We start from the raw sequence: 144,179 nt of genomic DNA, 5'->3' as shown, positions 1-144,179 counted from the left end.
AAGGAGGCCTTAGCTTTCCTAGTTGCCTCCCTACATTCCCTGACAACATTCCTATATTCCTCCCAAGTGACCAGTCCCTCCTTCCATGATCTATAGATTTTCCTCTTCCACTTGAGTTTCCCCAGCAGTTCCTTTTTTAACCACGCTGGTCTCCTAGCTCCCTTACTAGATTTTCTACCCATTGGGACACACTGATGCTGTGCTTGCAAGAAGTGGTCCTTGAATATTGTCCAGCTATCTTGAGCCCCTTTACCTTCTAGCACTCTGTCCCATGGGACTTCCCTTAACAATTGGTTGAGGAGGCCGAAGTTTGCTCTGTAGAAGTCCAGGGTTCTGGTCCTGCTGGAAATTCTGTTCCTCCCACACAGGATCCTGAACTCCACCATCTCATGGTCGCTGCAGCCAAGGTTGTCATATATAATTTGTGCTGATTGATTTGCATGTATATGCATATGCCTTTACACTGGTGAAGCAGTGAATATAAGCTAAAGAAATGAGTCTGCTCTGGGCTACAAAGGATCTAGCTCTGTAAACCTGTAGAAATTACTATTGTTGATTAATCTCCTAAGGCTGCCCAGAGACATTGTGGAGTCTCTTTCTCTGGAGGCATTCAAAACCCGCCTGGACACGTTCCTGTGTGGCCTGCCCTAGGTGGTCCTGCTCTGGCAGGGGGGTTGGGCTAGATGATCTCTAGAGGTCCCTTCCAACCCCTGATATTCCGTGATTCTATGATTCTAAGTCATAAGAAATCCAACTGTGATTTCCCCCCCTACCATCTGAATCCCAAAACACAAACAAATCAGATAATTTTTAGGTGGTTTTTTTACATAAAATACCCATGTCTGGTCCAGTAGCTTCAACAGGCACGTGCACATGTCCTTGTGCAATTCAGTCCTTCATTTACACAAATTGTAGAAGGCATTGCTTAGGGAAGCAGAGTTTGTGCAAGCAACACATTGCCTCAGCACCACAGCTTTAGTCATGCTGTTTAGAATTCAGTGGTGACAAAAGCTAAATTCTCCCTCCAATATTAAATATAACTCTGCTTAAATGTGAAAAACTAGTGCCAAGTTCTTAAGTGAGAGCTGAAGTGAAGCTTCAGGTTTTCTTGTGACAGTTTTAGAAAATTGTTTAAAAGGTTGCTGAATTTATTTTTTTACTTTAGTTAGTAACTCTAGCAATCTTCCTTCATGCTACTGGAGATGCAGCAAGGCATAGTGAGTCTTGTCCGTCCCCATCTGCCTGGAGAAGCTCCTGGAAGGCTCCCCAGGAGTGGCTCTCAAGCCCTTTTAGTGCCGAAACAGGCAGTTGAACTTGAGAATGGGTTTGATCTCTGTCACTGGTTTTAAACAAGAAGGTCTGGAGAAACAAAATACCTGAAGGTGTTTAAAAAACGTGTAGATAGGGTACTTAGGGACATGGTTAAGGGTTGGACTTGATGATCTTAAAGGTCTCTTCCAACCAAAACGATTCTATGATTCCATCATTCTAAATCCGTAATATTTTGAATTAAAAAACAATAAACCACTAAAGCATGTTCTCTGCAACGCAGGAGTGACACGAGTGCTTGGCGAGCCCAAGGCACCGCTCTGCCACAGCTACTGCGGGGTCAGGTCTCCGCTCTGCGGCCGCGCCGGAGCCGCAGCCAGAGGAAAAACTCATCCCAGAAAAGACATGGAAGGAGAGAATCTGATTGCGTTTCCCGGGTTTCTTGCCTATAACACATCTAAGTCGTCCAGCAGAACTTTCTGGAGCAATTACGGATTTAGGCTATGTTTCCCATCCCTACAGAAGAAACCTAACCCGTCCCGCTCCCCCCACCGCAACTTTCAGCCCCGCCAGGTTCCAGCGAGAGGCCGAGCGAGCTGTGCCGGTGCGCGTTCCCTACAGCCCCGCTTCCTCCGGGGATACCGGCGGCGGGGAGAGAGGGGGTTATTTCCCTATTCCCGGCGGTGGGACCGCGCTCTTCCCTCCGCACAAAGCCGGCGACGGCTGCAAAAAATTGCAAGGGTGCCTCGGTTTCGGAAGGTAGGAAAGCAGCGCTGCGGGGCTCCGGCCCCGCCGCCCCCTCCCCTCCTCTCCCGTCCCGTCCCGTCCCCGCCAAACCCCGCTGCCCGGACGGGGCGTCCCCGACGGCGGAGCATGCTCAGAGGGCTACGGGGGCGGGAGGGCCGGCCCGGGCAGGGGGGAGCGGGGAGCCGGCAGCCGGCAGCGGGAGCGCTGCTCCGCCGCGCTGGGAAGCCCCGGGGGGTGCGGGGCGGGCGGAACCGCCAGCGCGGGCTGGAGCCGCGCAGCGCGGAGAAGGCACCTCGAGGAGCGGGCGCGGTGTGGGCGCCCCGAGCAGAGTGCGCGCCGAGCCGCGGAGCGGTGAGCCCGAGGAGAGAGGCGCGCTGAGCGGAGAAGCGGGGACCCCGAGCCGGGGGGAGCGCGGAGCCGCCGAGCGGGGAGCGCAAGCGGGGGGACGCGGAGCGGGGACTCCAGCCGGGAGTTGCGGGACAGGGAACGCGCCGAACTGCGGAGCGCGGACCTCAAACGGGAGCAGGGAGCAGGACCCCGAGCAGGGAGGCGCGGAGCTGCGAGGCTGGGACCCCAACCGGAGGCAGATATCCCAAGCAGGGGAATGCGTTGAGCTGTGGGGCGAGGACCCCAGCCCGGCGCCCCGGGGCAGAGACCCCAGACGGGGGCCGCGGAGCTTGCGGGCCAGGGCGGGGGTCTCCGGCAGGGGTGGCGGCGGGGCGGGGGGGCAGCGGCCCCATGGGCCGGACGGCGGGGCGGCGCTGGCTGCTCGGCGCGCCGGCGGGAGCCGCCAGCCATGCTGCGGGGCGGCCGGAGCCCGCTGCCGCCAGCGGCCGGGAGCCCCGCTGGGGCGCGGGGGGCGGCGGGTCCCCCCGGGGCAGCGCAGGTGGCGGCGGGCAGCCTGCTGACTCTGCTCATCCTCTGGACGCTCTTTGGGAACGTGCTGGTGTGCGCGGCCATCGTCCGCTACCGGCACCTGCGGAGCAAGGTCACCAACATCTTCATCGTGTCCCTGGCTGTCTCGGACCTGCTGGTGGCGGTGCTAGTCATGCCCTGGAAGGCAGTGACTGAGGTGGCTGGCTACTGGCCCTTTGGGGCTTTTTGCGACATCTGGGTGGCCTTTGATATCATGTGCTCCACAGCCTCCATCCTGAACCTGTGTGTGATTAGCGTGGACAGGTACTGGGCTATTTCCAGCCCTTTCCGCTATGAGAGGAAGATGACCCAGGGACTGGCTCTGGTGATGATCAGCGTGGCGTGGGCTCTGTCTGTGCTTATCTCTTTCATCCCTGTCCAGCTCAACTGGCACAAAGGCGGGAATGTTGTTGCTGCTGCTGATATTGGAGATGGGTTTGGCACTGGCTGGGCAGCAGCAGGTGCTGTCACCACCTGGACAGAAGACATGGGCACCACGTGGGTGGCATTGGCGGCAGTGATACCCTCTGATGGGACCTCTGGCAGCAATGATACCCTTACTGCACCGTCAGAGAGCTGTGATTCCAGCCTCAACAGGACTTACGCCATTTCCTCCTCCTTGATCAGTTTTTATATCCCAGTGGCTATCATGATAGTTACCTACACTCGAATCTACCGCATTGCCCAGGTGCAGATTCGCCGGATCTCTTCCCTGGAGAGGGCAGCTGAGCACGCGCAGAGCTGCCGGAGCAGCCATGTGGACTGCCACCACCACACCAGCCTCAAGTCCTCCATCAGGAAAGAGACCAAGGTGTTGAAGACTCTATCCATCATAATGGGTGTCTTTGTCTGCTGCTGGTTGCCATTCTTCATCTTGAACTGCATGGTTCCCTTCTGTGAGAGCCCACCCAGTGACCCCCATGCTGGCCTTCCCTGTGTCAGTGAGACCACCTTTAATGTCTTCGTCTGGTTTGGCTGGGCCAACTCTTCTCTCAACCCCATCATCTATGCCTTCAATGCTGACTTTAGAAAGGTCTTCTCCAACCTCCTGGGATGTGGTCAGTTTTGCTCTAGTACTGCAGTGGAGACTGTTAATATAAGTAACGAGCTTATCTCTTACAACCAGGACACCCTTTTCCATAAGGAGATAGTGACTGCTTATGTTAACATGATCCCAAATGTGGTTGACTGTGAGGAAAATCGTGGGGACCCTTTTGATAGGATGTCCCAGATCTCCCCTGACCGTGAGATTGTTACCGACTCTGTCTGTGAGCTTGACTGTGAGGGGGAGATTTCATTAGGCAAAATAACACCTTTCACTCCAAATGGTTTACATTAAATTGCATCCTGCCCTGGTTGGTTCTTCCTGGATTATACAACAAAATACTAGCACTGAGAGGAAAAACCTGCTTGATTTTATGTCGTACTTTGGTCAGTCACTTCGTGTTAAACTTACTTCTAGGTGTAGCACTTTGCAGGATGCTGACAGTGTCATACAGGGAGCTGGTAGCACAAACTTACTTCAGCCACTCCCCTAGGCTGAGAGAAGAGCAGGCAGTTGCATTGATTAGCTGTGGTGAGGTATTGTGTTATAATTACAGTCAGTTCATGTTTGTAATGTGTTTGCAAATGAAAGGTGCCATCGTCAGTGCTAAGTATTACAACTTTGAAAATCAGGGAGACGTGGCTGGCATAGATACTAAATAGATACTGTTCTAGGCTGTTTGTTTACTTCTTAGGTTTTTTTTCCCTATTGGTTTTTGGTTGGTTGGGTTTTTGTTGTCATTGTTTGTTGGTTGTTTTTGTTTTGTTTTAAAGATAGAAATAGTGAGGTGGTTATTTGGATGATTATTTACATGCGTGTTTCTGCCAAAACAGTTTATGTGACATCCATGTTCTCCTAGGCAGCGTTGTTGCCTATGATATCCTTACCATGTTCCCAGATGAATAAATAAAAGTTACATTGATCAAGGGGTTATTATCTTTCATTTATCACCCTAGAAGGTTTACAACTATTAAAACTTTAACATTTCTGTTTGAATGGTTAGAATGTCTAACAGCTAACCCATATTTTTTAAAAAGCAAAATAGTCTGTATAGAAAACAAAATGTTAGAATAAAAGCAAGGCTCATAGAAATAATCAGCTTAAATGAACTCTTTTATATGGCTCTACCTACAGCTAGATTTACGTTTATTTTTCTTTAGTATTATAACTGTTGCTATCCCTCTCTGCAGCTAAGAGTATCAAGTATACATACCTTCAAGCTATTAAAACTTTCCACTTAATTCTGTCTACAAGCTGTTAAAACTTTGCACCTAATTCCGTACTTGAACTTACTTTTTGAATGTGGTGTTAATGAAGAGATTTTTAATTATAAAATTAGGAGCTGGGTGTAAGATTATTATAAGAACAATAATTATTTTTGAATTTTGTTAAAAATAAACATTTCCCAGTGTAGATGTGAGAGAACTCATTATAAACAGGAGAAGAAAAAAGTGCCATTGATGTATTTTTTTATTTACTTATTAACTTGAACTTAAATATTCTTTCAGTGCTTTGACAAAACATTTTAATGCAGTCTGTAAACATTGTAAAAGAACATTTTAAGCTCTGTTTCTATTGAAACATTTATATCATATAGAATATATTTTATTTAGAAAATTTTGTAAGCTTTCAGCTCGGAAATCAAAAGTGATCTGATTCCCAAGACAAATGATCAAAGCTAGTAAAAGCAATACCATAATTTTTTCAAGTTTTGACTTACAAAATGAGCAACATTTGAATTAATTTCCCCTTTAAAAATACCTGTGCCATTACCTGAGCGGATTTAAATGGAATGGTGGGTGCAGATTCAGTAGCAGTCCCTCCTCATGGTCCTGAGGGGGGGCCTCCCCCCATCTTGCCTAGCTGGGAACTGAAGGCCCCTATGTGAGGTGTGGGGCAAAAGTAGGATCTGCACTAGGCAGCATGGTATCCAGGGGAAGTAATTTAAGCAGTTGCTGGGATTTGTGACTATTATGCACTTAGAATTGAGCTTCTTTGGAAGTCAAGCCCCTAAGACTGGTTTGGGTCTTGCCTCCCATTGGGTGGAAGGACGCAGGAGGCACGTGATTGAAATCCCTTCATGGTTGCCTCTGATGCTATTTCATTTTGCCTGCAAAAAACGTTTTGTGTGTGTAGACTATGATATTAATTGGTTATATTGTAATTTTGGATTATCTTTTCAACTGCTTGTCACTGAAGACTGACATATACCTGAGTGTTTTCTTTGCTGTTGATATGAAATCTCGGTGTAGGATCCTTTTACAGCTGTTTTCAGAAAATAATTTTTTGTCATTGGCTTAAGGAAGCTGGAAAACCAGAAATACCATACTCAGAACCAGGTTCAACCTACTAATATATTGACATTGAGAGTGACTATGTTGTTTCTTTGCTAGAGCAATTGTATGTTGCCAGGAGTTAACCATAGTTGTAGCACTACTCGTCAGATAAACTTGCCCAAAATACAACCATTTTTCCAAATAAAAATAAAGGAAACGGCTTCTGGTAATGCAGTAATAAATTATTCCAACTAGAATTTAGGTTTTTGCATTTTCTAGTTACTGCTCATGTTTGGAGGCTAGCACAGAATGTTAAACCTTCTGGATCTGGGCAAAAAGCCTATTGATACCCAGATAAAAGAGGTGCAAGTGCCTGGTGCTGATTCCAGCTCCCAGGCCAATGCCTGTATTTTATCCAATTTTGTCCATGTTACATCCAAAACAGCCCAGGGAAATGGGGAAGGGAAAAGATCCCTTCCTGAGCACCTGTGTGCCAAGAGGCTGTGCAGTCCGAGGCTGCATGTTACACCCTGCCCCAGCAGCAGTACAGAGCAGCAGAACGGTTTCAGTAGAGACAGCACAGAGGGTGTCCCCCCACCCCCCCTGGCAGCCTTTCCCCTTCAAAATAATCCCTGTACTGGTGGTGTGACAGTTTCCTTGGATCCAGTTCCCTGTGATGAAAGGGTAGATGTGTACAAGAAGATGCTAGCCCATCCCCTTGGCAGGTCTTTTTCCCCTCATTGAGGCTTTACCTGCCCAGGTTTTTGGAGTCAGTGGGTGGGCTAACTCTGGGATGCAAGAAGATGACATTTCCATCAATGGGTGTATCTAACAACTTTGCACAGAATATTAGAAATATGTTTGTTTTATCTTAAACCCGAAGGAAGGCCACTTTTAGCCTGCCCTTAGAATTTGGGAGCATGATTAAGACAATACAGAAACTGGCCAAATTGCCCCTTTCCTTTACTAATTTTTAGTTTATGACTTCAGCTGGTAAATGATTTCTGATGCTGGCTCTACAATGTAATCACTTTCCTTGAAATATAAGAGGGAAGCTTCATCCTTTGGAGTCCAGAAATGGGAACATTTCTGCTTCGAAAGACAGAAGGCGCATTTTTGCTAGAAGCACAGGTTGACCTTAAGGATCTGAAAGAAAACCCTTTTCTTGACTTGTAACATAAGGACAATTTGGTTTTAGTGTATTCAGAATTAGTGAGATAAACTTTTTAAAGAAATGTGTATCTTGCCTTGAACTACAAAAACAATCAGACTGTTTTAATAAAAATGTCCCAAAAAAAGATTTTTTAAAAGCTGGTTTCTCTCGGATGAAACTGCTGCCCTACTCTTTTAAAGGCTTCTTTCTTAAGGACTAATTTGCCTGTCTGAAGAGCAGAGGTCATTGGAAGTTCAAGTAGTTTTTGTAATCCTCATATCCTTGTGGTGTCACTCTGGAGCTCATCCATGCCAATGGTTTTGTGCCTCCCGTCAATATGTTTTCTTCTGTGAGTCACCTTGCTCCTGCCATGCTTTTTACTCCCTAGTTAAGCATGATCACTTATTGCTAGCTTAGGTTTTTTCATTTTGTTGTATCCTTGCTTCCTTCCTTGTTCTCTTCTCTTCTCTTCTCTTCTCTTCTCTTCTCTTCTCTTCTCTTCTCTTCTCTTCTCTTCTCTTCTCTTCTCTTCTCTTCTCTTCTCTTCTCTTCTCTTCTCTTCTCTTCTCTTCTCTTCTCTTCTCTTCTCTTCTCTTCTCTTCTCTTCTCTTCTCTTCTCTTCTCTTCCCTCTCCTCTCCTCTCCTCTCCTCTCCTCTCCTCTCCTCTCCTCTCCTCTCCTTCCTCTCCTCTCCTCTCCTCTCCTCTCCTCTCCTCTCCTCTCCTCTCCTCTCCTCTCCTCTCCTCTCCTCTCCTCTCCTCTCCTCTCCTCTCCTCTCCTCTCCTCTCCTCTCCTCTCCTCTCCTCTCCTCTCCTCTCCTCTCTTCCCTTCTCTTCCCTTCTCTTCCCTTCTCTTCCCTTCTCTTCCCTTCTCTTCCCTTCTCTTCCCTTCTCTTCCCTTCTCTTCCCTTCTCTTCCCTTCTCTTCTCTTCCCTTCTCTTCCCTTCTCTTCCCTTCTCTCTTCTCTCCTTTGCGCTTTAATGATTTGAATGTATACTGCAGTTTTACTTTGAGTTATCCTTAATCTAGTCCTGACCAACAGCTAACCTTCAAGATCTGTGACTATTTTCAGCTTCTATTTTGTGTTACTGTTTAGAATTCTTACCTTGCAATGCGTGTTGCTGTTATATTACCTCTGAGCTAGTAAGATCTCTAATGGCTAATTCTGATAGTCCTTAATAAACTCCATACCAAAGGAGGGTCAGTATATCAGCCATCTGTGTGTTTTCTGAGTCAACTAGTGGCCAAGGAGTTTATTTTAATGAAAGTACAGAACATTTGAAGATATCTTAGTTCATTTATGAGAAGCTGGGACATGGAGGACACAAAAGTGTTGTATGTAAAATGCTGCAAACACCAGGAAGACTCATGATCAAACCCCCAAAGAGCTTTTAACAGCACTGGCTTTAACAAGGAGTTGTGGTTTGTAAAGTGTTGTTTGTTGGTGGTTTTTTCTCCCTAAGCTAAAGAAGTGTAGATTGCTTTCTCAAAGGCAAACATAAACTAAACATTCTTCAAAGGGAGAAAAAATACTGCTGTGCTTTTTTGTAAGTTTGATACTTTCTTCCTTTGCTTTCATTGTGTTTTTTGCTTTTTCCAGCCACATCTGATGTGTCTCTACAGGGAGGCTCCCTACTGAGAACTCCTGCATTTTTGTAACATAGAACAAAAAAAGGCTTCGCAATTAGGAGGGCTTCTTCTAGCAATAACACTAAGCACAATCTTACACCATTTAGAAATCAATTATGTATAAACTTAGCAGTCAGGAGACTGACAAAACTGGAGGCAGTGTCCAGAACATGCATCAACCAGAGATTTAAGAGGTCACAAGTTTTTCAGCTGCTTGTATGTACCAAAGCTGCCACTCTTAACAAGGAGGATATTTTCAACACTGTCACACGGAAGTCTGAGGGTGCACCTATGTTGGTGTTAATAATTATGTAGAGGTTTTTGTTCCTCTGAGGCAATCTTTGCTACTGTTTAATTGGATTAATCAGATCTTTAAAATTATTCAGTCCCTATTTAAATCTGATAAGACCTGAGTGATGGATGTAGGCTAGGGTCACAGAGCAATGAAATTATTTTTCCTGGCTTCTTATGAACATTACTACTGGTATTATCTGCTGGTGGATGATGACACGTTAAAGTTGGCTTGCTGAACAAAATATTTCACTGGATACTATGCAGAAATAATTATTTTATTCAAATTTACTTACTTGTTTTCAGACTTTGGAAGACCCTTCAAACTCTCCAGGAGCTTCACAGAGTTCACACAAAGCATTTCCTCTTTGATCCTATCTCAGACCAGTAATGACTGGTTGCATTTTTAGTGCCCTGGTAACTAAATAGTGCACTATGCTTTTATGAACACAATTATGCCTCTGTAGACTTAAGCTTGTGTTTTCAAGGGTAAAGGTATTATTTTGGTCTAAAAGCACAGATGTGCACAAAAAATACCTAGAAATGAGGACATTTTTTTATTAGTGGTGCACCAAATATATGCCTTTTCTTTAGCCTTTTGTTTATTGTAGCAGTGGTAAGACTACAGTGAGTAATACTGGGATTAAGGGTATAAAGTGTGGAAATACAACTAATATAATCATATGAAGCAGATGGTAGATTGTTTCTTTTAGGAAGCCTGCTGGCTCTCCCAGGATAGTTTAATAGAAAATTTACAAGTGTTCAGTAAGATTTATAGTGGACAGATTACTGTTTAAGGAAATTAACATTTTTATGGACGTAAGCATTTATATTAAAATTACATTTGTCAGGTTTGCAAAATACACTGCAGTAATAATAAAAAATAATTTTAAATTATGGTCCATGGAAAAAATGTCTATGATTTATTCCCCCCCTCAACCACAAACACCAACTCCCTAGACCTTGACTGCGTGGTAGACCACTCGCTCCCAAGGTGAATCCTCAAAATCTATATGCAATGCTTAGGGAATCTGAGCTTTTTAACAACTGCTCTGACTTTCATTTGCTATATAAAAGAGAAATCACACTTTCATTTTTTTGAGGTTATGCTCTGAAAAAAAGTGGTTGCAAATGACATCAGGTTGGTGTAGCCTCTCCAGTTTAGCTAGTGCTCGAACAGATGTGGCTGCAAGAGCCAGGGTTTCAATATCTGAGCTGCATGTATGTCATAGTCTAGGGGCCTAATATTGAGTGGAAGAAATAATTAATTAATGTAATTTTCCCAGAACCACCAAGGAGTACTGCAAAACACAAGTCAGGTAGTTGATGAGCCTTGACCACAGCCTGAACTTGCTTCTGACGACTCTGGAGAAGTCCAGTCTGCAGCTCACATGCTGCAGTTTTGAAAATGTCCCATGAGTGAAATATTAACAAGGAAGTTCAGCATGCTGTCTTTCACCCTTAGACCTCATTTTTCCAATCTGAAATGTTTTTAGTAAGATGAAAAATCTGCATTTCTAGCCTTTGGCCTTGACCTTTTGCTTTCTCTGTTAACTTTATATAATTAGTCTCCTTCGGTGAGCAGAAGCTCCTGGCATGGACTTAGCTGCTTGAGTACCTCATTGTCACCAAATCTAGAACTACCTCAAGCTACACTGAAATTGCATTATGTCTTGAGCCCAAAGGGAACCTTTTAGATTTTTTTTTTTTTCCCAAGTGACAACCTTTCCCTCCTCAACACAAGCTTATTCACTAGAAACATAATTTAGAGGACAAGCATAAATAGACTTTTTTTAAAGCTCTTAGGGATTTTGCTTGATTATACAAAATGAGAATGGATTGGTATTAGGAATAAACAGGTTTTTTTTTCTACAAGAGGTTAAATGTTTAGCTTTTTATACAAGTAAAAGCTCTGTGTTTTATTTGTGAATCGCATATGCATTGGCTTTTATACACTTACATGCATACATATGTTCTTTTATACATGTGTGAATATACACACATGCAAATGTGCGTGATCATGTTTATAGGGTAATAATAAAGGCTTAGGGGAGACCTTATTACCATGTTCATGTACGTGAAGGGTGGCTACCAAGAAGATGGAGACTCCCTATTTATGAGGATTCACATGGAAAAGACAAGGGAGAATCGGCACCAGTTGCTTCTGAGGAGATTCTGATTGGACACAAGAGGTAAATTTTTCACTCTGAGGCCAATGAAACATTGGAATAGTCTCCCAAGGGAAGTGGTAGGTTCCCCCACATTGGGCAGTATTAAGTCTCAGCTTGACAAGGTGCTGAGCCACCTCATATAAACTATAGTGTTACCTAGAAAGGTTGGACCAGAAGATCCTTCAGGTCCCTTCCAACCTGGCATTCTGTGATTCTATGAAATATATTTCTCTCTGTAAATACAAAATGTGCAAGTTCATCCAGAAGGAAGCAAGTCAGATATTAAAATTGTACTGTTATTCTTTCATCACAACAATCAAATACAAGTACACAGTCTTCCCAGATGTTCAAAAGGTGTTTTGGCTGTTTAGAGTAGAGATTCTTTGAAAATCCAAACTCGACTTATGCAGTGAAAGGGAAAGTACAACATTCTTTCAACTATTTTATATTTAAAGCATTTTTAGACTGATTTGCTAATTGATCTTGGCATCTGAGAAAGGTAGCAAGGAGAGGAGGTGATTTTAAAGTACCTCTTGAATGTCTCTCAACAACAGATTTTAAACAATGCTTTTGTCTCTGATTCAGTGAAACCAAGGTGCAAAGTTGGCAGCATGCAAGGAGTTTCTGCTTCATCAGAGGATAAAATGTGTCACTTTTCAGTACATCCAATTTATGGAACACGATGTCTGAATTTTAAATGGCATCTTAGGTAGAATAATTTTCTGTATTAAACAACTATTTTGATAATTAAAATAATGCCCTTCTCTTAAAATATATTTGCAAAGGGTCAGAGTGTCATAGGTCAAGTGGGATAGAGAAGTGCAAGTTTGAGGACCAGCTCAGCAACACTGAACAAAGCAGGCAAGAGGGGCACAGCTCACCCACCAGTTCCCCTCCCAGGATCCACAGACTCTCCTGCTCTGTGCAGTCCTCGCCTACCACTTCTGAATAACTTTGATGTTGCCAGAGATTTGCAGAGTGAACTCCAACATTGAAATGTTTTGCATATGTACTGTTTGGATGAGAAGTGACAATACCTCTGCTTAAATGTATTCACCATGGTAGCACAAAACACCTGCACCAGGTGAAGCTCAGCATCTCAAACCTGCACTCCCTCTGGATCCATGGACACCACAGTCTTGGCCCGATAGTGCCCCAGGCATTGAAATACAACATAAAAGTGTGTAAACTGAGTGACTCTCTAAGCACAGATTAAGCAGGATCACCCCTTCTCAGTTGGGAGCATCACCTGGTTCAGAGTCTGCTTTATATTCTACTGTGAGCTGAAGCAAACCACTGGTCCCCACAAACAACGGCATCCGTTCATGTTCAGGGGCTATTAAAACACCCTGGAGCAGGATTTTGCAGCACTGGGACCAATGGATTTAAAATAAGGACCATGATATGCAATGTGCCCCTCAGCTCAGGCTGGCCAGAGAACACCATGAACTGCATCTATGCCTCTTTGCAAGTTCAAGCAGCCTAAGGGAAGCTAAAAGACGCCCTTAACTTGACATTTCTGGGCTGAGAGCTTTATTTTGTGGCTCAAAGAGGCACAGCTGACTTTCAGTTGCTTTTTAAAAAGATGGTATGCTTCAGTGCCTTGTGTATAAAAGCAAATGCAATGGCTTCAGTGATGGTAGCAATACAAACTTTATAACTGTAATCTACTAGGACAGATCATTCAGTGGTGAAGATGATTTAAAAGAGATGGCTTTGCCATTCTAAAATTGCCTTTTTTTGTTGCCCCTCTCTCCTCTCCTCTCCTCTCCTCTCCTCTCCTCTCCTCTCCTCTCCTCTCCTCTCCTCTCCTCTCCTCTCCTCTCCTCTCCTCTCCTCTCCTCTCCTCTCCTCTCCTCTCCTCTCCTCTCCTCTCCTCTCCTCTCCTCTCCTCAATAAAATAATTTGGCTGGCATTCCTATCCTGTAGCTTCCAGTCATTTTGGATTTTCCAAAACTGAGAGCTAAAGTAAAATGGTAAATGCTTTTCTACCCTCTTGGCTTTTGTGCTGTGTAGCCCATCTGTGCTACACTACTGACTTAATTGCTCCCCCTTGGTAAACCTCTGAATTTGATTAGAAGGTAAGATGAGAGGTCCAGCCTGACAAATTTACCTTAAGAAGTTGAAAAAAAACCCAAACAACAAAAAATTTCCTAGAGCGAGCAAGCAATGCTTTCTGGCTTGATTTCACCCTCAGTTGCTTCCTCCCACCTGCACCTCTTAGCAAATATTTCATATAGCAGCAGAATCTACCTAGAAGGTGAATTATACAAAGTGTCTCTGTGTTTGGCCTCTGGCTGGAATCCAGACCCAGTCAGTAATTACAGGATCAATGGATTCCTTACTGTTTATCAATGCAAGATTAACAGTCGTACTCCCACAAAGTTGTTCCCCTAGAAAGAAGTGGAGGAAGAGCACTGAAAAGTGTCCTTAAATATCTCATGTAAAACTTTTAATAAGCCCTAATGTGAATATGGCAAAGTGTTAGATCTAACTTCTTCCACAGGTAAAAAAGTTTATGTCTTGTTTACTGGTCTGGTATTGAAGGTATTTGGAAATGAGACAGTAATGTTTACCTCAAGTGGGGAGGGAGGTTTGTGAGGTCTTTTGGATGATCATTCACCAAAATCCCGGAAGAAAGGAACTGTCACACCTGGTAAGATATGTGCACAGTTTGTCTAACCCTTTTCCATGTTGCAGCTCAAAATGAAGGCGTTTTCTTTTCTATAGCTGTTCCTTGTTAAATTGTGCTTAAAATACTGGTGTCTGAGACATGTTGTTTTATAGTCCATCCCTGATCTTTGTTGTCATTGACTTTTATGTATCCTGAGAAAGCTATAATGCCTCAAGAGTTAACTGACACAATAAACAGTCAGACTTGTGGGAACAAAAGCCCTTCTTCAGGTCTGAAGTACTTTGCCTCTATATCTGATGAAGCAAAGTGGGTGTGCTTGAAAGTTCCTTTGTTTGTCATAGAGGAGAGTAAAAGATATTACCTCCTGATACAAATAGTATTGTCCTTGTAGCTTTGATGAACAGAAATTCTTCTACAATTTTAACTAACATTAGATATTACTGAAGATTGTGTAAATATTCAGCTTGGTCTTAGAAGTTCACTACTTTCCTATCTGAGGATGTCAAGCAATGTTTGAAGATCAGCTTTTGATTTGCTGCCTGTTTCATCTAGTGCCTGCTTATTTCTTGTGTCACATGGCAAAGAGAACAAAAACTTCCAGGCTAGTTTAATGATTGTTAAATGATTCAAAATTTTACACTTTACAGGCAAGTTCTTTGTGACTTTACAGCTGTTGTGCAAAACCTCTGTCCTACTATAGTTCTGTCTCCCTAGTTTATGTACATAAAGTGTCCTGTAACCACTGTAGGCCTGATTCAGAACTGAATTATAACACTTTGACACCATCTTAATGTAAGAGCATGGAGGTAAATTTGCAGTAAATTGGTAGGAATCATTCTTTGATGACAAAGCAGCAGGAAGAAAAGCAAAACCAAGGAAAAGCAAAGCATGAACCATGGTTCAGATGAGGAGTTTGACTCACTAATGCAACTCAGAGACATTTGACAGAGAATTTTCTTTTTCTTCCGTGTATTTTCAATCTTACGGAAGTATTTTGAGAGTAGCTATCTGGCCCTATGCAGATCTGGGAAAACACTGAAGTTATTTTTCAAATTATGCATCTAAGGAGTGGCACGCCTGATAAAAGAAAATGACTCAAGTTTTCCTTAACATTCCCATATATCATTAACCATTTGAGTCAGCCAGTGTTCTTTCCTTGCTCGAAGGATTATAGCTACTTTCATATGCAGGTTTTAGCAGGGGAAAAAAAAGCATTAGGCTGAGTAAGCAAATCAAATGCTTGTAAGTGACAGAATGTGCTGTAGACAGTGTTGGATGGAAGCCCCAGCCCTGCATTTGTGGGTGTGTGAGTGGCAGTAACGGCAGAAGCCCTATATGTGCAGCAGGAACGAAGGAGTGGGGCTGCATGTCAAGGCCAACTGTTGTTTTCCTTCCCACAATTAAAATGTGGAAGCCTATTTATTTCAGTGTTAAAATTTTAAAGTAACCACAACAACAAAAAACCTGCAAGATCCTGTGCTAGGAATAACTAGTTTTGTAACTGAGTGGGTTTGTAATTTGTACATCCTTCTCAAGACAAATGTGATTCTGAAGCTGATGACGTGTAATGAAAGTGGAATTGTCATCCACTGACAGATTGTGAAGTGCAGCTGACACCCAAGATCTGATGAGTCTAGAAGTTCACTAAGTTTGATTCTTCCCAACATAAAACATAGCAACTCAGACTCAAAAAAGAAACTGCAACCTGTGGATTCCAGTCAAAATATTCCAGTCAGATGCATTTAAAGTAATTAGTATTTCTCTGACTGATTGCTGAATTGTTGGGAAATTCTATAAACAGTGTTTTTTTCCCCTTCACTCTTTTCTTCCCCCACAAAAAACCCTAGGATAAAGACAAGGCTGCTACGTGCAGCAGCAATTTTAAGAGGCTTATCATTACATTCTCTGAGAAAGCAAACAAACCCACATCCATATTAAAACTCTGCAACTTGTGCTACATAAATGATACTGACATACAGTTTAGTTTTGTTTATAATACTTTCAGTGGCCATCTCACTCAACTGTATTAAATCTGCTTTTGAAGATGCAGAGCCAGTTTTGATAAATATAACAAAACCATTATCAGCTTCTGCCTATCAACTCTGTGTTGTTAATGTAGCTATTTACAGCCAGAGCTGTACATCTCATCTGAAAATCAACTCTTCTGTACTGGTGCTGGCTGGGATGGAGTTAATTTTCTTCAGAGGAGCAAGTATGGTCCTAGGTTTTAGATTTCTGACCAGAACAATGCTAATAGAACACTAACAATTTAGCTTTGCTAAAGAGTCTTTGCATGACATCAAGGCCTCCTCTGCTCCTTGCCCTGCTCCCCTGCTGAATGTACTGGGAAAATGCAGGAGATTGGGAGGCAGATGACCTGAACTAGCCAAAGTGGTATTCCATGCTGTGTAGTGTCATGCTCAGCAATAAACAGGAATGAGATTAGGTAGGTTAGTCATCTTTTGGTCAGGAGCTGACTGGACATCGGTCTACACAAAGGAGGTGGTGAGTGATTGCCTTGGTATCAAAACTTTTGTTTTTTCTTTCTTCCATCCTTCCATCCTTTGCTTATTAAACGTTTTTATCTTGACCCGCGAGTTTTCTCACTGTTACTCTTCCTTTTCTCTTTCCCTATCCCACTAAGGGATAGCTTTGTTTCTGCTTGTAGTGTAAAACCATCCCAGTGCCACTTCAATGTAAGGTCACCAAAAGCAACACCATGTTCATCGACCTTGGTATTTCACTGTCTTGGCCAGTGTAACCTTTTACTGTGGTTGCTTTTACATACAAGGGAGGAATTACCCTAGCAGAGGAAAAGATAAAGTTCTTGCTTGCAAAACTGATAGAAAGTTAGAATGCAAGCAATAGTAATAAAAGGTAATTACAGTATATCTTTGCTGGCAGACACAGTCTGTTATAAATAGAGAAGAAAGCTGAAAGAAGCTCCATTCTGGATTGGAGCTGCAATTGCAGCTGGATGGGATGGTCTGGAGGCCAGGCAACTCTGTGATGTTGGTGGGACTTGCAGGAGCTTCCACCCAGCTCCCCAGGCACAGGCAGCTAGGGAGGGGGCAGGCAGGGCACAGGGTCTCTTACCATAAGCTGTTGGGACTTATTTGCTCTGGGTTCTTTGTGGGTAATAATGGTCCCCACCACATTTCGTCTTATAACACAGTGTGTCTAACAGCCCAGTGGCCTGCCAGACCTAGAAATTTGCCTTTAAAAGAGAAAAAAAAAACTGAGAAGGGGAAGAGCTGATGGCTGCCTGGCAGCAAGAAGAAGGTAGACTAATTTGAAGGGATGATCTTACGAAATTAAAATTTTTTAATATGCCCCAAAATTATGGGTGATTATTATGTCTCTAATGAGGCAGACATTTGTTTGAATATTACCTTCAATCATGCATTGACATACTTATGCCAGTAGAATTGCCATTAATGTTCTTAAAATAAATCTTTTCTTCCAGCAACTTGACTCACCACTCTATTAAGCTACACTTGCTTCTATTTAGAAGCTATTTTTCAGATACCCATTTTTCAATCCAAGCCAAAAATTCTTTTCTCAATTTTCTTTCCATTTCAGCTAAAAGTTACACAAGATGACAAAAGCAGACAAATTTCCAGGTAATGTTTGTCTTCCTATTTTTAGTAGTCTTCTGATGATACCCTGATTGTTTCCCTGCCTGTTGGTCACTCTGTAGCCATCACTGTGGGTGAGCATACAGAAGAGTAGTGGAGGTAAACACCTGTTTTTTAGTGTAGTACCAGGGGCAGAGGTGACCTAGTGTGAGCAGGGTTGGACATCCTATGCAATCATGCAGCTTCACAGTGAAGTGCGAACAGGGAGTGGACTACATGCACCTTGTGTATATCTGGTAAATCCCACCCCAGTTCTCAATGAAGCACTGAGAAGCAGCAGCCAGAATAGGAAAAAATAATTTATTTTTCACTCATGTCAACATTTTTCAGGATTCTACAGAAAAGAAAATGGTCATGTTCCATATCAGGAAATTCTAAAAAATGGAAGTGATTGTGGAATGTTGCCCTAAAGTTGAGGTTTGTGACCATTTCTGAGTATTGGTCATTTTACATGAAGGCCATCACACTGACCTTGGTCCTGTGGCTGCAGGCACGGCTGCTGTTCAGGACAGCAAAGGAGTGTATGTGGCTTGGGGCATCAGGAGGATTCTTCTTCCCTAACATATCTTCAGTGTATATTGATGATGTGCCCGTAGATGGTAAGGATTGGCAAAGCAGTGCGGGAGGCAAGAGGGGGGACTGGGAGCGGAGTGGAGCGTGTCCCTCAGTTGAAGGACTTGCTGGTGGGCTGGTGTTGAGAGCGGGGTCACTTGCGGGCAAGGAAGAGTATGGAGGAAGGAAGGGGGAGATCTGTAAAGGGTGCTTACACTGGAGGTGAGAAAATAAGGAAACTAATCAAGCGAGTAATTGAAAATTGTATTATTTTCCTTCAAAGAGAATAAAAGTAAACTCTCCCTCTGTGCAATTAACAAGGAAATACTTAACAGTTATCACAGCTATGTGGGAACAGGAGACGTACAGGTCCTCTAAGAGTCTTCCAGATTCCATCTGGGGCTCTGCATCCTTTTAAATAATTATATCCACCCCGCTTTGATTCCAGTTAAGAACAAAAGGCTCATCAGGCTTTTTAGGTTTACGTCAGGATGATTCCTCTTCTCCTGTGAAGGCAAATGCCTTTTCAGTATCCTCTGTTTTGCTGTCCATCACACATCTCACTGGCCTGACCTGTGCTTTGCAGATCCTTAGCTAAGCAGAGCTGCAGTTCAGCCTCTGGTGAAGAGCTCTTTCCACTCACGTTTGTCAAACTTAAAGTCATTTTTGGAGTGCTGAACTTGGGAACTTTGGCATTTTCTTTCTCAGTTTTTTGCTTGTTCAAAATGAGTCATCTCCTGCCACTTGACGATCACAAATTAAGGCAGCTATTTTCTTTTAGGGAGCTGTAGTACAGTATGAAAAACATGGTGAACTGAAGGGTGCCTCTCCTGAGCATGAGAGTGCAGCACTGTGCTTGGACAAATGGCTTTGCCCTGTGGCTGGTCACTGGGGCATTGGCTGTCATTTTGACAGGTACATGGAAGGGTCTAAGAAAAGTAGATTGGTTGTCAGTGGGCTTTGTCTCATACAGGAATTTGTGTAGCCAGTGGAAACTTCTATGGGAAAACAGGAAAACATTGACAAGTGTGAAACTGGATTTTTTATTATTTATTTTTCTCTGTTTTCCTACTCCATATTTGATAAGAACATCTGATAAAAACTTTGCCTGGGATGTTTTTGGAGGCTGCCAGCTGGCATGGGCCAAAACTGAGCCAGGGACCTTGATAGTGATGAAACGCTATGAACAACTGTTAGATTAGAGTGCCCAGGCATGTTCACTTTGGATTTACAGGGTCAGACTTAGCTGTCATAGATCATAAGGACTATCATTATTTTTCAGACCATCTGGTCTGGCCCAGATGGGTGCCATTCCTCTGCAAGTCTGTTGCTACCTCTGGCCTCTGAACCATGTGGGCTTTGCAGGGGGAACATCTCAGAAAGCAGCACATGGCTGTTTGCCCTGGGATGTGTGCATGAGGGCTGTGCAGCCAGAAGACTTGCCCACCGTGGACCAGGAGCAATGGCAGTGGTGGCAGAGGGAGCAGCTCTAGTTGCTCCCCTGGCCCCATGAGCAGCTCTGCTGTGAAACCATATGGAGGAGCAGCCACTTTGCTGTAAATGTGTGGCAGGAGCTTTCCATTAGAGACTAGGCAGCTGGTATGAACACCACCTGTCAGAGTTTCAGTTAAGACACAAATTCTGGCTATGCAGTAAGGGTGCACATTTGAGCATTGTTCACTTGTGTTCAGAGCTTCCAAACTGTCAGGCTTTGCACAAGAGACTAATGAATACTGACTTGTTTAAGAACAATTTTAGTGCCTAAAATCTTTACCGCAAAGAGGGGCAAGATGATGGTGCCTTCTGGAGTTGAAATTTAACCTGCTACTCTGATGGAGTGAAAGAGGGGTAGAGAGTAAGGGAGACAGTTAACTTTTACTGACTCGTACCCTTTCTGGAGTGAAATGAAAGGTAGTTTCCAGTACACAATAAATTTTACTTTATTTTATTATTTTAATAGTGGTCTTGAGCCAAACTGCAGCATTTACCTTCGTTGTTTTGAAGCATGTGGGGAATGTACTAACATTGAATTTAATCCAAAAGGTTAGAAGGATGATTCCAGAAATTACTTGTGCCACATTATGTAGTAATAAGAATGTGCCTTGGGAGTTCAATCCAAACCTTTGTAGGTAACAATTTGAGGAACTTAATGGACATTGATTACATGCCATGAAATGTCTTTTGAACAGATAGAATAAAACGTTTTTCTCTGGTAGCTGTAATATTACAAATAAATCAGTTCCACATATCTGGCTGTTATAGTTGGAGCAGCTTGGAAATGAAGGGACACCAGTTTATTCCAGGTGGTTCAAAGTCTGTGTGTACACTAATCCAATGCATACCTGAATTTTTAAAAAGGCTCCAGCTCTGAAATACTTAAATGCTGGCTTTTCAGGAACATGGGGCCAGTGTTCAGGAACAGGGTCGCAGAGTTTAGTGTGGTGCTGTATGGAGGTAAATAGGGTGCAGGGCTTAGGCTGACTTACTCCCAGGAGCACCAGTAAAACAAACAGCTTTTGCCACTTCTGTCCTCCCAGATAAGCTGTTTACAAATTGTGCACCCAGTCCTGCAGCCCAAGACACAACCAATGGCTGAAAGCACTTGCAAAGAAAAAAGTTTTATAGTAATTTAATTAATCATCTGCAAAAAAGTCTATCTTTTGTGCTGGGTTTATAATTTTAAATTAGATTAAATATATTTGATTTTTTCAACTTTGAAGAGACATACAAGCAATGTTCTGTGGAGACAGAAGAGGGAAGAAAAAGAGACTGAGCATAGGTTTATATGGCTTGATCGGACAAATTTCATCTCTGTTAGACAGATGCATCCACATATTCTAATGTACTACACTAAAATATTTTACCTGTTTTATTATTACTTCTTACTGCTCACTGAAAATCATAGTGGTAGTAGAAAACAGATTTTACTAGCTGTGAAACAATACTAATTATTCTACTGTCAAATTGTTTTGAAAGCACATTTAGATAAATGTCATAAATAGAAGGAGTAATATTTTTTTTTTCTAAAAAGCACAAAACCTGTGCACTGAATAGTCAGATCATCAATGCTTGCAATGGCAATAATTGCCATTACACTTTAGTGTCTGCCTTCGACAGAATCAATAGAGCTTGATTAAGATTAAGAATCAACAGAAAGATCCAGGAGGAAAAAAATTGGAGTCTAGATAAAATCTATACTCATTTGAAGAAAACAGCACATGGAAGCAATAATCTATATTTATGCTATCTTTTCTGACTGGAAGGATCTGAAACATTGTACAAATTAGGCCAAATGGTTTTTTAAACATAAGACATTATTTTTACATTACCATCGGAAGAAACCATACATGTAGATTGATTGTGTGCTATGAATAGCAATAATAACGTTTTAACAGCTTGTCTAGACGTGAAACAAGTACTAATTAAAGTAAATTGCAAAGGGAAATATGGAGTAATGGCCTTGTTTTCTTCACCATAGCCTTTCACACTATTAACTAGGGTTGAAAATACAACTTTGGTTAGCTGCCCCTAAAGCAGCATTTGGCAATGCACTGAAGCTGCAGTATCTTGATTCTGCATGTATGTAACATAAACTCATATAGAAATACTTATGAAAGGCACTTCTGATGATCTGCACTCTGACAATGTGTGACAGTTAAAATAATTTGCTGTGGTCCATGTGGCTCTTGTTCTTCCCCCTGCTTAACAAGCCTGTAGGTCTTTTCCTTCTATCAACATCATTTATCATCTGGTAGGTTTCAATATTTCACATCTCAGCATAAAACTTGCATCCCTTTTTGGGAGTGTAAAGGACCAGGATTTTATCATCAGTATAATAACATAAACCCAGGGCCAATATATGCAAGCTTAGATATAGGAACAATAGCAGTCAGATTCTCACCAGACTTTAGGGGATTATTTTTACTTCAGGAAAATACTATTTTTTCAGCTTGTTGATCTAAAATTCAGTTATGTGACTGGAAACAAAGCACTGCATATGGCCCTGGTTAGAGCTGGAACAGTACTTTTGGTGGGAAGCAATGTAACCTTATAATTCACTTATCATCATGGTGTCCAGGTATTGGTTATTTTTCTCAATCTTCTTGCAAACTGCACACATGTCTCAGCTATGCAGCCTGGTACTCCTGGCAAAAAGTGATGAAAAACAAAGCATGACTCCAACAATCTTGGTATCTCCAACAAAGTAGGCAATGTCAAGATAGACAGGAAAAGAATAATTCAGATAACTCTTAGGTTCATTTCTCCCCATCTGTCATATCTTTCTATTTAAAGTTAATTTGTGTAACCTGTAGAATAAGAAGGTGATCATTAGATTGCTGAGCAGTTGGACAGAAATTTGACTGAGGCAGATTTATCTCTCCATGAACCTTGTTTCAAAAAGCTGGCACTCTACTTCCTTAAAGACCAGCTCAAATCTTAACATTTTTAAACTATTCTGAATAATTTGAAAATGACAGTTTTCGAAATCTCTCTGTTCACAGCACTGGGGCCAGACTTTTTTTCCAGTGCCCAGATGGTGACAGAGGAGCCCTTTTTCAAAGATAGTTGTGGTTCAACTAACCATACTCATTTCATGTCAGAATCTAGCCACTTCTGTTATTGCTCAAATGCATTTCAAAGTCTCTTGAAGAGCCTGTCCTTTATCACTAGTATTTTGAAAAGAGAAAAATCCAACAAATTAAACCTTGCCAGTCGCTAGGGTCAGTCTGTGAGCACTGGACGAAATGGGCACAAGAAATATGTGTCCAACAGTGGGACTGGGACTCTGGGTGGGAGGGAACAGTTTTAAAACTAGCTCTTATTTTTCTGTCAGAAGAATGGCTTTAGACTTTATGAACAGCAAAACTCAGGGCTTTGCCCTAATTTTAGGGACACATTTCATTCCTCTATTGTCATTAGACAGTCAAAGTTTTGCGTTGGGCTTTTTTGTTTGTTTGGTTTTTTTTGCTCATGTTTTTGGTTGGTTGGTTGGTTGGTTGGTTGTGGGGGTTTTTTTGTTTGTTTTTTTTGGTGGGTTGTTTCTTTTTTGTTGTTGTTGGTTGGGTTTTTTGTTTGTTCTTCCGAAGTTCTTTGGCAATTCAGATACTGCAGCCACTGGTAAGGTGCTGCTGCTTAGTGAAGATAACTCTTGATGTTCACCAGTTACTCACCATATTCATCAGCATGAGGTCTGTCTAAACTGCCTCCTTACAAATAAAGAAGAATCCTATGGACAAGATGATTTTACTGGCAGGTAGGTTGGTATATAATGGAGATATTGTAATTGGAGGTTGCTAAACCTGTGATAATTGACAACAGCACCACCACCCTTCTCCCCACCGCAATGTGCCCAGTGTTTGCTGGTATTTCCAGGACTCTGCTTGTCATGCACAGGATGCTCTTGTTACTCCTCTGGCTGTGGATGCTGCCAGCATGACCAGGTGCTGGGCTTTGGCACTTCTCTCCCTCTAGCTGTAAGCATTTATTCAAAGCCTGTTCCAAAAGTACTTCTGAATACATAAAACCCAGCTGAATTCTCTGTGGCACGGGTCAGTAGCTCCATTGATCTCAACAGCATTGCAAATGTCTCTAAATGGTCAAGACTAAGGGCATAAATCAGATACACTGGGAAGAATAGCATGTTTGACAGGCCAGAGTTGATAGGAGCTACTCAGGGCTCCTGAAGTTGCTGTGGACAGTGAGTTTGATGTGTGATGTAGTTGCCTTGTAGGATGAGCCAGGTAGGATCATCCCACAGGACATGCTGCCTGACTGGCATGGTCACATACGTGTAAACTCCTGAGCCAGCACAGCCTCCCTGCCAGTGAAGAGACAAAGCCCAAGAATGGGAGACATGGAGTAAGACATGGCCCATGAAGTGTGGATTGGCCATATCTGCACTGCAAAATGCTTTTTAACAGAAGTAATGGAGAGAGGTGACAGGGAGAAGGACCCTTCAGTCTCCAGGGTCACTGGTACTGAAGTGGATCCTGGCCCTGAATGTCATTAACAATTGAGCATACAATTATATACCTTCATCAGCAGTTTCTAGAGCCTGAGAGCAGATTATAGTAGGATTTATCTGGCAAAAAGTAGGTTAGAGATGTTAGACATCCCAGGATAATAGTGGGAGCAGAACCATGTGTAGTTCTTTGTGCCTGGAGCCACTACTGCCACACAGCAGACTTTAATTTGGTTTTATCCTGCTGCTCAGAAACACTCTGATTTGCTTTGGCTGTGACAGGGGTGGCCAGCTTCCCTGTCTCCTCTCAGCCTCACCTGACAATCTTTGTAAGGGAAAGAGTCCTGGTCCTCCAAATGCCCTCTCTGACTGGAGAAAAAGACCTTGAGAAGGTGATGAGCAGAGATGAGAGTAACTCCTTGAAGTCCTGCTGCTCTGCTCTCAGAGGGGGATGAACAGGGTCTGTGGATGGGTCCCTGAGTTATCTCAGCCTTCTTGCAGGCACGTTTCACTCTTTCTCATTGTAGCAGCTCTCGTACCAGCACAACTCCATCGCTTGTTGTGTGGTGTTAGCCAGTGCAGCAGTGATGCCTGAGATGCTTAGAGAGGTCATGGGCTCACCCCTGATACAGACATTATAACTATTACTAAGTTGATGTAACCATACTGTTGAAAGGAGATCTTTAAAACATAGTTTAGAGGTGTCTCTCTTCCAAAAGATAGCTGTGTAATGTAACTACTGGAAGTAGATTGCCAGCTATTCAAAGTTGTTTACCTCTGCTAATGAAAGGACTGATATTCTGCAACTGTGCAGCATATGTTTATTGTGGAGCAGATGTTGAGGTTTGGAATCTATATTGAAGAGACTCCATTTTCTGTTTATTTTCAGAATGGTATTTATTGCTTGGGTATATATTATCATGACTCATTTGGGAAGATTAAACTTAAGCCTACCAAGTTCCTAGGGTACAGCAAGCTGCCTTGGAAGTTCTTGATGGCTGATGGTAGAGTTCACTCCTTCATTTAACCACACTGCCTTAATGAGGAGTGCATGTACAGCACCCACTGGCCCCATCCAGATGGCACCGATTGGAGTCTCCCACTCCAGAATATCAACACAAATCACTGCTGCCACTAAAGCTCAGCCAAGAGAATAAAATTATTCAACAGCAGGTTTTTTTTGCCACATGCTTTAAAACACAGTGTAGTTGAGTGTTGTAGCATTTCTATGTTGTAAGGTTCAGATGTTATTACTAGAGACTTTCCAGATCAATATGTTCAGCATTTTAAATTTTAGATGCTAATTAAAACATTTTTCCTATTCCCATTGATTTCCTTTTGTGACTTTTTCCATCACAGTCAAGAGGAACACTGCCAAACCTTGTCTGGGTGGATAACACACGGACGAGAGCAGCTAATCCCATTTGGAGCAGTGTTGGCTACAAGAGATACAATTACTATCACTATGGCTAACTTTTTCTCTGGTGCACTGGAAAACAATTTCAGGGTAAAATAAGTTCCAAGCAAGTAAAAAAAGGATTATCACTACAGCCTGCTCCTGCTGGAGAAAGAAATTTATGGATTAACAGGAGAGAGGCCTTTCTGGGTGAAGTCACTCAAAAATGCAACAATTATCTCTTGTGTCTTGTCACTGTTCTGAAAGGCTTTGATTGTAGTGTGGAAAAGGACAAGTAAGAAAGATTAAAGGAGCTGAAACATAGGTTATTCCACGTGGAGTGAGAAAGATCTCTGTCTGATCTGTGACTGGAGAGTTGCCTGTTTACAGCTCTCTTCCAGCCAGGGCCATGGGGATTCAGGAGCACTTGAGAGAGTAAGAGAAATCATTATGTTCCTGCTTGTTACGTGGTTTCTGGCTGTTCATAATCTTATTCTGATACTGATGGCTTTATTCTGCCTTGTACCATATTGCAATGCTTTACTCCAGAAATTTGGACCTGTGAGCCCCACAAGAGTGTTGCACAAGGCCAGTGGAGAGCCATGGCAGCCACCTTGTGACTCATCAGAGAGGAATTAAAAACATCTAAAGCACCTTTGTGCAATTCATTCCTTAGCATAACCCAGAGAGGAGCCTTCCCCAGCTTCCATAGGCATCTACTGTACTGTCGTGCTATCTTTACTGCTGTTAAAATAATCCAAATTTCAGTTGCACCTCACTCGTTCTGTTGCATTCAGCAAGAGTACAGCTTATGCCTTCCCTTTCTGCAGCAGCCTCTTACATCTGCGGGTTTTCTTTGTGTTTTTTCTTTATGCTGAGCCCTCGTTCTTCCATTCTTTTTTCAGAGGCTGATGTCTGCCATCTCCACAAAACCTTGTGTCTCAAAACCTGTGTATCCATTCCGTTTCATGTCAGTGTGGCTTTGCTTTGTCACCTGCCAGACTGAGTTGCACCTCATTGTGAACCCTGAATAGTGGCTCCAGCTCATGTGGTGGGCTTGAGGTCTGAGTGAAAACGTGTAAACCACAATTGTCATGAAAAGTCTGCAGGACTCCAGTCCTGAAAATCACTGTCTGTGCCAAAGATTCATAAGCTGACAGAAAGCAGGAGACACTGCAAGTGGTAGAAGAAGGAGAGGGCAGGAACTGTGTGAGGAGTGCAGGTGTTGTGGGAATTGTGCATAAAAGAAGAAGCTGACACTGAAGAACAGGATGTTTGCAACGAGTTGGTGTCACTTTGAAATGGATTCAACACGTAGTCTAAATTATGTGATTTCCCCCTCCATATACTTGCAGATTTCCCTGCAAAGATCTGTCAGGAGCAGGGATTTTTACTTGCTCAGGTGGGCTGTGTGCACCTGCGGAGTAGCTGTAAAGCTGTTTGGTCAGATCAAATATGGAGAACAGCTCCAGTTTGTGTAAAATAATGTAGACTTTGCTCTGGGGAAGTAAATTACAAATTGTTTTACTGTACCTGAGTCATCTAGTCGTGTGTAAACCTAGGCTTTAGCTGTCAAACCCCAAAAACTGAACCTGTGTTACCACAAAAATTTTTTTCTATAAACATTGTGCTAGAGTATATAAAAAGATGCAGGCATCAATAGATTAATATAACTCCCCATTCTATTGCCAATATAAACCAAACAATACAGAACAAGCTTCACTATTTCAGTATTAATAAGATCATAAAAATTCATGAGGCATTCAAAGCTCCTAGTTAAGCTGTGTGAGAATTTCTGAATATGCTTTATATAGAAGTGGATTGAAAATAACTCATGAAAACACTTTTTTTCAGTGGCTTTTTAAGCTGCTCTAGGTTCAGCAAGAGCTGTGATTTGCAGCCTATTTGGCCCTAGATCTGCAGAGACAGCTCTCATGGAAGTACACTGATAATTATTATAAACTTTGCATCAATGATTGGGAATGAATATACAAATATCCAAAGAAGCAGGGACCTGCAATCCGTCCTTGCTAATTTTGCTCAGTTGCATTCATATTTCAAGGACTGGAACTATTACAGTGGCAAATTTTAGAAATTTTTCCTTCTAACTGAAGAAGCAAATCACCTAACGCTTGACAGATATATAAATAATTTAATTTTAAAAAATGTGAACTGGTCTGGAGAAGTGCTTCGGTGTATGGAATTTAATAAAGTCACACTTAATCTGAAACGTGCAAGAAGGTACAGTTTACTGGATTTTATGGATTACTGCTATTAAGATATGGAATGTACCATTTTAAAGTCTTGTCAGGCACATAAAATTGTATTTATATGTATATATACACGTATGTAAACATATGTGTATAAAGAACTCTGCATATGAAAATACATCTATAATTATTGCCCCCTTGTGTGTATGAGTTCCATTATTGTGAGAGTGGATCTGGCAACAGAATGCAATTATTACAACAGGCCATATTTGTATACATTCTCTGTTTTGACTAGAAAAACTTCTGCACTTGTAATTTGGAAATTCATCACATAGCTACACTATCAAACCAAGAGCAAGCTTTCTTGAGTCTGATGCAGATGTGCATAACTATGAATTGAATACATTGTAGAAGAAGCACCTAGAAAAGGCAATTATCTGTTCTGTAACTATTAAGTAACTATTAAAAAATAACTATTGAAGAAAATCAACTGCCATCATAACAGCAGAAGGCATTTTAAATTTGTGAGCATTCTTCATTCTCTACTGAATGTATACAAGGAATAACAGGCTAATATCCAGCTGTCTAATGTAGGCTTTGCACTCCATCCTGCATAGTGGTGTGTTTGATGCAGAGCCATTAGTCACTACAGTGACTGTATTTGCTCTGCCACATAGAAGTGGGGTTTATGATCGCAGTGTCATTGTCAGTGGAATATCACACATATCACACAAGATAAGCAAACTTTTTACCATTACACATATATTTTTTTTCAAGCAGTGATTTTTTTCCTTGGGTTTGAAATGTTTGTAGGTGTTTATACAATGTGTTAAATCTACTGTGCTGAGGCTGCACCTTAGGTCAGAGGGTCAGCTGGCAGAGCCTGCCTGGGCAGAGCTAGCCAGTTAGCTGCTACTTCTGCTTCTCACATCCCCTTCACAGTTTGTTTTTTTCTGAGAAAATGCTGGAAACATAAGCCAAATGCAGCGAGGTGGAGCAGTGGTAGGAGCTGCACAGCCCCCAAAGCTGTCCTGTAGGTGGGAGGTGAGCTGGCTCCTTCCAGGGCAGAAGCATCTGGAGGAGGAGGGTGTCTTCCAGCCTCAACACCTTCGTGGACCTTTTTGACATTTGTTCCTGTGCTGCTTTGTCTTTTTTCTCTTATAGCCCCCAGGTAAATGCAGCTGACAAAAACATAGACTTTAAAAGGGGTTGTGAAGGTGTTATGTGACGAGGTATTACATAAATACAAGATGATGTTTTTGGCTTTATAATGCAAGACAATCTGGACTCCCAGGTGGCTGCAGCTTAGAAAGAGGCAAGGGCTGGAGTTATTTTTCTATTAAAGACCTATAGACAAATGAAGAGACCACCAAAAAGTACAGAATAAAGCAACTCTTGAGTTTCATAAATATGAAGCACAAAAGGTCATAGAGCAGATCAAGCATTTATTGTCTGTTGTCTCAGTACATTGTAAAGGTTTTGTCCTTTAAGTAACTTTTCGAGGACTAAAACAAGCACTTCTGCCAGGTGGAGGGAGAGGAACTGGATCTTGGGTCTGCTGCCAGCAGTGACCATGTGTGGGAGCTCTGTCTAACCCAATCAGTTTTCAGGAGGGCAGAGCACATGCTGATTGAGTTGTGTATGTGGGTCAGATGAAATATTAAAGATAAGTGCCCAGGGCAAATTTGGTCATTGTAGTAATTCCCACAGTGCAGTTTCTCAAAGCAGAAAACAAATTATAGAGGTGATTTTAATTTCATTCCTCATAGATGGTAGCAGTAGTGTCCTGGTTAGCTGCATGAGAAATCTATAGGACCACAGAAGGAGGGACTGGTAATATCTGCTGTTCACTGAACGGGGACCCAGTCCTACTAATTTTTAACCTTCTGACTAGCCCTCATTTATGTTGGTAATCAATCACTTTCACACTGCCACAAGCACTGATGTGAATATTCAGTGCAGTGTGAAAGTTTTGAGTGAAATCCTGACCTGCAATGGAAGGGAAAACTAAAATGCCCATTAGCTGCCTTCAGGATAATACCCACCATTACCTACATCAGATGCTATCTGCAATATTTAACAGTAAAACCTCTCCGGGAGCTATGGCCTGGAACTCCAGAGCTGTATGACTTCTATATTTCACTATTTTGTGGTTTGTGTTTTGATCATGTAAGTAGGAGCAACCTAAGAGACATCTTGTTATCATGAAGGGCTGGCACAAGATTTCTACCGTTAGTCTGGTGGAGCTGTTCATGGTATAACTGATCAAAAGTGGCCATCACACAGGCCACCATGATCTTATATTGTGTACAGAAAAAAATATTCTTAACATCTTCCATTTGAAAGAAAAAAAGAAATGTCTTTGCCTTCAAAATCTTTTTTTTTAAGAAGTCTTGAGTAGCATGATGACAGTGAAAGCATGTATGATGTGTTACAATTTTATGTCACTTCTAAATTTAAAAAAAAAAAAGTCTCTTAGAGCTGTGAACAATTTTGCATTCCAGAGTGATCTTCTCTTCAGCACCTCCCACACCCTGCGTGCCAGCATCTCCCACTTCATTTGGACTCCATTTCTTCAAGTCCTTTGGACTGCAGAGTTGATGCCATTTAGCAATATAGTCTGAGTATCTAAGAAATCTACTTATTAGGCTTTTTATATTGTAAATAATCGAAGCCAGCTGTCCTTGTTCATAAAAAACCCAGAAGCTTGCCAGACATGATGATTCTCCTCCTACTACTGCTGAATTATGACATTTTTTTTCTGTCTTATTAACATCCATTTCTAACACTTATTAGCCAAGGCAGTGAGCAATCAAAAGAGACTGAAGCTTGTACCACATAACACCTCTGCAAAATGAGTTAATAAAATGTAGCAAAGCTCTTAGAAGAGCAAAGCAAGCTCAGCACACAATTTCCCAATGATTATCACTATGCACAATGGTCCAATTTTAATCTGAAAAGCTCCCGTGTATCGAGAAAACTTAGGGTTGTTGGTTTGTCTGGGTTTTTCTTTTAAACAGTTGTGAGACTTAGAGTCTGATTTATTTATTTATTGGGTATTGCTGGGATTTCCACACTTCTATTGTATTCTTGATCAGCTCACAGTGAGCATCAGTGCTCACTGCAACCTGTAAGAATTATGGCAGCGTGTCTGAGCAATGATCCAGATAGAGAGTCATCTTGTTTCCATAAATAATTCATACATAACAAAAGAAGGTGAAGGAATGATCTAATGGATACTCAGATCCTCAGAGAAATTTCTTATCTCCTGTTAGCTGTAGCTTTTCCTTTTCTGATTTTTATTTAATTTGATAGTTATAATCAATTTAAATATCTATTCCTATAAAAATTCATTAATTCTAATTTGTCCCAATGAATTGTACAGTTTTAGTTATGCTTTTTAATTTTTTTCATTACTTTAAAGTTTATTTTTAATTTCTCATTGTATAGGTCCTGTGTTGTGTGCTGTAAAAACAAGCCATCCATTTTGCATTCTGTTTTCCTCAGTCATGTTTTTTCTTTACTTTTTTAAACTCTCATTTTTTTCGTCAGGTAACTTCAAATAATTATCACCCTCCCCCTCTTATGCCCCTCTTAAGAGAGGGGGATCAGAATTGTGATATTACATTTTTCTTGTTATGTCCTTTGTTATCTCTTTGACCCTTTGTTTTCATTGATTACTGTTGCAAAGCAAGCGTTGCTCTTGTCCCTAGCTCAGAGTGATACCTGAGATGCCTTCCTGTGTGCTTTATACTAATGAAATTGACTGCAGCACTGTCCAAGCCACCTGGGCACTTTCTCAGACACGGATTTCATCTGTTGTCAGCTGTTTGGTCACAAACTCCGTCTCTTCCATCTTCCTTGTGGTTGCAGTGCTCATGCCCTCTCTAAAGTCGACAATAAAGGTTTAAAAGTGAAGCTCTACCAATCTGTAAGAGGGCCATGGGTCACACAGCATCATCCCTTCGTCCTGCTGAGAGGTGACCCCCCTCTCTTTCTGCCTATTAATTCTCTCTCACTTCCCAGTTGCTGAAAATGTAGTTTCTAATGACACACTGGAGTGTGCTGGCACAAGTGGCAAAGCACAGCCCATGGCGGGGGAGGGTGGGAATAGAGGAGGCAAAGGAAGGCAGGGGGTGGCAATGAGAACTCCCTGCCAAAAGGCTGAAAGCTTCTGGTGTACAAAATAGATCTGAATTTCACTAGGTACTGGAGGAGTATATTTGGCTTAGTCCAGGCTCTAATACATCCTGATTCCTGAGGGTCTTCAATACATGCTCATTCTCTGGTTGGATGAGGAGAGTTTTAATACTTTCCTTTTATTCCTCAAAAGAAAACCCAAAACTTACCATTAAGGATAACTCTTACTTTTAAGACTCTTTGATGGAAGGAAATTGGTTTTCTTACTACATGTTGGTGATTATTTTAGCATTGATGTCCAGAACTGGAGCTACACACAGAAGGATTTTTACCAGTTTGGTGTCAAGGTAATTTCTGTGCTGTGCAACAAACACATAAAAACCTCTTGTTTACTGTTAGTTTTCCAGATGATCAGTCTACCACAGCTCAGTGAGTGCATTGATTAGGAAAATAAGGCTTCAGTCCATCAGTGACAGAATATAAATTGTCTAACCTTGATTTATTGCAGTGTTGTGTTAAAGCAATATATCATTTCTTACAATAGCTGTTTACCTTATGTTTTAAAACAAAATACAGTGCCATAGGGTTTAGAAAAAATCCATTTTTTTTCCTTGGAGGAAAGTAAATTCTATATTATGATACTATATGCATCAAAATGTTATATATTTTAATATATTATAATACATACATAAATACAATTTTCTTATATAAAATTAAAATGAAATTTAATATATATATGATATCCATATTTTATGTAGAGATTAGCATAGTAGTCTCTACCTAGCTGTTCAGAAAAGTGTAAAAAGAAAAATCTAGAATGGCCAAAAGGAGATATCCTTGCTAGGCAATTTTTCCAAACCTAAGATCTTCCAGGCTTTAGGTAGGTTTGTTAAGGCTAGTATGTGAGCTTCATCAGAGTCTAGTTTACAACTTTGCTTATCATCCAAGTGGCCCAATTTCTTTTAAGTGTGAGAATTAAAGCTGCTGAACTTTTTCCATGTGATAATGTAAAAAGTCGTGATATACATATGCATATATATAGTCTGTACAGTTTAATTCAAAGGGCTGAAACCATATGAAATTTGAATTTAAGTCATTAACTCTTAGAATCATAGAGCCATAGGATTGTTTTTGTTGGAAAAGACCTTTATGATCATCAAGTTACATGGCCAAGTCTGCCACTGAACCAGGTCTGTGGCACCAGGCTGACGTGTCTTTGTAGTAACTCCAGGGATGGTGAGTCAACCGCTTGCCTGGACAGTCTGTTCCAGTGCCTGACAACCCTTTTGGTGAACAATCTTGAACTAGTCTTTGAAAATGTCAGCCTCTAAAGAAAATGGTATATCTAATTTATATAATCTTTGGCATGTTTGTTTTTCCTAAATAACTATAGTCTCCTGTTTTCAAATCTGAACTGTAAAAATATTGGGTGGAACAAGTCAGAAACAAAAGATAGAACACATGTAAGAAGGTGAGTATTGCATTTAGCTTGACTGCTTTTTTTAACTGAGAGAAACAAGAGAAAATGAAAAATAAGCAATATGTGTGCATGGCAGCTTACATAGCACCAGATAACTTATCTCCTATCCTTACAAGATCATGCTCTTAAAATATTGTGTTTCAGGGGTCTGACAGAGTTTGATTTTGCTTTTTACCTTTTGGGAGTTATCATAGGGCAACCAGCAACTCCAGTCTCATGCTGTCATTTGGTGTATGAACCAGACTACTCGTGCACCCACTGAAACAAAAAAACTCAGCAAACCACCAATCAACCGACCCCCACAGCCCAACTCAGAAGAAAAACATCACTGCTTTTGCAGTATTTGAATAATTATATTGTTTTTCCAAACTGAGAAAGCAAGCCATCCTTTTACTAGTAGAGAAGATAAATATGTGCAGGTTTTCCTAAGATTAAAATCTCCTAATCTTACCATGCCTCTCTTGAATACATTTATACAGTTGAAGCCCCGGGAGGAGATTGCTGTTGACTTCACTAATCACTGGATATGTCTCCTGAAAGCTTTCCTTCTATGCTTTTTAAAAATCAAAATCCTAGGTTTAAAAGTATTTGGCTGTGCAGCTTTAGTGGGAACATCTCAAAGAACAGCTTGATCACCCCTTGCCTGTGTTTCTCTAGGGTCATGGAAAAAGCAAGATTAATGCAGCTGAACTTGCAAGGAAGAGGGTTGTAGTGACTCAGGTTATGCATGACTGCTTATAGAGCTGTGATAACTTGAATAAGTTGTCATGAAATTCACCTTTTCACAGGGCTCACTCCCAAATACAATAACTTGCAGAGAGAACTAAGTATGGACTCAAACCTGAAATTTTTTAAGAGCTTGAATATCTGCATTAACAAACCCACTTCCTCATTTGGCTCTATGTCACTCAGGTTTTTAAATTGCATCTGAACTCTGTTTTCTGGAACTGAAAGGAAAAGGCCGCAGGCGTTTCCTAGGAATCCTTTACCCAGATTTGTTCTTCCTGCTGTGTGAGGTGATGGGAGCTCTAATAGGTTATATAGTGATTTCTGTATGGAAAAGCCCATAGAAGCAGTCAAAGGGAAGAAAGCAAATTTAAAAGACTTGGGTTTGTTGTTTTGTTGTTGTTTTGATTTTTTTCCTCCTTTTTTTTGTTTGTTTATTTGGTTGTTGTTTTTTTTAATATAAAGATGAAAATTGGCTTATATGGCTGAAGTACTGGGAAGCAGATCCCTGTGGACTGAAAATTGGCTTTAGGTCCTAAAGTATGAAATTCAGGTTTTTATACATATTTCAGATCTCAGGTTTTGCATCTCTTTGTAGCAGAAATAGTCATTTGACTGAATTTCTCATCAGAAAGTAGAGCTTTAGGAACTCAGGCATCCATTGCAAATGACAACCTTCTACAAAAAAGCCTCACAAGATTCAATGATTCTTATATACAGCTATTAGTACTACTACTAACCTGTTCTAGTAATTTGCCTCTCACTGATATCTATATTTTTATTTCTAAAGCCCAATAGAAACGTATGAAAGAATGAAGTATGGAATCTGATTCGAGAAGGAAAATGTAAATAATATGCAAAAATATACAGTTTCAGGGATGATTTTCTTCCCCATAACTCCCAACTACACAACTGCAGAGTCTACAATGACTCAGGTCATCCAGATGTAGGACTGGGACATACAAAAAGCCAGGGAATTGTACAATGAAACTCACACAGCTGTAAAAATTAAGATTTAACCAGAACAAAAGCTACATCATACTAGCTGAATTCCAAAGGTTTATTTTATAATCAATGTGCATGGACATAGTTGACACACACATAACCCACTCACAGTAGTCATGCAGACACCATCTCACAGTACCTCATCACAGTGTCACAGATGGGGAAAGAGACCGTGGTGCCACACAACACTCCCTGATGAACACACGGGCTCTGGACAATCTGATACATTCAACAAGACAAAACCAAATGATACATTGCTGATATTTTCCATTTTGTCCTCTAATTGCTGGAGAAGCTTTAAAGCAGCATAATAATGGAAAAAAAAACATTATGGAACAACTCGTAGAACACAAGGCTCTTGTTAGGCTCAGAGATGAGAAAGTAAATGCAGTACCGGCACATTTGAAGTTTCCTCAGAAACTTCCATAACCCAAGGCAGAGGAGACTGCAGCACCTTCCTTGGCCAGTGAGCAAAGCACGTGCACACCTACACATCTGGGGTCTAGGATCGCTTTCAACTTGTATCACAGGCTGCAACAAACCTATGGTGAGATGTGTAACCACTGTCCCAAGGCACATGGGGTCTGCAGCAGCTCTTGGCAGCCACGCAGGACGTGCCTCTCTGGAGTGTGCTCATCTCAGGTAAGGCAAGAGATGGGCAGAAAGGGTTGCAGAAGGGAAAAGCACAACCCCCTGCTGTTAACACTGTACAAGCCCTTGAGCTGTGATAGGAAATTCTATCAAGCCATCTCTTTACCAACACATTCAGAGCTGGGCTCCAAAAGCAACTGTAAGGAACTGTAAGATGATTTCATCTTGGTGTCCAGTATAACTGCTGTATTAGGACCACATGCTATTTTATTGAAGTTATTCAGTGGCAATATTATCAACAAGTAATGCCTGTAACGTACATTAGTGAACAGCACTAAGTGCTAAATTATTAATAATAAGAAGAATGGTTTCCAATCTTGCCGCCTTGGCTCAAATCAATCACATCACACCACGTTAGTAGCCCTAACTGCAAAGTAAGGTAATTCTCAGTTTGAATGAGGGCATCTGAATTTGCCAGTCTCACCCTGCAGACAGAAAAGGAAGAATTTCTTCCTGAACTTTTGTGGAGGGATGGCATTCAAACTCTTTTTACATAGTCATTCACTTAGCAAGACTTACGTAAGACATGAAATAGGTGACTAAAGCCACAGGAAGGTGACATTTCAAAAATGGTTATTAGAAAACATTTTTCTTCAGTTTTCTCCATAGTATTTGATTAGCTTCTGTCTATGGCTATCAGCTGGTAGAATCCTGATTCACTCTGTTTCTTAACAGTAGCACCAATATCATAAAACCGATTTTCATTCTTAATTCTCTTGTCCACATATATATTAAGTTTCTTACTTGCTGCTCTACCTCTATCCCAGTAAAACAGCATAAATTCTGGCATAAAGGCTCAGATCAATTTTTCTTTTATTACCCAGCAGCGAAATTGCCCTATTAGGTCAGCTTAAAATGTGTGCAGCGAATATGCCACATATAAATAAATCACAGTGTAAAACATATACATAATTTAGTAGTAATAGCAGAACATTAGGATCTCTGATTTTAATTTACAGTGTAATCTACAGTGTAGAACAAAACAATAAACAGCTTTTTACTCAGGGAAATCTGAAAAAAGCAAATATTGGAAAACAATTCTTCATTTTATATATATATGAATATAAATATCAATCTATATTTCTATATTTTCATACAGTCATATATGTGTGTATGCATATATATGAGTATATATACACAATATTTTCCCCCAAATGCTCTAAATATATGAACTTCTGGATTAGAAAATACAACTTGCAGAAGCAGCTGGCTCTACCTACATGCTGCACGTACTTCTTTTGCCTTACTCCTAACTGAGAGCAGCTCTAAGACTTACTGGCTTTTCATATAAAACAGCTATTTATTTTAAAAGTGCTTATTACCCTCTCAGCATCCAGATACCTAGAAGGATCAAGAAAAACTATTATCAAAATTAAAAAGTGGAAAGGTGGTGTTTATAAAAATAATTGCACTTGGAAGAGAATGTGTCATGTAACCCCTGACAAACTTGACAGCCTGCTGAGTCTTCTCTCATGAAATTAAGCAGCCTCTGAGGCCAGTTTTACAAAGCAATAAATAGTTTAGAAACTTATTAATGTGAACTAGGCCTGGAGCTTCACAATCTAATGCCCAAATAAAAATTAGTGTTTAAATAAGAAATAGGCACCCAAATTCCTTCTGAGAGATCTGAGTGTTAAGAAATGACATTTCTTGAGGCTCATGGAAATTCTGGCTTCTAAGACTTGTTTTAAAAGGACCTTGAAAAGAAAAGCAAAAAAACCCCCACAAAAGTAACAATAAAAAAACCTCAACCCTTGAAACACTTGGTTTTTGTTGTTGTTTTTTTTAAACACTATACCCTACATATACCATCAGAGTTCTCTCACTTCACCATGAGGTTGAGTTTTCTTTTAACATTAAAGCTTCTGAAATTATTGAAAAATAAAGTTAAATATTTATGCATCCACAGAAATGCAGTGCCAGCAAACCCAGAAACTAGAGGTAACTCTATTACTAGTTGATCAGGATTTGCAAGAGAGATGAGGCAGCCCATCAGGACCTGTGGGAAGGACTGTGGGAAGGTGGGGGATGTTCAGGCAAAGCAACTGGAAGTCAAAAGAGCTGGAGAAGGAATGGGAGGTCAGGAGGGCATCACAAATCTTCTTTTGAGTCCTTAGTTCTCATGTGCAACTTGAATCACATACTGGGAAACGTGGAGAAATGCGAGTTGGTAACATTTCAGGTAGGTGGGCATTGATTTTTAGTAGAGCTCTGCTGGGACCTCCTCCCCTCTCCCTGGCCCCTGCTCCCCAGCCCCAGGGGCTGCATGCTGGCTTCCCCCTGTGCACACAGGGGTGCTCAACCAGCTAATGCTCACAACCCTCCTCCCCACCACCACTTCACTTCTCCGAGGTTGTATTCCCCCCCAGTCACCACAACACCTATTTCACAGGTGCCCAGGAAAACTCCAGCTCTTATTTATTTAATCAGCTGCCGTTACTCCCACTTCTCATTTCTTCAACCATCACTCTAGCGGAAAACAAATTCACTCATACTCACTTAAAACATATTCAAGGGGAAAGCAGTTCATGCTGTCACATAAAAGAAACTGTGCACTGCTATAAAAGTACCAAAAGAAAAGAGCATGTTTTCCCCCGTCCCCCAAAAGAACATCCTAGGTTTACACAATCCCTTTCTTGGTTTCTCCGTTGTCCACCGAAGACGTGAAGTTTGATTCTTGTTCCACATTCGACTTCGTCTCCCCTGGGTAGTGGTTCATTTCTTGCATTTCTAAAGATACTTTATTCCTTTTGGCAAATGCCTGGCTGATTTCATGAAATGTCTTATTTTTTGTTTCAGGCAGGACAAAAAACAGGTAGGTAGCTCCCGCAAAGCAGATGGCAGCAAACACTAGGAAGCAGTAGGTCTGTAAACCACTCTGCAAATAGAAACAAAGGAGATGATCAATACATAGGGGCAACATTCAGAAGAATGGTTTGATGGAAAAAACGTGTGGTATGGGGCAATTTCTAACCAAGTATACAGTAAGTGCTGGCATTCGTTGCAAATCAGAACACTTAGAAGCTCATAAAAATGCATGAATCATTATTTCTCCCAACACTGCCTATAGCCCACGGATGGAAAAGCAGGTTCTTGGCAGAGGCATGCAGAGCTGCAATCTGGGCAACGCTGGGAGACACCAGGCTGAGATCAGGCACCATGGGTGTGAGGAGAGCAGGTGACAGCCGGGCTCCTGCAGCGAGCACAGCTTAACCAAGCCCTGTGCCACCATGGGCAGTTCTGGAAACGAGGCAGACACTTCACTGGGTTGTTTTGCACATTGCATCGCCACTTCTAGGTACATAAAATAAGGCCTTCTTCTGCAATACACAACACTTGGGAAAGCTGCCATAGCCAGGGGCATCTGCATCACAGTATTTACAAGCTTAGAGATTTGCAAAATAAACAAGGAAAAAAAACCCAAATGGCAGACATTTGTGTCACTTCTAAGGTGACAGGAGCTCACAGCAGGAAAAAAAATCCATAACATGCACTTCTTTTATGCTATAAACTAGTGTAAGAATCAACTGACAATGAAGATCATGTACTTCCAACCCCCCCTGCATAGGCAGGGACATCTCCCACTACATGAGGTTGCTCAAAGTTCCGTCCAACCTGGCCTTGAACACTTCCAGGGATGGGGCATCCACAACTTCCCTGGGCAACCTGTTCCAGTGCCTCACCACCCTCACAGGAAAGAATTTCTTCCTTATGTTTAAACCCACATGTACCATCTTCCAATTTAAAGCCATATCCACTTGCCCTCTCACTACCCGCTCTTGTAAAAAGCCCCTGCCCAGCTTTCCTGTAGCCCCTTCAGATACTGGAAGGCCACTTCTCCCTGGAATCTTCTCTTTGCTAAGCTATACAACCCCAACTCTCTCAGCCTGTCTTCATAGGAGAGGTGCTCCAGCCCTCTGATGATCTTCATGGCCCTCCTCTGGACTCATTCCAACAGGTCCATCATATATGGTGTGGAAAAAGAATATAAATTTGCATGTGGAAAAAGAAAGAGAAAAAGAGAAAAACTCTTTTCTGCAGCTGCACTTCAATACCATGGCAGATTGCCAGCCTGCCTAGTCACAATGTCTTCCATGGATAATTAATTACCCAGTTCAGCCCTTCAACTCCTGTCTGTAATAGGAAAATCTGGAAAGTGTTTCCTCTGATATTGACTATGACTCTTGAGATCATCAGTGTTTTTCTTGTTAAATCTTAGAAGCATGAACTCGTGAACAACCTGACAAGCACAGGCCAAAGAGCACGCATGATGCTGGAGGGGCTGGGGGGACAGGAATATTCTGGCATGTGAACAGATATGACTTTCAAATTTATATGGAGGCAGAAGCAAATGAATTTAGTAGACAGGAAAAAATAACTTCTCAGTGCCTCATAAATCATCCTGTCATATTAAGAATGCATATTTTGCTTCTGGATCTTCTGCATTTGAAATTGTTTTTCAGCCAAATGGTAGAGCTCCAATTCAGAACAATGTTTTTCTCTTTTTAGAATATTTTTTGAATTAAATCTTCTGCATGATGAAAGCAAACCATTAATGTCTAGCATGAATATACCTAGCAATCAGATGCCACAAGTTACCTTTGACTCTTGGTGGTGCAGCCACAACTTTGTCCCACATTTCTTATTCCTGTTTATTTATTTGCTGTCTATGATTTAAATTAGTGTTTATTATCTTCTTTGAATCATGTCTGCTTAAACCTTTTCTAATTGAACTGAACATTCTCATGAGTAAATATTTTATTTGCAATGATTTTGCATAATGTATTCACGTTTATTGGTAAAAAACTTGTTGTCCTTAATTTCTGCAGATCCATTTAGAAGTAGCCCCCAAGGACCTCCAAGTGAAATTCCACAGAGAATAAGCTAGAAATCAAATTTTGTTACAAATCCTACAAATGGGATTGTAGGAAGAGACTAACACTTTGCACGCCTTATGTTCATCAGGATTAGCACAAAAGAGCCCTAATTCCCAGACAGGAACACTGCAAGACAATCAGAAAATGCCCTTTTCTCATCAGCTAGTCTTCAGTCAATATATCTCCTTAAAGCTGGTTTTTGGTTTACTCACAGAGGAAAGACACTCATATTCATAAGCCTTTTGTAACTCATTCAGAGTTCAGCCCATATATCACCTAAACCTCTATTTGGCACAGAAGAGCATCTGTGTGAATTAAATTATTTGTTATAAGCATGAAACCACCCAGCTGCACTGCACACTGATAAAGCTGGAGGCCAGAAGTACAGAATAAAGCAGAAGGAAAATGCTGAATCCCGAATCCTAACTAAATAGAAACCCTCAATGGGACATGGGTGGGATATGGCTCAGCCTAGATGTTTAATTAGTTTATATCTGTTTCAAATGTATTCAGAATTGCCTGGTGTCAGAGGAAAGATGTAAACAATTAATAGATGTGCCACAGCATTTCTGATGTGCCTGTTGAGGGATCCAGGAGACAGGATAATGTGCTGGGAAAAGGGTAAATGTTGAGTTATTGAATGATGGCTACTACAGAAAAGGTACTGATAGTCAGATCTGACAGGAAAATGGATCAGTCTTTGCTCTATGAAATTATTATACTTTCTCTGGTTTACATTATTTTATTGTTGCTTATATTATTATTAAATTACATCATTAGTATTAATATTACATCTGTGAAGCCTGTATCTCTTACTCTTTGACATCTGTAATCTCCAAATCCAGAGTCTTATTCCTTCCAGCTTGCTAGAGACAAGACATCTACAGAGACTGTGCAGCTGCCACTCTAGAACTAAAACCCCAGAATTTTTACAGAGACTGTGCAGCTGCCACTCTAGAACTAAAACCCCAGAATTTTACTTATTGTGGTCTGGGGTGAGAGTGAAAAAATGGGAAGAACTTCAACTAAAGTCTTTGGTGGCAAAGCACAGATATTCTGCAACTCTGTATTTGGCCTAACAGACCTGGTCTCAAGATCCTTTACTGACATCTGCATTCTCAATGATAGGAGAATAATGACAACATATATGATAAAATTTGGAATGCTAAATATTTTTCTATACTTTGGGACATATTTCACTAACTACATGGGGTAGAAGACTTGATATTAAAAAACTAAATACTTGTATCCTCCTGAAGTGTAGTTTGACTCTTAATAAAAATTACCCTCTCCAAACAGTTGTAGGGGAGGCTTAAAAGAAGAAAAGGGCAAGGGAAGAAGCAAAAGCAATCTAGTTCTGAATGAAGTTCTAGCTAAATGCAGACTAAATTCAAGGAAGGTATTCAAGGAAAGGTTTTGTTACTTCTCAGCTTTCCCACATAACGATGGGTGACTTCCTTACACTCAGCTCCAAGCAGCAGCAGCATTAACTCTGGCCATGCAGGAGGCACCAGCCCCATCCCCACTCCTGCCACATCCACCCAGGCAGGACTCTGCAGACTCTCTGCTCCTACTGCTCAGGTTCCAAACAAGCTGCCACCTTCATACAAGTGCTTCTCCTCCTCCATCACCAGACGGGCTTGCCAGGGCTAGGAACACAATTCTTTAGTAATACTTGAAGCCAGGCTTTTGCACACAAAGTTAGAAACCAAAAGGTTAGAAGGAAGGGAGAACAAAGCACTACAACAGTCTGCGCTTTGAAGCTGTTTTCCCCTGACGTTTCTTCAGTTAGCTCTCTTGCAAGAACAGCCAAGGTTCGAAGGTGCCCAGAGTTTCAGGTGGTTTCCTAAATAATGAATTTGTCTCTTGATAGGCCATAGATCTTTGTTCAGAGTCAGGTCAGATACAAAAGTGAAGGTCCTTGAAAGGCTAGGCTGCCTGTGGGTTACCAAAGGTCACCTGGGGCAGGGCAAGAGAACAGCAGACACAATTACTGATGCAATTTCCTGAGGAAAACACCTTAGATACCTGCAGCCTCTTCCTAGTTAGTCAGCAGGCTAATAAAACCTCTCCAAAGCAGGGTTTATACTGGATTTTTCAAGGCTGGTGAGGGTTATTGCTATACAGGATATTTAAAAGTTAAGAATAAACTTTAAAACACATCACCTTCTATTTTCATACCAGCTTCCTAAGCAAGCTATTTAAAACACAGCATTTCTGAAAATGTTCCACCAGCTGAATCTTTAATTACTCATTTTTATCTTCTCTTTCCAGCAGCTTATCAAGGTCAAAGATTCACCTAAGACACGAGTGCAATTGCCACAAAAAACCAAAATCGAAGGATTTGAGCAGTTCCCCCAAATCAGATGCCAGGTGTGGCAAGCAATCAGACCTGGCCTGGAGGATGAGATGTAGCTGCACAAACAAGGTGTAGGAAAAAGTAGGTGCAGCCCAGCCCAGCCACATTTTCTTGAGCAAAGAGATTAACAAACATATTTGCAACTTGTGTAGGGCTACTATACATATTGGGTAGAATGCACAAGTATTTCCTCTACTTCCCATTAAATAACATGGTAAAGAACACTTAACTTTTACCGTTGTGAACTGACTTAGAGTGTCCAGAATGAGTATACAAAAGAGCTCATTTTTTCAAGCTAAAAAGTAAACTGAAACAAATAAAAACCCTGGCAATAAAATGATCAGATTTCTGGTTTTAATTAAACAAAACAAAACAAAATTTGCCCCTTAAAATTAGTTTTAAATACAATCAGTATTAAATCTGAGAACAATCTTCCTGTTAATAATACCTTACATGCTGTGAGCACTGTAGTCTGGCAAAATGTAAAAGCACTTGAGCAGAACATCATCATGTGCTATTTAATGATGGCTGTTTAGTGACTTAACTCATTTTGTAGCAAAGTTTAAATTCTAAGCAGGACCGCAATACTGAAAACAGGGGAAAAGCTATAATAGGGCAGATACAACAAATTAACAAATTTTAAATAATTTTAGCCTGTTTAACACATCAGTATTTTCCAAGCAGAACTTTTGGCTCTTCCCAGAAAATGCTAAAATATTATTCTAGATTCTCAACTTGCAATGTTACAGCCCCTTGGCACTGGCAACAGGTGCTTCCATTTGGAAGTTGCCATGAAGACCAGAGCCATGAGATCGGGTCAAAATAGATTTTGAAGTGATGAGGTCAAATGATAATGGTTAGATGTCTTGCTAAAATGATCAGCAGCAAAAGGGTTACTCATGTAGACATGTGACTTTACTTACTTTGCTTCAAATTAATATAACCCATTGATAGAAACGGATGAGAGAGTTTGTGTCCTTTACCCTTTGTCCTTCTTCAGTTTCAGACATAATTTAAGGTTCTGCTGAAGGTGCAGGACAATGAAGAAGGACAGAACATAAAAATATAACATATTTAACGTATTTCCTAGGTACAAAATTGAGAAATTTTCAGACATGAACTGCAGTTTCAACCCCAACCATCACACATTCAGTACCTTCTCATAAAGAAGTTAACAGATCCTTGTATTTTATACTTGAAGCATGTTGCTTCTAATTAAGAGCTTATTTTCTCATATTTAACCTTCTGATAGCCTCTTCTGACAGCCTTTTCTCATCTTTGAGGGGAATGTTAGCCATTTCCCTTCATACAGGTGTGCTGCAGTTATTTTAAATATCATGTATTTGCAAAAGCTTAAAATAGCTTTGCTGAGGGAATCTATGTATAGGCATGCATGCACACCTTTGTTATTGGGAATTTTTGTTTTGCACAATAGAAAGAGTCAAGGGGTATTATTACACAGTAAGGAAATAATAGGGAAAACCAAAAGAGAATCTTGTTGGGTAAATTAACCTTGATGCATGAGAAGGAGAATCTCCAGTGTAAAAATAAGGAAGAAGCAGGGCAGAAGTGCATGAGAGCCTCCAGGAACAAGTATAATGACTCAGAACTATTACTTTATAGGCAGAAATAAATTAGTTTCTGAAAAGGGGAAAATGAACACACATACAGGTCTCTGCATCATACTAGTAAGCAATATGTACTAAGGCTACAAGCCTTGTAGCACCTGTATCCCATGTGATACTGAGCTGCATTTGGATGACAGATCCAAGCAGGTGATTTTTCAAGACACTCTAGCTAGTCTAAAAATGAAAGAAAATCAAAGTTTACTCAATTTGTAGCTAGTGAAAATTGGTACTTTACTTATTTCAGATGCCTTCTTCCTTAATGTAAGTAAAAAGTTTATATGAAGAAGACACATGAAAATTCAGAGTCTCTGCATTTCTCTCTTAAAAATCCAGCTACTAAAAGCACTCTCTATTTTTAGGACATTATTTCCACCCTGCTTTTTCTTCTCCTTTCCTGTCATCTCAGCATCTGCCTCTGCCTCTCAGCAACAGTATCTGGCAACCAAAGTGCCAACGCCGAGCTCCTGTGCCAGGGCACAAGAATGAGATCCTCAGCCACCAGCTCAGAAACTGGGCACAAAACTTACTACAGAGGGCTGCAATGAGCTGCACATCCACAGCTATGTCCTCACTTGATCGCCTTTATGAAAAAAGGTTATGCAAACATCAGTACTCAAAGCCAAGGATTTCTTCATTTGAAAGGTGTCTCCCAGCTACAGAGGATATTAGGCAGCTCTTAATAATGAAGATTTAAATTTGATCTTTCGTCGTACTCTATTTACTATATACTCTCCCTCATGTCCCTCTTTGCCAATGCTCTTAAAATGTTCATTGTTTTAATTTTCTGAGAACAAAGACATTATTTTTTTAGTTATTTTAAAGATTTTCCTAATGTTTCCTATGGCTCAGAATACGTTATCACCTTCTTGGCAGAATCTTCCTACAAAAACACACACCGTTATGGGAAGGACATTGGTGGGTGCAACAGGACAGCCCTAAAATTTCCTATCAGTTTCTCAGATAATATTGTATCCTGCCTCAAATCTAGTCACTTGTTCATCCATCATAAAAAGCACATAATTTTTCATTGCCAGAGAACTGGAAAGGAATTACACAGATGATTTCTGTCAGCCACTTGGCTCCCCAACCTGAAGAGCCAGACACTTAGTTATAACTTAAGCTTTTCACACAAGTTTTCACCAAGGTCTGGGTGTTCATCTCTGGAACCTATAGCACAATATATATATCTGCTTTATCAACATGCCCCAATTCAGGGAAATTATGCAAAAATGTAGATGATGGAGGATAGATATAACTATTATGACTTTTAAAATCTGGACAATGCATTCAAAATGCACAGTAAAATTGATTAGTCCCTACAAAAATGAGATATTCTGTGCTACTGCTCTGCCAGAAAGCTGCAAAGTGTCTTGCAGTTTATTACTATTGTTGCCTCAGACTTGCTGCAAAAATGCTGCAAGAGAAAGATGCCTTTGTGTCCCATTTTGGGATAACATAAATTTCTCCTGTGAGAGAAAGAAAAGAGGGGGGAAGTCACTACAAAAGAATTTCCTGTCATTTCTAAATGAACCTCATTTAAGACATTTATTTTTCTTAGGAAACCATAGCAGCAATTCAGTTCTTTGTCATTTTGTTAGGGAGCTACATAATTTTTTAGTACAACTATGTAGACATTTTAAGACCTCCATCCATCACTTCCCCAACCCTTCTAATGATTTAAAATCTTTCTCTTCCCTTGCTGTAGACATGCAGCCCCACGGTGCCAAAGGCAGAAGCCAAACCCCAGCTGGTAGTAAAGTCAGCTTTCCACTTAGTGGCTCTGTAAGCATAGCTGGCTATTTCTCTGTGATTCCTGGTTATTGGAAACAATCCTATTAGGAGGAAAGCCTGAAGGTGAGTTGTTCTGGAAAATCACTGGTGGGACAGAGAAGGAACCAGAGGAGCAGTAACGATGCAGCTGGTCTCTGCATGGCAGAAAGGTGGAAAAGGAGGGCTCTGGGCATTCAGTTTTGGTTGCTGAGAGGGAGTAGTCAGGCAGAGGCACCCCCCTGCTAAAGCATGCTCAGCAGGCTGAAGGCCCGTGGGATGAGGTTGGCACAGGGGCCAGCAAAAAGGCTACAAGGCAGAGGTAAACATAAGCTCAGCCAGCTGCTATTACCATAACCCAGGGAGAGGAGGGATATCTGTGGGGCAGTGGGGTGAGCAGCAGGCAACAGTAACATGAGAGGTGTTTACAGAACTGAATATGAAACCCCAAGAATATTCATGGTGGATAAAAATGACTAATTTCCTTATTTCCTCTCTGGCTTACATCTGCTTCCAGTGTGTTACTGGGAAAGGAAAGCACATTATTCTACAATATAGTATATCCATGAAGATTCCAATTTCAGTAGCATGGATAGTAATTTCAGCATTTCTTGAATTCACTTTGAATATACAGCCTGACTTTGACAGCAAAAAAATACTCTGTATGGTGTTTTAGAAAGAGAAATTATTATGACAGAAAACTTATGAGGAAAACTGCTGTGTTGTTCTGCTGTATAATACTAATTTACCATGTAGTCTTTAAGTGTCTTGTAACAGTCAAATGGAATAAACTGAAATATGAAATAAGGACACATCAGCATGTAATGAAAAGAACATCTCATGAAATTAATTGCTAGATATTAATCCTTAGTAATTATTTGTATTTACACAATGCACTACAGAAAATAAACAGCACCTTTTTCTAGATAATGTGTAATTCAAGGTCTTGTTACACCATCAGGTTACAGAAGTCTGTCCCTGCAAATTTACTGTTACTGAAGTGTAACAGCTTAACACAAGTCTATTCTATTGCACCAGAGGCTTTCAAACCTTGTAGATTATGCTTTTCTGCTGCTGTAGCTTGTTGTTCTCTGCCTGCTTCAGCTCATTGCACCTATTTCTACATATACATACACTCTAATTTCTGATTTACCAGGTGCCCCTCTTCTCCACACTCCAGCACCTGCTCAGCATACCAGTTTCTACCAGTTATCACTCACTATTTAAAATAGATTTTTGAACTGCAGGCTCCTGCAAAGTCAGGCAAGGCCTCAGCCTTTTTTTTCCAGCAACATAAAATAAAACAGGAGATCTGAGGAGATGGTGGCAAACAATATCCACAAGTAACAATTTTGAATCTGGCTAAATTAATAAGGATGTGCCTGTATCCATCTGTGTATGTACACATTTAAAAGATTTGGGTTTTGTTCATCTGATTGCCTTGGAAACAGTTTCTGTTTATACACAGGCCTGTGAAAAATAGAAGGCTGGAGGCTTATGGAAAAGCAAACATATTTGTTTTATATGTTATTTAGCCATTCATCAGTCTTCTGTTTAGGAAGTTCCTCATTAAATCAAGGACTGGAATAAATACCCTATGGGACAATGAACTCCTTATGGTTTGTGAGTGACTTAAAGAAACTGAAATATATTCACATGAACTCTTCAGCCTACCATTAAAAATATGTCACAACTCCCAGCCTGTTCTGTTCAACAGAAGATTAAACAAACAAAAATTTGCAAGAAATAAAGTATCTGATGGCTGAATTATGAAGTTAGTTAAATTTAAAACAGATATAATATTGAATTCATCAATACCATATTGGAGAGTATGAAATCCACTGGAAACTTTCAGTGGAAACTGAGTACTGTACACATGGGACACACTCTAGTGCAATTAAGAAATACTAATGCAGAACTAAGTAAGTGGTGTTTGATAGCTTGTACCTTCAGGTGGACAAGAATATACATGCTCCTCTGGCCAAATCTGAGATTTGGCTGTTTTGTTGCTGTTTTCTGGTTTGTTTGGGTTTTTTTTTTACAATGAGTCACTACTGCTGGAAGGAAAATTATCTCTTATTTCCACTCATTATCCATAAAAGAAGGCATATACTAAACAGTAATAAGCTTAGAAAAGGGTGACTAATAAAACTTTGAAGGCCTTCAGGTTAGAGGTTTCTCTAATTTCCTCCTCCAAAATTCCATGGATGCTTGATTCTTGCCCAAGTTGTTCTGAAATTCACAAGGTTTTTTTATTTTGCATTTTTATATTCACAAAATAAGCAACTTCCTCATTTAAAAAATACATACTACAGCCTCTTAAGTGCTTTATTCTTTCTGCATAACCACAACTAAAAGGAGCGTCCCACCACTTCTGCCATCACCTGACTTTTCCCAATGTTTGGAATGTTTCCATTTAGTACTTTGTGCTCAGTCTTGCAGATTAAGGCATTATATCAGCATCTGGCAGCTCAACCCTTGATTATATTCACAAGATTCCTAAGGACATGGAGTGGGGATGTGAATCTAAGTTTCTCAGATTTCAAGACCCTCTTCTCATAAGAGGTTTAGGTGCAAATGCAATCCTGGTCCAGTTTGGGGTATGAGTAAGTATGGAGAGATAAAGCATCACTGCTGGAGACTGTAAAGTGCTAATATAAAAAGGGAGCTACTGGCACCAATATTATTCCTATTGTATCTTTATTTAGTAATCAAATGGCTTTGCATATTTTCCACACTGACATTGATGAAGATGATCTTAACTCACTTTAAAGAATACTTATTCTCATGCTTACTATGCATTCAGGCTTTCATAGTGTGGAGTCACTTTCCAGAAAAGACAGTAAGGATTTTATATCTGTCAGGCTCTACATCTTGGAACATCAGTCAGCAAATGTAAATAATATATTCTATTATCTTGGGAAAAATAGAAGCTACATAACCACTGCTGCAATTAGTCTAATTTTAAAAGGTCTGCAAGTGCAAGTCTAGATGAAAAACGCACATTGCTAGGAAAAAATAATACAGAACACAGAGAAGAGAGTTTCAAAATTCTCCTTTATGCTGCCTACAAACACACACTTTCGCTCCTCCTGTAAAAAAAGTACTTCTGTTTTTAAAATCTCTTTGTGCTTTCTAGTCAAAGACTAATTGATCTCATGTATGATGCTTCTTAGCAACCTGGAGGGTTTAAAAAATACCTACAATGTAATTATTGAAAAGAATGCATCAGTCTAACCTCACAGATGAACATCTTACATATATTGAAATAACTGAAATTACTCACTAAAAATTATCCAAACAACAAAAAATTTAAAAATATATATGTTCTTACCCCTAGGATTTCTACTGGCTAAAATAAATTATGGAATGAAGTACTAATTATTTGCTAGTACTACCCATTCTAGTCAGTGGATTTAACCTGGAAATCTGTTATATTCCGGTTTGCCATCCTGAGCTGTGATTTAGTTATATATCCCTGTTAATGAGATTAGAACAGAGACAGAACTGAGGAGCTTCAAAGAGGAAACCCCCTGTCATGAGGAAGACCTCCATGTAAAGTGTATCTTGATGAAAGCCAACTTCTTACTCCCCTAGCTGGGGACAGCGATAGGTTTAGCCCCAGCATCAAAAGTTCTTCACAATGGCTTAATCCTATGGGAAACAACAGTATCATCATCAACACTTGTGCTTTCATCAAATCAGTGTAAGTATTTTTCTCAAGAAACTGGTTGTCTCACATTGAATTCTGCAGATCATGAATAGCACTGATCCATAAGGCATAAGGTGAGAAGCAACCCAGCTACACTCACAGTTCTGTGGATCAGGAAGAACCATTTGGCTGCTGCTTGCTTATTCTGAAACCTGAGTGAGCTTGAATGCAAACTGCATTATGTGGAAGTCTCAGAAGAATTTCTAGCCTTTGGAAAACTTAGTTTTGTCTCCTTTTCATTTTGTAAAATAATTTAATATATTAAAGAGTCATATTTTCAAAGGCTGATTTGCTATGAGTACATCAAAAAGGGCACTTGTGCTTTTATACGCCTTCTGAGTGAGGATGTGGATTAAATCAATTTTCAGAGTATATTAGTCAAAAAAGGAATAATGGTTCATTTGTCACACTGTGCATCAAAACTGCAATATGGGGATGAAGCCAAGAATCAATATTATTTATCACAATCGTGAGACAAGCCCTGCTGCTGCCCTGAATTTTCTACAGCAACCAGATCAGAGCAACAGGGAGCAAACAAGGGAGAAAGATTTGATGTTTAGGGGAATTTAGCTGAGTTGGGTCTTCACCCAGTCAGCTATTAAATGCATTTCTACTGAAATTTCAGCAACACAGCTGAAAAGCAGATATATTTTGTAATTTGGATTACAAACTTACAGGAATCTACCTTTAAAAATTTTGACCAGACAGTGTGGTCTCTAGTGTAGCAATTTCATTTACATGGAAGAACATACTGTAGAACTGTGTATCTTTTCTTTTTTCTTTTTTTCTTTTAATTTGAGCAATTTACAGGAAGTTTTTAATAAAAAAATAGGTTTATAAATCTTTTTAGTAAAAAATTTGGACATTCCCAAGGAAAAAAGCTATTATTTTCACCTCTATATATTAAAAAATGAAAAATGTAGGAAAAAACCAAAAAGCACACACATGAATTGAAGAACTGATAATGGATACTTTAGGTTAAGATCATTGAAAGGCAGACAAATGTACATTGACAGCCTTATGAACACAACCTGCCTTTAAATCAAATACTAGAATTAAGTGTTTGCCTAAGTGTCTCTAAGAACAAGGACAAAACATACTTGTTTATATATGACAAAATATAAACTAAGCTTTTCATCAGTTCACACAAATTTTCAACTTTTCTACATGGCTATTTTGGTTAGTTCATAAAAGTTAGAGATTCAAATCCAATCACAATGCATTAACAGTATAAAAGATATAGTATAAAGCATAGGATATAATGAAAAGGCAAAAGGAAAAGTGTTAAAGTTGTAATAATTTCAGAGAAAGCATTTTAAATCCTTCAAGCTAACACAAACAGTGCTATAACTTCAGGCATTACTCATCAAGTGGCTAATTGCTTATTTAGTATTGCATGGTTGATTCAGTGAATGTTGTCTCACCCTGTGGCTCCATTCTGAGGAGCTGTGCCATATATCACCATTCACAGGTTGTGACACAGGAGGTCATTTATGGTCTGCTATGATCTTCTGACATGGAAGTGCCATGTGAAAAAGCAAGATATGCAAGTTAGAGGGCAGAGGGTTGAAGTGCTTACTTAACTTACTCCAGATACCTGCTGATGGATATTTTGTAGGAATATGGAGAAATGGCATCCAAATAAAAGAGCATTATGACCCAGCTCTAGTACCTGGGAGAGCACTGAAATCCTTTGAAAAGAGGGGTCACCATGTCTTTATGAACCATTTCATGCATCTCTGGTCCACTGGTTTGGTTACCTTCTCAAAGCTTTGTTTCTTCACCACTCAGAAAAGGCTCACACCTTCATTCTCAAGTAACGACAACGGGAAAGAGATAGCGCCGAGCGTCACTCAAGGTGACACGTTTGACATTTTGTAAGGTCAAGCTCTACACCAATCACAAGTGTGAAATGCCTTCAGACCTAAAACCAGATCTTTTACAATTCCTCACTATGTTCCATGATTCCATGCAACAAGGCTGCTGCAATTATTGTGTTTTACACTAATTTTATATTTTTTTTTAAAAGCGCATTTTTGACACCTACAATCAGGCACCTCTTAATGATAACACAAAATCAAATGAAATTGTTAAGTCAACATTTTAACCTCAGTTCTAATTCTTCACACAAATATCTCAAATAAGCAGTGATGAGGGCTGGAATAGTAGCCAAATAAATTTTTTTTCCTATTTGTTGAAAATTGGTTTGTACTTTTCAGTTTCATCCATTTTAATGTATGACTCAAACCAGTGTTTCATTCTGTTACATGTATCTACAGATGGTTAAGGGGAGAAAATCTAGGCATTCAAACTAGTTAATTGGTGAGTAACTACAGCTTGAGTTTTTAAATAACTCTAAAGTTAACCTATTTGTTTCCCAAAGGTTCAGGATGATTTTGTAGAAGCTCACTAAAAAAGTGACTGCTGTCCCTCAGATTAGCCTCTAAATACACAGAAGGGATTACACATTTGTTCTGTGAAGGCATTTTAATGATTTTTTAAAATTATTATTTTTTTTAGAATTAAAAAGATGAGCTAAGGAGAAGCCATTCCATTTCTGTAGAGAAACAGGTGACTCACAAGCTGAATTTTGAGAATAAAGTTCACTGAAATAGGAAAAAAGTGAAAGTTAGGAAGTGAGGAGATATAGTTTGACCTTGTGGAAAAACTTTAAAAATCAAAGTCTGAGTAACACTGCTTTCATCTTTAGTTGCAAACTCTTAAGCTCTTTCTCCATGTTACATTTTAAAGAGGAGAAAACCAAAAACCTAGCAAGATGGAAATATAATTTACCTTAATTCAAAAAAACCTGGCAATTTTGTTATCATGCTATGAGAATTTATATGACACAAAATGATGAATTCCCCAAGGCTTCTGCAAACTTCATATGGATACCTACTAAATCACTCAAAAAGCTGTACTATGCATATGAAAAGTTAGAGAATGCAGTTTGCCTTTTTCTTTGAGTTTACTGAGTGCCTTTTTTAATAGCTCCCTCCAAGTGATCTGTCAGGTGGGATTAGAAGGACAAAAAGATTATGTTAATGAAAAAGCCCTGAGTTGCAAGAATTCAGATCTAATGGACAGCCAGGGCTCAGGTAACTCCTCAGTTTTTTGCAGGAAGCAGAAATTACAATTTTGGAGAAATGTGATTATTCCATTAATGTATCTGAATAATTAAATAACATAACCAATATAAGTATTCTGATTATACAGCCATAGATTTGAGACCTCATCCCCTGCCACTGCCCAGCCACCATGGAGGCAGATGTTGAGACTGGTGCCTGGCCAGCCAGGGTGGAAGGCAATATCCAATGCTGCTTGAATAGCCAGTCCCCATCTTCTTGGAGAGACAACTATTAAACCTCACAGAAGCACCTGCTTGCTGGATGAGCTCGTGGCTACCTCCTGGGCCATACTGAAGCTGATGACTAAGGTTAGGTTTTGAGAAACAGAAGGAAATTGTCTAATTTGTTCTAACACTTGGTAGATGTTCTAATGGTGTGAGAAAATAATTATGTCTATATCTGCTTTTGAAAATCTCACCTTAAATATCTAAACTGTCATGTCCTTACTGTGGGTCGTGACACTGGTTAAAAATGTTCACTGATTTCAGTAAGCAATAAAACAAGCCCTTAAGTCTTATAACTCTGAGCAGTCTAATTGAAGTTAGTAGTAGCACAGAATTTGGAAGGATGACACTCTATATACTAATGTTAACTTTTGAAGGTGATCCAAGTAATTAAAATTACTAGAGACTTTTTCCTTTTACAAGAAATTTTAAATTAAGTGTCCAACTTAGATCAAGGTCAGACTTTATAACTTTCAAGTTCCCCCATAAACTATCACATACAGATAGTGTTAAACAGTACTACTTAGTAAAAGCAGAATTACTTGTCAAATTAAAATTAATATATAGTCTTACATCATAATTTTTCAATATCTGCAAATAATGTTTTACAGTATTGCATGTGATAAAATATCATATAATTTTCAGTTGTAAGAGGCAAAACAGCAACACTTCCTTGCCTGTTATTCAAATCTCATAATTAGCAATGATTTGAAGAGTAATCAAAAATCTTCCTCCTAGTTTTGAGGACCTACAAGTAGCCCAGAAGGCTTGCTCCTCTCTGTGCCCTTCTCCTGACCCTGGCATTTTACTCCTGACACAGCCGTCAGACTGCACTGCAATTACAATTTTTCTTTTGCAGGACAATTTTCTCCAAGACATTCAAACAAGGAGATATGTGGGTAGCACAACTGAACCGTATCCCAGACATGGTGGAAATTACATATCCAAACCACTTCAATAAAAAGACATTTATTCCTACCTGAAAGTTACTATTCAAACATCATATGCATCAGCTGTATCATAGTATATCCAATGGCAAGGCTGCTGAGTACCTGAATGAAAGGGAAGAGCAGTCCGACTGCGAAGTTGGAGAGCCAGTTGACTGTCCCAGCTATCATGAATGCTGCTGGCCTCTGAGACTGCTGGAAAAACTCTCCAGTGAGGACAAATGGAATCCCACCTGGAAGAGGGCCAAACAAATCAGTGGGTTTAGTAAACTTCCTCTGCCAAGAGTTGTTTCTGTTACCGAGATGAACTTGCTTTGTGCTGTACATCTCAGTGACTAGCACAGCTCTACAGCTTTCTGCTCAGGTGCATGCAGGGGCTTTGAGGCCAGTAAAATATAATTTGCCAAATTTGTTCTTCAGAGAAGTGTGACAGTTCACTCCTTCTCACCACCACATCTCCTATTTTACATCCTTCCACTGATGAAAAGCAAGTAACAGAGCAATGAACCCAAACAACTTCCAGAGTACTATATAATGAGACATTTATTAAAAATAACAGTAGTTGTTTCTACTAAAATCCTTGAATTTTTGAAAATTCAGAAATATTAAAAAATATTTTTAGACCTTAACAACTGGAAAGATAGCTCCAAAAAGATTAAACAGTATTTTTTATTAATGATTACTCACTTTATTTTAGCAATACAAAGGCAAAACTTTTTCTCCCCTCTTAGCATACTTTTCATTGATGCTTATTTAATACATTCACTTCCTAGCTGTACTGTTGGCACTTCTGGAAGGTTTATTTTTCCCATCAAAGAATCTGACCTCCATAATATCAAGCACAGTTGAATACCACATTTGTCACTCATTTTTCCTTCCACTTAGACAGTGGACTATTTTGTACAGTACTGGCATATTGCTGGCCTGAAATACCCTTGGGGAGTAGCTGTCTAGTAGCTGAAAGCCTCAATTTATGGTCTTTGGCTTCTTTCATTCCAATGGGATATTTCAGTAGAAAAATTTATATTTTTATAGAATAAAACATGGATTGCATTTGCTGATTGGCTATGTATTTCAGTTAATGTTGCACAATAGACATGCATCTGCTTGCAGAATTATTTCACTACAGTTTGGAAAACTGTAAACCTAGTAAAATCAGACAGGCTTTTAGTTTTCTGGTGCTGCCAGTTTCTTCCTCTACATCCTCATGTCTACCAGTATCATCAGCATCACCTAGTTTGTGAGCAAGATCCACATACACACATACTGTGCTAGTAATTTCTTTGCTTTAAGCATTTTAACAAGTTAGTGTGAGCAATCAAAAAGCACATTAATGGACATACTTCCTCTCAAAAACCTCTACAACAACCCTAGCTTCCAAAATACATATGTTAAGATAACACCACCACCAAAGACAACCATCCACTGAATCTTCTCCTTGCATGTCATAACTTGAGCTATGTGCTTATCTTTTGCACTACCCTTACTCTTGGACAGTTGTGAATACATCTGTAAGTGCTTTATTGCAACACACTGTCATGTAGCCTTATGTGCTCAAGGGCACTACACTTAAACCCATGCACCAGAAGCTGTCCTATGAGCAGCATGAGATAGGAATTGTAAACACGTCACAGACATGCAAATGACTCATGGTGTCAGATATTCCTCCATTTCAGATCTTTCAGATGCAGAGACTAGGAATACATGCATGAAAGAAAAGCAATGTGATGGAGCAAATGTCTATATATGTTAGTAGACATCAGCCTCCACCATCTGCTAATGTGACTTTTTGTGAGAACATTTCTACAGTGGTAGCAAAGGCTCCATCTGAACTTTCTGTCCCAAAGTTTGCCAGTATAAATTACATCAAAACAGTACAGAGCACATACATTTATTTATGCCTACTTTATAGATAGGAAACTGAGGTATGGAGAGTTTAGGACATCCTAAATGAGCGGAATATTTTGCTACAAACCATATGTAGCATTTGAATTCTGTGACTAAAAAAAGTGACCTCTCCCAATAGTACTCTGAACATGTAGAATATATGGCTGAACAGGCATAACTCAATTTAAGCAACATGTGGTCTGTCAATCCTTGCGGCTTCCAATGCCTATTCTATCATGCATTAGGGATTTGGGTTCAAATGGCAAGCAAAACAACAATCACATCTGTTCTGTCAGCATCTGGTTTAGGTCTGAAATGCCATGTGGGGCTGTGGTTTGCCAGGGCACTTGCCTCTTGGAGAGAGGAACTGAAGGACTGTTAACACAGAAATCATGTAAGATGACTTATTTATGATCATTTATTCTGTCATGCCTTTGCTGTAGGACAATGTACAGAGGTGTTGCTGTTCTTGTCAGTATAATAAAAAATGCTGTTTGAGACCCATTTGGGACAATACTCTTTGTACAAGAGAGGAAAAAAGCCGGTGGCAAAAAAAAAAAAAAAGACAAAAAAAAGTACAAAAGGACAGAAACACATCAGAAAGCATAAATGTTATGGAAATACAAATGCTTAGATGCTATCTCGGAAAAAGCTTCCTTGAATTTCAAAAGCAATTTCTAGATACACATTATTCTTCACTAAAAGTTATTACTAGTCACACGTGCCACAAAAGCTCTTCAGTCCAATTTAAAAAAATAAGAAATCAATCTAGCAATGATAAAAACAATCTTTTACAAAGTCTAGAAAAGCAAACTGAACAACAAAAATTAGCAGATCCTCTGAGATCTTTCAAATGAAGGAACAGAAAAGACTCTAGACTTTCTCCTGACCTAGACAAATGTCTCCATAGCACCACAAAACACGAGAAAGTCAGTTTCTGAAGAGGAATGATTAAGAGCAATTATACGGAGGAATCAAGGAGCCTGAAAAGCAATATGTGAGCTATGTGACAAACAGGCCAGGTCTAGAAACATGAGAAACCAAATGAAGACAGGTCATTGCTGTATATTGCTACATCCCTGGAAGAGCATTTCAAGCTCTCAGAGGTCTGCTCAAGAACTCCTTTTCTCCTGAGCTTGCTTCCTTTGACATAGAAATCTGGGTGTGTGGGGTTGAAGGAAGCTGTAGCAAGCTTTAACTACATCAGTTGGATTCAGGCTCCACAATAATGCACCTCACCAGCCACTCCTTACAGAGTCAGTCACCTTGCAAGGTCTCCTGTATAATGCATAGGCCAGATGGGTTCCTACTGATCTGTGTTCAAACATGGATGCTTGGAAACTGCAGCAAAAAGCAATCCAACCAAACCACTGTATTTTTTGAAGCAGTCTTTAAACACTTTGTAATGGGTTTTGCAACTTTAATATGTGTTTCAACCTGGATGAAATAATTTAACCTACAAACTAACTGACGTTCTTTCTCATGGCAAATGAACCTGACAATAGCATCTCCCCTGGAGGGCTTTCCACACAATTTTCAGCGAAACAGCTTTATGTGAGTTCTAGACATAACCCCAAAAATGTATATTAGGATTTCCTATGGGTCTTTTTCATCAAGATAGCTTCTGAACATGAATTTAAAGAGGTAATGCATTGATCACAATAATTATAATTATTAATTTCTAATACATTGTTCTTTTCAGCATTGCAGTGAATAAAATGGATGAAGCTCTTAACATACTACAGTGCAATTAAAAACAGATTGTTAAATCTGTTAGCATGCTACATCTACTGGAAACTACAAATATTTTATTGCAGGACTTGTATATCCATGGACTGCTTAATGAAATGAAATTTAGCCCATAAGACACAACTAGACATGCAACAATACTTCTGTAACTCTGTCTATTACTAATTTCTCTCTGTAATTAGTCTAGTCACACTTAGAATCAATGTCATGTGGTGGTAAACATCCAGAATCTCTACCCAATAGTCTTTTTATGCATGAAATTCGAATGCTGGAGCAGAAATAATATTCTTGGTATACATGCTACAGATTTACAAATATATATTGACATTTGCACAAGTATCAACATGTTTTCTTATGAAAAAATATGTAGACATATTTACTCCTCTGTTCAGTGAGCAGTTACAAATAAATACTGCTTAGCAGAGGTTACACAATTAAGTGCGAACCGCTGAATACAAAAACCATGAAAATGGAAGGAAAATACTGAGATCCTCACTTTGCTTTTACCCAGTACCAAACTGGGAGCTGAAGTCATGGGTATAAAAATGATTTATGAAATGAGACTGTTAAAAGAAGAAATGCTTAATACAAATCAGGGAGATTTATTCTCACTCCCTGAGCCAGAAGCTCATCTTTCAAGACACACTTGAGACAAAACTGGGTGTTCAGGCAGCGGCTCCACAGCCAGCCATGGGCTTTCCAACCCCACCAGGAGGACCACCCCAGGCCACACAGCCCAGTGGCATGTTGCACAACTCAGCACTCTGAATTCTGCCCCTATGGGAGGGAGTATGGAAATCCTGAGAGCTCTGATTAGGTAAGAGTTCTCAGGCTTTCCAGCTCCATGCTTTGAGAGAAGAAGTCTTCAAAGTTGGATGCTTTGAGAATACAGGGAAGTACTCTGCCACAATGTTATCTTCTGGAAAATAATATGTGCAGCTCTAGACAAGATCAAGCCAAACAGCTATTGACTGCAAGGCAAGGCATGTAGTGAAGAAAGATACAATCTAACAGTTAAGAGATAAAGTCCTGTCTCAAAGAAAGGCTTCAGTATTTGCAATTCAAGGGGCAAAAGGCAACTCTAGAGGGCAGCTGTGGGAGAGATGCAATGGAAGTTAGACAAAGATCCTGTAAGAAAACTGCTGGAAAAACAACCTCATATTCTTCAGCACGAGAGGGAAAGGTTGTTAGTTCCTACCTAGATCTTCACTATAAAACAAAACAAAAACACCCAACCAATCAAACCCCCCAAAACACCCACCAAACCCCATGGGAAAATACACTGCAGGAGTGTTGCCAGTGAGGGATGCAATGCAACTATTGAGTTTCTTCCATCTCTATGGGTCTACAGAAATAATAGGAGTTTTGCAAAATACATTTCTCAGTCTTTAAAGAGGTGCTCTGTGACTGGTTAGATTATTTTAACTCTTGCATCATATTCGATAGAATAATAGCCCAGCAATGACAACATTACATAGTCAGATATGATGGCTGTATTGCCCAGCTTATCCTGCTGAGAGAACAAGGAGCAGAACATGTGATGAGGGGTGTACTGAGTCACAGCTTCATGCTGCCGACTCTGCTGTGTCTCCAGCTCTTCTCCACAGGAGAACTTTTAATCTAATTTACTGCAGAATTAAGCAAAACAGGCACTTGCATAAAGCAGTACAGTTCGTTAACCACATTAATTTGTGCCATTTGAAGAGCACGGTCTTTTCTGCTTTAGATTAAAGGACATTTGAATAAAGAACACTTAAAGCTAAGTCAGTCTATGGCAAATGAAAAGTGCAAACCATAACACCAAATTAGAAGACATAAATAATACAAAACCTGGCAAAACCCAATATAATAATTACCTATTATCAATAACTAAGCTATAGTTATCATTAGTCTAGTTTCTAATACAGTATTGTATGGAAAGGGATTTTGCATTGATAAACTAGACTTTGGTTCAGCATCTGTAAAACATGTTACTCTAATAACATATAGAAGAAAGCCAGCTCTGGAAGTGAAAGGTAACCCAGGATAACAAAATAAACTAAGTAATGGTGCAGAAAAAAACCATTGATACAATATCATTAGTTAAAATGTTAATTCTTGGTTAATTCTTGGTTCTCAGGTAATTTCCACTAAAATGGTTAACACACAAAAACAAGCCTATTAACTAATGATGAAAAAACACCATATTTTTTCTACTTCCATTGAGTTCTAAAGCAGATATTCCATGTAATTTTGTAACCCAGAAGACCTAAGAATATCCTTATCTGAACCATCTGAGAATTTAGTCTTCACTGACGTTCTTCCCCTCTTGAATAATATTTAGTGCATTTTCCTATAATTTTCAGTTCCATAAGGCAGTGCTCTCAACCAGAATTTTATGAGCATTTACTGACTGAATCATTATTCTCTGTAAATCTGTTTAGTGAAGGCAAAATACTTACTACATAACTGATGAACTCAAGTAATATCAGTACTTTTAAGATATCATTCTTTACATGAGTTATAATAACTCCTTTTAAATACAGGTCCATTTTGGAAGTTAATAGCTTTTCCTTTTTTGCTTTTTTAAAATTGTAATAGAGACCAGTGGTGCAGACCTGGGCCATTCTGCCAACTCCAATACATCCATTTTTGTGTTGTTTTGGTAACACCCTGAACCTGGTGGGGCCATCTGTGATTTTGTTTTGTTACTGTTCTGTGATTTTTTTCTTGTGTTGGCCTTCTTTTTCTTTCTTTTTTTTTGGTAAAAACTGAAGATCAGCATTAAAATTCTGCTCTTGTACTTAGCAACATTTCTTTTTACTTCACCACTTTAATTCTGCATAAGTACTGATGAATAAAATACAATTAAAAAATACACTTACTTTGAACTACATAGAAATAGTCTCTTAAACATCTCTGCTATATTTTCAGTCTCACTTTATCATCCTAATTATAGCCTGTCATTCTGTTCTCTTATTTGAATGTGAAGAAAAAATTTCTTTATTGAGCTATGACTAGAACTCCTTATGATATAATTAATTTTATAATTACTTTCAGTAACGATGATCACTTACTAACATAACTGCTGTTAATATTACATTAGTAAAAACAATAATCTCAATTAGATGAATGACAAGAGAGTTTTGGCTTTAATAAAAGCAAAGAAGTGTCCCTTACATTTTCATTTACTATACAGAAGGCAGTATCATGGGAACACCTGGATTGAAGACTCACAAGGTGATCAGTCCTAGGTAAGTGAAATATTCACAGAATCACATCACTATCCCAGGACGAAAAATAAGAAAAAAAACCAACAATAACAAACCCAACCTCTATCTAGTCTAGGCTTATTACTTCTACAATAATCCACTGAAAGAAATAAAAAATCATCAGACATGGTTTCCCTGTCAGGAATTCAGGTTGACAGCCCATTAGCACAAAATGCTTCTGGTTGTGAACTTTTGTAAGCTAAAACAGTCTTGAAAGCTCCCTGTGGCATGACAGGCTTTCCTCATGAAATATTTTAACAAACAAATTACTCATAGTAGCAGTGGACAATTACATCTTTGCATAGCTACAGTCACTCTGAAGGATGCCAAGAGTAAAAATTTTCAGAGAAGTTGGGACAGAATAGTCTCTCTTGGCTTCCTTCTCCTTTCTAAGATGATTAACAGACCACACCTTCTCTGCTTATGATTTCTGGAAAATGCTGAAGCCTTTAGCACATGGTGCCTCAAATGCTAGTGCTAAAGAATTTAGCTGCTGCTCCAGGATGGTAGACAGGGTATGGAGAGTAGTAGATGTGGAATTAATGAATGTAGGACAATAAGAATATTTTATTTTCCTTACTGTGGGTGATAACCAAAGCAGATACAGCAGCTACTCCCTAAACTGGAGAGAAATGGACTTAACAGATGGAGCACTCAGTGGATAAGAATTGGCTGAATGGTGGCACTTGGAGGTTTTGCTTGATGAAAAGCTCATCATGAGCCAGCAATGTGCACTTGCAGCCCAGAAAGCCAACCATGTCCTGGGCTGCATCAAAAGAACTGTGCCAGCAGGACAAAGGAGGTGATTCTGCCCCTCTGTTGCATTCTCATGAGATCCCACCTGGAGTACTGTGTCCAGTTCTGGGCTGTCCAAGAAGGACATGGAGCAACTGGAGCAAGTCCAAAGAAGGCCATGAAGATGATCAGAGGGTTGGAACACCTCTGCTATGAAGACAGGCTGAGAGAGTTGGGGTTGCTCAGCCTGGAGAAGAGAAGGCTCTGGGGAGACCTTATAGCAGGCTCCCAGTACCTGAAGGGGCTACAGGAAAGCTGGGAGGGACTTTATACAAGGGCGTGAAGAGATAGGACAAGGGGAAATGGTTTGAAACTGAAAGAGGGGAGATTTAGATTGAATATTAGGAAGAAATTATTTCCTGTGAAGGTGATGAGACACTGGAACATGCTGACCAGAGAATTTGTGGATGGCTCCTTCCTGGAAGTGTTCAAGGCCAGGTTGGATGGGGCTTGGAGCAACCTGGTCTAGTGGGAGGTGTCACTGCCCATGACAGGGAGGTTAGAACTAGATTATTTTTAAGGTCCTTTCCAGCCCAAACCATGATTCTGTGACAAAACTAGTAAACATTTGCATTTAAATGCTAACCAGGGAGCTTGGCCAAAACCAGGTGAGATGAACTTAGAACTTCTATTTGTTGTGCATTGTGCCTCAGCACAAGGAAAATAAAATATTTCTACTGTCTTACATTCATTACTTCTACATCTACTGTTCTACATATTTATTAGTTTGCACTTTTAAAGCTACAAATATTTTATACTAATTCACAGAAGAGAGTAAATATTTTTACTAGCTCTTCTATATCCAATCCTCATGTATCTGAAATATGTCACTGACATGGATTTTGAATAAATCAATTTTTGCACAGTTACATGAAGTTCTAAAACACTTGGGTGAATTTTTCCAGGAGTAAATTTCTTACATGCTGGAGTTGTGAGCCATCAGCAAGTAATTAAGGAACATTCAGGAAAACATGCTAGTTCAGGTAAGAGGAGTGCTCTCAAGTGTCAAAGCTTTCACATTTTGAAAGTTTCAATTATGATAATTTATAAAATCTATTCTTAAATGGATAGAGCTTGTAAGTCTTCCTTCTGCTATGAACTCCATGTCACATCTCCAGTTCCTTTACCCAGTAAATACAGTTATCTTTCAAGTGGTAGGGGTTAATTTTTCTTTAGAACTTCCACTCATTATAAAGAATTGAAATCTCTTCTGCAATAGAACTGTTAAAGGCTACACGTTTACTCTGTGCTGCTCTTTGAAGAGAGAATTAATAAAAAACCCCATAAAACAGGTATTAATCCCAAAACATATGTTGAATGACACTGTATTTAGTATATTCAAGAGGCATGTTATCTTCCCCTGCAAAAAATTGAGTGAAGATGCAGCCAGATTGAACGTAGTTCTCATTTTCTTTCTTAACAGCCCAAAAACTGAGTTCACTGAAAGGCAACCAAAAGAGAAAGTCTCATATGAAGCCCTTAGACTTCCTATCCTTTCATTTCCTTGAAAATGCTCCTGACCCTGAGAGTAGGCAGAAGCTTTTTCTATTTCTAGAGAAAACCAGAGAAGGAAAGGTGAATCAGATCTGTGCTGCTGTGCTTCACAGCTCACATATATTCAAGCAATGGCATTAATATGGTGGGCTGTGATGAGTGGCAGCTGGGGGGCTAAAATGCCAACCCAAAGGCTGCTTGTGTTGGATGGATGGTTGCATTGCACGGTAGTTATATATCTCCAGGTTGTCATGAGGTCCTGAACTGAATTGTAATTCATGCTTGGAATATTTAACTGCTTACAGTGCAGCATGTTTTAAATCTAATGTGCCCACAAAAGCCTTACAACTATTAACAAACCAAACCTTTTTGTAAATACCCAGGAAAATGAAAGGTTATTTCTGCACAAATGCCCCTCTTATCTGACGTGGGAACTATCTGACATTATGAATGGATGCTTACCTGCTCCGAAGACTGTAAAGGCTTCCAGTTTAGAGAATAAAAGACTTTTTCGAAAAACCTAAACTTTCAAATCCACTACTTGTAATTAAACACATAGCAACATGGTTTTATTTGTTTCTTTTTGATGTGATACACTTTTCTAGCACAAAGAGAAGTTTTTTCCCACTCAAATTGTAGCCATGAGGTCACAAGCATTAGAAATTCTTACATCCCACTGTAAGTGGAGAAGCTAACAGAACATCACACAAAGCTTCTGGAATGGCCTATTTCAGGCAATAATACTGATGCAGCCTTTCTTTTTCTTTTTCTTTTTTTTTTTTTTTTTTTTGGTCTACGTGTGTGCCATCCTGTCTTTGTTTGTGTTTTACATCCAAGAGATTTTTTTTTTCTTCCCTGACGGCATTTCAGACCGAACAAACCTCATGACTTTCAACGTGACCCTTTTAGCACAGTTGATCTGCTGTCAATACAGCTGCAAGTTGGCATTCAGAGTAAGAGAGTAGGCTGATTTAAACTTTAAATATCAAATATCTTTGATACACCTCAGGGCACAGCAATGATTTCCTCCATGTTTTCTTTTGTTTACTTCATAATGTCAATGTAACACAAGTTGAATACAGCATTAGCATGTTTCTATTGTGTCTGTATTCAGCTGTGCTAGGAAAGACTTCACTCACTCCATCATCTCATTACAAGGTAAAAGTCTCAAAAAAGATACATAAAGTAAGCAGTATTTTTCTAAAATTGTCTAGTTTGTTAATGTTTCTTAGCTGTGTCTGAAAATGCAATCACTATAAAAAGCAGCAGTTGAAAAATTAAAATCTCACTGTCATAAAAAGACCTTTTTTTTTCAAATTACATCTGAGTGAATTTTATCATCTCCCTTTTCTGTGATGGGAGTGGGACTGAAACCCACAGAAATACCTACAGGGTTTAGGACCAAAATAACTGCTTCTAAGGCATTACACAGTGTAAGACAGTAAAGTCAGATATCCTGAAGCCACTCTGTAAGGATTAACCAGAGAGTCCTGCTTTCTTCTCACTGCAGTGCCACTGATTTTCAAATAGCAGCTATTGCTGGAAAGTAAGTCATGGGCTCCATGCTCTACATAATGACCAGCTAGAAGATTCTCTCTGAGTGTGTGCTCATCTTCAGACAGATGGGCTTTTTGACAAATGGAAAAAAAGACAGAGGATCAAGCATCCCACTTCAGGGTAAAGGAGAACACAGGACTTGGAGATAAAGGAACTCAGAGTCAGATTGGATCCTCTGGTTCACATCCAGTCTTCATCTGTTTCTGGCAATATTGCATCCAGTCATTTTAGAAATTTATAAACTCGTGTTTATTTTCTCCTTTTGCTATTGCAGTTGAGAAGATGACAGAGAACTCAGCTCCTCTAGTGGCTAGGAGTTTTCTTCCAATTTTATATTCTGAATTTATTCGTGGCTAGCTAGCACCTAGGTTTGGCATTTTGTTATTTTCTGCAGCAACATTTACCTTCAGCTTTTTCTGTCTTCTCAGTGTTATTCTCCCTTGTACCCATGTATTTAGAAACATAAATCTATACTTGGTCTTTTTTTGTTAGAAACCATGAAACTGTTCTGTATCTTTTAATATAAAAATCTCTCTTCTTCACAGTAGACCTTCTTTGCAGTCTTCCTGGCAAACCGCTGCAGAAGCAGCTTTGTGATCTAACATTTAGCTCTAAGTCTTCACCTTAAAAATGATGACAAGACACTTGGCAACAAAACAAGCATTTTTCACATTAAAATAGAGAGAGAGAATGCATGACAGCATGATGAAAATATATAAAAGAATGTGCATATAGAGTGTTACTATAAAGCAATTGTTCAAATTACTTAGATAAAATACAACCAGCTATGGAGAAGCTTTCCATGTGACACAGAGATAAATCTTTTATTCTCCCTTAGCAACCTGGCATTTTCACATATTCTTAAATCCTCACCCTGTTCCTGAGTTTCTGAGCCTCTTTTTTCTCTCCAACTGCTTGCAGTCATATGTGTCCTACTACTAAAATCAGGTAAACTGTGAAAGGTGAAGTGAGATTTCAAACAAATCACTAATCTCAAACTTGAAGTGCTACCAAATTGTCACAAATTTCCTGCACAAAGATGGCTTGAGTTATGATAAGCAAGCAATGGATATAAAAGCAACTCCTCAGATTTCTGAAACTTCACCTAGTATTATTCTTTGTTGTAATAAAAGCTGATTTTTTGCCTTCCAGAGGACTCCAAGGAACTCCTAGAAGAAGGAACAATACTGCATGCCTGCCTGTGCACACATGTGGCTGACCTCCCTCTCAGCCACAGCGTCTGAAGGAAGGGCAACACTGCTGCACAAACACCTTTTCCATGTCTTACTCAAGAATAGCATCTTGAGTTATTTCTGCTTACTCTCAATGGTATAATAAGTCCAGTGCTCCAGTTCACTGTGTTACCAGAGGCACCAAATATGCAAAGACTTGATTCAAAAGAGACAATACTTTTTCAATTTCTGAAAGAAGGTGATAAAGGAAAGATTACTTCAACGCCAGGTATATTATAAAAACTGTCCACTTCCTCCCACCCCTTCATCTAAAGACAGGCGTGACACCTAATATCCCCCACCATGGTTTTCTTTCCTGTCTCTGCAGATTTGCCTCCTCCAGTCATCAAAACTGGATGGAAGGATGCTACATTTAAATAGAATATTATTCCAAGGAAGAAATATTAATAAATCTCCTTGTGCAAAGATATTGCATGTAAATGCCTTATGTCGAGTTTCCAGAGTTCTCAGGGTCTCACTGTAACCTTGTCATGCGTGTTTCCAGTGGGAAGGTTACCTGGAAGTCCATGCTAAAATTGCTGTAATGCCCAACTGGGGGATCTTCCCCTACATTTTCCACCATCTGAGGTTAATCTCTTGACACATGGCAGAAGAGCCATTCTCTGGTTCAGAAAATGAACTGATCTATACAAGTTGGAACAGCATCAAAATGAAGACTGAAAGAATACGTTATGACCTCCCTGGCATGTGGAGACACATCTCTGCAGGCAAATAAAGAAACTGTCCCTGGAATAGACACATTCTGGGTCAGTGGCTTTTGTTGTTGTTATGTTTTAGACTATTTGACAGGTAGATAAAAGGGATCAATCTTCTGCAGCTTTATAAAACTATCTCTAATCACTTAATGCACACACATGCATATAGATATTTTTCAGCTGACCCAGCAAAATTAAAAATTAATTCTTTGTACAGCAATTGTTGCAAAGGCACAATGGATGAACAGGGAATTCAAGTAAACAGATAAACTTAAGCAGAAACTACACTTTTTTCTGCTTAAGTCAGATTTTAGTGTGGTTTCCTGAAAGAGTCATACATTCTGCGAGCACAGTTCAACATGCGTTGGTGTCCACAAAGAGGCAGCCACAGAGGTTTAATTGAGAAATGGATGACTGGTTTTAGCTTTTTCTTTTTCCTTAAGTAATACCTAAAACAAGGTTAAAGAAAGAAGACACTTCACATGTGCCTAAGCCCGTCTATCACCATCCGAATTTCCCAGGGGCTGCACATAATTTACCCACTCAGTAAAGGCATTCCAAATTAATGCATTTGCTCATGAAACCTAACCCAACCAGCACTAATGCTTTGTGGAGACATTGAAAATGTGCTCTTTGATTTGTTTTCTCTATAAATTATTATTTTGCTTGTTGTCTCCTTAGGAACCAGAACCAATCCCTTCAGTTCCTTCTGTTTACTCTTTGCTGGATGGCACTTCTTCAGTTCAAATGTGTCATATTTATCTCAGGTCAAATGTGTGATGACGAAAAACATTTCCATGAAGCTTCTGCCTTTTTTCTCAGATGAAAATATGAAATTCTTTACTAATGTATTCCCCCAATCAAAAGTAATATTGAAAAGCAGTATGTATCTCTACAACCAAATACACCTTCACTTGTGTACAATTAACTAAATAGGCACAGTGAAGCAACTGTCTGGAACAGTGTGGCTCCTTACTCTATAAAACAGTAAGTGATTTTTGAAGGGTATTTTTCTTTCAGATCATAGATTGACTATCTTGAATATAAGGCTCCCTTTAGTTTTCAGCAAATGAATGAAAGCTTTCTGCTGTTGTCTTTTTTTTAATAAAAAATATGAAATCACCTGTATGCCTGAATGTACCTGTTGTTAGCAATACTCCTTCTGTCCCTAGCAATATGCCTGAAAAATATCTGCAAGATGAAAAGCTGAGTTCAGAAAAATGAAACAAACAAAAAAACCCCACCATTTATGGTAACAGCTGATCCTAGCTGTAGATGAGCAGATGGGACTCATCCATATGCTATCAGAAAGTGGGAGACCACACAACATTTACGTTATCTAGAAAGTATCAGATATTCTAACAAGAGAGGAAAGAATGTATTTTTAAAGGCAATTTTATATATCTACCTTTTCCATCATCTTCCTAAAGAGAGTATGTGTAAATCCACTTGCATAACACCTCTCTATCTTTAGGAAGGAACAGAAAACACAGAGAGATTTTTATAGATTTACAAAAACACAGTGAACCTACAATAATAGTCAATATTTTAATTTAGTTCTGCTTGCAATTTAGGCACTTGTTCTCAGTTATGCTGACAGCTAAGTGGGATTGTGTGTGTACATGGGTTTTTATCAGGCATGTTGCTGTTATTTTATGTTGTTATCACCTTTTATTGTCTTAGACCCCTTGTGGTCTTCAGATAAGGGTGGAGTTTCCTACAAGCAATCTGTTAACACAGTGCCCGTGCAAAAGATACTTGTCCTTGGATGTGAAACAAAATGTGAAAAAATACAGACATACCTGGTCCAATGCAGAATGATGCAATGATTGCAAGGATGCAAAATATACTGAGGTAAGGAAGCCATTCCACAGTTTTCTGGGTAGATAAAAGAAATTAATGTTATGTGTATTGAACGTATCGCCAATAATAATAATAAAAAACAACACCACAGATGATGATGATGATGATGATGATGATAATAATAATAATAATAGTAATCATTGTACTTTCTATTATTCTGCTTCTATTTCAGAAATTAGTCTAGGATTACCTTAGAAGTTCAGAGTCTTTCTGTAGAACTTTATTAGATTACTTGTATTTGTCCCTAGACAAACCCTGTAGAGAAAGACTAGACAAGCTCTTGCACCACATAAGTCACAACTCTGAAAGTTTACAAATTCTTATGCTAAAGACCTGGAAAAGAGTTTTTCTTTCCATTGAGCAGATCGAAGTCTCCATCCTCCTCCTCACATACTTCAGTCATGTTTAAAAAGAGCAACTATGATGCCTCATAAAGCTTCAAATTTCACCCATTAAAGGCTGAGCTGGAGCCTAGACACTATAGGCTGCCTTTTGGTAGGACAGCTGTTCTGAACTTTAGTAAAGCATATAAAGGCCAAAGTAAAAGGATTTTTAGCCATTATCTGATGTAGGAAGGTCACATGTATAAACAATAGTTACAGAGAAATGAGAGCAAACTGTAAATGGTTCCTTAAGGGAATTGTAAACAGAATCTCCTATTTCCTTCACAAGGCAATGTTTTTGGTTTTTTTCTACATCAAAATAGATTTTTCTTTATTCAGACCTGGAAATGTTAGGAACTTGAAACATCATGAGCAATTTCCACTGATTTTTCAGGACACTGTATCTTAATCATATACATGAATGCTTGATAAAAATACTAATAGATGGGTAAAACCCATGGATTCCCATTCCTTTCTCTAACTCTCATCAGCTTCAGTTTTTTCCATTAGCAAAGTGTGAAATCGATTCATATTAGAATTTTACTATTTTTGCAAAGTTGGTTAAGTTATACATAACTATAGCATCACAAAACATCACTGTGAGCAGCACTTGCTAAAATAGCTAATGATTTGTTTCAGTGTTTAATAAAGATCCCCATTTTCAGATGTTTTTTCTCTTCCCATCTAGGTTATTCCTTTAGTTATACGGAAAACATGCTAATGGACTCCTAGGCATTAACATTAACCAAAAGATTTGTAGAGCTGTCAAAATCACACATTTTGTAGTTCTTGTCTGAACTCAGCTCCAAGGTCTCTAAAGGTACTGAGAGAGAGAAGTTGCAAAAACAGAGTAGATACAAATTCCTCTGAGATCAAGCCTATTTATATCCCAGATCCTGTGTTCAAAGCAATACTTAATCTCTCATAATTAACAGACTGAGACACTTCTGGAAGGAACTAAAACTGGAAGGCACTCAATCTTCAGAGATTTACAACTGTTGAAGGTCCTCATGGATCAGACTAAGTTTTAGAAGATTTGGGAAATAATTTTTTACTGTTTACTTGCAATAACATATCTCTTCTGGAGTGCTGTCTTGTGGTTGTTGTGATGGGTATGTGAAATAAAGATTTATTGTGCTGTACATATAGGTAAGTCAAATAAAGCTTGGCACTGGTGTTGCAGACCTCTGCTAGTCAAACTGACTTACTGACTTTAATAATCCTCCTCTGACCATTTGAAATAGCTGGGAAACTGACTGCTAATAACATCTGACAACTTAAGTGCAAATGTTCTGGAAAATCTGTCTTTATATTTTTGAGAAAAATACCAGAAATGTAACTTGGAAAAAAAAAAAAACAACCATGGAAATTTTTCACTACTGGAAAAAAACAACATCCAAACCCAAGAATAAGAATGATACATAAAATGGGAAATAGATCTAAAAAAGACTGCATTAGAAACAAAGATAAAAACATAGAATATGGTAAACTATTTCCCCAAGTATGGGTCAAATTGTCTTCATAATAGTTCCTGATAAGCATGAATCTTTGAGTTAAGGAGACTAAATATTACAAAGCCTCTCTGGCTTTTTAATGCAAAAGCTGCTGTGCCTGACCATGGTCCATTGAAAACAACAGGTTCTCAAAGAAACAAAAGACACCTTCACGTCTTTATATCAAACTCATTAAAAGGACTGGCTCATGGAGGAATGCTGAGGTCAACAGGTATCGAGCACTTGACATAGTTTTGAAATAGGAAAAGAGAGAGTAAAAAGATGCAGTGACTGTATTTTTACCTGTAAAGTCAGAGAGACAGTAAGTACTGCGAAGAAGACAATCATCAACCCAAAGCCTCCGATGAGAAGAGGCCGGCGGCCCAGCCGTTCAATGACTAAGCCCTGGAAAACAAAACATGGCATCTGACTTTCCTGATAAAGCACTGAAGAACTAAGATCATGTAATATGTTTTCCAAGTAAATAGGAACACCAAAAATAAAACCATGAGAGATGACTTTGCAGTATTTATCAGCTAGGATGTGTTCATAATCGTGTTCAGAATTGTGTTTACATAATTCAACCTCTTTGAAAAAACAAGTCAGCAGAGGATCCTTATTTAAAACCATGGAAAATAATTGGGAAACCATCAAAACCTGCCCTTGTTATAGTTTTATGCCTGGTTTTCCTGCTACAGAACAAATAAGACCGTATTGCTGAGAAAAATGGATAACTGGTAAATTCAGCTTTAATACCATTTATGTTATTGATACCAAAGGTGCTACTACATTAAATACCTTCCATAGCAATTTAATAGTAAACCAGGGATTGTGCATTAGCTATCTGAAAACAGTTAATATGTTGATTACTACACAAAGTTTGATTTTTTTTCTTATTTATTGTTTATTGTTTTAGGGGAGAAATAACTCTGGATTTGTTGCACTGCTTACGAATTTGCACTAAATTCCTATAATAATGTTCTTAAAATATATCATTTTTAAACGTCGAAAAGTTAAAATATTTTGACTATTTCTTAATTTCAACATCTCTCTGACTTTAAGCTTGAAAGGCTTAGAATTTAAGCTTATAAACTTTTTGGCATAAATTAAATAATTTATTATTAATCTAATATTTATTTTCATTTATTTTCTTGTCCAAACACATTTAGTCATGATCTAGGAGAGTTAATGTACTTGTAATAGCCAGATAAAACAAATCCAATCATCAGAAAACTTTGCTCAGACTGGGGATTTTAACACTGATACTTTGCACTCATTAATATTTTGAACTAATATTTAATATCTGAAGATAAATCAGCTGACTTAAGTGCAATCTCAAAATCTAAATACTTACCTGCTTGAGCAGGTAAGTAGAAGAGATTCTTGAAAAGCTATAACATGGAACTTTATATTCTTTGCTAGTCTAAGTCATTAAAATAGGCCAATATCTAGATTTTTGGTCATAACTTCTAATGTACACCTCTTTGTAACTACTGCAATTGCTAATTACAGTTGACTTTCTTATGAAAAGGATAAAAATATTTCATGAAGCCTGAAATATGTCCCTTCAATAACCTGAAGTCAGAATAAAGCAACTCTTTGCTGTGTCACTATTTTTTGTAGACTAAAATCCCCCTTTCATACCTCACTCAAGCAAAAGACAAAATGAGCAACTGAAATGAAACCTGGAGCACTGCCCTTCATCCTGGGAGTCAATGCACACCATTCTGCTGTGAGCATCTGGAAGAGCCATATAAAAGCAAAGTACAAAGTCACCCAGAGCAGAAAGGCCTTGAGTGGCAAGTGCTTTTCCCTCAGCATCTGGTTCCTCAGTAGATTTTAGGACAAGCTTCCCAACGTGTTGACCGTATATCCTGCCCAGCCAGACTTCCTCAGCAGAGACATGCACTGTGACGATGCAGAACCAGGAAAGTAGCTCTGGGGTGAGGTTCAGCACTCTTTATTTCTTTAAATGAGGAAATATAATAATTTTGACAGTTTCCACGGTTTCCACAATAGAATTGATTCCATAGTAGTGTTTTAAATAGAATCATACTGATGTTATTAACATTTCATGTAGCACTTATGGGGTCCAAATGTTCCAAAACTGCAACTGCTGCACTGTCAAAACCTCCACAAGACGCTGAGTATTTTCCACTATGATTAATGAACCCATCTTGCACGCATGTGGCCACACATACACTTAACCGAGAGACATTCTTCATGGCTTTGAGGGATGAAAAGTTATCTGATGAGTCTTTAGAAGACTGAGACTTCTTTAATAGGTGCTTCACATGTAATTTGACATACTAGGGAATTTGCTTTTTTTTTTTCGATTCTGGATTGGTGTTCACGATCAAACAATCTTAGTGTCACACCAGCTAGTAGGTTTTGTATTAAAATAGGGTAAGGGATGAATGTTTCTCTTAGAGTGAAAAAGGTTCATAGAGGCCTCTCACACAGAGCCAAGCATGGGAAAAAAAAAGTGATAAGCTCAAAGCAAAGCAAATCTTAGTAAGGGACAGTTTGGACTAAGTCCTCCAAAAAGAAAGTAAAGAAGTTTTCCCTCATGTTCAGATGGAACTTCCTGTGTTCCAGTTTATGCCAATTGCCCCTTGTCCTATTGCTGGGCACTACTGTAAAGAGTCTGGCTCCATCCTACTTACACTAGCCCTTTAGATATTTATAGGCATGAATAAGGTCTCCTGCCAGTCTTCTCCTGTCCAGGCTCTGATGTACCAGAGTTGCTGGGAATCCTAGAATCATTACCAAAGTTGATGTGAAGTTAAGTACACTGAAAACACTAATAAATCTGAGAAATACAGACTTGGAAGGTTTCTCAATTAGACATGATTAACTTGCACAACTATGAGGAGAGAAATGCCTATATCCCTTTTAAAGCTAAGGACCCCTCTAATTTGTTCAAATGTGTGACCTACCTGTTTTTATCCTCACTTCCAACCCAACACAACACATCTGCTATGGTATTGGCTTTCATGAAAGTCAAAAAGATTTTTTGAATAATTTCAGCACACAGATGCTTCAACAGCCAGTCTGTCAAGATGTTTAGGTCTACAGTATTTCTAACTAAAATTTAATTCCCAATTTGATTTATTTTTGAGGATTTCTTAAGAAAAAGTATGACAACACATGAGTACTTCAAATTTCTCTGCTGAATTGTTTGTTCCCCCTTTCTTGATGGGGGGAAAAAAAAAAAGCTCAGACAAACTGAAGTTTCAGTAAATTCTTGAAAAAAAAGTCTAGCATGTCTTCTATAGCAGCAAGTTTCCCTGGAGAAAAAAATGCTAGTTTTGAGGTTATAAACAGATAACTTCATTTTTAGTTATAATTGTACAAATCCAAAACTTATTAACTTGCAAAACCCACTAAGATGCTTATGACTCATAAGAAGTGGAAGATGATTCATCGGTTTTCAAGTATTTATAGTTCTGAATGCTCCAATGCCATGTGCTGGTAAATGTTACCTACTGAATACCTAGCACAAGTCAAAAATATACTCTATGGTAGAGTAAATGAAATAAGAAGAAATTCAGTATATGCTCAATATGGTCAAGAAAAAAGAATCTTACAACTGTTCTCTGTGATAACACACTGAGTTGTCTGCCAAAGTGTGTAGGTTGATACTTGTTTATGTGTGATCATAAACATGCATTTGTAGAAGCCCATACCCAGTCATGGTAATTAACACAGCTGAAATTACTGAAAAAGTGTAAAAAAAATATTACAACTAAAGTTCTCTCAACCACGTTGATAAAATGTGACTTACTTTTGTCTGGCAGGAAACATTTGTGAATAAAGTTAAAAAAGTAAATATCAGTCTTTTTCACTTGAGTCAGCTGCAAATACCAGGGCTCACATAATGAAAGCAGAATGCATTGGAAAAGATCAAACAAGCTTCCCTAGATAAAATTTATATGTAAGCCTGTTCTACAGCCCAAATGAGAGGTCATTGAATACTTTTCCCTACTTATTTTCTGTCCTTAAACTATACAAAGAAAATCCTATTAGATTTTCTTGATGTCTCATCTGTATAAAGAATTTTGATTGATATGCTAATGTCAAGAGTAGCCACAATTTTTTTCTCATTTATTTTGGATATAGGTCTGATTTATGTCTAGATTCAGACTTAGTGTGACAGGCTAACTCCATGTTGTTTCCATTTTAGTAGCAGGATTAAAATGGATAATCACATTTATATTGCAGTCATGTCTTTTTATGACACAATGTGCTGTACCTTGCATCCAGGAAAAGGAGAGGAACAGAAGACTGAGGACTGTAAATTGTGGGGTTTTTGATTCATATGTTTATCTATATCCATCTGTCTACTGTATGAATATACCATTGTATAACAAGGAAATGGGTTATTATATATAAGTACCTAAACTCAGATTTAGAGGCCTAGCACCAAGTTTGACTACATAAGCACAAGACTTGAATAAACCTGTGCCTCCCCTGGCTCTCACATCAGTTTGCCTGTTTCTGTGTTAACGCCATGACCGGGACAAGATCCTACACCTCTTCTGTAGGTAATAGACTAGGGATTACTATCAGCAAAGGGTGGAATTGATTGCTAAGTTTTTCAGCTCACTCTGAACTATTTTGCAGCAGAGCGTCCTTGATCAGTTTCACATGGCAGTGTAGTTTTCCATTAACTAAAGAGGGTCACTATACTTAATGCCTGCCAGACCTGCATGACCAAGACATAGTCCATGCAGGGATTCACTCTAGCTGGCTGCTTTCGCCTCAGCATTCCCTGGGAACAGCCCTTAGGGCCACAAGAGAAACCTCATTGCTTTACTCCTGTTGTGTCTCTTTGGTCAATTGTAGATATTTTGAAACAGAACTTCCTTTGTTGGTGATTTGTTTGATAAAAGCACTAAGTTTTGTCTTGAGTCAGGTTCATGTTATAAAAGTTAGACTAGATCCTGACCTTAACCTGTGATAGATTACCATGGCTAGTGTTTTGTTTTCTGATGATGGTATCTGAATAACCTGATGCCGATCATCTTGAATAGGCTGGGGGAAAAATTACTCACCTTGCTTGTTTCTTTTAAATACTGGAAGGCAGAAGATATGCCTTTTAAATTTTTAATTTCTGTGTATATTCTGCTGGAGGATTCGTACGGGACAAATACAGTCTCTAACCTGCTATCCCTTGGGTCCTAGGAGTGGTGTTGTAAGGCAGACCTTCAGAAGTAGAATTTTTCTCTCGGAAGACACTACATCACTACTTGAATGCATATAATCTTTGTCTATCCAAAAGCTCAAGTGCTATAAAATGATTAAGAAGAAATAATGTCTTTGTTTAAAATTGATTCTGCTGACCACTTGTGGATTAAGGCAGCATGCATTAACACAGCCACACTCTGTGATTCACCCTGCAGTGAAAACGTGTCCATCGTGAAGTGTGTCTTGGGAAGCTGCTTGGTCAATATCTCTTTTCTACTGCTGATTCTTTCTGATGACATTTTTCCCAAAACAGTGACATCAATGTGAACATTTTTCCACTCAGAAATTTGCTCCATAGAGATTGCACACAATTACATTTGAGATCTAAAATGAGGATGAATTTGTGACTAGGGAATAACTACTGACTCCCTGCATCTAAAATAATTCAGTATCTTATATTCCAAATGAATCACTGAGTATTTTTTTATATTTCACTTATTATACTTAGCGGTGCTTTCATAGAACTGAGCAAAGCATATTTAAATAATCTAAAAATTCATGCACTTGAAATTTTATATTGTCAAAACAAATTAGTGTGGTAGGCAATTCTGGAAGCCAACTGTTCTCTCATGTAGGAAACTATTTATGGCTTCTTAAGATTATAGGTGATGAGCTGCATAAATATTTCTCTTGAATAAAATTAATGGTATTCTGTGCCAGGTAACTTTTTCCCTCAAATTAATATGCAGTGGTATATTGCCTAAAGAATATTTCTTTAAAAAAATATTTATTAGTTTCATAATGATGATTAATGAAAATCCCAAAAATCTCATGAGCTGATGGCAGTATCTGAGAGTGCTTGATCTGGGCAGTTGGAGCACCTGTCTTCTGTTAGGCAGGGAGAAAGAAGAAAAGGTCTTGCTTCCTTCCTCCTAAAACAGTAGGTCAAATTTTTAACTGATCAAGAAGTCTGACAGCAGCTGGAGAAGAGTAAGGTGATAAGAACAGTCAAAACAGGTTTGCTCAGTACAAATCAGTATAACTTCTTTAAATGAAAAAAAGGATAGATTTTGACTTTGGTAAGACTTTTGACACAGTTCCACATGCCATTTAGTGTTTTTTGCATTTGATTTTTTTCCTTCCCAAAGTGCAGTACCAGGTGTCTTTCCTTGCTGAATTTCATCTTACTGATTACAGGCCACACAGCCAGTTTCTTATCATCATCCATAGTTCTTGCAAATACTTTTTAGTTTCTCCCTTTGGTAAGTTTGAATGACACGGTTGATTATAAAAGGCTGATACTTCTCTCATATTATTAATGAATATTTTTATGATTAATTGACCCAGGAGACAGACTACTTGATCTTTCCTTGTATGACAGTGAAATTTTGACAGCTACTCTCTAAGGACAGTTTTACAGTTAGCTGAGCATCCACACTATTAGAATTTCATCCAGCCCACACCTACTGTATTTTATATTCTCTAGTCTCAGGATGATGGACTTTTTCATACAACATGTATGAAAAACAATGACATTCACTACCTTAGGAAGTCATGGGTTCTAAAAACATAAAACCACTGAAAAGTAACTAGACAAATTCAAAGAAAAAAAAATATATCCAGGCTATTAAAGGCCAAGATATTACCTTCTAATTCTGATACTTCTTGAGCAGCGCCTTTCTTGTTTGTTGAGATCTAATACCAGTAAAGAAAGTCTAAAAGCCCTTTCTTATGACATCCCATAGCAGAGTAACACCACCTCACCTAAGAAAGCTGGATTCCTTGACTTCCGAGTGATACTCCAAAGGTTTTTGTATATTCTTTTATGGTCTGCTACTCATTCCAGGCTTTGCATAGCTTGTTTCTCTCACAGGCTTTGGACTGCACGCTAGTAACACCTTGATGTATCACCTTTTGGGAAAAGCTTAAGGTATAATCTGCTCAATATAGTCACAGCTAGTCTTTCTGTGAACATTATATAAAGACCAAATGTGGAGCCACAGATGGCAAAATTGGATGTGGGATGGCTAATTTGAATAACATTGTTTTTTATTCTATGCTGGTTTCATGGAGGATGGGAGGAATCTTTTCACATGTTTACTTCAGTCTTCCTTTCCCTTCAGCCTGTTGCTTTGTCCAAGAAAGACACTGGCAAATTGTTCTTTCTGTCCACTAAGAGTAAGACAACAACTAAATTATATTAACTTAATTTACTAAAAATTACAAAAAACCCACAGTAACCAATTTTGTTAAAGAGTAACTAAATCTGTGGAGTCTCCTTACTGTAGAATGTAAAAACCAGACTTCTAATAAACACATATTTGCCAGGGAACTACTTAGATATATTCCATCCTGCTTCAAAGCATGGCAGCAGGTTAGATGACTTACTGCTGTGACACATCTATGAGTAGGAAATCCATTCAGCATTTCTCTCCAGAGGACACCCAACTTTTTCAGAAGCCAACTGAAAGTAATGGTGCTCTCATTACAAAGTAGCTTGTCTAGCCAGTCCTCTACATGGAATCTGTGTTCAGTACAATGGGTGGAGAAGTCTACAATTGACTGAAACACATACAGAAAGCTTAAACTGTATCCTAAGACAGAAGCCAGGGCACCAAGTATGCAATGCTACAACAGATGTATTTCATTAAGTAAATTATGAAGTAATGGTGTAAGCAGAAGTTGAAGTCAAATTATATGAATGAAAGGAAAATGATGATGTGTTTCATATTTCAATGTCTTGTTTATGTGGCTTTTGCTTAGAGGAAAAGGGATGGAGCTGTAGGTAAAGCATGCTCATAGCAGGCATATCAAGTGATCTAAGGCAATAGAGAGCTATGAAAAGGATGGGATATTGTTTGCCTTTCCTTGAGGGCCACATCAATATTACTCTTATTATGCTGCTACTCCCAGGAAACACACTAAAGGGAGACTTTCAATTTTTTTCCAAGTTTGGATGATATTTTATCTCCTAAATATTATTTTGCTTCTCTGTGAAATATATCTATTTCAATCTTTTCCTTTAGCATTCATGAGGCTCATCAATGGATGAACCCTAAGGACTCTTACTGAGGCACAGTGCCTCATGACCGCCTAACATATGCATAATGGTCAGACATGGTACATGATTCCATTGTGGAATTCTCCAATAGCTGTTTAATTTACAAGAAAATAACTCTACTTCTATAACTGATAGGAGTATCTACTGAAATCCTGGAATTTATTGTTAGTAAAATCTAGTTTCTGCTAGCAAGCACAATATATTAAAAAATAGCAAGAAAATCAAGTTGTCCCCTCACTTTCTCAGGCTTCTTCCCTTCTTCCTTCTGAGTAGTACATAAGACATATGCATCTGACTTAATATTCAATGCTGTCAAATATTTTATTTTTTTTTTTAAATGCAAAAAGAGCAGCTGTGAAGTTGGGAGTGGGAGGAAATCCTCCTTCCTTAGTTCTAGTCATGAAAAAAAATTAAAGGCACTTACAATAGAAATGAGAAGCTGCAAAATCTTCAATTTAAAAAACAAATTCATGCTGCTGTGGCTTTAAACAGCAGCAATGAAGATTACTGAAATAAAATTAAGGCTACAGAGCAGCGTTTCTCTTGAACTGAGAAAGCAAAACCGAAGGGAGCAAAGATATCAATACATCGGCATTTACAGAGGCACAGCAAGTAGCTTAAACCAAAAAGGTATTAAAAACACTCTCCTTGGGTATAATAAAAGTTACCACACATACCAGAAACCAAAGCAGACACATCCACCTCATTATGTACGAACAGTGTGCTCTGAATAAGCCCCACAAACTGATAGTACAGATAGAACTGAAAAGATGACAAACCCTATTTACAGAATGGCTTTAATACAATGGAATTTTCTCAATGTAATTTTCATCTGTTTCCACAAAAAAGAGATGTATTTGTGCCTTAAATTACTTGAAGAATTATCATTATTATGTTTACATACAATCTTCAACAAAGAAGCATTTCTGCAATATCACGAAGAGGAAATTGTAAGAGGCTGGGATTTCCAGACTTCACAGTTTTCACCTCTATTAAAAATAATGTCCCTTTAATTAAAGAAAAAAGGAAAAAAAAAAAAAAAGACTGTTTACCCAAAAATAGATTTGTGGAAATTTACAAAGATGGGAAGAAGATCTTTTTGACTTTAGGGAGTCTTTATGTCCTAAACTATAAGAAAATATACTTGATAGTTGGATTTAGTTTAACATCTTATAGGTCATAAGCAGTTGGTCTGCCACTGGAAAGGATGTTTTTGCCAACACCATTCTTCTGACATTTAAAAATGGTTGTCTGGTGTGTCCAGTATTGTGCAAATACAGTTAGTATTTAATATATGAAGATAAGAAAAAATTCTAAAAAAGAATAGAGTATTTATTTGTTTGTAACTTTCCATTCCAAAAGCCTCTCCTATTCCTTCTTATTTATTGCTTCTTATTGGTTCTTATTTATTCCTTATTTATTGTATTTCCTTTAGCAATTAATGATGCATTCATCTACTGAAGCTTTCCCATTTAGTTTGCTCATTTAGTGTGTATTTTTTTCCTTGTCAACTTTTCCATTTTGAAATGGGAAAGAAAAAAAATGTGCATGGGTATGTTTTTTTTTTTTAGTAGCAGCTTCTGTGCTCAGTGGACAGCAAAGTTATACGACCTACTCAGGAACTCCCTGTTATGAAAGGACACCTGCTTGCCCTTGCAAGAGACACCACAGTCTAGCACAACATGGGACAACCTTGTTCTAGCACACTGGCTTACTTTTCCAACAAGCTGGGTTAGAAACATTTACTCCCATATTTTTAAATGGCTAAAGAATTTTCCTCATTTTTTGTAAGCTCCTACAGAGAACGTGTCATTAAAACATGCCCAGGAAGATATCTCTACATTTCTCCAGCAATGCTGCCTGCCTCCCAGCAGGCACATGAGAAGACTCTGAGATTTGAATAAACTGCTACCAAGTCAAGTCATTCTACCAGAGGAAATAATTTATGAGTTATCACCTAATATACTTTGGGTCTTGCTGTTCCTGCCTTCTTCCCCTTCACTCACACAGAGCATCTCAGGATACATCAATTTCTAATGCTCCCTTTATGCAATTAAAACTAAGAGCATCTTAAACAAAAAATCTCAAGCCAAAAAATCGAGTTTAGGATTAAACCCAGAAAAAATATTTTTAATTGCTTTATCAACCATTACACTTAATCCTCAAGATACTATTCTGTTTATATTTTAACCTGTATAAGGAAATAAAATTGGACAGTTTAAGTCTCAGCTTGACAGGGTGCTGAGCCATTTCATATAAACTATAGCATTACCTAGAAAGATTGGACCAGATGATCTTTGAGGTCACTTCCAACCTGGCATTCTATGATTCTATGAAAAGCAGTAATTTAAATATCAAACATGTTAATGGATTTTTATAATCATACTTACAGAAAAAAGAGCAGCCAAAATCTCAACAGCACCAGTACTTAGAGTAACATAGGGGATTGTTTCAGGATTGATCCCAGCTTCAAGGAAGATGTTGTGTGTGTAGTACCAGATCTATATCAGAGAAAAGAAAATCAGTTACTAATAATTATTGCTTGAACTACAGTATATCAATATTCAATTCAAGCATCTGATCTGCCAGAGACTGGACTTGTTAAAACACTGAGGACTCTCAAAGGACTGAGGTCCAGGCAGGACAACAATTAAAGGAAAGGTGCAAGTTTCAGGTGGATTAGTCATAACACTGCTGTTCTTCTGCTTGCAGACTCAGGCAGAATTACAAGCAGCTTTAACTCAATTTAGCTTAATTCATTTTAGGAGTAAATCAAAGAAACTCACTTTAAGCCTGACCAAGAGGGTACACAAATCATTGTCATGTGGCTGATCCACACTGCATAAAAAGCAGGTTTGGGTGGCTTTATGGAATAGTTCAATAGCATGAAACAATAGAGGAGAGAACAGGGAAGAGATGCTGAGGGCACTGCAGAAACTGCTTTTTTCAGGCAGAAGATGTGAGAATTATTCCACTTCAACCTTACTGGAGTGTGGACATTTGCAGTCAAGCCATCACCGTAATCTCTCCCTATTACCAGTAGAAAGAAAAATGACTTTTGGAGTGGACTCATTTGGTGAAAAGTAAACAGCTGTTTTTGGGATTAAATGAATCACAGGCTAGAAGGAGCTGTCGCTAACGGAAGTCAAGGGACCAGAGGGTTACCAGCTTAGAGGAAGCTTTTGTGTTTGGTCAGTAAAACCATACCCAGTGGTGACAATATCCAGATGGAGACTATATAGTGGCAATACATTAAAATAACAGGTCTGGTAAGTATCAGAGTCCCATTCACATCACAAATAAAGTCTGAAAATGGTATTATATTTATGTTGGGCTCAAGTTCACAACAAAGAACTAGCCAAAGATTTTGGCTGCCAAAAGCATGCAAGGAGAGACTGCCTTGGAGAGAAAAAAGTGTCTCCCTATAAATTCTTACTAGTGAAGGTGAAAAACAAATGAAACAACTGATTATCAGAAGAAAAGTTCTAAAACACAATTGGTTGCCTGTGACAACAAAACTGAAAGCCAAAGATAATAATGGCACTAAACATACAATTACCAGTGATATTTTTTTCCATATGCTGTCCATGCGACAAGCCCTAGCAGGGTGGGCAGTGCTAAAGGAAAGGCTTGTGTGATGAATGAAAGTGTTTTGATTGCATGAGGAAATGTCTGCCAGCATATTATGCCCATGCTGCATCTGTTAATTAAGCTACTAACTCAGGAGCTTTTTTTTTTTTTAAAAAAAAAGTCACCTGTAACACCTTATATAAAGAGAAGCTGACTTAAGACTTTTGTGCCTACTGCAGGCACATCAGCTCTCACCAGAATAGACACAATAACGACAAGTGATAGCAGCAAAATTCTGTGTATGAAGAAATCTGCCTTTGTGTAGCATGCACTGCTGTCAATTGTGCATTTAATTGCCCTGCTGATAGAGAGATCAGACTGAAGAAAAACTAACGCCCAGTTCCCTCTATAATGGTTATGACAACTGATAATGTTTTCAGATCCAGTACTCTGACAACCTATTCACCTCCCGTATTCCTAAACCAATGATTATAAGGAAAACAAGGTAGCACAAAACCACAATAAAAGTAACTTTTTTTCTCCATACAAGAAGTTACAAGATTGAAAAATTAATGCATGGAAGTTCAAAATAATGCAATTTAGGCTTTTTATTCTTGAGATCAGTTTTTCATAGCAGGGAGAGCTAAAAATGATGGTGAGAATGCAGGTATGCAGACCTTGAAAGAGAGGAAGAAAAAGGTCAAAGAGTCACTAAAGCAGAGAACTCCCAGATGCAATTTGTCAAAATGTACATGTAGAACGTAAGACTTTTGACAGATGGTTTTACAGAAGAGCACAAGTGACTATGGATGATGGCAAGAGTGGTAGTAACACAGATAGATTAAAAAACTGGCAGAACAAAGATAGGATGACGTTCACTGAGTTATTTGCCTCTGTACCAGCACAAAAATAAATTAGGGTAAAGATTAGCAAGATGTACACATTTGAAATCAATAAAAATGAATGTTTTTCAGCCTGTGTATCATTAAACAGGGAAATACATTGCTCCAGGGTATTACCAAGACAAATTTTCTAGGCTAATGATTATTATTCTACTTTCAGTAAGTTATATTTCTAACATGGTTTTTGTTACCTAATTATTTGGGCTGAAAGTTTTGGAACAGAAGAGCTGTGGAAAACAGAGTGGGAAGGTTCAAAACCCCAGACATAACTGCTATCTAGTCCAAATCAACACAGGGACATCTGACTTCCAGCCTTCATGGTGGGTTTCTGTGGCTTCCCAGGCTGAAGCAAAACTTCCCCACTTCATTCAGTTAAAGCTCTTAGCTTAAAGTGCCATGTGGTATACATTATCAGAGGTGCTCCCAAACATTTTCAAACCAGTGACCCCTCTAACATCGACTCAGTTTTCCAGTCCTTTTATTTCTCATCCAGCTCCCTACATACATTTCTTCCTAATAAATTAATCTCTTCAACAGGAAAAGAAAACAACTAAAAAAAAAATATGGGCAGCAACACACACATATATTGTGTTGCATACTGGATGCATACTGCATACTCATCCCTTCCTACACTATCTGATGCCAGGTTTTGTCTAGAGCAAGTGTGAAGTGCACACTCTGGTAGGGCTTTTGAATCCTGAAAACATGCACTGGTGCATGGCCTGCCCATCCTTTGCATGATTTCTTGCTATTTGCAATACAGTCCCTGCTTTAAGGAGGCTTAGGGATCCTACCTGGGAATGACTCTGCCACAGCAATATGCAGTGCAGTATATTTCTTGATATGAAAAAGGATAAAGTTCACCAGTGAGAACTTCACTGAAGTTTTATGTCTTATTTAGAACTGAGACATAATGGTGGAAGATAAATAAATTTATTATGGATAATATGTATCAAGGATAGATTTTATCAGATGAAAAGATACTAATACAGATTAATTTATTTATGTCAACTCAGGTCAGACTGTCTGGTATTTCATTATAATTGAATATATGAATATGATCAGGGCTTCACACTTGTTTCTGTTCCATGTGAAAACAAAAAAATTTCCTGTTTTTAAGCAAAACAAATTTTTATTGTAAAATAAAGCCTTAAAGGAAGCAAGTGTTCTCAGATACCAGGAGGATGATTGCATAAGTCTGCCAGTTGGGAATTTCCCCTGAGAGTGACCTGAAACTCTCACCTGAAAGAAGACCAACTTTCCCATATGCCCTGCCCAGATGGCAGTTGTGGAACAGACCAGATTGACTAACAGGAAACTACAAACAAAGCAAAAGGGTGCTGTGAGTTAGAAGGAAGCTTTAGCAGCCAGTTAAGCTTTACTGGGGCTGGCTCACAGCCAGCAGGTTACCTCAGATGAGCCAGGGCAAACTGAGACTGGGGTTCTGCAGGACCTGACACACCCCCTCTTGCCCCCTCATCTCTAAGCTTCAGGTGACTTGAGCAAGATCAGCCAGGAAAGCCTTGCAAAAGAGACAAGGAATTGAAACTTGGCCTCTTCATCAAACGGTCCAACTGTTTGTCTTGACCTCTCTCATAATTTGCTTTTTTTTTCCTGGATGAACTACTTAAAAAATCAATTTCAGAATGCAAATTTTGTGTGAATAGTTTTTTTCATGTTTAGTGTCATTATATGAGAAGAGAAACAAGTAGTAATTAAAAATAGGTAAGGCTTAAAACAGCTGACTTGATACACAGGTTTCCTGACAAAAGTACTTTTTCTGAGACATACTTTCATCAAGTGGTCACCCAGCGACACTTTAAAACAACTCTGGTATTCATTTTGTACTGGACATGTCTCATTATCGCTCCATGCCTGCACTTAAGCTGTGAGAGTGTAGCTTTGTCTTCTACTAAACATCCTCAAAGACACAAAACTCTTCTCTTTACCTTGAAATCGTTTTGTTTTTGTTTTTGTTTTTTTAAGGCAATATGTTTAATCATTCTAACAGTCAATTTCTTACTCTAAGTGCCATTTTATTTCCCTTATACATTTATAAATCTTAGTAAGACTGGGTGACTAGATAATTCAATTAATTTTCTTAAAAAAAGTATCCACAATGAGGAACAGAATAGCCTGCCATTAAAACTAAAATCCTACAATTAGAAGAAAACACCATCTATACAAATATTTTTTATAGCTCACTCCACAGTATGAAAAAAGTCTTCTAGCTCCCTTTTAGCATTTCATTAAAAACTTACAGACACAAGAGTTCCAATCGCATTAGTCTTCCAAAAGGTCTTGGACAAATTACTTCATATTAGGAATTGTAAAACTATAGAGATACCTGAAATATGCTTGAACTAGTTGTCTTAGATATCACAAGAGTTTACACTGATTAGCCCTGGGGAAACAAGTAGCTGAAGCAAGCTGCAATGCATAAAGTCACAGTGAGATCTCCTTTTACTGCCTTTCATGTATGTAAGTAATTAACACCTTTGAACTATGTCGAAAGCCCCTTTTGCTTCGAGGTGCTTCATGAGAACATTCATGTTGTGCAGTGTAAAGCCTCTAACGCAGGTGTCACAAGCTGCAGCATGGCAAGTCCTGGCTGAATATAAAAAAAACATTTTTTGCAGTGTAAGTGGTGAAAACACCTGGTGTAGGTTGCCTAGGCAGGTTATGGACTCTTCAGCTGTGAATATATTTAAAACTCAACTGCACAAAGCCCTCAATAGCCTGAGTCAACCCTGAAGCCAGTCCTGCCTTGGGCAGGGGGTTGGACCAGGCGACCTCCAAAGACCTCTTCCAATCTACAGTGTCCTGTGACCCTCCCCTAGTTGATGCAATATGCTCAGACAGATGCAGAAGGAAGCTCTGATATCCATTAGCCTCAGACACATTAACAGCCAACAGAACTTCTTGCTATTGACTATTCTGTGTCTTTTTTCCTGTTTTGCTCTCCTTTCCAAGAAAAGCATATTGAAGCACTGCTTATTCTTCTAATTTTATGGAAAAACAACAAAAAACAATCATCCAGCACAACCTCTTAAAATCACTTACAGGAACTTTTGCTGACTTCTGTGAGTACAGAACTGAATTAATCCAAGCAGAAACATCTAATGAAAAGACCAAGTTTAATCTAACATGAACAAATATGGGGCATATCAGACCAGGTCTTAACTGACCAGAAACAGAGAATCTGAGTATCGGAAGGAGAAGTTACACACTCTTAGCTGATCTGTGCTACCTTTTAATGTATTCCTTGTAAGTTAACACAACATGGCTTCCCCTCCTTTTTAAAAAACAACCAACAAACCAAACAACAACCAAACAATACAACTCTCCCTGGACCTTCCCACGTGCTGCTGTAACAAAAGCTTTACTATTGAAAAGTAGCCAAAGATAGAAAGGCAAAGAGGTTGCTGAATGGTACAGCACAGACCTTCTATTAAAAAGAAAGGAAGAAGCATCCCAGGCGATGCCATGGCCTGGAGAAGGACACTTACAGCATTTAGCCCACAGAGCTGGTAGCAGCCCATGACGACAACCACGGTAGCGATCTGCCATCGCACGGCGCGGGTCCTCAGGAGCTGAAGTATCGACACTAACTTGGTGTTTCTTTGGACTCGAGACTCAGCCAGAACTTCTTCTATTTCTTGAGACACATCATCTTTCCCAAGGAAGGTCTGAAATGCTACAAAGAGAGGACATGTACTTTAGGCCAGACACTTGGCACTATGTGTGTTGATACCAGTTTTGTTTCATAGACATGGAAATGTGTGACACAAACAGGAGACATACATGGGCCATAACTTCATTATTCTTCTGCCAAAGATCATTCTGCTCTGGGTATGATCAGACTCATCCCTGCAAGTGGTCTTAGAAACTGCAACAAGAATATAAATTATGTGACACCCTACCAGACCTCTCCTTATATTATTTCAGACATAATGTAGCCTAAGGTCCACTGCAGAGTAGAAACCCTGTGTAATCTGAGAAAAAGGTTTAATATCAAAACAGCTCTGAACATTAATTGACGTGGCTACTTCTGCAGCCTAACAATGTAGCAGACTCCATTGCTGGGGATAGATTGGACAGAGAAGTAGTAACATGTTAAAACATACTAAGTCTGGTAAACTAAGAAGATGCAGACATTTGAAAGGAGCAGCTATTGGTCTTCATATTACCTCTTATATTTAGCAGCAGATAGACAAGAATTCACTTTGTCAATGTCACCATTTGACTCAGGTCCGACAACAACGCTCTCGATCCCCTCCCACCCAGGTAGGGAAGGAGGGAGAGAATGAGAGAGAGACTTTACTGGATTGAAAACTAAACTAGACAGCTTTACTTAAACACTAATGGTAAAATAAAATATATCCAATTACATACAAATGTGTTCAGGAATGTGCAAACCCCTATTACCTCCCCCCACCCCCAACAGCTCCCACAGCATCTCCTGAGCTGCAAACAGTCCTGAAAAGTCCCAGAGCTGCTGGAGAAAGCACAGAGTGATGAGGGTCAGGAGAGCTCAAGCCTAGGGGGTCGACGGTGATGGATGGACAGAGTCCTCCCCGGACACCGGCCATGGACAGAAGAGAAGGGAAGGAGAAGCAGGAAGGAAGTTGTCTTCTGTGATCTCTGACCTTCCTCTGAGCTTACATAGATATATGGAATGGAATATCTCTGGCCAGTTTTGCTGTCTGTCTAATTCAGCCTCCTATGGGGGGGCCATAGATCTCCCCATAGCGTCTGAGCCAGCAGGGCAAAAACATGACCTTGGAGTCCCAGCAGTTACAAAAACATTCCAGCTGTTATCAGTTCAAGCTGGGACACTTGCTGAAGGAAAAAAAAAAATCAGTAAAAGGAAAAGCAGCTTCATCCTGGCTCAAACCACGACAGTCGAGCTGATTAATATTATAAAGAATTGCCCATATCAGTTCAAGATTTTCTGTTTGTCAATGCTAAAGACATGGGAGTGAATTTACCTAACAAATGTAAGCAAATGAACAACCTTGTCTCCCCAGAAAAAACATACTATTTAGTATTATATTATTGCACTTCAATGACTTACTGAGATAATCCTTCCACTCTGAGTAATAAAAGCTTTCTAACTCACACCTCTTCCAAGAGGTATGACAAACAGATACCTCCTAATGGAGGTTTTGTATCCCCACCAACCTTGTTTTACAGATGCTGAATATGCTGATGATGCTTTTGTCTTATGAACGTACCCCAGGGGTTGGCTTTTTAAGGGATATTTTAAATGCACATCATTCTGAAATGACTGCAGAGAAATAATTACATTACACATATCCTTGCAACTCAGCAGGATTCTAACTCTAAAAACAATCCTCTACACAGCAGGTCACTTAAAATAGTTATTTTTATTAAGTGAATAAGTTGATTTAGTTCTTCTAAGAGTCAAATCCATTTTTCTGTTATTCACAGCTCTGCATAGCACTGCCTGTAAATGATTTACCTTCACATTTTTCAGTAAATATACATTATTTTGGATCACAAAAAGGACTTGGATGGTCAAGAAAGCTAAGACACTCACTAGACCTGGTTAAAATGCCCAGACTCCATTTAGGTTTTGTAGTTACAAAATAAAATTTTACCCAGTATGTAAAAAGGCCAAGTAGTAGCATTTCAATGTTATGAGGGATATTTGACACAAATGAACTGGTGCCCCCCCCCACCCCTGGAGCATCTCTCTCTGTCCCTTTGGCTAATGCACAAGGCTGTGCACTCTGCCTGGCTCCCAGCCTGGCAGCACAGGGACGTAACTGAAGCTCTGGGACAAGATCTTCAGAGGCAGTCAGCACTTCTGGTGCATTTTAATGGGCCTTGCATGACTCTGCTTAACAAGAAGAACAATTTTTTAAGGGATGAACACTGACCACCTCTGGCTGTTGAGTCAATTCGTAACATTCATTTATTCTGATACCCAGTTTTTCTCTTGGGAGAGAAGAGTTGAGAATTTTTTAATCCCTCAGCAACAGCATGAGATTTATATTTTCACACAGGCCTTACAATCAGAAATGAGCTAAGAAATTCAGACCTCAGAACCCAGACTTGAGGCTGTTGAGTTCTGTCCTTGTGCCACTGCCCACTTGTTATTAAATGACATACTAAATAGTTATTAAACTGAATGTGATGTATTTAAAGGCTACGATAAGAAATGTAAAACAATCTGTGCCTATGGTATGTTACAGTCAATGCCTCACACCTAAATTACATTTTCCTTCATATTGATGTAGCGCTGATACAGAAAAATTCAGATAATGATGAGAACAACCAGACATTTATCACCGTATTCTTTGAGAAAATTCTCTCAGATTTTTAAGCATCTGGTTTATCAGTGTAAATTAGGTCAGTGCACAATTTTCTTTATTTCTCCTGTCCTTAGAATCCTTGGTATTCCTGTAGGGCACACAAGTCAAAAATATAGGTGCAGTCAAGTAAAAAGAAAGCAATCTGTCTTTTCTGCACAAGGGAGCTTGCTACATTTCTAGAGGGACCAGGAGTAAAAAACTGCAATTACCAAAATTATCAAATATAAGAAAAATACAGACATCTGCTTTCTTTTTCTTCCTTCCCTGGTATTAGGACTAGAGATGTAAGCACCACTAGGAAAGTTTGACAAATACTTAAAATTACCAACAGGTCAAGAAATGTTAAGGAAATGCTATGCTATGGTTGCATAGTTTTGAGTAGACAACACTCAGCCTCCTTGGAAAAACACATTTTCCTCCTACTCAGCACATCTTTAAGTTTTCTTCCATTAGCAGTTTTTCAGTACAGTAAGAATCATAATTTTATACATAATGAATGTGGAAATAAATTCTGCATTAGCAGGGAGATGGGAAAATTCAAAGGTCTTTCAATGTGTGATGTTCAATTATCTTAATTTCACATTTCAAACCCCTGCACTATTGGCCCTGAGAAGCACAGCAATCATTCCTTTCCCTGCTGCAATGACTCGTTTTCCTCCATGATTGGCTGCCTGTCTCTATAGGGAAGTCTTATTTTCACATCACACTTCCAGTCATCCAAGAAGTTACAGTTCTAGCAACTTTTAGAGCTTTCCCAGATATCTTTTTATTTCCCTTGGATCAGAAGGTCCTGAATGCTTGGTTTTCAAAAAGCTGGTACACTGCCTTTATAAATAGCACAAGGAGAGGGTGGTTCCAGTCAAGGGGAAAGGAGCTAGGAAACCCTTCTATTTGCACCACCAGCTTTCATTCATCTCAGCCAAGTGAAGGTGAGACCTTTGAAAGCAGTTCAAAAGTTTGAACAAAAGCAGGATGGCTGTGTCTTTAAAAGCAATCAAACCTTCAAATTAACAGAAAATGGACACTCAAGGACTCAACAACATGAGAAATTACTAAATCTTTTTCTGCTGTAGTACTTCCACGACCGTGTAAAGACATCAGCTGTTATTGTAAAGACTTAATTAGCAGTAAAAGGGATCAAAATGCTATCGTGTGGCTTACAGAACAGAACCAGGCCCAGGCAAAAGAATGCAAAAAAAGAAGTGGTAACAGTAGATTGCCCTTAAAAACAAAACCAAACCAAAAAAGCAACAACAAAACGAAACCAAACCAAACTAAAAAAAAAAAAAGCTGCATATGTATTATTCTCATCTGCTTCCCATGGGCATGTTCACTTTCACATCATTCATAATTAAGTCTATTAAACCCAGTGTCTTTAACACAAAGCTTTGTCTAAGCTCTGCTTGAACAGCATCATCTTTGGCTGCTGTGGGAGACAGAATACCAGGCTGGATGGACCAAGTCAAGCATCTCCTATTACTGCTGGCTTCTCTTCTGAGTGGTAGTAGACACACATTGTGCCTTGCTGTTTGCATCAGCACTTGCAAATGCTTCCATGCTTTTGAATCAGACTTGAGCTAACGTCCTGGTAGTAACTGTGTATCAACACAATATTAGTTTGCAAAATAAATATGTTATTTTAATATACCTCTAATTTTACTAGAGTACTGAATAGCCAGAAGAATTCTTTAGATGTACCTTGCTAGAAGAGATTAAAACAGATATTTAAATTTAGCAAAACATCAATTAACTGCTAGCATAGTAGCATAGCAACGCTTAAGAATAAATCTAAAATTTGCAATTCCAATTCAGTAAATATATTTGCAGGTAAAAGGCTTAGGCTTTTCCCACCAGTCACTTCCTTTTAAGTAAACAAACAAATAGATCTTCTGTGATTTATCAGTTATGGGACCACATCTTTACCTGTTCTTCCATCTGGTTTGACAGACCATCAATACAAAACAGGCCTGTTCAGGTTCACTTGAAATTAGGCAAGATGTACAGGTAGAAGAAAATATCCACATACCACCATAAAACAACACAAGAATTGGCAAAACAAGTTGTATCAAAGGTCCAGTGAATCAAGATACCTCTGTCAAGAGCAGGGGGCTTAGGAAAAGATTACAAATAAGACAGACACACTAGAGTCTTTTGGAAGTCAGCAACCATCTGAGATGGAGCCTCTACCATAAGACAGCAAATCTAGTAGTCATGATTCTCTTCCTTTCCTAAGCAAAAATTATAATATTTAGAGACAAACAAAAAGCATAGATAGGCAGAAAGAATTTAAACCTACACGTCTTATTATACCTGTTGTAATGTTTCTTTCATAACCACAGGAGTTTTAATATATGACTGAATATACTAGATGAACAGATCTTGAATGTCACCAACAGATGTTATTGTGACATTCCATCTAAGTTACTTGACCCTTAAGACATAAAAATATTCTTATTATCTGACAAGCTGGAATGCCAGCTGAATTCTATTATTGACGTACATGTCCTGCTACTGCAGCCACAACAAAATGCAGATTTCCTCCTTGTAACAGTATTCTCCAAAAGAGACACAACAACACTCCAATTGAAAGGGCTTATAACCAATGTCGTTAATCATAAAAATGTTCCATTTCATCACACTACTACTGCTTTTATTTATATTGCATCATTATCACAGACAGAGACCAGGGGTCCACTTTGCACACAACTAAGACAACTAATGTCAAATTCTGATCTAGAGCTTGGATGGTAAACGGCCTGATGTAATTACAGCAGCAGGTTTTTCTTTTTCTTCCTGTCTCTGTCCCTGCTACTCTTCGCTCCCACTGCTCTCTGGCAACTGAATAATGATCTCCTTCCAAGGTCCTTGTCCTCAACCATTTAAATACCCATTTCTCCTCAGCTGTCTGGTGAGCATTATGAAGAAGGATCACACTAGCTGAATGCCATGCATTTTTCTCCCTCGTGTTCTTCCCAAGAGAAAAGAATGTTAGTTACGGGACCAGGGAGGGGAGCTGGGATACTTCTTCCCTCTACCCATTATCAGACTTAGAGTCTTTGAGCAAAGCAGGTGTACAGATTTTGCTGTTGGTTCAGTCAATCATTCTCTCCCCCAACATACGAATGAGTTCTTTCATATTCAGCAGTGAAACAGGAATACGGGAGATGACAGCTCAGCTCCTGTTTCTCTCATGGAGTTGGACACAGGATGTCGACCTCCAGGAGGACAATCAGAGCTCAGCTGCTAGCACTGCTTTTGGCAGCAGACAACTGCAAGTCAGCCACAGTCTCCTAGAGTGCACTGTTCATATGTTTCTCTTTTTTATCACTCACACAACACGTTTTGGTCCTTCTCCCCCTTTCACTCTTGCATTTGTGACTTAGAGGCAATGTGCTTTTCCACACCTCTATTAAAAAAAAAAAAAAAGAATAAGCCTGCTTTTATTTTGGTAGTTACAGTCTGGGTATCTCCTGAGGGCGGAACAGAAGGAGGGGATGAAAGCTGGAGCCGAACTTAGTGGAAACTCAATGACTTGTGTTAGCCCACTGGGTTTTTATTGTTTTAAAACAGTTTGGAAGATTAATGTTGTCATCTGCATTTTAGAGGCTTTGACATACACGTACATTTTATGGTATTTTATAAAGACTAATGTAGTCATCTGCCTTGAGTACAGCAGACCTTTTATAAATAACAGTTTTATATTTCTGCAACAAGATATAATGCATAGTGAAATGTATATTTGCATGAATAGCCTTGATCAGTTAGAGGGGAAAAAAAGGATTTAGTCAGAAGAAAGTCTTGTACATTTCTGGTATTAATATGCAGATTTAGCCTAAGAGGAAAGTAATTCAAATGCATTACTGTAGTCATAATTAAAACAGAGAATGCTGCATTGTCATTATATGGCTTACAAGCAGCAGATTTTTTTAATAACCCACAGCCTCTTCTGGTGTCCCTAATACTCAGGCTTTTCCTCCCCCATTTCTGCAGATAATGCTAACATCTAGATGATTTTCCTTGATTGTTGATTCACAGTTATTCACCCTCCTATTTTGCATATCCCCCCCACTTGATTTCATTATTCCACTGCATTACCCCAGATACTTGAGACTTGGATCATGCCTAATCTGGATTTCTCCGCGTGCCCTGGGGTAGGAGGGAAGGCCCCAAACCCCAGTGTTGGACTAACATCACAGGTGTCTTCAGCCATGTTCCATGAATCAACCAAACTTCTCCCCACCTATGTCCATGATGGATATAGAGATCCAAAGATAGTCCTACTTGCAGATCTACATTAGGAGAGGAAGGATTACAAAGGATGTGCAATTGTAAGAAAATTACGTGTTCCTAACATGCTTCATAATAACACGTGGTTACTTATAACCATAAGTATAAAATGATACGATCTTTGCTGTCTTACAGGAGGATTTTAGGATGATTAACTGCAAAATGATATTTCAGAATCATCTTTACCTATTCTGCAGCTGGTAGCCTGTAGGATATCATGCCCACACAACAAGGTTCTGGAAGCATGGTTCCTTGACAGGCAAGGAATGGGAAGGAAATTCAGAGGGATGTATATACCTCACTGTCCTGTGGTCCTTTGCAAATCTCTGTCTAGAATCATTGGTCCCTACCTGTTCTGAAAGCTCTGCAAACTACACTCAAAATGAGCTTCACTCTGCATTATAATGTATCGCAGTATTAATTTTTTATTTTAGAACTAATCAGGTCCAAAAACTTCTACTGGTAAGCAGTTATTTTTAAAAGCTTTTTATATCAGCCAGCTTTTCTTCTGGGAGTGTCTAAATTTATAGTCTTTAGGGTGGCTCATGAAAGTGACCTTCCTGTTGGCTAGTTGTTAACATTTCCTTTCTCTTACCAAATAAGGTATGGGTAACTTTGTTCTCCTGATGTCTTCTACTCCAAAATCTACCTCCAATGCTCCTAGATTAGCTTTCAAATCATTTTCAGAACATCCCAGACTGCAGCTGGCCCATTACTAGCAATGGTGTGAATGCAAGGCAGGTGGTGTTAATTCACTGCCAATTAAAAAAATGTTTTAAACTCCACCTATGAACACCCAGCTTTGCTGCCAGTGCTGAGGTTTCCAGGTACTGTGGCAGTATTTCCAACAGATCCCTGTAACAAGTGTGACATTATGCAATAACATTGCAGATTCTTTGCCAGCTATAGCTCTGGAATTACATTTACAATTTAATCAGGTACAAAATGAGCCAGTGTAAACTTGGCATCCAGAGGCATTTCTTCCCAGCCCAGCTGTGGTGCTGCAGAATTACAACCCTGCAGCCAGCCCCGAGGTGCTCACCACGGCCTCCCTGCTGGGAGCTTTGGCCGCGACTGGCAAGAAAACTCTTTTTGTCACAGTCCCTAGAAAAGCCATTCTCTGCCTTACCAAACCTCTGCTGACTCTGTAAAGCTAAAGAACTCTTCCCATAGCCTTGCTGCTTTTGCTCTTTCATTTGTTTTGGTTTTTTGTTTTGTTTTGTTTTTTAAACAGTGAACTGTATATTTAAACATTTGAGGCTCCAACATTTACAAAATTCTTCAACATCAAACTGAAACAACACAGGAGCCTCTTCATTAGCATGCCATTTCTATTCAAGGGTGCTGATCAGAGCAAAAAAGGAAGACACAGGACAGAGTGAGTTGCATTGGTTTCATGCTAAAAGATTATTAAATTTACGTCTCAGGGGTTGATTCACACTTTGTAAGTAATTTTGCAATCAACTACTTAGTGACTGAAAATGTTAAGGATTATATTCAAACAAAATAGTTAGGAATAGTTTTTAAAGCAGTTATGTTCTGCAAACATTTTGGCATTATAATGAGGCTCCTTCCTTGTTCGTACAGTCCTATTCTTAATGTGTCCTTATAATAAGCAAAACCAAATTTTCAACATTCTCTCAGCTACAGCATGATGATATATTGGAACTGACCATAACAACTTGACTGGGGCAGAGTACACAGCAGCTGTGATCACACAAACATTCTTTTATACACCTAAAGTAAGAACAAATTATTCTGGTCTGGGTCTGTGAGACTGAAGCAAGCTATACGGAAACACTGAATTTTCAGTTAAATATGTGCAGGACGTTCTTATTAGATTTACCAAGTTTATTGAGTAACAGAAGCACAGGGTTAAATACAGTGACTACTGAACAAAACCCAGCAACAGAATCAGTGTTTTTGTTAGACAAACTGCAAAGACTGTAGGTGAGGGAGAGAAATTGAATTCTGAAATCCCCTCAATGATCCTGTATGTAGTGGCTGACACTCACCATCAGGGATTTGGCTGGGTTTGAACTACTATGCATAGTGCTACAGAGGTTAGTTTGTCTGAGGACTTCATTTATTAAAAAAAGAAAAACCCAAATCAAGGCAACAGTGATATTTACATACACATAGACAAACAAAAAAGGTAATGGAAAAATAATTGAGAAGAGAATCTCTCCTATTGGAATATTCTTCTTTTTCTGTGATATAAAAAATACTTTCCAGCCTGCATCCTCACAATAAACACCTTTTGTTGCAAGAAAGTAACACATCATACCTTTTTCTGCCTTGCTCGTGTTATGTTTTTCAAGTAGGAGGTAACGTGGACTTTCAGGAAGAAAGGGCAGAATCACAACTTGTATCAATGAAGGGACAATGATCGCTCCAAATAAATAAGGCCACCGAGATTCCTGCAAACGGAACATAAGTCAGAAATACTCTCCTGTAGGGATACTAGAAAGAAGAACATCTTTGATGGGAAATGCTGTAACTTTTCATCATTCAAAATATTGTGTCAGTGAGCAGAGTGATGTCTTCTGCCTCAGCTTAGTAAGCAGTTTGAACACTTCCCCCTCAGATCACTTTACCCAAGGGCCAAGGTAGACAGAATTCAAGCCATAACTGACTGAGCATGAAGACAGAGGCAGAGAAGCTGCAAAGCAGCAAAACACGTTTTCCTTTCCTTTCCTTTCCTTTCCTTTCCTTTCCTTTCCTTTCCTTTCCTTTCCTTTCCTTTCCTTTCCTTTCCTTTCCTTTCCTTTCCTTTCCTTTCCTTTCCTTTCCTTTCCTTTCCTTTCCTTTCCTTTCCTTTCCTTTCCTTTCCTTTCCTTTCCTTTCCTTTCCTTTCCTTCAGCACCAACAACTATACTTGTAAAAATCTGATACACATATTCATACCTTTTACAAGTCAATCCTACTCACAGGATTATCACTCATCGACTTTAAGAAATAGTACAATACTATTTTCAAATAGTTACATGTTGTCTCTTAGTCTAATGTAATTGATCTAAATATAGAGGTATTTGTCTCAGTCCTCCAGTTGGCATAGTATGTGTAAAATCCTGATAACAACTCAGCTAAGCTGCAGTTCAGCACAGTTTTGTGGTTCTTGGTGTAATCCAGGCAGTGACCATTCAGCATTTCTCAGCTGCTGGGAATGAACCAAGTTGGGCTGAGTTCTCACCACAAGGCTCTTCTGCTTGGCAAAACACATTTGTCTCACAGGTGCAACTAACACACAGTTGGGCAGTTTTCATTTCCATTCAGAAAAGAAGACACATACAGGTCAACAGAATTAGAGTGAAGGACAGCTATATCATTTAACAACAAAAAAAATATCTGGCTAACCGAAGTGAGGCTGTCTTTATTAATGTTTTCTCTTGCAGCCAATACTTCCACCTAACTGAAGTATAAGAACTGAGTTTCACCTGTCTTCCTGCCCAAAATAACAGGACTTTTAAGAAGTCCTTTAGTTTTATGGTAGTGTAACTAGGAAGAACACATTATACTGTTTCCCACTCTGAATTAGCTAACCTGTTTCAGATGTTCCAATGAAACACTGTCAGCCTCGTTCCCAAGTCCATGAAACAGAAAGTTATTTTTCTGTTATCTTGCAAGTGATCTGCTGGAACTCTCCAGCAAGGACCTGCAACATGAGAATCACCCACAGCAACCCTACTGATGCAAAGCACTGATGACCCCTCTGTGGGGGGGCCCCCAAGCAGAAGTCAGGCAGTTCTAACCTGCCAAAGCTCTGCTGCACTGTAGGGGAAGAGCACAAGGTGCTGCACTATCCAACACTATTTATATGAACCTACTCAACTACTAGCTGATTTCAGATACAACCCAGCTTTGATTATCTTATTTGAAATAAACTAAAACAATTGTTAACATCCTCAAATATATTCATTACCGAAAGAAGCTACGGAGGGTGACCTGAGCAATGCTCTTTCAGGAAAAGGCTGGGAAAGGCAGTAGAGAGCTCATCCAGCTGAGTTAACTCTCAAGACCAGATACTTTCAAATAGCTGAAGGAGAAAGGTGCCAGCAAAATGGCCCTTGATCTGTCCATGTTCTTAAGATGCCTTCTGTTCCAGCTGAATGCCAAGATGAAAATTCTCAGTCATTTTCTCCAAGTTCAACTTTCAATTATTTAAATGCTTCCTAATTTGAGACCTCATTCTTAATTGAAAAGCCTGCTGAGACTACTGTTCAGGCATCATGTCTAGCACATTTTCAGAAGCTTGGCTAGATCAAAAGCAGATTGTGTTTCATCCTGTCTGATTGAGCTCCAAGAGGCACTGAGGGATTGGATCCTGTCCCTCCATCAGGACGAATCCATCCATCCACGAGCCCACATTTCCCTAAACAGAGCTGGATAAGTTTTATTCTGATATAATTTTCAAGAGTTAAATCAAATACCAAAAGCTCCTAAGCTACTTCTGTTAACAGTTTTTATTTTAGATTCTCCCACTTCACCAATGCAACCGCTAAAACATGAACCTGAATGAGGCCTAAGGTAGTAACATGGAACACTCAATATGTGTGCCTTCTCTTAGTGAAACTTCTCACTTGTCCTTTAAGGACAGTTTGAGGGGTTTTTTTAGATCTCCGGGGATGGGAAAACAACTTGGGAAACAATTAAAACAGTTTCAAGCTCAAGGTTATCAGTCTTCCCTAGAGCCTCCCTTACCATGAGGACTCCAAGATCCTATTTATTTACTCTGAATTTATATGTTTTTAAATGTAGTTGACCTAATATAGGAGAACCAAGAGTTGTTAACAATCTGTTTATAAACAAATGAGGCTCAGTCTTATTTTAAAAATTAGAAAATTAAACATGTTAGGACTACAAGATCAGTTAATAAATCACATTTAAAAATAGGTACCTTTTTGTAAATAATAACTTCAGAAAACAAGCAATACAGCTGATCAGTTCCAGTATTTTCTTTCATACAAAGTCCTTAAAAAATTATTTAATCTCTAGCATTATTTCCTATAATATAAATATACTTGCAATGTACCATATTAAAAAGTTTATATGGCCTTAGTATTTTTAACAATAATTCTAGATAAAAATCTTATGCTTCATCAGCACATCATATTTCCTGTAGATTTTTTCCATAATGTCAGGACACTATCCCATATATTGTTGTTAACGTTCTGTCAACCTGTGGAGAATTACTTGAAATAAGTTTTCACCCCTTTTAAAGTCTCTCATGGTGTCTTGTTTTTCATTTGGTCACATTTCTCTCAGGTAACTCTTCTGAAAAGGTTCTTTTGAAAAAGCTATGAATGAGACTGAACTTCTTAACTTATCCTTTGCAATAAATAATAGATCCTGACAGTATAATCAAGTCCTCTATTTTCACCACATAAGACACTGACCTTCTTTTATTTCCTTTATGAAAGATTTCTGGTTTACTTTTTATTAAGCTAAGAAGGAATAGGACAAAGTACACACTGGGACAATGCTCAAAAGCAATACTAAGGTAAAGCAGACAGCGTAGGCATGACTTAGAAGACACATTAACATTTCAGCTGTCATCAGTCAGGAGAAGCACACAAACTCTACTGAGAGTAATTAAACAACCACATCCCATTTTATTTCAGGAAAAAACTTAAAAGAGCATTAAACATTTTAATTACAGGGGGACTTGACTCATCACCTGCTCAGAATCGGCACGAATAACCTGTCAAGATGGTAAGATTTTAATTTTAAACTGTCACATTATGGATATTTGGTTAGGCTGGAGCATGAAAAAGCCAGATTTGATCTAACAACAAAAGACAAATAGTAGAGCAAGTCTGACAACCACAGACTCATTCAATGGTTGTTATAATAAAGTGCAAAGCTGCAGAAATACAAGGTGGGAGAAGGTTGGGGGCAAGGAAATGGATAAAGCACGACATGGATTTATCAACATCAAATTAGATAAGATTAAGTTATACTGGGATACACTAAAGCAAATGTTACCATGCTGCAGGTTCATCAGCTAAAGTGCAGAAAATTGAACTTGTAACAATTAAAAGCTGGAAAAGAAACTGGCATGGGGAAAATGTCAACAGGCACTGCTGGAAACTGAACTATTGATCCATATGAAGTTCAAGGACCTATTTAAGCACTGACTACATTTAATATTTTCCCTAATTAGGAAGTTTTGGATAAAATTTGAAGACACTTTCAATACAGAAAAGGCTAAGAATATGGACATATATAAAAAAAAATGAAAAGGGAGAAATGAATCATTGACAAGGTCACTTCCCCAAGGTGAGAACTGCTGTACTCTCCTGTACGTGAGCACTCCTTTTTGGCCAGTTAAGCACTCCAGTGCAAGATGTCTGACAGGATTAAAAAGACTGAGTAAGGAAATACATGACTGCCACAGACTTTGCTCTCTCTCTCTAAATAATTATATTTATTCATTTACAAAGCATAATCTGGACACATATCCCACTCGCCATTCCCAACAGAGTATCAACCACTACAGCAGAGTCAGGATCCTTGTTTGCTCTCTGCCCCAAGTTTGGTTTTCTCTGCTGTGGAGATCTCCACATCCAGCTGAGCATCCCTGGCCCCAACTGCCCCAGGGGATGCTTCCCACATCCCTGCTTTCTACTCGTTCCCAAGCTATGGAAAAATTACCGCACCCCAAACACATCCTCCTAGGCAGCAGCCTGCACACAGGACACTGCCCAGAGGGTTCCAGCCCTGCTTGGCATCCCAGAGGAACAGTCATGACACCTCCTCGAGATATTGAGGGCTCCTTCAGCTTTATTGCCTGAGACTGGCAGAAGATCACATCAAAACAGATGCTCTCTTTTTTTTTTCATTCAGTGCACGGGACAAACTGTGGTATTTACCAGTCACTATTCCAAACTCCTTTAAATATTAATTCTGGAACAAATCCCTTGGAGGAGTGGGGTTATGATAGGTTTACTACAGCACTGAACACAGCAATGATTTTTTTGTGTAATACTGTTCTCATGTAAAATGACTTATTTTACTAATTTTATATGTGGGGTGCAAAGAGACAACAGCCTGTTGCATCCAATTGCAAGATACTCAGAACATCCAGGAACTAATGATTTGGCAGTATCTTCTTTTTCATGCTCCTATAAGAAGCAGGAACACATTGAAAACTTTAGTTTAGCGAAATATAATCACACACAGAGACAAAAAGAATGAAATCTAGTATAATTTCTAGATGCTCTGAAGCATCTTGCCATGTCTCCTACTGCAGCCCCAGGGTTTTTTTTTGTGTTACATCTGACAGTCCCACAGGGACATCTAATGTACCTTAGGGCATCAAAATGATGCTATATGCTTATGTTGGAGTAATTGAATCTTATCCTTTTTAGTAGAGAGTTGGCATGAAAACTTTGTATCATATCAGAAATACTTCGTTTGCGACGCAAAAAAAAATAATAAATCATATCCCTGCTCAGAACAGACTGAGGAGACTTAGACACACATGCAAAGCTGAGAAGCCTGCACAAGTCCAGCATTTCTCTGTTAATCTGTTACTGTGCCACATAAAACACTCCTAAAGGTAAAGGACAACCTCACTAGCCTGGGGCCAAGGACTGAAAATGCATTGAGATGGAACCAATTTCTTAGCATTAGAACTGTATTTTTTCTTCCTGGAGTCAAGGGAATGGCACAGTGGTGACAATCATGAGACAGCTGAGATGTAAGTACATTTCCTATACCTCTGCCTTCAGGCCAGCTACTCAGGTAACATTGAGCACAGTTACCTTCCTTGTGCAACTCCAAACACTGCTCCACAAGCTCCTCCAGCTGCAGAGGAGGGCACTGACCTCACCGCCTGACGGCTGCATCTCTGCTGGACACAGTTTTCTCTTTGCATGACCATTCCTGTAACCCACTTCTATCAAAAAAATGTTTTAGTAACAGTTATAAATTTCTTACCTGCTCATTTAAAACAGAGGCAACCCAGACAGTGTGCATCTTTCAACTCTCTTCTGCATCCCTCTGTGTATTTATTTATATCTCACTACTACAGGCATAGCTCTGATGACAAGATTACAAAAGTCTCAGTGTCTTACCAGGTATTAAACAGTACAAAAAGTTACCAAATGTAAGGCTGTACAATCCTAATCTAAAATTCACAGAAGTCAACAGAAGTTTTTTGTTACTGAGTAAAACACCTTTGGACCAGGACTTTAAACAGCCTTGAAAGTGGTTGGTGTTCAAATCACATGACCTTCTGTTCATTAAATTGCACGTTAGATCATGTTGAGAGGGAGAATTAAAGTGTCAATTACAAGTTCCCAAGATGCTTTTTGGCCCAACTTTTTATTGCAGTAACAACTAGAAGTTTAGTGAACACTTAAATGGCACAATTTGTCTTCACTGTTTATTTACTTCTGAGAAAAGTAAAAATTTCTGAGAAAAGCAATGGGATATGGTGATTATTAACACTACTCAACATACACACTTGAACTTCTTTAGAAAGAAATATTAGAGGTACATTGGAGCTATGCAAAATTTCAGACAAACTTCCTTTTAGCATACCAGCTTAACTCCTACAAATGATATGATATAAAGTCATATATTAAAATATCAATAAATTAAAATATTTGATGAGGATGAGATTCAGTTGCTCAAGCATGAGCAACATTTTGATGTCCTAGGGTACCTCAGATGTCCCCTGTAGGACTGGCAGATGTGACACACACAACTCAAGAGACCTGCATCCTCCTGGGGCTGCAGCAGGAGCCAAAGCAAAATACTTCAGGACATCTAGAAATTAGATTAGATGCTACTATTTTTTTCCATGATTATATTTTTCCATGCTAAAGTTATAAAGGTTAGACTCCAATAAATCGGAGTTAAAGGGAAAAACAAACAAAAAAACAAGAACCCAAAACACTTTTGCTTTTTTAAAAACAACTGAAACAGTTGAATATTTAATCTTGACACTTTTAAAGTGGCAACCTCTGTCTTAGATTAAAAAAATATAACTTAAATTTGACACTTACTATATGTTTAAAAATCTTTCAAAATACGAATCATGAATATAGCTCTTCATTTTTCTTTTTGTCTATGGTTTCAAAACAAAACTAAATAACCTAAGTCTAGAAAATACACTCCACTACTCAATACAATGACTGCATGCTGTCCTATGATCCTTGACCAATTTACCACAGCATTAATAACCAATTTTATATGGATAAATTTACATATTTGGACATGAATTTGCAATAATGAGTGACTTTACATTGGACAGTGCAAATTAAAATTGAAATGTTAATTATCCAGAACCTCTAAAAAGGTTTAAAGATTTTAATCTCCACAGCATGTGAAGCACACTGGGAAGGAAATCACAGATCAAATAAATTTAGATTTATTGCTTAATTAAAGATTTGCAAATATTATCAGATACTCAGTGGAGACAGGCAAATCTTCATCTAAAAGATTTACATGCTCATAAAACTTCCGAGACAGAGTTCAATTAACACAGGATAAGATGAGGCTCATAGACAGACCCTGCCTGGTATTTGGTCAACTACAAGTGAAAAAGTTCACCTTTTAAGTTTGACAAAGAAGCAAAAAGACAAACCTTATATACACAGACAATATAAAAATTTTCTCTGAGCTTACTTACAGGTGTTAACTATGTTTCAGTGGATCAAGAGAAAGCAGTCTGGCAAATTACAAGCAACTGCTCTCAACTTCCATGGTATTTTGAAGCCTTTATTTCAAACCTGATGAAGGACATCTCATGAAAGCTTGTTGACTGCTTTTCCAACTGACCTAACTAAACAGAGTCCCACTACATGGAAATCTTATCTTATCCAGATATAGCCAGGATCTGTCTATGATAAAGTAGCATAATAAACTTTCATCCAAATGTTAGATGCTCTGTCATTAAGTCTGTTGTTCAGCAGTAAGTCTAAAATATACATATATATACACACACACACACAGAGTTCTCTTTCTTCTATAACACTCCCACTTCCACAGTCTGACAAATCCTCTCCTGCAGGATGTTCTTCTTCCCAAGTGCAAAACTGCAACATTTGAATATTACATATGGCAAATCAGCCATGTGTTGCTCCTAAAACCTCAGGAATTGAAGTCTCACAGCACAGCTTTAAGGGACTGAAACTCATTTGCACATACAAAGACTCACAGCTGTCTTTCCATGCATTACTCAATGAGTTCTGTACAGAAAAGGGATTAATAAATAGCTCTGTGAATGTCTGGGGGAATCAATAAAATGTTGATTTATAATCTCCAGTAAATACATAATCTCAGCTGGTCCACAGTAGATATAAACAAAATTCCTCATTGAGTGTCTCCATTACCATCTACACCCACCATGTTGCACCAACAGTGCTGGTGTGACCTTTTCTTCCCAGGAGTACTACTGAACCGTAAATACGCAACCACCCAAAGCATTTCTGCACCCTTGTCAGCACCACCAAAGCCATGCATCTCTAGCCTGGTGGCTGCAAAGCAGGTTCCTTTTGCTGCATCAACCATGGGGTAAGGTGACCTCCAAGTCCCTGAACAGCTACTCACAACTTATAATTAAGTGCAAGTGCCTTGATAAATGACATGGAAATTGCTTCAGCTATAAGCAACTCTGTGCCTTATGTATTACTGTGAAAAGATGAAGGAAATTTCTCACCACTGGATAAAGAATCCAGAGAATCCTTTAAAAAGGATTGTCATCTTCAAGATCACTACCCCAAGCAATTCTTAATTAGCATGTCTGGTACCAGTTCACAGGAAGCACAGGCAGATTTCCATCCAGATATGCATAATGAATCCAAGCTCAGAAAGGCATACAGACACCTGCTGAAATCAGTGATTATCTGAGTAAGTGCTGAAACTTTTTCTTGTTCTGTTTTTCCTTTTTTTTTCCCGTTTGTTTTTGTAGTTTGTTTTTATTATTTTTTAAGACTATATTTAGAAGTTCCTTTCTTTGTAAGGGTGTCTTTCTGAGTTATTTTCACTATTCTTAGCAGATACTATCCCGTATGGATTTGAGCAGGCGTTTACAAGCACCAATATGTCTTCTGTATCAGAAGAAGAAGTTTTAAAACACTCTTCTGGGAAGGCTCTAGCTTTTCTGCTTTTATGAAACACTATACAAACTCAGTAGTCCAGAGGACTGGCAGGAACCAGAGTAACTTGAATTCAATTTTTACAAGTCTGTCTCAATAGCAGAGCATTTACAGGAGTACTTGAAACTACCTTCTCAAACACTTGCTCCAAACTTCAGCAACTTCTGATTAAAATAAATAAATAAATGAATGAAATAACTGGGGACCAGAAATGAGGAGTCATATTCCTAGTTTATTCTTGCTATGTCCTACACTATTTTTTTTCTCCTAAGATCTTACTAAGAACTAGCAATTTATATACTGTGTCTCAGTTTGTGCCCACTGCCTCTTGTTCTGTTACTGGGCACCACTGGAAGGAGTATTGCTGTCTTCTTTACATGCTTCCCTCAGGTATTTATAGACATGAATAAGATTCCCCCTGAGCTGAGCTTTCTCCAGGCTAAACAGTCTCAACTCCTTCAGCCTTTCCTCGGTACTCCAGTCCTTTCATAACCTTAGTGGTGCCTCTCTGGACTCCCTCCAGTCTATGTCTATCTTGTACTTGAAGTGCAAAACTGGACACAGCACCCCAGGTGGGGACTCACAAGTGCTGAGTAGAGGGGAAGGATCACCCCCTTGCTGTCAGTAGTCCTCCTAATGTAGCCCAGAACCCATTCACCTGCTTTGTCACAAGGGCACCTATCTGGCTGACATTCAACTTAGTGTCTGCCAAAACCTCAGGTCCTTTTCTGTCAAACTGCTTTCCAGATTGGTGGTCCCCTGTACATATCAGTGCCTTGGGGTTGTTCCTCCCCAGGTGAAGGACTTTTCACTTATCCTTGTTGAACTCCATGAAGTTCTTGTCAGTTCATTTTTCCAGTCTGTTGAGGTCCTTCTGGATGGCAGCATGATATTCTGGTGCATCAGCTACATCTGTTAGTTTGGTGTCCTAAGGGTGCACTATGCACCATCATCTGGGTCATTAATGAAGGTACTGAACAGGATTGGACCTGGTATTGACCCATCAGGTACACCACCAGTTACTGGCCTCCAGCTAGTCTCTGCCTCACTTTGTTATATTTCTAGAATATAACTAGGCAGAATGAAGATGTTACATTTTTCTATTCTGCACAGCCAGATGTTTGAAATCATTGCAAATAGGATACTTGGGGGATTAGAGTCAATCTAGAAATAGCTAAACTAGTGGATGCTTTTGTCCTACTCTAACAGAAGCTACAAACACCTTTTCTGTAATTTCTGTATATTCTGTAAAGTATATGCAGCCATGAGACATAAGCTACTTGCAATTCCAAGATACTTCACAGTTGCAAGAGTTCTCCTGTGTAAGTTCTCTCTTGCCTCTTCTTGCCCCAGTAGCTCTCCATTCTATATTCTGAAATAAATTCTCACTCACATCTTGAAAGATAAGTATCTTTAACTCTAGTCACTATCATGGCTCTAGGAGAAAATAAATGTATAGAACAAAAGAGCTCACATAAAAATATGAGGGAATTGGTTGATTCATACTTTTTGTTATCATGCTAATGTGTAAGATTCATTTCAAGAGCATCTCCAACAGAACTTTTTGGCATTGTTGTCCACTTGCAGGCTGGAGGTGCTCAGAGTGATCTTTTCTTATTAGGCATGTAGTACAGTTCCTATGAAGCTTACTAGTCCTCTCCCAGATTTAGCTCATTTTGCTGTAGGAAATTATATTTATATCAACAACACAATTTCATTACTAAAATAAGCAGCTGTGGGAGGAGAACAGTATCACAATGCGTCACAGACTTACTTGCAGCTAACTCCTTTTTTAAAAATGGGTAATGTCTATCCAGATATGCATGAAAACTGTTCAATTTCCTCAAAAAAATCATATTGTTTCAATGACAACGACAACATCCAATTAATAAAATTTGTAATCATGATCATTTCTATATCAGTTTTGCAACATGGAAAATTCCAAGTGTATTTATACAAAGACTGAGGAAAATCTAGACACATCATGTCACTTAAAGACAAGTTCTGAGTCTTCTCTGGTGTACTTTGTTTTGCATTGCTTTAAGTTTTTACTCAGCATGGGGTCACCCATAAGAGCTGCCAAGCCTTACGCCAGCCTTTTCTCCTCAAGAAGCCACTTCCCATCTCTGATCACTGCTGCTCCCTCCAGGACCTTACATTGTTTGATTACACTCTTTTTAAAGCAGGATAACCAAAACTACCCACAACACTAAAGAGATGGACTCATCAGGAATTTTACAGTTTTTGTGTTTGATGTGCTGTTCTTTTCTTTTTCTGGAAACACCTGTGGCAGTAATAGGGATAATTCAGAAAGTGTTGCCCTAATCAGTCTTAGGATGCAAGCAGAGCAAGGTTTCTAGGATGACACAGTATCCACTATGAAACACTGTGCTATAGTTAGACAAGCTTGTGGGTGCATGACCTAGAAACTCTTGAAGTGTATAAGATAGGGTTCCCAAAGTAAACAACACCTATTTTTCCATTGGCTTACCTATGGCAAACAGCTGCTCTGGTCAGAGCAGCAGCCGGAGCCAGCCAGCCACTGGGGCTAACTCCGGGGACACAAATACAGCTCAGCAAAGCCTTACACACCATGGGAAACCATGCTCTAAGCAGAGGATGAGGAAAAGATGGCAACAATTCTAGTTTTAACTGTCTTGAATACAGATACACATTGTGAAATATTTTTTTTCCCCTTTCTCACATCTCTACACGGATGAAAGAGATCCTGAGGTGGAATGTATTAAAATAATTATTAATACCATAAGAAAAGCAAATCTATTAAAAAACTAAATCCTCTATCATTTATGGAAAGATTAAAGCCCACTTTCATTGCATAAGCTGAAGCAATAGAAGAGACAGCTTGGTGGTCTACAACATTTGAAAGGTGTTACCATCCTAAGGAAACATGGGCTATAGGCTTACACGCAGGCAGAACTAGATGAGCTAGTTTTAGACACCTGAGGTTATATGGAATATGCCAGAATGAGGCCAGACAATATTTCCCTGAGACCATAAGTGGAAATTTAAACTTTCAAACCTGAGGTTGACAATTCACTGGCCCTAGTTTTGGAAGGAGTGATCTGTCAGAAAAATGGGTTGGGTGATTTTACTGCAGGATCATAGAAACAGAGAGAATGGAAATACCTGAAAGGAAGTGTTTGAAAGAGTGACAGGTCTGAAACACTTTCTCCTTATCTTAATTATGTTTTCTCCTTCAGTCAGACACATGGAAAGCTGCACATGCTGTACAACCAAAAATGCACCAAACTAAATAATCTCGTAGCAATAATTCAGAGCCCACATTATGGCAGATAACATGATTGCACTCCTGTGGGCCAGCACCATGTTGCTATCTACAGCTGCCATGGCTTCCTGAAGAATTAATGGCGCAGGCTCACAGAAGACTAAAACAAGATGGTAGCACATGAAAAAGGAGCACATGAAAAAGGAGCACACAAGCGGCAGCAGGCAGGGTGGTGGAGAGAAGCTGGTCACCAGCATGTAAAATCACGTTCTGTAGTCTGATCCCCAGCCAGCTTTGCCACCATGTAGTTTCCCAGACCTCAACAGAGACATAGTAGATTATGACCTACAAGAATCTCAGTCTTGAATAAAAAGCATTGCTGGGATTTGGCTGATGGGAGGGAAATAAGACAGAGGAAAGAAGAATATCAAACCAGAGCAGCAGAGGACCATTGTCACCACTGCAGCATTTCTGTCTCAGATAATCACTCTTGGTAAGCACTGCATGCTAAAGGAACACCTTCTTCTGACTCTATACTCTAAAATTAGCACTTTTGGAGACAAATACAATAAAAGCCCATGCATTCAGAATTGAAAAGAATGCCTGTGTTCAGGTTTTAGAATAATTAACTTTTTTTTTCTTTTTTTAATCTCTTCTTTTATACTATAATTTTAAAATTGGATGTAATAGTATTTGGCAAGTTTGTATGGCATGACAGAAAAAAAAAAGTGAATGCATTTCTGTCATATTTCAGTCAAAACATTTCCGAGAGAACTGAGAAGTAAGGAAGTGTTTAATATAAGTGTATTTTTTAAAGTATAGTTTAATCTGGGTTACCAGTATAATCTCCTACTGGTGGGTTCAAATTTTAAACCAGAATTTTTACAGAGAAAGGCACCTAGGATGAGAAAGAGATTAAAGAGCTTGTTTTACTAGAGAAGATGAAGTCTCACCTGAAACACAAAAATCACAAGTGACAAGGGAAGGAGAAAGGAAGCACATTGGAACAGGTGGGGGAAAAAAATGAAGGATAAAATATTAAGGGATAAATAAGCGTTGACCAAAAGAATAGTAAGTTAACAGAACTGGCATGAAAAGGTAGTTAGAAGGAAATGAGAAGACCGTCAACCCTCAGCACTTCCACAGAAAGCTTGGGAAGGCTGAAGGAACAGGAAGCAGCCAACCAGCATTTGGACAGTGACACAGCAAAAGCTGGTCACTGCCCCCAGCACTGAACTGGAGCTGCCCACATGCCTCCTGCTTCAGCTGGGATGGTGCTCGTAAGTAAAAGATTGCTAAAAAATCACTTTGGGGCTGCTTAACCTACTTGACAAAAAAAGCAGTAAGGACTTTCTGAATTGCCTCAAGAAATATTCAGTGCTTCTGAAGTATTTTTATCACACTTTCATGTTTAAAGGAAAGCTGTTGCATTTGATAACAGAGGAAGTTATCAAGGAGGTTGTTAAAGGTCTGTAAGGTTATGCCCCACAGCCTACGTAAATCAACACTTTTCTGTGGAGAGACTTCTACAGAAACACTGAAGACAACAACTTAGTGTAATCCAGAGAAATGCATCAAGTTCCAATTTAAAAGTTAAATTTTCTGCTCAAGCTACTTTAGCCGGGAGTCTGTTCCAAACATCACTGTTGAATTTCAGCATGTAATTACTCATAGAACATTTATTAAAAGTTATTCTTGTCAGAATATTGTGGTTGAGATTAAGCCACTCCATTCCTTCTGCAGTTTTTCTTTCTTGTGTTAAAATCGTGCATTCAGCTCCTCTTTCTTCCCTCTACTTACTTGGCCACAGAAACAACATTGCCATCATCTCCTCCTACAAGACAGGACCTTGGCCATGCCTGCAGCCCTCCCTATGTCCACTCCTGCTCCAAACAGCCTCTTCCAGCAAGATGCCCAACTCAGTCTTTTTCCTTTCTTCAAAACCTTCACTGATTAGATGCTATGGTTAGTAATCTCTTAGGTATTTGCTCAAGTTACAAGTAATAGATGAATGAAAGAGCTCAGAATAAAACTGTTATAAAACCATTATGGAAGACAAGTATTTATAACTAGTATTATTTACAGCCATTCTATTGGCTAACATTACAGCAACCAAACAGAGAGACAAAAAAAACCCAACACTCCAGTGAGGTTTTACATCATGATAATTAAAAAGCTGGATACTGCTAGGCAGAGTTTAAAAAGGTACTTTTCCACATGGTACTGCAAGCAGTTGCACAGAACAGTGATCCCTGGCAACAAGCTCCTACTTATCACAATTTACCTGTCCATTTGCTTCAAACAATTTATGAATTTGACAAAGGTAGAATTATACTACAGATTGGCACAGTACAGAACGGTTAAGTATAACATAAATGAGCTCAGACTTCTGATGAAAGCAAGAGTTTACTTTAGAGTTACAGCCAAAACCAGTAAGACACCATGAATGTATAGCTGTCTCCCTCTCTACTGCACTCTCACAAGACCCCACCTGAATTATTGTGTCCAGTTCTGGAGCCCCCGAAGCAAGAAAGACATGGAGCTCTTAGAGCAGGCACAGAGGAGGGCCACGAAGATTATTTGAGGGCTGGAGCACCTCTGCTATGAAGGCAGGCTGAGAGAGTTGGGGTTGTTTGGCCTGGAGAAGACAAGACTCCAGGGAGAGCTCATAGCAGCCTCCCAGTGTCTGGAGGGGCCTTCAGGAAAGCTGAGGAGGGACTTTTTACAAGAGTATTTAGTGAAAAGACATGGGGTAATGGTTTTAAGATGGAAGAGGGTAGATTTAGGTTAGACATTAGGAAGAAACACTTTAGTGTGAGGGTGATGAGACACTGGAACAGGTTGTCCAGGGAACTTGTGGATGCCCCCTCCCTGGAAGGGTTCAAGGCCAGGTTGGATGGGGCCCTGAGCAACCTGGTCTAGTGGGAGGTGTCCCTGCCCATGCAGAGGGGTTGGAACTAGATGACCTTTAAGGTCCCTGCCAACACAAACCATTCTGTGATTCTATGAAAATATGGTGACTGTGGATCTGGGACACTGGCCTTGCTAAGATTTTTCCTACAGAAGAAAAGGGAGAAAAAAATTAAGTAATATGGGAATGATTTGTTAAGAAGCTTTTACATCACTAGTGAACAGAAGTTACGACATCGAGCAGAGAGAAGCCTACAACCAGAAAACAGCTTGCAAAAGCCTTGGACCTAACTTGAATGTGAACAAAGTGGCAGAATTTGAGTAAGACATTTGACGGGGAGAGGAGAGGGGACAGTGTTGCAAGAACTAAATAATTCAGAAGGAGAACAACATATTTGCTGCCTCCCAGCTTGAACAGAAGTGAACTCATCACATGTACCCTCTGAAGGAATGTCCTCTGTGACTACTGTTCCTGGTGCAAAACTCCCACTAGCTTCAGTGGGAACCACATGAAGCTAGGGAAGCAAACCCTGACTTGACTGAAACCAATGGAAATTTTGATAAAGCTTTCAAAGAAGGATAAGACTACACTAAGAAATCATATTTCAAACACCGCAAGGTTTACCCTCAGTGCTAAATTTTATTAATGTATTAAAAGGAAAATACACCCACATACTCAACTGGAAAATTCAATTAATCTCCAATAATTTTACTGGAAATATGCTTATTCACACCAGCCAAAATTTTGCTCCTTTTGCTTGCTGATGTTACCCAACTTGAAAAGAACTGATTCTACAGATAAAGTGTATTTCTTCTTACATAAATTAATGGCTATCTTTAATGGTGTAATATTAATTAACTGCATAATAAAGCAGGTTGTAGCAGCAGAATTGCAACCTTCACTATATGGGAGTGGAAGGGGGGGAAGGAGAAAAGAGAAATAAAAACAGCAAGGGTGAGATGAAACCAAGGAATAAGTATTTCCTATTCAAAATATCCCAAAGAACTATCAGAGAAATAATAATTTGCATGACACCTCACCTTTTGAAGTATATAGATGTTTCAAAAAGAAAAAAAAACAACAAACCTACTATGTGAGAGCTGACAGATATTCTAAACAGTCAAATCAGCCTCTTTACACTTAATATACAGAGCAGCTTTTAAAGCAAGAAAAGGGACCTCTGTAGAAGCCACACAATGATGGTCAGTGAAGGCCATTCTAAGCTTTTTCCTAAAACCTGTTGCTTTGGTGAGGGGTAATCAATCTGTTCTTCAGTAAAGGTTAAATTGAATCCAAACACTTGCCCTCAGGAGTACTGAACCAAATAAGCTAGCTGAAGGATAATGGGTGAGAATAGGAGAGATGGTCAGGCAAAAATAAAATTGTCAAGGAGGATGGTTTAAGTATTAAGCATTAAGTACAAAGGAGGTGAATTTGGATGGACAAGGGAGGACAAGCTCTCCTCACTTTTCAATGGTTTACTACTTTTGCTGGCTGTCATAAGTGATTCTTAGTTCGTTTCCCTGCTAGAGGATTACTGCAGGCATTTCCTCCACACTGTTTGGAAGATCTCTCTCTGGATAAAAAGTATTTCCAAGAGCCAGCCTGAATAAACCTTGACTTCAGAGTAATGATGACATCCAGTGGCCACCAAGTTAAACTCAGCCTACAACAGCAAGATAACCTCTTATATCAGAACAGATGAAGGTATATATTTACTCTTCCACCTCCTCGTCTAAAATCAGGAGTGCATTACAAGGAACAGTATAGTCATTAAGCAAGAGTCTTTCTATCCAAGTCCTCATACAAACTCTAACCAAGCCTTTTTCAGTTCCATCTCATTGCAAAATTGTAAATGAAAACCACAAAAATTCTTAAACACTTCCATGGTACTCAAAGAAACTGGAAACCAGCAAAAGCAGATTTACATCAAGAAAGGGGAGTGGGCTGCAAAAACCTGCCTATGCACACAAAAGCTTCTCAAGCTATTGAAACTGCTTGCCACATCTACCAAACCCAGTCACGTGTACATGCTTTTAAAAGACATGGAAGAAACCATTTTTCAAAGTGCTTCAAAACAGCAACAAGAAGTATTACTATTTTCCACTTTTAAAAGGAACTCAGTCAAAATATGAAAATATAACACTTCAAGCAAGCTTGTGTTATTTTGCAGAAAACACCTGTTAAATACTTACTTGCCCAAATACTTCTGGCAGCCCCAAAACTTGACCAGTGAAAACACCAATACAGATGCAAATTGCTGTGACCTGACCCAATGAACCACGGATTTCCTTAGGAGATATTTCACTCAAATACATGGGAAGGGCACTCAGAGAAATGCCTGTGAATGAAGAAAAAAACCATATTAAGTCAAATCGCTTTTCATTATGCCAGGTATGAAACAAACTCTATTTGAAAGGAGTTTGAGTGCTAATATGCTCACAAGACTGACATAAAAACAGGCAAAGAACAGAATTATATCTAACCACAAATAATATAAATTATCTTCTCTGCATGTCTAATTACTCTTGCACCATTTCAGAACCCTGGGATTGATTATCAGTTAAAGACCTACAGTGATGTGTGTAGGCTGCTATTTGATGAGAAGCACCAAAGTTTGCTCAGAGATGAGAATCACAGGGAGAACAGATTTTGCATTTCAAATTTGCACATCCCAAAGCAAGAAAAATCACATTAGCACTGGTGCAGGTAAGGAAAAAAAACCCCACACAGTGGGTTAGACAAAGAGAGCAGACACTGTCCAATTAAATATTTTTACTGTAAACAGTGTTAACAGATGTTCCTCTAAATGCAGCTGTGGTGAATTCTTAACAAAAGGTATAAATTAAAGGCAAGAACGCTGCTCAAAACCAGAAGAAAACACAGATGCATGGCCCTGGTTAGTACAATTAAAGTATTTACAGAGCTCCAGAAGTACGGTAGTTTGGTGGTAATCTGAGACAGAAATTAGCAGTCAGCACCAAAATTACCCTTGAACTTCACATTGCAAGTGACAGTCACATCCACTTTCAAACAGCCATAGTTTGTGCTTACTAAAAACATCACCAAAGCTTGTCAGAAGGGAGCTTGGTGATGCAAAAGTCAAAGCACTTTCCATTGTTAGAGTCACATAATTACTGAGAGTGTAAAACCATCTTCATTCATCAAGTCTGCCTCCACATTAGGTAAATATCTCTCACCATCTAGCAATCTGTGGATTTGCCAAAAACCTCACTGCAGGCTACTAGACTATTCTGGTGCAGCGGTGCCTCCATCATTTATTTTTAATGCCATTTACATTAATGCCATTGCTAGGAGCAAATGATGATGTAACAAACCTTCCATTTAACCCTACTGGTATTACCATGGGATGCAACAACTTTGAAACATAGAGCAGCAAGCGGCTTTAATAAATAGACTGCATTCTTCCAACCAATGGATTTTCATGGCATGGAGGCAGATATGCTCTGCAGGAGCTGGAGGAGCTAATGGAGAGGAATTACTGGGGGAGACAGCAGCAGTGAGCATCAATTCCTGTGTCTTCTCCAAGCATCAGAATAGTCTGCTGTTTCGTGTCACTGAAAGCGGCTTGGCTAGTCCCTCAGATGCCTCTTTAATGTAAAGAAAGATCTAACGGGGAGAGCAGAATGATTGGAGAGCAGAGTGATTATGCATGGCACAAGCATTTCAGTTACATGCAGCATGATAAAAACTCACCTGCATCAACACCCATTACAATGCGGCCCAGTATCAGCATTTCAAATGACCCCGCCAACAAAGAGAGGGACATCAGCAATGCAGCTGCCACTGCAAACACATTGTTGAGCAGCAATGTACATTTCCTAAAAGGAAAAGATATTTTATGCAGATACAAGCATCACAACAGTTAAATCTAGTCATATACAAAGCACACTAGGCTATTACTCTTAAATACCAAAAATAAGAACAAGAAGTGCCTAGCACACACAGCCTCTTAGGTGTTACACAGAGTTCCAAAATACAGTACTATACCCAAATGAATAGAATTTCAAACTCATCCCACAGCTTTAAAATAAAACATATCATAGTTATCTCAAGAGCTGTACTTCAAATGCACAGCAATCAGCCATCCTACACATCCCAGGAATCCAAGTGCCATGGCTAAGACTCTGTATGTGAGTTTAAACAAGCATACTCTGGGTAAATGTATGTATGTAGGAACCAGAAATAGCAATGAGCTGACATTACAACAGACATTTTTCTGCTACATACAGGTTTTGCCATTTTGAGAACTTCCCAACCCTGAAGTGTCATTAAAAATTACTTACTACTTGTAGAATTAGGAAAAACTCTTGGGCTCACACGAGTGATAAAAATCAACCCTTTTCCAAAAATTGTTGAAATTAGCAAAAATATCAATGCACATCTTGGTTTTTTTGTTTTAAAATTATTTAATTCTGTAGCAGTCAAATGACATTAAAAAAGCCATTTGTTTCAAAGAAAATAATATTTTATGGAAAATTATTACTTTGCTAAAAAATAGAAACAAAATCACCAAAATGTATTTTAAAAATGTCAGAACATCTCCATTTCTCATTGCACTATGCCAACAGCTGCATTTCTTAGAGTTTTCACCTTTCAGAACTTTCTGCTCAAATTTGAGACTCACAAAAGTGACTCCTGAGTCTCATAATTTCTGCAAAAAGAAATACTTTCAAAAGGAATGATATGTAGGATTTCACGGGCCTTTGATAATCAGTTTCAAACACTGACATCCAAGGTCTCATTTCCTGAACACATGGAAGAAGAATGGTTAAAGATGTAAGATCAATAGCTCTGCTGCAATGATTCTCTGCTGAAAGATGAAGCAGAAAACCCAAACTCAGAGAATCACTGCTACCTTATGTACATCTCTCCACAAATATGGGTTTAAGTGGTTTTTTGCTAGATTACAGCCTGCAGTTGCATGGCTGGAGAAGCCATCATCACCAGGTTCAGCCTTGCAAGTGACTGAAGAGTTCCTTACTGTTCCCAGGCAGAGTCCTGGGGATATCTGCTGGAGACTTGGTGGTCTCTCTACAACATAACACAATGAAGTAGCTGCTTTGCACTATTTCTGATTGAATGCAAGACAAAACACCATAATTTTCACAATTATGTGGTAAGAGAATGGTTGTACCCTGTGTTTTCCACCTGTGAGTCACCTCAGCTATACCAAGTTTATTCACAGGAAAAGCAACGGAGCTCTATCTTTACCAGGTTTTGCAGTAACACAGTTAAGCACAGTCTTGTTTTGGCTCTAGAGTTACAAGGAACTACTGAAGCTTCCAGTCTCACTCACAACATCTGAAGGAAATAACTGATTTGAAAACAAATTTACCTCGAGATAAACATCATTGATGATGTAAACTATGAGGAATCTACTCACTTTGACAGTAAATGACAGGCTGAGAATATACAACTTCTATTAAAATCTGAAGTCAGATTAATGTTTCAAGTATTTTTAATACATTTACAACCTCTGTGTATTGTAATTTCCTTGCAGAAGAGGAAGAATGACCAGAAAGACTGTCTATCATTTTTGTTTTCAAAGCAGGTAACAAACTCACCTAGCAGACCTCATTCTTCTCAAGTTCAACACATAGGTACCAACTAGAAATCTCCCACCCATTGAGCAAGCCATCCAGATCAATACATTTTTTATAGGAATGATTTTTAATGCTTGTATTTTTAATTACTTTTCCTGCTTTCTAGTGATTTTTTAACACTGAATGAATATCATGGTTTGAATATCAGAAAATGAGATACAGCTCATTTAAAGTATATGTTTATAGAACATAGCTGTCAAGAGTGATGATTTTACCCTTTGAAACAGATTTTTCACATGGATAGTATTTGAGAGGGCTGAAGTGATATAAATAATAATGCCAAAAATAGAAATAATACATTCATTCAGGTGAAGTATAAGCATACAATGCTATATGTTAATCAGAAGATACCAGTTTCTTCCTCTTTAATTTAAATAAACCCTACAATATATATATATTTAGAAAAACTTGGCCATCAATCCTTTATGCTATGTAGTAAAGAACAGACAAGTATAGCCTAAATAACCAATATAAAAACAAACAATTTTGCCTTTGTGAGAATTAAAAAAAAATAAAATATGAAAAGAAGAAAGCAACATACTGTTTAGAGTGTTACTATACAAAGCATGTACATTTTTGGTAGTGAAAACACCATGCTGAGTGTCTGTATCATGGATTTGGAAGTGAAAGGGCTACAGGAGTGGCTTCTGTGAGGAGGTGGAATGAGGGACTAATGGGATCAGTGAAGTAGAAGGTGTTCCAGGACTGAGCAGGTACATCCCCAGAGGGACTACGGCCCATGGAGGACCCAAGATGGAGCACAGGAGAAGAGTTAGAAGCAAGGAGTGACAGTGAGAAGTTGCTACAGGCTAACCTCAACCGCCTGCACTACCCATTCTCTCACTGAAGGGACTGAGTGTGACCTGCTGTAGAACCAAGGGGAGGAGAGGAACCTGGATTGATGTTTAGTCTGGGAAAGTGGGAGGAAAGGTGCCCTAATGTTTGCCTTGTTTCCCAATACTTGAAAGGCTTTTAAATATTTATGCTAACTGGCAATAAATTAGATTCCCCAAGTTGAGTCTGTTTTGCCCATGACAGTAATGTGTGTTTTCCCTTTCTTTAGTTTGACCCATGAGTTTTCTCTCTCCTGTTCCTCATCTTTCTCCCCAGTTCTCGCATCTCCCTTGGGAAGTGGGGAATGACAAGCCTCTGCGGCCAACCCACCACAAACAGAGACAGTGGGAACAACACCTCCTTAGGGCTCCTAGAAAAAGATACAGCAAATTCCTCCACACTCCCCATCCTGTCTCAGTTTAGTTGCAGTCAGGTCATGTTATATGCACATTTGTTATGAACTTAAAAAAGCCACACCTTCCTGGTCACAGAGGGCAAAACTGTCTTACCTTAGCAACAAAGCATAAAAAAAGAAACCAAAAAACCCCATCAAACTACTGCTTGTATAGCTTTAATAGAAGTGATACAAAGATATCACACTTCATAAAGCACCACAGCAGACACTTTTTCTAGGAAAAGTCCAACCAAGCTTATCAGATAGTTGTGCTCACCACAATTAAGCCATTGTAGGAATAGACACACCATGATGTGTAGGTCAGCCGATCACTCCTTTCACATCCCAAATCACAAACTGATCAAGCAACTGTCCAAATGGTACATGACACCTACTGAAGTATATATATCATAACTAGTTCTCACATAGCACATTTAATTTTTTAGTCTTGAAGCTTCTAGAGCACATCAGTATCTCTGTTTTTGTAACTGGGCAAACAGAGGCATAGACAGTGGACTCAACTTAGCAGGACCAGGGAGGTGACCTTACCCCTCTACTTGACCTTGGTGTGGCCACACCTTGAGCACTGTGTGCAGTTCTGGGCATCACAGCATAGAAATGACATTGAGGTGCTGGAGAGGGTGCAGAGAAGGGCAGCTAGGTTGTTTAGGGGTCTGGAGAACAGGTCTTATGAGGAGAGGCTGAGGGATCTGGGGCTGTTCAATCTGGAGAAGAGAAGGCTGAGGGGAGACCTCATTGCTCTCTACAACTCTCTGCAAGGTTGTAGTGGGGTGGGTGTTGGCCTCTTCTCCCTAGTGATGAGCAACAGGACAAGAGGAAATGGGGTCAAGTTGTTCCAGGGAAGGTTCAGATTGGATATTAGGAAAGATTTCTTCACAGAAAGAGTGGTGAGGCATTGGAACAGGCAGCCCAGGGAGGTGGTGGAGGCACCATCCATGGAGGTATTAAAAAAATGGGTAAACATGGTGCTTCAGGAGATGGTTTAGTGGTCACAGGGGTGTGGGACTGATGGTTGGATTTAATGATCTTGAAGGTCTTTCCAACCTTAATGATTTTATGATTCTATGATGTACAAAACAGTCCCAGAGGTGGAAAAGGGAACCTGGGCTCAAGATCCAGTCCAAAGACCCATATGGTTCTGCTGCAGCTATTTCATTAAAAATACTAGACTGGCATTCATTTAGATATGAAGATTTTTGTTCCTTCCAGTTAAATAATTCAGAATTTTCTTCAGCCAAAAGAAATGAAGCACTTCTATATTCCAAAAGGAAGATGCTTTCAGAAACTTCTGATTGAACACATAGTATCTGTCCCAAGGATCCTAAACAGTAAGTTTTGCAACTTAGTACCAAAACTGCTTATCCTGGCTATTTGTATCATTGCAGAAATGTAACTTTCAATCCTGTACTCAAGCTGAAACAGTCTTTGAGAGAAGAGCTTTTTACTCTGTAGAAATCAGTTTCTATACTGTTTCCAGCTGAGACAGAGTTCACCCTTCAGCTAGACACAAATAGAGCTAAGCCTTTAGAAGTTTTTCTGCCTTCTTTTTCAGGTGTTTTGGATATTTCAAATTCTTGAGAATCTCTTCCTCAGAATTTTCCCTGGCTTTTCCAAAATCACATATCATTGATCTCTTGTCGTTTCAAGGTTGCCACCTGCTCTCATGATATTGGATTATTGCAGAGGCCAGAACAGAATCCTAGAGACTACGTGCCCTCCACAGCTGCAGTAACTTTAATTAGAATGTACAATTGCCTCAAAATTCAGTAATAAGAAAGAAGTTCCACATGGGAGCAAATAGGACCTTTACACAGAAAGTATAATAAGGAAACTGGGTGTTTAAATAACAACCTGTTGAAGCCAGTAACAGGCTGACTACTGGATCACCATTTCAACTACAGCAGATGACTTCAGAATAAAAGAAGCAAAGCATTATTAAGAAAATCCAGACAAATTCTCTTAATAGCTTCACACTCAAAATAGTTCACTGTGCTTGAGGGAAGGCCTAGTCCCTCTCCTGCAAATGCCTTCTGAGCAGTGGCCTCAGCAATCCACTGAGCAGACCACTCTGGGTGTTCAGGATATGCCACGACAGCTGCTCTTCAGTAGGAAAAGATAATTTAAATTACTAAGTGTCAAAGCCACATCTGCACATGGGACTTCTGCTTATGCGGATGAAGACTCTCTGAAAAAAATTACATCTCTCTGGAAGTAAGTAGGGCCTAGGAATCTGGTAATTTGGAAATTATGTTATTAACCTTACAGCAATATGATTCAAGAGTGCTCCTTTTAAAGTCATACATTATTTCTGACTAATGCTTTTGATCCCCCTTAGCTCATTATTCCATGTCAGCGCAAATGGAGCTCAGCTTCATCATACATACAACCCTCCAGCCTACACTTGAACAATTTAACAGCCAAGTATTTTATTGTTCTATCAACACTTCATAATGTGCTCCTCAATTACAGCACTGACACATCAGTCTGGTTTCCCAGACCAGGCAAACACACTGCAATGTGAACAGCACACTCAAGAACCACACCTTGATGAGCAGCCTTTATCCAGTGTCCCTGAGAGATGCAATCCATTCCCATCTCTAATCACCTACTTGAATACCATAAGAGAGCTGTTTTCACTGTTTAATAGGAATAAACATAATAAACAGGAGAAGAGTCTGCAAGATTTAAAGCTCTGCCCTGAAAATATGATCTGCTCTCATAAAAATGGTATTCAGATGACTGAGATCAGCCACCACTTTAACAAAACTGCACCAAAGCTGTTCTCTTCACCAAAAATTCGAGCCATCTATGAACCAACTCTTTGCTTCCCTTCTTAATAAAGATGACTCAATGACAATTCTGAGAATGACAGTCTCAGTCAGGCATAGTTAATTACATCTAAGAAGTGTTTAAAAGCCAAATTGATTATTTGGTGAAAGAAACTGCAAACCTAAAAAAAAAATAATAATAATAATAATGTGACTACGAAAAATCTTTTAACAAAAAATTTGAAAAACATTGAAAATCACATGTTGAAGGGACAGAATAACTAAACAAAGAATGGCTAATAGATTTGCAGAGAATGCTGACTGTAAGCATGAAATGGAAGAACCCGAAAACATACTCTTCGAGGTGAAAGATGGGATGTAGAGAAGTTGGGTGAATGACAGTACAATCTAAGGTGATGGAAATGGCAAAAATATAGAACAGAAAGGTAAAAACCGTGCAGGTTGATGCTTATATTTAAGCCTCCATTATGACCTTCTCCAGTGACTTAACTGAGAAAAAATTATCCATTGATATAGAATTTACAATTAAGAAAAATCCAAATGAGCAGTTGAAGTGAATGCAAAAATGGCTTGTTTTTCCATGCACTTCTAAATGTAGGTGAATTACAAATTACTTTTTAAATTATCTTTGCATGACTGTACAAAACAAAACTTTGACAGAAACACACATACTTGTACCTGCAGTAAAAATGCAAACACATACAAGAACAAAAATTCCTAAAATACTCTTGTGCCCTATGGTCAACAATTGGTCAGATACTGCATTGTATCAAGTGGAGAAGGCATCCTCAAGCTTGGGGAAGACTAAACATAAACTTCACCCTAGTTTAGTTCTTCAAACTGTATTTTAGTTGACACAAGGAAGAAAAAAAAAGGCAAGTTTTTATTACTGTATGACAACAAATGTTGAGAAGAAATAAGACACTGATAGCTTTATTTGTGTACAGTAAGATACTCAGCAGACTCATGGAACAAGAATCTGCCAATCCTCAGTGCAATCTTTCCTATTTTATGGTCTTTTCCTTCTGAATTCTTGATCATTCAATCTCCTTGACATCTCAGCCCATCGCCCATTCAGAGGAAACGGCTTTTATAACTCAAACAATGCAGAGTAAGGCCAGAGAGAAAGGTACTAATTATATGCTTGGAAACTTGGAACTCTTAGAAATGAGATTTCATAATTTGAAGATGTTTAAATTTGCATTCTGGTGAAGAAGGTTTTTTTTAAAAGAAGTTAAAAAGCCACAGTTTTTTTATTAAAAAGACCAAGTAAGGAACTGCTTTAGAAACTAGAATTTTTCCAGTACACTTACCGTCCGAAGAACTTCACAATTGGGGTAACAATAATGGCACCCACAAGGCCACCAATGGCAAAAATAGAAACAGTTATAGACCAGAGGAGAGTCAGTGTGCTTTCATCCACTGAGAAGCCATATCTTCTTTCCCAAGTTTCATTGTAAAACTTCTTGATAAACTGAAAGAAGATACACAATTATAGTAACATATGTAAAAATCACTCTTTAAGAACACAACTGACAAAAACAGAATAAAAAAACTCAGTAGCTTGCTTGCAGGAATCACCCTTCTCCCTTCTCCAAAAAACAGGGCCTCACTGCTAGATGAAACTGCAATACAGACTGAACCAGCCAAATATGCATGTGTTTAACTTCACACAAGTCATAAACATGGTGGGGAAAAAGCCCAATAGAAGAATGTAGAAGAGGCTTATAAAAGAGAAACTCATATAAGCAAGGATATTGTCATTTAGGTGGTCAGCACATTAAAACCAGTTTGTTTAAGCCTTCCTGTGTACACATACATAAATACCAACCTCATGAAGTTCAACAAGGGCAACTGAAAGGGTCGGGGCAATCCCAAGTAAAAATACGGGCTGGGCAGAGGATGGATTGAGAACAGCCCTGAGGAGAAGGACTTGGGGGTGTTGGTGGATGAAAAGCTCAACATGAGCAGGAAATGTGCAATTGCAACCCAGAAAGCCAACAGTGTCCTGGGCTGCATCAAAACAAGTGTGGTGAGCACATCAAGGAAGGTGATTCTGCCCCTCTGCTCTGCTCTCCTAAGATCCCACCTGGAGTACTGTGTCCAGTTCTGGGGCCTCCAACTCAAGAAGGACATGGAGGTCTTGGATTGAGTCCAGAGAAGGGCCATGAAGATGATCAGAGGGCTGGAGAACCTCTCCTAAGAAGACAGGCTGAGAGAAATGGGGCTGTTCAGTCTGGAGAAGAGAAGGCTCTGGGGAGACCTTATAGCAGCCTTCCAGTATCTGAAGGGGCTACAGGAAAGCTGGGGAGGTGCTTCTTACAAGGGCTTGTAGCAATGGGACAAGGTGGAATGGCTTTAAACTGGAAGAGGGGAGATTTAGGTTAGAAATTAGGAAGAAATACATTACTGTGAGGGTGGTGAGACACTGGAACAGGCTGTCCAGGGAAGCTGTGGATGACCCACCCATGGAAGTGTTCAAAGGCAGGTTGGATGGGGCTTGGAGCAGCCTCCTAGTGGGAGGTGACCCTGGCCATGCAGAGGGGTTGTAACTAGTTGATCTTTAAGGTCTCTTCCAACCCAAACCATTCTATGATTCTGTTATTTTAGCCCCAGCTAGGACTAAGTATTCAAACACAGAAGCACAGTTGAGGTTGGAAGGACCTCTGGAGGCCGTCTTATCCAACCCTCCTGCTCAAGCAGGATCACCTAAAGCCAGCTGCCCAGGACCCTGTCTAGAGGTTTTTTAATATCTCTAAGGAGGGAGGCTCCATGTTATCCTGCTCCCTGTGGCACGGTACCACACATCAGCTGAGCTCTGCTCACTGTACACATGAGCCCTTGTAATCTACAGCAGGTGACACATCACATCTTGGTGGAGCAGTTTTTTGGACAAGTCAAACAAAAGTGCAGTGCTTAGCATTTGCCAAGACTTTTCATAAAAAAACATGCAAAAATGCTTACATGCTAACTACTGTTAACTACTGCTTAACTATAGAGAAGAGAGGAGAGGAGAGGAGAGGAGAGGAGAGGAGAGGAGAGGAGAGGAGAGGAGAGGAGAGGAGAGGAGAGGAGAGGAGAGAGGAGAGGAGAGGAGAGGAGAGGAGAGGAGAGGAGAGGAGAGGAGAGGAGAGGAGAGGAGAGGAGAGGAGAGTAGAGGAGAGGAGAGGAGAGGAGAGGAGAGGAGAGGAGAGGAGAGGAGAGGAGAGGAGAGGAGAGGAGAGGAGAGGAGAGGAGAGGAGAGGAGAGGAGAGGAGAGGAGAGGAGAGGAGAGGAGAGGAGAGGAGAGGAGAGGAGAGGAGAGGAGAGGAGAGGAGAGGAGAGGAGAGGAGAGGAGGCTCCGTTAGCAGGTAGAGGCAAAAAGAAGTCTTAAAGAAATTGGTGAATTGCCAAAAATGCAAAGGTAACAGAGGAAGGGAGCTGCAACCAATTCCTACCAGATAACAACATGACTGACATAAAGATAAAAGTCTGGCTCGTCTTACAGGACACAGCACCAAAAGCCCTGGAAAATTTTTAAAGATTATTTAGAAGTAGGAACTCTTTTAGCAAAAGCCCACACTGTGCTCACCATGAAACATTTATCAGCACTATTTTGCATTTCAGTCCTAGAATGCATATCTCAGATTTGCTCAAAATTAAGTGTCTTTCACTAGTCTATTTCTCCCAAAGGGCCAGTATTGTAAAAGTGAGTGATTCTACAAATATTTTAGCATAACACCAGGAAAAAAAAATGAAGATAATTGAAAACAATTTGCATTCCTTGATTAAGGGAAAAAAGGAGGCTGCATCCAGTTTTGTATTGTATTTATGACACTGCCACAGTTGGCAGCCATAAAAAACCCAAGGAACTACTAAGCCAAGCAATGAAAAACAACATTTTTCTCCCACAGAATTTACATTCAAGACAAACAGTTGTTGGAGGAGGAAGGCAAGAGCTGACAGCTGTTGGTTTGATACTGATGGGGGAAAAGAAGCTCACAGTATCAGTCAAAAAGAGCTAGTTGTTTGACACTGCTAAAATTAAGAATCCCAAATAACTTTTCTAACTATGTTATAGCTTCTCCCCATCAAATTACATAACCTGCTTTTTGAACAAAGTTCAGGCTCCTAAACAAGGTAAGTAATTTGTTTTCAGTAATGAAAGGTGTATCAAACACAAAATCAGACCTTTAAGATCCTGATAACGAAGCTATCGGCCAGACAAGTTGGCTCTCTTAAGAAAGGAAAACTAGAGACAATCTTCCAACTCTTCAGATATCCTAAGACCTACACTTTTCTCCTCTGGCAGCTTAGTTTCCTTAACAGCCTTCCATAAGGGCCCTTCAAGGTTGTTTTTTGAAAATCCAAGTGCCTCTTGAATTTCTGGAGAACTCCAAAAGATGCCTGAGTCATGGTTCTCCTTTGTGAAAGCCATGCCAGCTCTTCCCCAAATTCTCACTTTTCTACTAGAGCTTCTGCTAGTTTGTCAGGTACAAATAACTACTTTTTAGCATGCATGATCCAAGTTTTCCTCCTAAAAACTATTATTTTCTTAAGTCACATTAATCCTCTCAATCTCTCTGTTACTGAGACTATTTAGAAAGAAGCTGAACTGTGATATGAAGCCTATTTTTTGAGTTATTTTTTCTGTCTTAAGCAAACATTGAGGTATTTTGGCAACCTGACATAAAATTATCACTAAATTTATTCCATATTTCTACTGACATTTCAGTTTCTCCAATACATCCCCTACAAAGAAAGCTCCAGCATGGGACCACCCCAGACTTTTCCAATTAAAAACTTTAATCCATGTTTCTTGCTCTGTCCACGTATTTTCTGAACATCCTTTTTCAGCTTAATCTATCAGCCTTATATCCCCAAGTTCTCTGCTTGGATGTTTCTTGTGCCTCCTGAAAGTACTCAGACTCCAGGAGCAGTTGGCTTTTTTTAGCCTTCAATATGCCATAGTTTACTTTCTTTTTCTTCTTTTCTCACATGAACACAACTGCAGATTTTTGTAGGATGCCTTCTAACAACTTCCATTCCCTGATTTTTAATTACACCAAAGTTTCTAAAAGGTAAAGACGTCATAGCTCCAGTATGATATTTTTACGTAGTCTCTGTATCACCTGCAGAGACATTGCCTATTTTCTTTCTTTTTAGTCAAGCCTCCTCATTTTTAAGCTGTTCCCATTTTGAAATCAAGCAAAACTCCTATGTCACGGTTGTGGCTGATGCTCTAGTAGGATGCAGCACCAGGCAGTCACTACTGCAGAAGGGCACAGCACACTTGTGTCACACTCTCACCCATTCTGTGTCACCACTCCCCAACAACTCTGCAGTATCACACAATTTATTCTTGGCATTTTTCTCCAGTTTATCTGCGGATTTCCTCCAGCACATCATACCTACTAAATTATCCTGGAGCAGCACTTAAAGGATAAGCCTAACACCATGTTTTCCCTGTTCAAACTAGAAATTTCAAACTTTAGATGTTCCAGCATTGGACAAGTGGACAATTTAATTTGAGGATATTACTTAGTTTGAAATACAACCTCTTCACCTGCAAAGCACTTTAAAAAGCTGGAGGAAGAACATACTGCTTACTGTCTCCCTTCTATCAACTTTCTAGTAGGCTTCTTGTGCCCTTAATTTAAAAAAAGACAGGGAAATTTCTCCCATCATATTTTATACATTTCTATGCAAGCAGAAAGAAAATAATTTAAAAAAAAAAAAAAAGAAAAAAAAGGGGAAAAAAAATCAATTTGGTGCTTGGTCCATTTAGAGGAATCTCATAGTGAACTTCCAAATGAACCTGCCATGAAATCAAGTAATATCTCTTACCTCTCTACCACCAATACTCAGATTATATTTAGAATCAAATAGCTACCTGTTTATTTTAAATAAGTTCTGATAGTACTGAATACTAAGAGAAAATATTTTTAGAACACTACTAGCATTTCTAGCTAACAATAATGGCTAGAAATTGTATGCAAATTATTCTCCCTTAGTATTTCAACCAATTTTTTCAGCATGGCTTTGTTATTTACAAGGAGACATAAAAACCTGTAAATATTCAGGAAAAGAAAGTACAAACTACAACACTCAATAGTAACAGATAAAAGTGCTGGCACATACATCACCTGTGTATGGATTCCTATTGTAAACAAATGGCAAGCTAATAATATGTACAGGCTTTGAGGAGTAAAAAACAAATATTCTGATCCAACAAATCCACTGGATTTGAATCCACTGAATTATGTGGAAAGGCTCCTTTGGGATTTTAATCCATTGTTTGAACAATGCTAACAGCATAAACCTACACACAAACATTTTAGCTCCTAACTAAAGCCTACAAGGAATTGTAGCTGACTGATACCAGTATCTCATATTCTGCTCCCTCATTTAATTAAGGTAGCAGTGTTAGGGTGGGAAATATAAGAGGAATACAAAATATACATGTTTATATATATATATAAGGGATATATTTTTAGTATAAGGGAAATATTTTTCCTTGTCTCTGTAACTGTAAATAACTCACATCAAGGGAAGAGATAAGCTGCCCTTTAGAGAAGAAAAATTACCTTACCCATAGTGATGGGGGCCACTCACTCACAGTGGTAATTACTGAACAGGCTGACACAGCAGGCTGTACATTTTTGCAGCAGTCTCCCTTTCCCCATATTAGCTCTAAAAGGAATGCAGAGCTGCAGCTGCCTGTGGGAAGGGGCAAGCACTGCACGACCCAAAGCAGCAGAGGCTTCGCCTCCTGCGCGGAGCACAAAGCACAGCATTGTTCCACACAACCACTCCATGGAATGAACTGTAGAAATTCAGCTCAGAAAAAGACAGTTTCAATTGAAGCATTTGTCTTCCTACTGTCAAATACTCCCATCCGTTTTTAATAAATTCTGGTAACTCTTCAAACAAGCCCATAAAAACTTCTAACTGGCTTTCTGGTGTGGGCAAGGGCTGTGTGCAGGGGGAAGCACACCTGCCATGGGCCACTGCTCCTTCCCACAGAAACAGGGGCGACTGAGTGGGAAGCAATTGCTGCTCTGAGCAGAACCGGCACACTTTATTCTCCCCCTTGCAACAAAAAGGAAGTTGGACTGACTTTATCTTACCAGATGACCTGCAGTAAAGTTCACCCGTGAGAACTGCAGGAGGATTCCTCTGCAGTTGGATGAGCTGGCACAACTTACAGCACCAAAATTAAATGTACACAAGCCTTTACAAACAGTTCTTCAAAGCTTCAGTCTTAAATGAACTTCCCCCCGCATCTGTCATCATGCTGATGTGTTCTGTTCGAGGATCCTGGGAACATCCCATGTCCTAGTTAACAGACATTATGAACCATTTATTCAACACCTTTCAAAGTCTCATACAGTCCCTCTCTAATGCTGGCGGACTTTTGACATCAAAACGAATTATATAAGTAAATAAGAGTAGAAGGTACCCAGCATCCTACAGAGAGATGTTCATGCAATGCAGGCTGTAAACTGCACAGTACCAGAGCAAGTCATTTGTCCAACCTAGTTCATAAACTAAACTCAGTTTACATCTGTTAGGAATCAGTGCACTCCCAAGTTTAACCTCTGAGAAGAGTGCTCTTTATCTACAGCTAAAACCTGCTCCCCTTTGGTTTCCCTCAGTCGCCTCACATCAGTATTCCCAAAGAGTCACCCTGCAGCAGTTTCATTTGGTGACATTTGGGGAAGAACATAAGGAGCAAAATTTCCTTTTCCTGTGCTGCAAGAAGCACAGCTTAGGTACAGCTCCCTCCACCCCACCGTGGCTATGAGCAGAGCCCAGACACTTCCCTTTAATCTGCAGCTCCAGCCACAGGGATGGGAAGGCGGCCTCTCCCAGGCAACAGATGACACAGATTAACACTGTGGCTGGAGCAAGGGCCAGCAGCCACATTGGTATTTTTTTCTTCAACTACACAGTTCTGCATTCCTTGTCAGTAAGACTGCTCTTTAGTCCTAGCTAATGTGTGGCTTAACACAATGTCATGGTTTGACTCAGGATCAGATTAATCCAGAGACAAGAAAGATGCAAAGTTCTCAATCAAGCAGTGAAACACTGTGTTGGAAGAACCAGGTTTCTCGCATACTTGTCAACAGTGTGACCAAAACCATCATCAGCATGGTGCCCAGTTTCAGTCCAAAAGCAATAGTAAAGATTTTGAGAACAAATGGACAGTCTTGGAAGCTTTGCTAGCCATGACACCTGGAATTTAGTATTCCTTATGGTACAGCTGCACCTTCAACCTCCCCACCCGCTTTTTGGTCACCACTATAATCGAACACGTGGTTCATAGAATCATAGAAAGGTTTGGGTTGAAAGGGACCTTAAAGATCACCTAGTTCCAATCCCCCTGCATGGGCAGGGACACCTCCCACTAGACCAGGTTGCTCAGAGCCCCATCCAACCTGCCCTTGAACACTTCCAGGGAGGGGGCATTCACAACTTCCCTGAGAAACCTGTGCCATTGTCTCACCATCCTCACAGGGAAAAAATTATTCCTAAAGATTATTTCTAACCTAAATCTACCCTCTTCCCGTTTACATGGCCTATCATCCTTTCTTTCCTTTGCTCCTGCAGAAAGCAACAAGACAGCTCTGATCACCAGGATAACCAGTTTTTTAAACAGCACTTGGAAGTTTAGAAATCGAATCCCTGTTGATCATATAGAGGCAGTGCAGGATGTCAACCATCAGGACAGTCAATACCATTGCTCACAGAACTTCAGCTTCCTGCTGATTTCTACTAAGCCACGTTTCTCTTCTGATGACTGCAAAGTGAGGTGTTGCCCAGGCACATCATGCTAGAATAAGTACCCAATTTGTCCAACCCGGTGTTATTGGTACAAAAAAGTACCAGGAACTTCAAGAAAATGCCCAGAAGTTATGAAGGGGGCAATTAAAAATTCCAGCAGGGTGAGTCCCTTTCTAGTCCTTTGGGTCCTCAGTTTGACTAATAAAAAAAATGTGAAACACAATTTTTAAAAATAATTGTTCTTTCATTATTTGCATAAATTTTGCATCCATCTTTAATGTGACCAACCCATTTAGGTGGAAACCTAGCCACACATTTTAGTAAGAGATTTCCATAAAAGAAGGAGCTGAGCTTCAGAAATGAACTATTTTTAAATGGAATTTCAACAGTTAGTTCCCAACATTTACTGGCTCCTTTTTCGAAATAGTGTTGCTTACAACTCTACTGAATTGCATGGATGTCTAGGTAGCCAATGGAAAAACAAAATATTCAGATTTCCATTTGTGATAATGATACTTTAATGAAATCCCTCCAAATGCTGTACACTGATTCCACAGTATTCTATTAATCAAATCTGTTCTGTATGTTGCAGCCAACAGATAGAACCAAACAAGGCATCACCACGAAACACGGAAGAGGTCCATTATTTAAGAGGAAGCCAGAGGCATCATTTATAACATGGGTATGGTGGGAATGAAATGTTGTGCAGCCCTCATGGACAGCAGGAAGAACCTTTCAGGCAAAGGAAAGTTACTTCATAAGTTCTAACCTCTTCTACATCCAGAGGGTTACAAAAGCAGGATGCTGAGGAGCGCACACGAGCTGGACAAGGCTGCCCTCTGCTGATACTAAATTCCAGCTGTGTCAGTCACTTACCGCTGCAGGAGCGTTCACCACTGAGAGGTTGTAGCCATAAAGAAAAGACGACCCAAAAGCACCAGTTAGAGCGGCTGCGATAAGACTCCCAGACCAATTCTGAAAAACAAAGAAAAGATGTGGCCATCGTTAGTATGCTTTCAATTAAAGTACCTCAGGTTTTAAACACTTCTTGTGTTTTCTTGCATAGCTCCTGCAGACAAATCTCCATGCTGCAGATTGGCCTGAAGCACTTCCGTTTGCTGCAATCTGGGGAACAGTAAATTTGAAGTGATGGCATCTCCATTAACATTTACCAAGGCATAAGAGAACATTTAAACTTCTTTCAACCTCACAGATTTTTGCTGCAAGCATCCCATCAGTGCCTACACCAAAAAATAAAATGCTGGAGAAGCATACTCAGCAACATGTGTTGGCCACACACCATTAAGGCAACAAGCCATGAGTAGCTTATATTTGATGCAACAGGTCTGTGTGTAGACCTGACTTAGGTGAAAGCCTGGCCGACGGTGTGCCACTCACTCCCAGGAGTATAAAGATTAGTGAAACTGGGGCCACAAAGAAGACAATTCTGTCTGCAGCCTAGATTTTGTAACCCAAAAGCAGGTTTCCAAGAGTAATTTGCTGCCCCCCACACACGCTATGTTGGAGACACCATTTGCCCTTTTTCCCCAGTGACACACATATAACTCCCCCTTCTCAGCTCTCCTCTCTCCATCCCCCTCATCCTATTTTTAGTCCACCTCTGCTAACAATTATTTCTTCCACATCAACTGTTGAATAAAAAGCAGGTCTGCTTAGATATTGGACTTCTACTCAGCTGATTTGAGAGATTTTGTAATTCAGGGTCCTTTCCACCTTTCCCAGCATTACTTTCTGCCAGTCAGTTCTGCTGGAGTACAAAGTGGCAGACGTCACCATTGTCATTCCCAAGAGATGTTAAAATTAGTGTTTTGGTGGGTGGTCAGTTGTGAACGTCATTTTGTAAATCATGGAGGACAACTCACCTTTCTTGACTTCTGAATGCATTAAAGTGAACGGCTTTTTAACATGTCTTGAATTAAAACATAACAAAACAACCAAAACACAACTCCACTAAGGTTCTAGACTTTCAGGCACAGATCACTGTCACTGTATGCTCTGAATCATCAGTCACTGGAGCCTCAGCTATTTCAGGAGGAAACAGACCTGCTTAAACAGGCCTAATAAACTCTGCTTCAGTGATATCACTTATAGCAGACACAACAGGTTAATGAGTCAATATGTTCTGTCAACTGCAAAAAGGGTCACTTTGGAAAACAAATGCTTGGAGCATGAGCTAGGTTTGTGTAGCCACCACATGGCATAGCAGCAGTGATGGTGCACTGCAATGAGCTCCATCAGCCTCAGGAGAGGCACAGCTGGCCAAGTGAACATGCTGCGGTTGGTAGCACGTGCCAGAGCTCAGACTTCCACACTGTCATCACAGACTCCCTTTGATCCATTAAGGAGGGACAAGATACCCAGGTGCCAGGGCAGGCAGCCCAGTGTGCAGCCCACTGTGGGTGGGGTCTACCAAGCTCCCCAGCTACCAGCCCTAAGGGCTCAAAACATACCCTGTGGGACAGCCCAGCATTTTTAACTTCTTCCCCGTTATGTGGGAACTTTTGAAGAGATTACACAGTTCATTAACCAGGCTATTTTCAGTCAGATCCAGAGGAAGTATAGAGGGGGGAAAATGCCCTGTGTGAAAAGTATGTCCCTGAGTACATTACAGAAGCCAAATGCAATTTCTTATTATTAGCCAACTTCTTAAAATTAACCTGCCACACATGCACGAAGCTTTGCATGATTACTTTGGTAGCAAGAAGCAGAAATTTTGACACAAGGCTTTACTTAGCTTGTGGTGATAACACCTGATATTAGGCGCCCATTATTATTATGCTGTGCACAAGCATTCCTGCACTTAGGAGGGACTGCTAGTACTCTGACTAATGACTCTCAGGAGAATGCTCCTGGAGGTCTACCAGGCTGCTTCCAACGGGTTCACAAATGCTAAGAGCGAGTTCATTATGTGGTCTTGATACAATATTGCTAAAAGGCTTTGCTCCAACAGTGTTTGACTCAACAGAAAAATCCTGCAGACAAAATTATTCAGACCATATAACCTAGTGTTTATTAAGAACTCCAGTTAATGCTTAAACCTTTCAGCACAGGCATAGTACACGCATGTGAGGCTAAGTGGAAGATAATGCAGGGCAACTCACAGAAGTGCTGTCAAAATAGAAAACCTCATATCTACTTTATTTTCAAGTGTTGCAAATAGCCAGGTTTAGAGGCTACCAAGAATTTTTAAAGCATATAACCTGCTGTAGAAAGCCTCCAATTTACTCAGTTCAGAGTTTCACAGTTATTGGGACACAAACTTCAACTTCTGCATGACCTGTCTCCTCACACACTATTTTAAATATTTGCTCAGGCTTCAGCAATGCCAGATAAAAGATGAATGCAAAACGAAGCAAGAACACAAGAGGTGTGTGTGTGGGGAAATCAAACTCTTGCTTAGAAAAACATTAACCCTATGGCAATGTTAACAAAAGGAAAGGGAAAAAAGAAGCACAAACAACCAAAAAACAACAAACAAACCCCACACAACATACAAAACCACAACAACAACAACAACAGCAACAAACAAAAAAAACCCCAAACACACCACCAATGTGTTTTGCAGTGAGCAGGAAACCAGAAGGCAACCACGCCTCTCTCATAGGTGTTCCCTGACTCCACCGCCACCCGGGTGCCCGTGCGTCGCGGCTGTCAAGGCAAGGGCAGGCAGGTGTGACCGGCCCCACAGCGCTATGTGTTCCGTCACAAAAGTTGCATTTCAGTTCACAGAGAAGAACTCCAGGTACCTGAGAGCTGTTTACTTGTGAAAGTCCACATTTTTGGTCTTATCGCAGATCGCAGAGCACCGTGCTCTGAAAGATGCTTTTTCCAAATCCTGCTGTTGTTCAGCGTGGCAATTTGTGTCAGCTACTATGAGCCTTAAATCGCATTTTTTTTTTAAAGTGCATAGCAGATTACATTTCAGTTTTCAAAACACAGTTTAGAATATTTTGCTTAGTTATAGTTATAACTTAGTTCGTTATAATGCCCTTCTCACAACTGTGCACACACATAAGCAAGTTTTAATACTGTTAAATGGATACTGGTAAGACTTTCTACAAACCCGGATTCTGGAGCACCTTAGCCGCTACCCTTACCGAGATCCAGTTTTAGGAAGGCACCAAGACCCCGAGCAATCCCGAGCCCAGGGCGCGGCTCCGCCAGCCGGGCGCTGCCGCGGGGTCCGCCCGCTGGCACCACGGCCCCCCGGGCTGCTCTGCCCCTCGGGCGCCGGGAAAACAAGGGAAGCCTCCAGCCCCCTCCCCCCGGGCTTGCCCTGAGGACTCCCCAGATGCGGGTGACCCAGCTGTGCAGCAGGACCCTCCTTCGCCTCGCCCTGCTCCCACCGCCCGTCGCTGCACCCCCGGGGACGGCTGCTCTCCCCGTGTGGGCTCACACCGGCTCCGGGCACTGCCCTCCGCGTGTCCTCTGTGTCCGGGCTCGGCGGCCGCAGTATTTTTAGCTCTGCCCCCGCCGGCCTCTCCTGCACCGGCACCAACAACTTTCCGAGCAGTGAAGGGCTCGGAGCCGCCGCAACCTGAGCCCTGCCACGCTCCCGGGGGAGCAGCGGGGAGTCACGCTGGCTCCCACCGCCACCCTGCACCGGCCTCGCTTTTCCTCCCTCCCCGCCACGCTGGGAAAGGACCGAAATCTTTGCCTCTCGACAGTGACCCGTCCCGCAAGGCGCGGGCAGCGCAGGCCGAGCTCCCCCCCGGCCCCGCCGCTCTCCGCCGCCGCCGAAGCCGAGCGCCCCCGGAGCCGCCGCGCTGCCCCCCCGGCTACTCACGCTCCTGCCTGCTGGGCTGGGGCCGCCGCCCTCCTCCGCCCGCAGCACCAGCGTGGCCGCCTCCGGCCCCGCCGCACGGTCCATGCCGCTGCCGCACGGGCGCAGCGCCCGCGCATCCCGGGCGGGCAGCGCGCGGGGCGCAGCGGGGGCGCGGCCGCGGGAGGAGGCAGCGGGGGACGCGCCTGGCACGCGGGGGGTGCCCGGGCGGGCAGCGGCCACCGCGGCTCCCGGGGAGGGACGGAGGGAGGCAGTGCCTGGCGCAGGCCGCGGGGGCTGCAGGCAGGGCTGGGAGGATGGAGGAACCCGCGCTGGTTTGCCTGCGTGCTTGCACGCAACTCGAGGGAACGCGCGCGTGGCGTCCCGGCAGGCCCCTGCCCTCGGCAGGGAAATATCTAGCAGGGCAGGGAAATGTCGCGACTCGGTGTTCACCGCAGCCCCCCAGCCGAGTGGGCCAGGGGAGCACGGCTTGCAGGGGGTACCCGTGCCGCGGGTGCTGTCTGGACCCCCTGCGCTGCCTTCCTGTCAGCAAAGCGCTGCAGTCAGGAGGGGAAGAGTTTTTCTCCTGTTGCCCAGGCTGGAAAGTTCAACCACACGGTGTACGGATGTTTCCACAGCCTTAGGAGGCTTGTATCCCACGCACCACTGCAATTCTGTGTAGCAGATGGTGATTAGACATACTACCTGGTAAAGATAAAGGCTTTCAGCTATAACTTTTGAAGGTATCTATTTGCAAGCATGGGGATTTTTAACTGCTGAGAGTTAAACTACGCCTTCTAGTTGGCGATGTGAGGGTAGTAAGTGCATCTGGGAGCTATTGCCAGATGACTGCAGTCAATATTAGTGTAAATCTGTGCTGTTTCCACTTCTGACATCCTGCACACCTCAACCACAAGCTTAGAGCTCTCAAAGACACAATAAGTAATGCCATAAAACGCTGTGGGTTTGAAAGCAGTTTGTGATGCAGCAACTTCGAAGTGTTTTTGTCTCAGATCAAGTTTAGCAGTGTTTGAATAAAAAGCCAGATGCTACTTACTCATTAACATGTAAAATGATCGTGCATAGTGAGAAATGTCAGCTGAGACAGATGATCTGGACATGATTTATAATCTCTTTGAATGGTCATATGCAGTGAAAAAGTCAAGTTAGGAGAACCAGATCTCTAAAATAGGTGGAATGTATTTGAGACGAGTCAGACACCAGTGTTTTATTCAGTTTCATTTAATATAGAACAGTGCAAGTGGTTCAGTTCACACCAGATAGAAATAATATGACTGATGTGATTAATATGTACGTAATTTCTCACCTTGACAAGTTTGCATTTTTTAACTTTTACCACTGCTGTTAGTAAGCCACAGATATTAAAGACATTCTAGTCTCTGTACCCCTCAAATTTTCATCCTGGCATCTTCCCCTTGCCCAAATCTCCATACTCCCATGGAAAGAAGCATCAGTTTGCTTTCTCTTACATGTCAGAGCAGAAGGGAAAAGGGGAAGAATACACAGGTTTGCAGATTCTTGTAGGAGAAAGGTGTCAGAGACAAAAGTCAAAGCTTTTTTCCACAGAATACATCCTTCCAAAAATTTCCTTTGGAATGCATAGAAACTGTCCTTCAGAATGTTACCTACCACTGTTCTATATGACCGAGTCCCTCCCATGAAAGTGGAGCTTTAACCTATCCTAAAGTCAGATAATCCCAGAATGGTTTGCCTAAACAAATATATTAACAGAAGGTCTGATGAATTCACTCACCTTTTTTTTCTTCACAGCTTTATTCTCTTTGATCTCACCATGGCTTTGCTGTTTGTTCTCCATGCTGTTACCTTGTTAGGTAAAAGCTGAGGAAGAAAAGAGGGAAAGTTGTGGTACTGTTCAGCTGAGACAACTTATTTTTTTATGCAATAAAATCATAAATCTGACACAGGAAGGACTTGAAAAAGAAGCCTAGCTGCTTCCTTCAAAAGTCAGACCCTTGCTTAGGAAGGCACAGCAGCACCAAACTGAATGCAGTTAAAAGCAACAAAAAAATAATGTTAACTGTGTTTAAGTGGCCTGCTCAGAGGGCAGAATGCTCTTTGGAGCAGGAAGAGTAGTTCCTAGTGCAAATAAAGCATGAAGAGGCAAAAACTACAGTATCAGACCCTGCAGTGGATGCACTGTCTTAGAATAGGGGCATCTGACCACTGCAACTACAAAAGGAGTTTAGATAGTCAGGTGGAACTACATTACTATGGCTGGGTTGAAGCCACGACATTTGGATTAATTGGTGGTGTGACTCTAATGATGATTAGACCTTACAGTAGTTGAGACATTGCCTGAATGTATTTGCAAAGGAGGCATCTATTTATTTACTGCTCTGTGGAGAAAATTTTTGACTGAACAGAGCTTTATGTGCTTTAGTAGTGTTAAAGGACATTTTAATTACCATTTTTTAAGAAGCTAAAGTGATTTCTGGGCATTCAGAGACAATGGATTATCTGCTGTTTACACTGTGCTTCATTGTATGATCTTGGTCAGTCTGTCACTCTGTTTAGTTAATTTGGAATGTGGATAGCTGGGTCCTTCTATCCCAACATCCTGAGATGACAGTGCATTTCAAGAATTCTCCTTGCTTGGACATTATGGTAACATTAGATCCAGCCTTGAATGCAAGTTGGAGTGGAATCTTACTGGAAATTGTACACCTGTATAAGAGGTTACCAAAGAGTAAGTTCTGTCTGACAGAAGTACTGCCATTGGCAGTACTTGGGCCATTATTTCAGATTGTTCCAAGAAATCAGGCTGAGCTTTTAAGCAAGAGAGACTAGAGATGTGACAGCGTCCCAAAAGTACAAAAGCGAGAAAAATTACCTCTTGCCTGCCTACCTCCCAGTACAGTCAGTATAAAAAACCCACGAACAATTCCTTTCCCTCTGATGCAAAAAGCCCGAGTCAATTCCTGCTAAATTATTCTTCAAAAAGAGCTTTCAAGGCAAATGTGTTTTATTTCATGAGAGATGCTTAGTCTCAAACATTTCACCTGTCTCGTTGCCCATTTAACAAGCATACCAAAAATGTCAGACTTGCTCACTGCAGCACTCACGTGCTATATGCTATTTCATATATAGATAATGTAGATAATTAAATTCATCAAGGTTCTGACAGAACCTCACGCATGAGCAATGCATGATCAAACTGGAGTTCAAGAGCCTACAAGGCAAAGAGTAGATGGGACACAGCACTGCAACAGAAACAGCACAGGCTCAGTGAAACAGTCCTCTGAGCATCTGAAGAGACAATCACCTCACAGCTAAGCTACTAGCAAGGATAACTTGTCCTTGCCCTCCCTCACCACTTTTTCTTTTCAATATGGCTGAATCCTCCCTGTTGTTCTTTGAGCAATCTTCAGAACACTTTTAAGATGTGTCTGTTGTGCCTGGAAAGTTTAATTGCTAACAAGGCACCATCTGCAGAAGGGTTTGTATTAAACTGTCCTTCCAATATTCTGGGTAACCCTAGCTTTACAACTTTTTTAACATATCCATTTCACTGTAGAAAAATGAATGTTATTATATCCAGGACAGACATCCAGTGCGATGCAAAGAATAAGAAATCTGAACTGAGGAGGGAGTAGAAATCACTGAAATCCTGCACAGATTGGTCAGCGTTACTTTTGCAGTCTTGTTGACCTGCACCCAGGAAAGAGAGACATCATTACAGCAAGAAGAAACCTCATCTTCACATTGCAGTGTCTGACAAAAATCTAAAGATGTTCCCCTTAGGGGAATTAAAGCCTGAGGTTTGCAATGCTGCCACTAGTGGCCATTCCCTGAGAAGTTTCAACAGATGGGTGGAAAAATGTATTCCTTTCCCCTGAAGTCCATATCACAGTATCAGGTAAGTTGCTTAAACTGTGGGTCCAGAAATACGAATTCATTATTCATTCTTTGTCATGGAAGATTAGATCTGTCTGCTCCCTGCCTTGTACAGTTAGTCAGGAGCTGACCCATGAATCAGGAAAGGTTCATTTATGTCAGGCCAGGGGACACCTTCCATTGCAGCAATACAGAGCTGCAGTTTGCTTACCTACTTATGCAGCAGTTTGTTTAGCAGTGTATAGGTTGAATTCATTAGTAGGACATGCAATCCAACTAACTCCTACATATTGTTAGGCTCGGCAAGGACGGCTCAGGAGTTATCAGAGCAGGAGCATTATGACTGGCACAGCAAACTGACTTGAAAGGAGTTATGAATAAACCTACTGTAATTGAGGTTTGGGTTTGAACTTCTATCAAACATGCAGTCAGTTAATACATGCTGAAAGTCAGGAAGAACAAAAGCTATTGGAAACCTGTCATGTTCACAAAAAGCAAACATGCAAAGAGAGCAGTTTCAGATTTTAAACAGCCATATTTGTTATGTTAGATGACAAAATCACCAAGGAGTTGACCATCTCAGAAAAGCTGAGTAATAAGTCACAGTTATTAAGGAAAAAAAAAATAGCGACAAAACACGAACCAACCAAATACCAAAGAAAGAAGAGTATAAGACCTAGAATAGATCAGTTGTTGCTGTTCTCCAGTCTGAACGCAAAATACTGTTTGGGCCGAAAGCCCAGTCAGGGACTATCTGTCATCTTGTTCAGGTCATCCAGACTTACACCAACCTGCCAGTCACTTCACTCAAGGCATAACACAAGCAAACTTCAGGAAGTTTATCTGCAATATAAAAGGTTCTGCTGACAAATTCCTCATGACGGGCATACACAGCTTCCATGTCTGCCTCCCAATTAAAAAATATATTACCTCCATAAAAATACTATGTCTGTGTCAACATGGCACTACTATGCACAGGAAAAACATGGAATTCCAGCTCCCAGCTAACAAAATGCACTTATAATTATAAATCAGCACAACCCCTCAAGGATTGCTTTACAGAATAGTTTGCTTTATTTTAAAAATGAGAAAAAGAAATGCTAAGAGAGACAACAATGCAATAGGGTGTAAATCACAAAGCTTTGGAAAATACAGTGTAAAAACAACCTGAAGAGATTCAGTAAGTTCTATTGGGTGATAGGAGACTGACATCTAGTAATTTTTGCCTTTGGGAAGGCAAAATTGTCCAACTTGAGAAGCGGGGTTCCTTTCTGCGCTATGTGGGAAATAGGTAGGTACTTTGGTACCTACCTACCTTTGGTTGTTTCTTGTTTTGATTCAACACTAAAACTCTAGTAAAAGAGGCTAGAGGAGAAAAGTTTTGAAATTCAGTCCTATCCCATAGCTTGTGCTCTTTAGCGCTACTGCTGCTACCTTTTTCCACTCAACTCACAGCTGAAATTCTCTGTGGATGACCACTTGTGCCTCTCAGTAAAGGAGTCATCCTTGCAAGGTAACAGACTTAATCTGAGGACTTCTCTGTGCTTCCAGCTAGATGCTTCTGTCACTGGTCTATGGCATGTACCTCACTGAATGTGCTCCTCTCCCTGGTACCGTCAGTCACACATACACACTCACAGAGAAGAAATCTACCATCAATTAATGAAGAGATTGATCAGAGCATCCAAAGTGAAGAATCCATTTCAAGTTTGTGTCCCTCAAATCAGGAACAATCTATGTATTAGATCCTGATAAATGACATGACTATCTGGTTAAAATAGGTTTACTGGAAGTCCATTAAGAACTGAAGGGATTATTTTCTTCAAGTGGTTTCGTTAAGTCACATCTGTTATTGTGCAAGTGAGACTGTAAGAGTCAATGCTGCTTATATTGTTTATGGAAAATGTCAAACAGTCATAATACTGAAATAACATTGCTCGAGTCAGGCATGGCCTGACTTTAATTTGTCACAGAGCATTCCTATGGTACTGAACCATTTAGCAAGAGTTAATCTCAAATACTGTAGATACCTCAGCTTCCAGAAATACTTGTTCTCACAAATAAGCAGTTGACAGTTAAAAAAAAAAAAAAAAAGCCTGTCTCTTGTTATCTTGTTATCTGTAGTATCAGTCCTAAAGTGTCTTTACAAGATGATGAGTTATTGTATCTGGATTTCAGTGTTTCATACAAGTGAAAATCTGATCTCTTATATTAAGAATGAGGAAGACTGAATTTCTTTTTCAATAGAAAGTGTTTTGGTTCTTTAAATATAAACTGGGGGGGGGAAAATTTGTGATAGAAGTCTATTGACTAGGAGAGAAAAACAGATTTCAGGGTTAATGACTGCTTACATAGAAGTTGAGTACCTGACTAGCACAGGACATTATTTATTTACAAATTTCATAACATTGGTTTATACTAAGATAAACCTATTTCTCCTTCCCCAAGTCAATCCCTTGAGAACATTGCCAAATTTGAGAATCTGATCTGAAGTACCAAGTCCAATCTCTAGGTGCTACTTACCACTTATCCAAAGTATTCTTCACTTCAGTGATCCCTGAAGTTCAGTGCAGTTCAGAAGTAGCCCTTTTCAGGATTGCTATAGCAGCCTTCTTCTCTGAAACAGGGATGGTTAAATAGTTGAATTCAATTCAGACACAGCTTTAACTCTTTTATACCTTTTCAGAAGTCATAAATAATTAACAGTAAAACCAAATAATAATATGACGCTTCTGCTGGAATTCACTCAAACATTCTTTCCTATCCATTAGAAAGCAAACTGCCTTGTATGGCTGCAATACCATACAAGAGGTCTTTGTTTCAGTTGCCACAAAACGTGAAAAAGCTTTCTTCCCACATTTGAATCTACAGACATTTGAAATGCAAGTGCCTAAGGCTAGGACTCGCATTCATATAGTCTTACCCATTACAAGTGACCAGGTGTAGGAACACCCACAGCATTCCATGTGCTGTAAATGGCTTTTGACAGTGATGTGTTCATCCAGTACTCATGGGAGAGAGACAGTGTGTGTTCCTTGTCAGGAGGTTTCAAAACCTTTGCACAGTTTTGGAAGGCTCGGACAAGACATATTGTACAGTAACAAAAAACACAGTGCTTCGTGGAAAGTTTACCTTATCTGCCAGTCTGGCTTTGTGTCACAGAGATGAACTTCATATCAGTGTTAATTTAAACAAGACACTGATCAGGACAACCAGTGTAGCAGTTATGATTTTGCTTTTGTTATTATTTCCTTACAACTCAAAGCTAAACAGAGATAAGAACACTGTTAACTCTGTTCTGGCTTTTCCCTGCTGGTATGGGTATTGTTTTGTCTGAAAAGCCAATGTATGTTCAATTAGGCTCATCAGCATTCCCTCAAGGACCTTAATGGCTAATTTAATTGGTTTATCTGTAAACCTGCTAATGCTAAGCTACCCAAGATGCTTCAGGTAGAGAGGCAAGTGTACAGAGTTGGCTGAAACTGTAAATTCTGGCTGAGATTTGAAGTAATCTTGTTTTTAGGGAAGATGGCATTATTGGGCATGTGGTGCTTAGTTTGTATTTCAGGTTATGATTGTTCTGGATAATTTTTAACCCTGTGGCATAAATCTCCGTGAAGTTCCTGAAAAATATTATGATAAAAATTTCTTCAGCTAAATGTAGGTATCTTTCTATGGTTACAAGATGCTAATCAATGAAAACACCAGCTTGGAGGGTGACAGGAAAGAAGTTCTCCATAAGATCATTTCAGATACGTTTATCTAGATATGTCTAAAACTTGTCATCCAGTATTTTATAATTAACAGGAAAAAAAAATAAAGTCTTGTACCTTAGCCTTAGATAGCACAGGTGTTACAATGATCTTGCTACATTTTACATAATCTACATTTTAACTGAAATGTTCACAACTTTGGAATACTTTAAAAGTGATTAGGTTTGTGACATCTAAAGGCAAGATGCACTACTTGTAATAGCATCTGTCATTTGTGAAAAGCAATTGTTGCTCAGCATAAGGATAGGAGAATAAGCAAGAGAAGGCTATAAAGTTGGTGCTGCCACATTATAAACCCAGATATACATGGCTAAGTCTGCTTTGGGAAGATGAACCTACTCAAAAATCTTGAATTCAATGATTATTAAAGAGCAGCCCACTCAATGCTAGACTTAATTTGAGACTAAACAAAGCTACCTCTCTGATCCAAATTTTCTGAAGATTTAGATTCAAGTTTATAAATTTGGCCTGTATCGACTTGAACAAGATACAAAGAAACCACCTCAAGGGCAACTTACACAGTGATGACCAAGAAAGGGAACAAACAAGAATTGCTTAGATACCACACATGAAAGAATTAAAACATTTTGAACTGAAATTTAAACTCACCAGAAAAAAAAAAAAAAAAGAGAATCTTTACAAACAAGCTGAAGTTGAAAACTCACCAACTGAATATTCAGAGAGAAGGCTGAAATTTTAATTTCAGGTTCAAGATGTATTTTTTCATTGTTAGGAGCACAAACAGAAATGCCAGAGTATGTGTGATAACCCACACATATACCATATCCGTAACTCCATTTGTGAATGCTCATTCCCACATAAATACGTATCTGGTTTCCATGCAGGTAGGTTCCTTAGGAAATTCAGTCTCAAACTGGTAAGCCAAACTGATGCTTAGATTTTAGTTCTGTAAACTGCCCTGATATAGCAAATAATTAGTATACAGTTTAGTTTTAAACCTAATAGGTAAATTAAGCATATACAAACATTGCTAGAGAAGGTGAGAACATCTAGCTTCTTACTCAGTCAAATTCCTCATAACTGGAATTTGGTGTCTTTCGTGGCTGCATGTCGTTGATGGGAATGTATTGCATTCTTGCACTGCTAAAACCATAGTTTTTGAGAAAACCCAGGACATCAACCATTTCTACTTAGTAGTCTTTCAGTAACTTAAAAAAAAAATAATCAAAGTTTTTAAGTTACTAAAAGACTTAGCAACTTGAGTTACTACATGGGTGTCAATACAAGCAGGTGTAACAGATGGGGAGGTGGGAGGGAAAAAGGATATTACTTAAAAATAGTTTTTACTGATCATTACGTAAGAGTGCCTTGCATCAGCTACAGCAGAGTATTTCCCAGTTCTTTGAAGGAAAAAAATGGTTAATAATTAGCCTTTTTTGTGTTGGCCATTAGGGTTGTTTTAACCATTTTCTCTCATTTACATGCGAGCCTGGTATGTCATCATTCAGGAAAAAAATCTTACGAGCCATGAATGTAATGTTGTCATTATGCTAAAGTTATTTGCAACATTAGATTAAAGCTAGTTAAATCTTTGCCAAGTTATTTGCAATGAAGTCAGCCCAGCATCCACCTGCCATTTAGTAAACGTTGAATTAAATATTGACAAGTAAAAGCTTTTATGTTGTAAGGTCATGCCCTGAGCTGAGACCAGAGCTGCTCCTGGGCACAGGCTCTTTCCAGGTGGAAAGGGAACACACTTAAAGTAACACTTGTTATAAAGAAGGATT

General features: G+C 39.6%; 2 protein-coding genes across 2 annotated transcripts; one reads left to right on the top strand and one right to left on the bottom strand.

Annotated features, from left to right (window-relative positions):
• The first annotated feature begins 2,812 nt into the window (after positions 1-2,812).
• DRD5 (dopamine receptor D5) lies at positions 2,813-4,788 on the top strand. Its single transcript, XM_051617856.1, has one exon. The coding sequence runs from the start codon at positions 2,813-2,815 to the stop codon at positions 4,268-4,270; it is 1,458 nt and encodes a 485-aa protein (XP_051473816.1). The 3' UTR covers positions 4,271-4,788.
• Positions 4,789-35,279: 30,491 nt separating this feature from the next.
• Positions 35,280-134,936, bottom strand: SLC2A9 (solute carrier family 2 member 9). Its single transcript, XM_051616649.1, has 12 exons — positions 134,807-134,936; positions 130,876-130,974; positions 122,547-122,707; positions 115,286-115,410; positions 113,764-113,909; positions 96,590-96,722; positions 87,184-87,371; positions 81,593-81,703; positions 71,255-71,356; positions 69,015-69,090; positions 54,637-54,764; positions 35,280-38,767 (listed from the first exon to the last, which is right to left on the bottom strand). The coding sequence occupies exons 1-12, from the start codon at positions 134,888-134,890 to the stop codon at positions 38,510-38,512; spliced, it is 1,611 nt and encodes a 536-aa protein (XP_051472609.1). The 5' UTR covers positions 134,891-134,936; the 3' UTR covers positions 35,280-38,509.
• Between the last annotated feature and the right edge of the window lie 9,243 nt (positions 134,937-144,179).

The sequence above is a fragment of the Apus apus genome, chromosome 4, assembly GCF_020740795.1.
Source record: "Apus apus isolate bApuApu2 chromosome 4, bApuApu2.pri.cur, whole genome shotgun sequence".
Lineage (NCBI taxonomy): Eukaryota > Metazoa > Chordata > Aves > Apodiformes > Apodidae > Apus > Apus apus.
The sequence above is the reverse complement of the archived record's forward strand: the minus strand, read 5'-3'. Positions and strand labels throughout refer to the sequence as shown.

Bases quoted from the DNA above. Each gene is read 5' to 3' on its own strand.
- DRD5 (XM_051617856.1), top strand. From the start codon at position 2,813: ATGCTGCGGGGCGGCCGGAGCCCGCTGCCGCCAGCGGCCGGGAGCCCC.
- SLC2A9 (XM_051616649.1), bottom strand. From the start codon at position 134,890: ATGGACCGTGCGGCGGGGCCGGAGGCGGCCACGCTGGTGCTGCGGGCG. The intron at 96,723-113,763 runs GTAAGTATTTAA...TTCCGTTTGCAG, and splicing joins TGCCAGAAGTATTTGGGCAA to GAATCTCGGTGGCCTTATTT. The intron at 81,704-87,183 runs GTAAGTGTCCTT...TCTCTGATATAG, and splicing joins AGCTCTGTGGGCTAAATGCT to ATCTGGTACTACACACACAA.